Genomic DNA, 144179 nt, shown 5'->3' with positions numbered 1-144179 from the left:
ACTCGCTCCTTCAGCTCACAAACACAGGCTCACACACACCATGCCAGCACAAACCTTATTCCTTTTGCAAGAGGTTCTTTACTACTGACAGACAGGGCCAGATTCTGAGCTTTTTAAATCAGTTTTTACAGAGCCATTACTCAGGCAAAACTCCCTTGGAGTTCGATAGGGATTTCACTAGATTAAAGTCTGAGAAACATTTCAGTGTTTGGCCCTGCTGCCCAGCTTCGATACATACATTGCACTGACAGCATTTTGTACTGTGGGCAGTTAAAAACATGCTCAGAGGTAAATTCAGTCCATACCCCTTTTCTGCCTGTGCACCACACTTCACTTGCTGGATGTGTACAGAGCCTCCTTCTTCATTACAGAAATACAGAAACATTTTGTGATACTTGCAGGCAAGGGCTCAGAACAAGAGGAAACACTAAGAAATGGCATTTATGTCCTACAGCAGCAAGCACAAATTCACATGCTGATTCATGTGAAAAGAGCACTGTATTTATAATTGTTGGTGGTATTACTCATCAGAATTTATTAGGTACCAGCAGCTATTATAAGAAAGAATACAATGCAATTGCCGATGCAGTAACATTTCCATAAAATTACAGCTTGTGAGAAAGACCTTCAGAGCATTTTTTTTTTTTTAAAAGATCACGTTAGTTGACTTCAAATATAATTCCTCCCTTTGTATTTATAAGCCACAATTCTTCAGAGATGGCACTTTTCAGATTAAAGTTGAAAATGAACATTTCTAGGAACAATGTCAAATGCTTTATGCCCAGAGAGAGTTGGGGTGTTTTTTTTTTTTTTTACCTAAGTTTAATGTCTTCATGATAACTAGCAAAGAGGGGGTAGGTGCTGCATTGCTCAGGGAGATCAGCAAACGAACATGGTAGCTTTTATCCTCTAACTTCAATTCAGTACAAGCCAGCAGCTATTGTCAATTATTAGAGAGGAAAGATAGTCCAGTCATTAGGGGCATAATCTGGGACTTCAGACACCTGGGTACAATTTCCTGCTATTCTAATTTCCTATGGGCCCTTGAGCAAATCATTTAGACCCTGATCCTCAAAGATATTTAGGTGTCTAACCTCCACTGATTTGAATGGAAGTTAGGAGCCTAAATACCTTTGAGGATTAGGGCCTTGGTCTCTCTGTGCCTCAGTTCCCCATCTATAAAATGGGGACAATAGCACTGCCCTGCTTCACAGTGGTGGTGTGAGAATAAATACATTAGACTGCAAGGCACTCGGACACTGCAGTGATGGGAGCCAGCTAAATACATGAGATCAATAGATGTTCAGGTATCCACACAAAATGTCTGCTGGGTCCCATGCAGTGTAGTTGCAGCCATGTCGGTCCCAGGCTATTAGAGAGACATGGTGGGACAAATATCTTTTATTGGACCAACTTCTGTGGGGTGAGAGGGACAAGATTTCTGTGTAGTTCGAAAGCTTGTCTCTCTCCCCAACAGAAGTTGGTCCAATAAAAGATATTGCCTCCCCCCGGATCCCAACAGCACCAAAAACAGAATCAAAACTGGGAACCCAGCTGGCAGTCTGAGCCGAGAGCCAAGGGCAGAAAGGGCTGTGCAAACTGAGCTCCATTCTGACCCCTACAGGGGGGTTCTCCAGACACGGTCAGAGGCACAGCAGGGCAGGGTGTATAGTCTTGCTTGTGCCCTGGTGACTCCACACCTTCCACCAGCCCTAGAATTCACAAAACAACTTAAAATAAAAAAATAATATAACTGCCATGGGCAATGGAAGGAGAGGGAGTAACGGGCCAGATTCTGCTCTGATACACCAGAGTAAATCTAGAAAAATCAATGGAGTAGGTCCAGTTTAAACCCCTGTCTATACCCCTGGTGTATAGACCCCTTCAGCAGCTGGCCTGAACAGCAGATCTAACTCAGCTGCCCTCTCTTCATTGATTGTCAGAGAGCCCAGCAGAGGTGGGGAGGGCGGGGCTGGGCTCAGCTGGAGTGGAATATGCTATCTGCACAGGTTATAAGAGAAGCAAGCTCAGAAGCATTTCTCTCTGGCTATATGCTGGGCTGGGAGGGTGACCCTGTGCTGAGAAACAGTGTTGTCGTAATGCAGCTGAACCCTGATCTCACAGGCTGTCTCTTCCCCTTCTCACCACTTGAGCTGTTGCAGGCAATGATAAGATTTGAGGCATCACTCTGGCAGAGGCCATTATCTCTATACTAGCTGCCTCTATTTCTTTTCAATGTCCCCACTGCCTGGGATCATGCTTATTTCAGGCACAATTGTGCATCCATCTCTAGCAAGCCTGGTTTCTCTCCCTCTTATGGCTGTTGCTTGGCATCAGAAATGCTGCATCATTGAGCACAGATAGAAGGAAATGTTAAGGAAATTAATCTCCAACTCCTCCTATTTCCCCTGCATTTGGGGTTCTCCTCTGATGTCTTCATCCCAGCTTTGGACATCAGGAGACTGAAAGGGCTGGCTGGGCAAGGAACTTAAACTCCCTTTTGCCATATGCTCTCTGCTCCTTATAGTTATCACACACCCTGAAACTTGTAACTAGCATTACAAATTCACCAAGTAATTAGCCTGAGCCAACACCTGAGATCATTAAAATCCACAGGGAAATCACAGACAAACCAACCACTATCTACTGATCCATCCTGTTAGGTCTGAAATGTTCTCCTTGGAAAGGGGCCTTCCAGATGAAATATTAGTCTTCAAAACCTTGAAGAAAAGATTTTTCTAACTGCTTGGTTCAGGTGACTCTCCAGACCTCCAGGTGACGCTGCTCAGATGAACGTTAATGTGTATGACACACTGCAATGACAGATCATGCTCTCCTTAGGTACCAAGGTTTCTCTTTAAATAATCTTTGAAAGAGAAGAATGGAAGCACTGAGGCTCCCCTGAAATTGCAGGATGTCTATTATTTGGAGTATTAAGGGACATTCCCAAGGTGTTTTCTGGAGACCAGGTTCCCTGGAGTTAGAAGGGGGAACAGTCAGAACATTGAGGCAGGGTAGCAGATCTCGGTGCTGGACCCAGCTGGTTGCTGCTGGGGGGGAACTGGGAGGTTTAATTTAGGAATAAAACTCAGGAGTTGAGGGGAAGATATAGGTCCATCTAGTCCTGTCTCTGACAGTGGCCGGTACTGTATGCTTCAGAATAAGGGGCAAGAAACGCCGCAGTAGGCAGATGTGGGATAATCATACTAACCCCTAATAGCCAGAGGCTGGTGTAAACCTGAAGCATGAGGTGACAAGAGTCCATGGAAGGAGTAATGGAAGAAGGAGTCTGTAAGGAAGGTCCCAAAGTTTTGCTAGTAGGGACCGAGACTTTATGCTCCTAAGCCCCCTCCATCTTTACTCCTTGCTCAGTGTTCAAGGGGAAGCTGACAAAGACCTCAAGCTCCTCACCAATATGAGCTGAGGGGAAATTTCTTTCTTACTTTGTAGTTAGCAAGTTCAACCCTGTGCCATGTGAGCCCCTGTGCCCAAATACTATGGTGACTGGGTACGTTAGAAACACCTTGAGAGACAGATGAGATTAAATTAAATAGCATGATTCTTCACTGCTCAATATTCAATCCCATTTTATACCCTGAGTCACCCACTGATACCTGCCTTCCGTGTTTTCTTCATTCCCAGTAATGTGGAACCTGTTAGGCCAGAGAAGCTCTGAGCCAAGGAATGCCAACGGGTAATCCCCTTCAGGAGAAAGAAAGCCAAGAGAGACCTTTTCTTTAAAGAGTACCATGCACCTTGGTTTGACATTGTGTTTATTTCAGAAATGTTTGTATGCTCCCTTGTGTAACAGCAACCAACGCTGCTAATATAAATTGTGTTTTCTTCCATATCACTCATTTTCACTCATTTACCTAGTAAACCTCATCAAAAAGGATCTGCTTCCTAATAGTCTTGTGCACCTTAGAGAAACTGAGACGTTGATGTTGTTGGGTCAGAGCTGAACTGTCAAGGGTCTGCTTGAAAACAGTTCACTCTTAGAGGGTCTGTAATACTAAAACCACACAGCTCTTTCCCTGTATTATTTAATTAAAGTACTTCCCAGAATTACTGAATATATGCTGCAGGAAGAAGAATTTCTATTATTTTTTAGTTAATGATCTATCTATCTTAGGATTTTACAGTGCCACCCATCACCATAGTGTCTAAGCACGTATCTCTTAATAGATATGTACTAACCAGCTTAAAGCCATTCCAAGAAAATGCTGGGAGGCAGGTTTTAATGCAGAATTGACTAGTGCAGATGCTGAGACCAGAGAAGAAATTGATAAAAGCTGGAAAGTAGTAGAGATTCAATGCCAGGCAAAATATCAATTCAGAAAGAATCCCCCTAAAACTAAAATTAATGTTGAAGGATAAAGGTGGGTAAATCTCCCACAGTTAAGTTCAGGCAACAGAGATTGGGCTTAAACCTCTCAGCAGTCCAAATTCCATCAACATCGTTCAGAGCTAAATTAAATTAAGTGCATCCCTATCATAAGAAATGATGTCAGTTGTAACCATCAAGCTCTATAGCAGAGGTCAAAATAAAATGAGAGTCAAAAGAAATATGCATTGCTGTTCTGACTTTTTCTTTAAAGGGACAGTTGGGTTCAGAGGTTCGTCTTATAGCTATTTATAACTGGTAAACACTTGTTCTATTTCAAAGTGACTTCAGTGCAGTAGCCAGGTGCTCAGCACTTTCAGACAGATCAGGCCTCGTTGGGCACCCAAAACCACTGGTCACTTTTGAAAATCTTGGCCATGATCTCTCTGTGCCTCAGTGTCACCATGCATAAAATGGGAGATGTTCATCTCTGGGACTATTTAGTGGGCAGTATTGGACATTTAGAGCCAGGTCCCATCTTTGGCAAGTCCAAAGGAAAATCAAGAAAAAGCCTTCCTCATCCATCCCCACCTCATTTTCGCTAGGCTTCTCTGAGTGTCCCTTAGGAGTGGTAGCACCCAGTTTAAGAACCCAAGAGGTGCTTGCCAAGCTGGGACTTGAAGATATTGAGGAGTCTGAATTTCACCACCTATCTTACATTGTGGATCCATTCCCTGGTTGGTCCTGGGCAAGACGGTTTGTTTTGTGGAGGAGGGGGAGGCAGAAGGGGTTCTTTTTATAGTATCCAAACTGGACTGGTCTTGCTTTACTGTAAACCGTTTATCATCACTCCTAACTAATTACAGTAATGCTTTCCTCCGTTCTGTATGGTATCTGCACACTAGAACCGTGTCTTCCATTCTTCCAGGCTGTGCATATTTAATTCCCTTAATATTTCCTCCTAGTCAGTCTCCTATTAGCGATGTTTAAAGGTGTAAGCATATTTTCATAATGAATCTCAGACATGCCCAGAGCGGCCACATATATCCTATAAAGCTGCTGAGTTAGGCAGCTCCGCTCATGTCTCTCCGCTGCTTGTATACATACATAAACGGCACTGGGTAACAATGAGGCCTCTTGGGCCAGACTTCAAACAGAAACATTGAGATCCGGCATACAGTCGGCTTTCCGAGCTAATCTTCACAGCCGTTTAGACTCCGCTTGCACGTTACCCTTTGAAGAAAATTTAGCAATGACTTAGTTTAAACATATGACTGTTATATAAGGCAAACTGAAGCAGTACTGTTCAAAAGCCTGGAGCAGATGGGCAGCCAGTTGATCATTCTAACATCGCATTTATCCATACAACAATCCAAGGTATCATTTGGATGGATACGGATGAGCTACAGTGCACACTTCCAAAAGACGACTTGGGGAAATCTAGGAATCAGTGGGTTATTGTGTGAGCGAACGTTGGACTGGCAACTAGCCTTCCTAGGGCCAGCATTTTAGGACAGCACTCAGGCATGTCTAATGCAGAAATCACTGCTGCTCCATGGTTCGAGCATAGGAGAGAAATGCAAGCTGGACCCCTCCCTGGAGAACACGAGGTACAATCTCTATGAAGCTCTTAGGCGCTCTCAGCCCAGGGAACTGAATAAAAGCCTCCAAAGCATCTGCAGGATGAGGTTCCTGCTCAGTGACTCAGCCAGCTTCCCAGCTATCACTCTGTTGAATACACACAATAAAAGGCAATACTGTGATGATTCCAATATTATTACAACAATTATTCATACCATCAGGAAGAGGGGTGTTAATATCAGCACATCTCCCTTTTTCTCATCTGTGAAATTGCTGCCTGTTACAAGGTATGAACTGCTGCATAAAAGTGCAGTTTATTCAAGTATTATTGTAGCTGATAACTATCATAGTCGCTGACACTAGATGAATTTCTGTGGCAATCAATTCATCCAGCAACAGCTTGCTGGGACTCAGACACAGCATGGATTTACTAGAAGTGAAAACCTCTTTAGTGGAAACCATTAACTCCCAATATTTGGTATTCACACTAGCACTGAGAATGCAAGGTTCACATCTTTGATGGCTGGCTGAATCTATGTGAACTTGATGTGAGAAATGCACATTCACTTTTTGTTTCAGCACTAACTATAGTGTCCATAAAGTTATCTCAATACAAATATGCCAGGTTATATGCTTTTAGGGACTTGTTTTACGTAACCAAAGGGAAACTGCAGGCAACATGTTTATTTATACCACCAATAGGTTTTGATCTGAAAATGCTGTAAAGACTATGCAATATTGTTTAAAATATCCAATTTCCACCCAAAGAAGGAACGTTCACAGCTACAGCTAAAAGAAAAAAGAGCTAATATGTGAAACCCTAATTTTGTTGGGTTTATACATACATAGCTGCAGTCCAATTTACCATAGGACAATCTCATTTCTGGACATGGCACTATAGATCATGTCTCTGAGTGGGATGGGATGGATCAGGGTAGTTGCAGAGCTGGTCAGGATAACAACTATTAATGGAAGCTCTCAGTGGCTGGGGGGAAATTAGAAAATTGTTAAAAGAGATTGGGTCTCTTGAGGATCACTCACTCTCTCTGTCCAGAAGAATTTTGGAAGTGGAAAGTTCCCATTTTAAAAAATGGAGAAGCTAGAACTGAAGATGAACTAGAGTTAAAAGTCTAGGAGTTAGTCTTGTTCCTATTTGCTTTAGGAGCACAACTGGTCTCCAAGCTGTCAACTGCTGCTGCAGACCCTGCAGCTTTGCCCTTGGAGCAGGAGATATCAGTTTATTGGGGGACCAGAGAAACATCCCTCTCAGTCATCGGGGCCTAGAGGGGGAGAAGGTGCTGGGGTGAGCTGGGAGCTGGAAGGGTCTTTTGCTTTTTTTGATGTTGCTTCCCTAGTGGCTCTTCAAGGAAAATGAGAAAAATTACAGGGGAAAGGTCAGAAATAAAGCCAGAACATAATTAGAGTTGAAGCGGAAGCTGGCGAGAAAGGCTACAGCAGCAGAAAAGGTTAGGAGTAAAGTTACTTGTTATCTCTTATTAAAAATAAAACAGAGGCAGAGAGAGAGAGAGCTGATAAGGCCAAGCAGGGACTACAGTTCCAAGGAGATGGAAATGTGTGTGGGACTCCAGAGGAATAACAAAGGAATCCCTAAAGTGATCAGGAGAGGGAAGTGATAGCCAGGGCTTTCCTGTTGACAGTTTAAGGCTTAACCACTGAAGAGCAGAGGTCTGTGATGTTTCCATGAGTATTGTCTTCTGCAAATTCCAGCCTGACACCACAACCCTGCCTACTTCACTTTTGCCTTCACCTTCTAGTCAATTCAAGTTGGGAGAAGCAATGAAAAATATCTTTCATACTTGACCTAGCAGTAATTCCATAGGGTCATTGTGGACACAATTTGCATACCACAGACACATTAAAGACCTCATCCTTGCTGCTAAACAGCATCTCCCTCACTGATTGATTGTGACAGCCTGAAGATGCTTGAAAGGCTGGGATGTTATAATAGGTGCAGGAAGACGGACTTGTGCGCAGAGGGCAGGGGATGCGGTCAAAGGTGCATGATACATTTATTGGGCACCTGGCTCTTGAATTAATCACGTGGCTGTCACCACTCCAGATATAGGGGGTGGCTGTGTATATATTAACCTCACAGTAAGAAATAGAGCTCAGGGAAAATCATATAAAATATATAAAAATAAACAATAAAACCTCTCCATACTCCAGAGCTTAAGCGAGAGCTTGATTAAAAGTCAATGGACAGTTCTCTCTCTTAGGGCCTGGTCCCAAACCCAGTGAAGTCAGTGGGAAAGCCCCCATTAGCATCAAAGGGCTTTGGATCAGATGTTTAAGGTCTCTGATATCCTAAACACAGCTCCCTCAAAATTCAGTCCACACTGCCTACTTTGTTGGCCTCTCAAGGCTCACCATCAACAAAAAAAGCCCCATTCCTAATGAGACCAGGTCTGTGCTGCAGACACACAATGACTAAGTGATGGAAAAGACCTCTTGTCTCATGTTATCAATGCCCCTGCTAGGTTAGGATGGTTCACTACCTTCATCTCAACCTGTCCATTTCAGCAGCCTCACAGCCCTCCTCCCCCAGTTTTCAATTGCAGGGTGACAGCTGCATAGCACAATTTTATAAGTAGTTTGTACTGGTGCTATACAGCAAAGCAAACCATCATGCAAAGGGGAGCAAGCTGGAATGAGCAGAGAAGTCTGTCCAGCAGACACTTGGACCCACAGCTCCCTACAGCAAGAGCCTGGAAGAGGCTATATGACTGTCCCACCAGGAAAAAAAAAACATTCACATTAATAACGTTCTTCCAAACAGCAGTCACAGCTTATTTTCGTGACTTAAACTCTACCTTACCCATTTGACCAAAATCATAGTACAATCCTCTTTAATTTCACTTAGGCATGTCTTGCTGGGAATCATAGAGCAACGTAGTATTCTTCACTGGTCATTTTTTCTATATTGCCACTTTAAATTTAACCCCACTAAAACACAATGAAAGTAAAGAAAAATAATGATTCTTTTAATCAAACATCAGCAGAAAAAATTATGCTTTTGCTTCCTATATGCAGCATCATAGTAAGAACAAGACTTCAGCCAGATGACTTTGCAGCAGTAATAGAAATGTGTTACATAACACTTAGATTCTGTTCCCCTTGAATTGTAGTTCTTGATTAATCTAAAACTTGCACCCATCTGTCTATCTGTCTGTCTACTTACCTCCTTTCCTACCAGCAGTAATCACATGATACCTTTCACTGTACTAAAGAAGCACCTGGAAGCATTGCGAGTTTTCTGATTACTGCTTCGGGAGTTCATAGAAAACAAGAGGCAGAAGGCAAAGCACTGAGCAAATTAGACACTAAATTTAATAGGGGATCAGTCAGAATGAATGAGCATTTCCATTTTGTCTGGAATAAAGACTAGCTAGCGTCTGTATGAGTACTTCTCTGAAAGTAGACAAGCCGTCTGGATTCACACTCAACTCAATACCCAACCTCAGCAAGTTCATTATTTAACTCTTTAAAAGGCCCATCATAGCTGCTTTTTTTCTCCTTTGTGAAAGCACAATCTGTGTGAAACAGCCTTTATTTAGTACAGTTCAGTGAAACAGATTTGCTAAATGTTACCAAATATGCTCATTGGAATGTTCACTGCAACACTGCACCTTATGTCCTTCCATAGTGACAGGAAAACTCCTACATAATCCTACATCAGGTTGATACTATCTTGGTATAATAAACAAACTATGTCTACTCTTACATAGAAACTTCCTGGAATATTTTACAAGATTAGGACTTTACTTCTGCATTATAAAGAGTGTGCTATTAACCATTACTCTCAGACTTACACATATATCAGTCTGAGAATAATGGTTAATGCAAACACACACACACACACACATACAACCCCCAAAACAGACTATTGAGTCACATAGCTTTGCAATGAATCTCTATCATCATTCACTGGATTTGGAAAGGTTTTAGCGGAGGTGGGAGCTTGCTCATAAAATCTGGTTCCTTTTCCTTTCTTTCTCTGTCCAAAGCAAGAGTCTAGTGCATCCCAGTGGAGAGACATAAGAAAAACACATTTGCTTTCACAATTTCCCCCCATCACTCTACAGAGAGTATCAAAACGTTCACTCTCCAAGGAACACAAATACTTGCACACAGAAGTTAAGCCTTCAGAACAGCTGGTACCACTTATCCTTAGCATGTCTGATGTTCATCAGCACTTGTAATTTATATATGTGTGTAAATACTGCATACCTATATGCAGAAATCCTTTTATCAGATTAATATCTGAATCCCAATGATTTATTTCAACGTATCACTTTAGAGGCAAGAGAAAGAATTGTTTTCTTCTTCCCTTCTTAAAAGATGATGAACAGGGAGATACTTACATGCTAGAGTTATTTTATTATACAGCTCTATTCATCCACTGTTTCCTTCTAATTAAACATACAAATACAAAAATATATCAAACAAAGATGTCTGTGTATATGCTTCCATGTGTACGTACAGACTGTTGCATACACATTTGTACAACCTATGCAGTATATTCACATGTGTATGTATATACATGGTTATTTACAAACAGATAGTTATATAGACACACGCATTAAACAAGTGCAGTTTTTCAGTCAGCATCACTGCAGCCATCAGCATGTTGATAAAACCTCTGTGCAATGTTTTTATATATCTGTGTATATGCATACTTTTGTAAAGACATCCTCAATGTGCTTGGAGAAGGTATTTTCTTGGTGTGTGGACTGTGCCTATATAGAACTATATAAGGACATGGATGCATAGATTGAAATACACTGATTCCACATACCATTGCATTTTCATACTCACTAGCCCAATATCGGAATCTGGTCCTACTAAAGTTCCAAGGATAGGGCAAACCAGATCAACACTTCGGCTGAAAAGTAACTACTGACCATGGTTGGCAGTGTCAGGTCTAATCCTTAACTAAACCGATTTCTCTACAACGTATTGATTCACCAGCACTCTGCAAGAGAAAGTGCCCTACAGACGTTAGCCTGGCGAAAACTAAACGGAGGAAGCAAAAGGTCATTTCATCTTGTACCATCCACGCCAACTACGGGGGAAAAATGTCTAAAAATGCGATCCCAGGAACCCAGCTACACAAACTCATGAGAATCAAAAATCAACAGGGGGGGAAGTGCCCTCGCGCCTCTTACCTGATTGCTAAAAGCTGTTTTATCCACATTGTCACGTTTCAAATATTTTAGGATCAGATCTTCATCTCCCCAGCCATTCGTGCCGCCCCACGGTTACACAACAGGTTCAAAAAGAGGGTTGTTTTCAGTGGCTTCTTCCTGCGCTCTCTTTGCCTGGCTTGCAAGGTAGGCTACAGAGCGGAGTACTCCATGTCAGCGGGCTGGACGCGTGGCAGCGGCTGGGTACCGAGACATCCCTGCTGCAGAGATTCACACGGCGCGGGGCTCGGGGCCGGCTGGGAGGGAAACAAAGCGGGGTAGGCGGACTCGCTGGCGAGCCCCGCTCGGGTGATGCGCACCCCCGGCTCCTGCCCGCGGGCAGCAGAGGGGAGCAGAGACGGGGGCAGAGCTCTCCTGCCCGGGGTGTCCCGCTCCCGTCAGGTCGCTCTGCGAAGCGCCGGAGCCCCGCGCTTCCCCCGCCAGGCACCAGCCAGCCCCTTGTGCACCTGAGCCGCGTCTCCGGCTCGCGGGAGCCCGGCGCTGCCGGCCGGCGGACAGGCTCGCCAGGTGCCTAGCCCATGGGGGGCGGGCTCGCCGGGCGGGGCTCGCAGGGCCGAGGAGTTGCCGGGGCAGGCGGCAGGGGCGGAGGGTCTCGGTGCAGCCCGCGCACTCCCCCGGCCGCTCTGCACCGCCCGCCTCCCGGGCAGCGGGTCCCAAGTCCGCGTGGGCCAGCCCCGGCTGACGTCACTCGCCCCCTCCCCCCTGCCGGAGGATGCTGAACCCCGTTAGCAGCAGGACCCCTCCTCCCCCGCCGCCCCCACGGACACCCACCCGGCCTCGGGGGCGAGCTGCGTTAGGGTCTGCGCCGCTCCGCCTCGGGGTGTGCCGGGGGGGCTTGCACTGGGGGGACACCGAATGCGCGGGGGGCGTGAGGACTGGCACGGATATGCAGTGCAGTGTAGGGCATGGGTGTGCAGTGGTTAGGGGGGCGTAGGAGAGGGGGTTGCGTAGGGGATTGCAGCGCATCTGGGGGTTGCAGTACTAGGGGTGCATAGGGGATTGCAGTGCATCTGGGGGGTTGCAGTACTAGGGGTGCATAGGGGATTGCAGGGCACATGGGGGTTGCACTACTAGGGGTGCATAGGGGATTGCAGCGCATCTGGGGGTTGCATTACTAGGGGTGCATAGGGGATTGCAATGCATATGTGGGGGGGGCGGGTTGCAGGGCTTGTGGGGGTTATGCTGTGCGGGGTGACAAGGCAGGACACGAGGAGGGCGATTGCACTGTCTGGCAGTTTATCCCGAGATCTGTGCCGTCACCGGCTCCTTTCAATCACCCTCCCTTTAGCCTTTCAGGAGCTAGGGAGGGCTGGGATTGGAGCGCGTGATAGTGTTTCCATGGCAACTGGGAGGCTTGTGGAGGAGTGGAAGTTTCCCACCTGGTCCCCAGTGCAGCAGGGGGATGAAGGGGCTGGTTAGGAGTGAGGTGGAGGGAACTGAAGGGGGGCAGAAGGACTGCCTGGGCAGTCTGCTGGGGCTGCATGACTGGGAAAGGGCAGAGGGATGGATGCAGGTGGGAGTCACCCTTGCAGACACATGCTCACACTTAATTTGCACATGAACTTCTTCCTCCAGCAGTGGCCAGTGCATGATGCTTCAGAGGAGGATAAGCAGTGTGCCGAGCTAGTTGTGCCCCAGTGTGTGTCTTGGCCGCTTTGGGAATCACAGACATGTGATGCCCCTTGTCCTAGCTGCATACCAGGGAATGACATTTCGGGTCATAAAATCCCTCATCCTTTTGTAATCTGCAGCCACAATAATTTCCGCAATCTCCTTTTGTGGCAGTGAATTCCATAAGTTGGTAGGCACTGTTATGGTTTCATTTGCCCCCGTTGGAAGCATGATAAAAGGCAGGACAGGATTATTGGACTGACCACAATAGTCTAATGTGATATGTTCCAATTGTGAAAATTGCTTCTCTGATAATCCAAAGAGATCAATAAGCAATGGCACTTCTGGTCTACTACTTCACTGAAGAAGTGGATATATTATATTCAGTACCTAGTAACTCTAGGGCACTGAAATATGCACCGCTTCTGGTGAGGGTGATGGAACTCCATAGTGAAAGCAATAGTGAGAGCACTAGCACAGACCAACAGCAAGTGTTTTAACAACCATGTTTTGCATACCTGTTCAAAGCAGGTTGAGACAATGGTGGTTAAAATGCTGACAACGTCTTGTATTCTTTTCTACAGTAGAGTTCGGGGGGGGGGGGAATTCACTGCTGTCAGCAGATCTGGGGAATGTTTCAGAAGAAAGGCTAGATTAGAATTCTGTGTGTTTTACTAAACAACTCCCCTGCCCATGGACTTGAGAAACTTGGGTTCATTGTGCCAGGTGAGATGGTTTCCCCATCACTTCTGTTTGTCTGTCACTGTGTCCATCACTGTAACATAAAGATCATGCTTTCTGAGAACTGCCATTGTGGCTGAAAAACTTGTGAAACGATACTTTATTTAGTACTTCAATGAAAGAAGGTGCATCCATGCCCTGCACTCAAGTTTATGTATTTATTTAGTTATATATAAGCTGCCATAATGTTGATTTCTTTTAACCCCCTAGTCTGTTCTAGGGCACGGGAAGTGGATACATTTTTGATCTGTGCTTTGAAAGAACTGAAGACCAAGATATGCCAGCAGCTTGTAGGGGAGGAGCAGCAGACTGCCTTACTTATGGCACTTCCTCATTTAATTCAATACACTCGGAGCATGGTTGCGTTGGGGGAGGGGAGATGTTCTACACAATGCTTCACAGCTTGAGTTTGTCATACATGCAAATACCAGCGGAGTGTGTAGGCTACAATATATACCACAGCTGGCCGCACAAGCACACACAGGCTCGGGTGAACGAGATACAAACGAACAACCTTTTTCGCCAAATCTTGATTTTCAAAATCTGAACCTGTATGTTTGATGATGTAGTAGAGGTGCCAAGCAAATGCCACTCATTTGCCTCTCCAAGCAGCTCCAAAGAGTCCTTCTGTTCTTTCAGTCTGACAGAACAGAGCCTGGCAACTCCGCTGTAGCTGCAGGAAGCAGTTCTGCTCCAAGAGGTGGCGTTGGTATGAGCAGACGGATATTTCCAGCGAAACAGGCTTTGGCATTGTCTACATGGGGACACTCGGGAAAATTAATCTGAATTCACCAAAGCTGTGAATGTAAAATGGATTAAACCACATTACAACCATGTGTGGTCGCTCATTCAGAATTAAAGTGGCCTCAATTCAGTTTGGCCACTTTAATTCTGAATGAGAGTGTCTATTCTGGGATCTAACATTATTTATTTATTTGTATGATCGTAGTGCCTAGGAGCCCAGCTCCTGGACCTTGACCCCATTGTGTTAGGTGCTGCACAAACACAGAACAAAAAGAAATAGAAAAGGATCAAAGGACAAGATGAAATCTGCAACGTAACTGAGAAGGTGTCATACAAAGAAGCGTCATATGTAGCAAACGTTTTTTTCAGAAGGACGAGAGGTTACTTTAGGGGGAAGAAAACCAGTTCAGCTAAAAGGAGTAACATTAATCTTCATCCAGAACCCAAAGTGAACTGAATGTTATCTTGTATTTGAAAAAGTCCAGTGAAGTTTTATTATCTTTATTACAATTAATAAATGTCTTGCACTAACATGGGCTAACCCATATGCTCTACTGTTACAATAACCCCCCCCCCCCAAAGTTCTCAAAGTGCTTTATAAACATCCCCATTTTTCAGCTGGGGAAACTGAGGCACAGAGCGGGGCTATGACTTGCTTACACTTTTAAAGTGAATCAGTGGCAGTGCTGGAAGCTAAGAGTCCTGGCTCCTGACATCTTGGTCTGACCACCTGATCACATTCCTACCAAAACCCACGTGTCTCTGCATTTGCTAGTTCCATCCGTGATCAGAATCCATACACTCGCCGCGTGGTGAAGGGTGCTTTCAGGGGAGGGCTCGCGGCTTTGGAAATCACTCCCTTGCCCTGCCCCTTGGTCTGGCAGAAAAACACAAAATATGACGAGACTTGCCGTAAAATTGCGAGAGCTGGCAAGTCTGTCATGTAATGCTGAAAGGAAATGTCTGAACCATCAGGATCAATGCAAGTGGAGTACATGTGAGTTGGGAAGATGAAATCCATCAGTGACCTCCAAGGGTAAGGCTGAGATCTGCAGCACTGTCCTCCTCACCCTCCAGAGACACTGTCATTTATTGTCCTCCGGAAAAGTCTCAGACAACATCAAAAGCTCACCACTGTCAATAGAGACTGCAGCTGAGTGGAAAAACTGATTGTGGAGCAATGGAGAACATGGGTTTGGGTGGCCCAGTGTTTACTGAACAGCTCCTCACTGCAAAGTGCAGCACTGCTATGTTCAAACTCTGCTCAGCCTAGGAGAAAGAAAAAGAGTCAAGATTTCAGGGCCTTGCCAGCCGCTCTCACAGGGACAACACCTGCATTTGCACCTCCTGGTTCTGCCAGAGACTGGGAGAGGAAAGGCCAAAAGCCACTGTTCCCACCATTCGCTGAACCAGTTTTCAGGTAGTGGTGGAAGTCTCCCAAATAAGCCGATTCTCCTGAGAGCCCCAGCTCCAAGGGATAAGAAGAATCAGCCAAGTTTGCTTCAGAAAATCTCAGCTACATGTGTATTTTTTCTTCATGTTTATTTAAAAACCAATAGATTGTTTAAACCAAAAAAAAGTTATTGGCAAATACTTCAATTATCTTAAGACATGTTTGATCTTAGCCTGAAATGGCCCCTTTATTTCCAGCGGTGTTGCAGGTAGGACACAGAATTATGCCTGTAACTAGGATTTTAAAGGAAGACAGCCTTCTTTAAAAATGAGAACCTCCCCTTTGTGGTTTCTGTTCAATTGCTATAATAAAAGGGAGCCTTTTGTTTGAATTTGGGGGCAGATTTTTTTACGTTCCCCCGGTTATAGATGAGAAATTGATTTGAAATTTGCAGACTCTGAACTCTCTTTGGTCTCTTTCCTTAAAAGAGCAAACAGACCATTTCTCTAAATAACTCACAGTTTTACTCCAATAAAATATGCAGAGCCAAATGGCAAAATCCATATGAAAGGACCAGCAAGCAAAAGACTAATTACAAGAACAAAACTAATTTTTCTTAAAGGGACTCTGCAGCGCTAGCCATTAATTCATTAATTAACACAGCTTTCTCTCTAAGACAGAGATGGGCAAACTGCGACCCGCGGGACCCTCCTGCCCGGCCCCTGAGCTCCTGGCCCCTCCCTGCTGTTCCCCCTCCCCCACAGCCTCAGTGCGCTGTGTCACTGGCGCAATGCTCTGGGCAGCGGGGCTGTGAGCTCCTGGGGCAGCACAGCTGCAGAGCCCGGCCTGACCCGGTCTCTGTGCTGCGTGGTGGTGACAGCGTGGCTGGCTCCAGCCAGGCGGCGTGGCTGACTGTCCTGCTGCTCTGGGCGGCGCGGCTGTAGCACTGCCAGCCACCGGTGCTCCAGGCAGCGCGGTAAGGAGGCAGGGAGCAGGGGGGGTTGGATAGAGGGCAGGGGAGTTCGGGGTGGTGGTCAGGGGGCAGGGGTGTGGATAGGGATTGGGGCGGGGAACAGGGGGGTTGAATGGGGGCAGGGGTCCCGGGGGGGGGGCAGTCAGGAATGAGAGGAGGGGTTGGATGGGGCGGCAGAGGGCAGTCAGGGGCAAGGGTTCCAGGGGCGGTCAGGGGACAGGGAGAAGGGGTGGTTGGATGGGGCACGGGTCCCAGGGGGGCCGTCAGAAATGAGAGGAGGGATTGGATAGGGCAGCAGGGGGAAGTCAGGGGCAGGGGTTCCAGGGGCGGTCAGGGAACGGGGGGGGCAGGGATCCCGGGGGGGCCCGTCAGGGAACGGGGGGGTTGGATGGGGCAGGAGTCCTGGGGGGGCGGATGGGGGGGGCTGGGCCACGACGCCCTCCCCTAACCGGCCCTCCATACAATTTTCAAAACCCGATGCGGCCCTCAGGCCAAAACGTTTGCCCGCCCCTGCTCTAAGAGGTCGTTGCTACCACGCTTCTCCTCCAGCTTCCGTCTAAATTAATCTCACAAACATAAAAGCTTTATTTAAGCAACTGCTGTTGTTGTGACTAAAGCAAGGGAATCCAGAATTGAGGATGGCACTGTCCTTACCTGTGTCTCAGGAGTCTTAGCTCAGTGTATGATGTCACCAGCTGCCCAGTAGGAATTTCAGCACCGCCGAGGATTTAGGCATAGAACAGTCAGCTGTGACTTCATGCCCTGGTTTACCATACGAGATGTGTCCCAACCAGACCTTCAGATCTGAACCCCTTTGACTGCCATATGGTTTGAAATCTGAATTCCAGGTTCCGAAGCTGCCCCGAAAGTTATTTTCTGGGTTGGGTCTGGAACTGGAAGGAGCCTGTATTCAGGTGATTGAGGAGACTGCTCAAGAATAGTTGTTCTCATGAGATTTCACACATAGGAGCAGAAACCTTGTGAGGGACAGCTGGTGAGATTTCGGCACCCTCTAATCCAAAGCTAACCGCCCGCCCTGCCATAGTTTTTAACTTCCAGCCCGCACTTAAACCCAAGTCAAAATGAAAATCATGTATGTCCTTGCCTCATCTCAACTCTAGCCACCTCTATGGATGGGTTACTGTTCTAACTACATAGCCACACTCACCCTCAGTGTTACACCTCCCAAATCTGGGGTCATTGCTTCTTACCAGTTCTTACAATTCCCAACCTTCATGCCTCACTTTGTCTATGATCCCTATTTACTTCACATCTACTTGTAGTGTTTCCATTGTGCCAACATTTGGGAAGATAGCTGTATGAATGACTCGTAAAATTAAATTGTATTGAAGATTCTACCATCTTTATTCCACCTGAACACAACTGTTTGTCTGATAGAACCTCTGGAAACTGGAAACCTCTTTTCCAGGACCCGAGCTTCCTTCCGATGAAATCCATGGGAGTTTTGGCAGCAGAACAATACCCACAATTTGTAACTGGAATTTTTTAATATATAACTGGCTAGACTGATTTTTTATTATTATTATTATTTGTTTCTGTCAGATTAGGACAGTTTGGGCACCATTAATGTAAAATATCTGATGAAATATTAACTCATAGGCTAGACAATTTGTTCCTTCTGTAATATTCTATAGTCAATTAGTTTTAGAAGGTGCAATATAAATCACCTATGTTCATCTAAGTTGTAAAGAAAACTTCCGTTATGGATATGATCGCAGCGCTATCCATTTAAAATACTAATCCCTTCTCCGTATGGGCACAGTGAGTTGTGCTAAATTTGGATATTGCCAACACACAGGCCTATCGGTAATGCAAATAATTAATAATGAGTAATCATATTCATTGTAAAAAAGTTAAATTTTAGCAATGATGGAGCTAATCTTTGTAAATTAACACAATTTTAGCAAAATGACACAGGTAAATCCTGCATTTCTTTTCCTGAACATTTCCTTTCTGGATACCTGGGGTACATTGACATAAGGGTCCAACTTCAGTATTGCAAATGTGTATTGCAAATCTAGCCACTGTCTCCCTATATGTTTTGACAGCACCAAGCACCTTGTGCGCAGTATTGAAAATAATAACTCCACACATAAACGGTCTGTGGAGAACACAGGCCACTCAGGAGAGAGACAGTGCAATTTCCAATATTAAAAAAGCCAGTGCGAGGGGCTGGTGACATACTGGAACACATTGGTTGCTAAGCAGAAGAAAATGACTTATGGCTTAAACACAAGAAGCCTGTTAACTGCAGCCATTTCTGAGCGGAAATCATCTTTCCTCCTCCCCACCTTTCAAAAATGTTTGATGAGTTCTGTTTGTGCCAAAATGTAATCAGCCTTCAGGTTGGTTTCATATGCGTGAGTCCTGCCATGCCAGACTGAGAGCTAGTATTCCAGCAGGCGAAGGGAGTAACCTCAGACCTGGGAGCCTTCATGGGATTTGATACTTATTCAGAATTCTTTTGCCTAGAAATTGGGCTGGAAATCATCCTTCTATTTGTTTATTCATTCTGATTTTAAAATACCTAAAAAGACTCCTCTATAAGGCGCTGTGTGCCTCTGGGCTCATTAACAACACAATTTACATCCCAGCAGCCTCAAAATGATTAATTCAAGCAGAGTTCAGCCAGCCACTCCCCTACAAAACTCCTTTCCTGCTCTTCAGCATCTAGGAAGCTGGCCTACAGACTTAATGCCTTCGGTCGAAAATACCACCAGGAAGGCAATTCTCAAAGGATTATTGACCCAGAAATATCAAGGGAGAGCAGAAGATTGTGACCGTGTGAAAGCAAACACACAGAGAAAGTTAACTGAGTGTTTTTATACTTTGGGAATGATTCCAGGTTAAATTCTGAATTGGGGACAAACTGTGGGTTCGTTCCTATTGTGTCTGAAAAATAAATCTCTTAAGAGGACAAAATCCTCTTCTCTGAGCCACTTTGGATGTCTCTTCCATATTCTTCTCTTCTTCCAGACAATAGGATTGCCGGGTGATGGGGAGATGTCAGAATTCTATTGTTTGCCCTCTCAAAATTGTGGGCACAAAATGTTGGGTGTGGTTTTGAAGGGCAGGGCAGGTTGATTCCTATTGAAAATCTTGGCCCTAGCAGTGTCTAGCTCATTTACTGCTGGGGTTGCCTAGCAGTGAATGGGAGGCATGAGCTAAAGAGAATGAGAGAGAGAACAGCCCACTTTGGTGACAGGAACTGTGAATTAGTCCACAGTTTAAGTAGGAGGGGAGGAAGCCTTTAGTGAATTGGTTTGTGCAACTTGTTCCTCATCTCACCAACTCATTTAAAACCCCTAATGGCTGGCAAAGGAGTATAAAAATGTGATTATAAATGACCAACTGCTTCATTATATAGTTCTGCAGGGAGAGCAGTGTTTTGAAGGAAAACGGGTTTTATCCATAGTGTCTCTGATCTGCATTGATTTTATTACTGATAATTTCACTAGCATCTTCTCCCCATTGTAACCTTTCTTTCTGTAAGTAAGTATGGGGATCCTAAGAAACTTGTTAATAAGTCATTAGGAAAACCTCCACATGCTTTGTGATTTGTTGGATCATGATCTTAAGAAGGCATCTGTTAACTTGCCTGTAGGTGGAAGGAAAGATGCTGTCTTGGATACAGTTACCAAGGAGGATTGCAGCATGGTCTTTGCAATAAAAATAGGTAATCGTTAACCATTTCCTCTTCCTATGGATGTAATTCAATTTGACTTAAAGTCTGTGAGGGATGCAGGAGTGTGATGTGATTTTTACCTCTTTGTTATTCTGTCATTTGATTTTTCTGGCCATCTCACAGAATTCTGTTGACAGTGGGTGTGATTTACCAAACTGCCACAGTGACGTAGGAGTACAAGTCCTGGTGACAAGTCCTAGTGACAAGTCCTGGTGAAAATCAAGGAGACAGGTATTCCTAAATCATCTGTGTGCTTTTGAAAATTAGACCCAGGATCACTAATGTGTGTGCGAGCATGTGTGTGTGTGTGTGTGAGAGAGAGAGAGAGAAGCCAAACACTCAGAATGCACGGCACACTCTTGAGCACTGTAAAAGAAATACATAGCAACAGTAGCAGGGATGGAGAAGCAGGGACACTGGACCTCAGGAGTGAGAAGCTTTGGCAGAGCCAAGAACAAAGGAGCATTTGGAGGAGCTCCTCTATCTTCTGCACATTCTCAAAAGAAAAGGAGCATGACACTCTTCCTGCCTTGCTGCTTGCTGAGCCTCACTTCCTGTAGCCGGGGCCACATCCCCTGCAGAGGGCACCTACATGGCCACTCACCTTGGGCACAGCTGCCTCCCAAGTGTGCTCAGCCTGTCTTTTTCTTCTGCCTGTTTTCACAAGGAAATTCACCGCTTAGCCAGGCACGTATGCCCCAATGCTTCTTTCCCATGGAGAGAAACGTTAGCATCCTGCCTCCCCTGATTAGCATTACTCTGTAACCATCCTGTCTCAAACCTGTCTGTGCACCCCAGAGTTCCCCACAGCTGCATTCGCCCTTTAGTGGGACTGTCTCAGCACATAAAGAGAGTAATTTGTTACTGTACAGGCGAGCCAGCACCCTGCATTGCATTAGCTTATCTAGGCCACTTGTACATTATTCCCTTTGCTTTTTTAATCCAAACGTTGCTAATCAATCCCTTCAAATTCTAAAATGTGTCCTGTAAACATCTCTCTCTGAAGCAAATACCCTGCCTGAACTGTACATACACCAAAAAAAAGGATGGAAAGTACTAAATCTTCACTTTGGAGCCTAGTTGTTATTTTGCTGAGTTGAAGGCAGATTTGCAAAGAAAAGATTTGTCCCTTGTGCAACTAACTAAGCTGTGGAACATCACAGATCTCCAGTGGTATCACACCCCTGACAGCTATTGAATTTTGCACAGACTAGGGTGTTCATTGTTATTGTCGGCAATTCTAACAGGCCATCTAGAAGCTATAGTCACCAGGTAATTGGTTGAAGAACAGACAGTGGATGGCATGAACCACTGGGACAGTTTGTTGCTTGAACTGAGCTGGATGTTCAGAGTTGACTGTTCTATAAAGCTATGGAGCTCTTCCCTTGGGGCTGGGTAATTGGCTTGAGTGAACCCTGGGAAGTTCAACTTAGCCCCTAGACCAGCAAGCTCACTGGGCACAGATTGGGGGACAGGGCTTCAGGCTCTGGATATCACAAGTCTCTCCTGGTGTGCAAAGTGCCCCGAGTGCGGAGGGAAGGGGTCAGCTCACCATGCTGTGCAGGCAGGCTCCCACAGACGCAAACCTCTCAACGGTGGGGTGACACCAGGCCTGCTGAGCCATGCTCACAATGTTCTTTGTAGGTTCTGCAAACTCCAACACGGCTGATAGGAATTGGCTCAGAATCCCATCCTCTCCTCAAGCCACTGGCCCTCCCCGAGTTGGCAGCTTGTTCCCTGGCACTGGGGCAGGGACCTGGTTTTAAAATATGAATTTGAAAATAACCCCAAGTGTCTGAGCTCTTCTAGTGCAAGCAGTCTGGATGCTAATTACCGCCTGATGCACTGGATGTTACAATTACAGTTGGATAAAGGTCACAGAACAAAACTTCTATATAACTAAAAAATAGAAAAACCTTTGGAAGAGCTTAGTTGTATCTCAAGGAAGTAACCCACCTACACTAACCCAGAGGGGAAATCCTGTCCTCCTTGTGATCAATACCAAAATTCACAGTGACTTCACTGGAGCCAGGATTGCACCGCGGAGCTTAAAATTAGAGCAAGGAGGGGGTGCGCAGCTCCCCTTCCTGTACTGCAGACATTATCTTGCTGGCTTGGGAAAATGGGGCTTCTCCGCAGCTCCCCTTCTCTTGCATAGTGCACCGATAGCCCCCTGTCCTCTCTCAGTCTGCCTGGACTACGTACCCACGGGGTGAAATGCTTGCCCCCTTGAAGTCCATGGTAAAATTCCCATTAGCCACAGCAGTCATGGTGTTGAATTATTTACTGGGAAGGGGTAAACATCTGATGGCATGTGAAAGATTCCCCTTTACTTGGCAAGGGTCCTGGGGTAGTTAAAGGTGTCGTGGTACTCAAGTGCAATGTGTAAGGCTTTGCAATAGAACCCAAATGAAAGGGAGGGTTAATGGGTCTCTTGTTTTCCTAAATATAGGACGCCTCTGTTCTTTCTGATTTAATTAAAGGTCAACCAAAAAGGGAACTTCTAAAATCATAGAATCATAGAATATCAGGGTTGGAAGGGACCTCAGGAGGTCATCTAGTCCAACCTCCTGCTCAAAGCAGGACCAATCCCAACTAAATCATCCCAGCCAGGGCTTTGTCAAGCTGGGCCTTAAAAACATCTAAGGAAGGAGATTCCACCACCTCCTTAGGTAACCCATTCCAGTGCTTCACCACCCTCCTAGACTTTGTCTTGTTAGCTTCTCTCTAGGCTACTTTTAATTCAAGGTGCTTTGAAGTTGGAGTGGGGGTTGAAGCAATCACAGACTTAGGCCCAGAGGAAGTTCATATAAGAGGCCAAATTCTACTTTCATTCACTCATGGGCAGCTCCCACTAATTTCAGTGGGATTTACACAGGTACCATAGGCCCCTGGTATAAACCCATTGTCCCTAATAGAGAGTGAGATCATTAGAGAACACAATGTTAAGTTTGGCAGAGCTTGAATGAGTTGATGTATGGACATCTGTGATTTTCCTTTGTGGATTTTTTTTTATCCCTTTCTTGCACATCTGCAGCAGCAGGCTTATTTCTCATACACTCCATTAGAAATATTTTATCTGGAACAAACTGAGATGGTTTGCTATGATGGTGGCATATCTTATAGACAGGCTCTGCTCTACAATTCCATGTATATGGTGGCATTCATGGAAATGATGTATTTTTAGCAGTAGCACCTTTCCTGTCTAGTGTGTTAATGGATTTTCCTTCTGCTCTTTTCTTACCTAGTTGATGGGCTTTTTAGGTGCTCTCTTGCTGTGAAATAGCCTGCTATATTATCTCTGATTCTGTGGAATAATGGAATTAGCACATTTGCTTTCATAAAGGACAGGGCCTCCATAAATCCCTGGGGAATCTTTACAAAGCCTTTTGTAGATTCATTTTCCTTTAGCCATATTTGTGTCTCATAAATCTCAGTGCTCTTGTCACTTGTGCATCGGTTTAATCTTGCAAATCAGAGTAATGCATGAAGCATTTGCGCCATATGTAAAACCATTTTTGTTCACTTCTTGAAAAGCTTTTTATTTGCTCTTTGCCTAGAGTCCTTATTATCTGGCTGTACTATTTATCAATACATAGCAGGTGTATTGCATTGATAACTAATCATTGTCAGAATTCATGTGTTCAAGAAGAGAAGTGAGTTTGACTTTCATGCATGTCAATATTCTTGAGCTGGAGTATTTTTACATCACTGCAGGATAAGCGATTTAACTCAACACAGGCTTGCCCCAGACATGAGAACAGCTTTGCAAAATGAAAGGAAGTGAATGGAAATTAACAAGAATTTACATTCAGCCCCATCGCTTTAAAACAGTAACTGCTAAATGTGAATGGAGCCCTGATAATTATCCCTTCTGCAGATTTGAGATTATAAAGAGCCCACAAACCATTTTCTTATCTCAGTCCCAATGACCTCAGATCAATGGTCTGTATTTTATGTGCTGACATCCTCACAGTGCTATGGCCACATCCTCATCCCCTGGCTTTGAGCTACACAGAGGCTCAGTCATAAGCGACATGAATGATACTTTAGAATGATACTAAAGGGATAAGTGCTGTAGAAATGCATGTAATTAAAATACTAATCATTATTAAACATACCTCTAAAGATAGCTAAAGTCCTAGGAATCCTAATACCTGAGCCTATCAACTGAAAATTCAGCGATCTCTTTTCTCTGTGCAGATGTGAGAATTTAGATCAATGAGCGTTAGAAAAGAGTGTGACGAGAATACAACACTGTTCAGTAAGCGAGCCAGGGAAGGCTTGAAGAAAGGACCCTTCCCTGCCTAAACTCTTCCACCACCAACCCCAAAAAGGGCGAGTGGAAGGGGGAAGCATAATTAATAGATTCATAGGTTTAAGGCCAGAAGGGACCATTAGACGATCCAGTCTGAGCTCCTGTGTAACACAGACCATAAAATTTCACCCAGTTACCCCAGTATTGACCCCAGTAACCAGTGGCGGCTCCAGGCACCAGCGCGCGTGTGCCTGGGGCGGCAAGCCGTGGGAGGCACCCTGCCTGTCCCTGCGAGGGCGGTAGTCGAGCAGCCTTCGGCGGCATGCCTGCGGGAGGTCCACCGGTCCCGTGGATTCGGCAGCAATTTGGCGGAGGGTACGCCGAAGCCGCGTGACCGCGGACCGCCCACAGGCATGCTGCCGAAGGCCGCCTCCCTGCCGTGCTTGGGGCGGCAAAAAAGCTAGAGCTGCCCCTGCCAGTAACTTGTGTCTGGGTCAAGCACATCTTCCAGAAAGGCATCCAGTCCATCCAGAGGTGAAGCATCCACCACTTCTCCGGGTAATCTGTTCCAATGGTTAATCGCCCTCGCTGTTAAAAACATGTGCCTTATTTCTCCTTTGAATTTGTCTGGTTTTAACTGGCAGCCAGTGGTACTTGAAAATGAATAGGCTGCATGCTGAATTTGTGAGAGAGGAGGCTGGGCCAAATCTCAAAGCATGATTCTACCAGTAAAGCCATCTCCAGCACATAGAGTGCTGAGCAATGTTACTGTTCACTCAGATAACTTCATTTTTGTCACTGCAGTGCATGCAATGAATGAATGTTCTCTAATAATGGCCCATGTCTCCAAAAAAAACCCTTTTCTATTTATGTTTTATATGAGCGCAGAAGCTCCTTATCCCATCTTCTCAATACATTGCTCATTTTCCAGACAGAATATGCTGATTTATTGTGCAGTTTAATTGACATGAATGCATATATTTGTGCCCATACGCTATGGGCTGCAGGATGTTACTTGCTCATAACAGCCATTGAAGTTGTCTGAACATAGTATTTCTTCCACCAGCTTGTAATTAAGTGCTCGGTGAAGTGCTCTGAGATGTCTGAAAAGAGCTACAGCAAAGTAGAGGAGCAGTGGTTGAATTCCTTCCCTTTGCCTCAGTGCGGTAACTGTGCTTGTGGTTAGCTTTCTCCTCCCCAAGACTGAGTCTCATGTTACTTTCCTCTTAATTTACATGAGACGGTTCCAAACGGTAAACTTCCAATAAACAGTAACATTGCTTCAGAAAGAAAAGGGAAATGGTGCACGTTTCTAGTATTGTGGCTGAGACGTTAACCCCAGACCCCTTTAACACAGACAGCTGTGGGGGGAGAACCCCAGGGTGCGCTAACAATGCCGATAAGTATCCAAAATTCCAGGCAGGCTTGTACAGCCTCTGTCACCACATCATTACTGCCAAACTGTGCTAGCTAGATTCAAGTTAGCACGGGTATGTCCACCTGAGCTGCAATCATGCCTCTGACTGCAGCGATGACATGCCACAGACACCAAGATCCCAGAGTATCCACCCCAGAGTCCTGGCTGCACTATCCCTCGTCTCTCACAGGGAAACCAAGGCAGGTGTGAGCTACGGCTGAGTGGCTGCTACTTTTACCTACTGAGTCACCAGGGGCCTGATTCTGTGTGATGCTGGGTCAACTCCTCTGCTGGCCTCAATGAGCAAAACTACCCTGAGGTCATTAGAGCTGTGTCCATTTCCACCTGCAAGCAACTTGGCTTGCCCAGTGCTCCAATATGAGTTGAGGATGTTCAGCCCCTCAAGGATCTGTCCTTCTATCACTGGTATCTGCCTCATACCTTGAGAAGCACTTGAGGAGGGGCTTGTTCAGTATGAAAGGTGCTTATATAGGCCTGGACCTATTCTGTTCTATAGTCACAGTAGTAGTAGCTGGGGTAGATGGCCAAATGCACTGACTTACCCAATTTCAGCAGTTACCTACCATCATAAAAGAATAATAGGGATGCTCCTGGTGCATGTATCTCCCAGTGAAACCATAAAGTAGGGCTAATTTATCATATTGGTAACACGGATTGTTTTGGGGACATTCGTAGCATAGGCAGGTCGGCCGGCGCTGCATCCGTAAAGAGCCAGGACTTGTATTGCTTGTCCTCTGGGAGGGCGAAGAGCTAATCAAATCAACGCGAGCTGAGAGGGCTCAGCACCATGGGAATCAGGCCAAGAGTCGCTCTGTGGGCAGCCAAGGGTGAAAATTTTGGGACAAATTTTCAAACTTCAGGCGCCCACATTGTCCCACGCTCTGCACAAAACAACATGCACAATTCCATGTGTGCAATGCTTTGCTGGCATCCTGGACTTTGTGAGGTGCTGTATGTTAGGGCTTGGGCATGGGGACTTGAAGGCATGGGTGCAATGGGGTTTTGAATAAGGTATATTTTATTGCCTTTGAATTACTGGCTGGATTTGTTGAGGTGGGGCGAGTCTGTTACATTGATGCAGGTTATGCTAGTATGGACTGCTACTTTAAATCATTGTCAGGCTGAGGGTAGGTTTGGGTTTGTTTTTTTTTAATAAATGAATCTAAGTAAATGAATTAAATAAACAAATAGATGCTTATGCCTACAATTGGCCATTTTGCACCATAACAGAAGGCTTTGAATGTACAGATTTTGTGAATGTGTCACTCCTGATACTGGGTTCCCTCCTGCCCTGCGTATTGAAAATGTAGCTTTACGTATAAAACTGTGTAGGACTGTAATATTCCTACTGATGTAAAAGGAAATAAAACAAACAGCATTTGACATTTTGAAAACAATTCTCTGCTTGCTGTTTTCCATGATGCTCCAGCACCTTTTGGTGCAGTTGTTGCCGGCAACAGATTCTGCTTTCCCAGGAGTAGATTTGGCAAATCGGGAATGAAAATGCTGTCTCCGCTGCACAGTGCAGTGCATCCTCATTTGCACAGTCATTTGACATATGGTGCACAATGTGTCATTACTTGACATTGGTTTTATGGAGTGTTTTTACACTGTAGTTCATTATGAAATGCCGTATGGCAAAACCAACAGGTTGATAAATAAAAGTTATTGTAGCAAACTGGGCACAAAAGCTACAATTTACATGTCACAGGAGAAAGGCTTGGTGCAGGTCTAGCTGGATGGTTTAATTTTCATGTAATTTCCCTTTTCCCTGACAGTGTGAGACAATTTCCTGTGAGTGCTGAAGCATAATCAAAACCAGACTTTATTTTTCATCTTCTCTGCCATATTTGCACTTTAAATCTTTGCTATTTACATAAGAACAGCAAGCCTGTGTTTCAAATCCACTCCTGCCTTGATGGAGTCCAGCTGAAGAGCTGTATCAGATAAGAGTACAGATCTAGAAAGCATGTCACAATAGGTTAAACTGCTTGTGAAAGCTTTTCCTTCTCCAGCTTACTTAGCGATCACCTCTTCTGATATGAAGGCCTCAGCCTGTTAGCGATCTCCCACGATGAAGCAGGAACAATGCCCACCCCTTTTAGTGGTATTCAAGAACCTCCCACTCTCCAGAAACCTCACTTCCTCGCCCCTGGAAACAAACAACTTTAGTATGAAGCAGCAGTGCCTGAAATTCCCCTAGCTGAGCTGAGCACTACATAACGTACTAGAACAACTCTGTGCAGTGGGCATCAGGAAAGGGACAGTCTGATTGGCTGGCCAAGTTCCGGCTCAGCATAATAACACAGCATCAGTGCTTGTTAACCAATCAAACCATCATGCCCATCCAAGGGGACAAAGTGTGTTAAAAGCCTTGAAGGGTTTATTTTATAGATAATTAATTTGCAACATTATTATAGCAAATCAATAATACCCTGCACCTTAACGTATTTAACACACCAGAATGCTGTGCGACTCAGGTGGTGTAAGGCAATTGATCTCTGGCATCATGACCCTTCAGTGAACTGTAATGAACCACTCTTCTGTGGACAACAGACACAGTTACAAGGTAAATCCCGCACACATCTGGGCTAAGAATCCTGGCAGCCCGTCAGCTCCACGAACACACGCCTCAAACACTTGAACTAATGAAGCTCCTAAAGATGAGTCACTCGCTCCCCCTGCCATTGACCAATTATGGTGCCTCCCTATCCTGATGGCCCAATGGAAATCCAAATTCAGATTGCTCACATTCTACTGCCACAACATCACCAGGGAACCACTATCCTGCTGCTTATCCCAGGGAGTCAAATATCAGTGTAATGGGTCAGTTCAATAATGACTTGGCACCTCTGTGAACTCCAGATGAAGTGAGCTGAGCTGTAAGTGGGGCTGGACCATACCTGGATGGATAGCACTGCTCTGCCATGCTCTTTTCTCCTCCCTGAGGACATTAAGCAGAAGTACACTCAGCAGGAGGAAGATGTGCTGCCTCCTAAAACAGAGCAGCATGACATCAGCCAACCTGGGGGATGTGGAAGGGAACTTTGCTCTTTGCCCTCAAGGCCTCTTATTGAAAAAAAAAAAAAGAAAGAAAGAAAAGAAGGAAACGTAAGAAAAGACTCTCTCTGTAAGAATCAAGCAGGAGAAAAGGCCCAGCATGGATTTCCAAAGACCAAACCGAAGACAATGACAAATACAAGCTGCAGAACGCAAACAAACTATCTAGAGCAAATAGTTTATTTTAAGACACTAACAAATTTGCTCTAGGGACCCACAGAGAAATTTGAGCATCAACCAATGCTCCTTTCCTTTATTCATAGGATAATTATGATGATTTATTAGCAGTGATCAGAAATATATTTATGGAACGGAAGTTCCCAGCCATATTTCAAGTAATTCATGTCCTTACAAAACTTCTTTTGTGCTGTCATCAGAGCTCCACTTTTTCTTTTCCTTGAAACTCGCTGGCACGACAATTCATTGCTTTGTTTGTTTGAAAGGCAGATGTCTTGTTCAAGGGAACAAAAGCAGAACAAATGCTCAAAGATAAATCCTCCCTTCATTAGCACCCATTAAACCAGCCTGCTCAGAAGGGGTGGGTCCCCAAGGCACGGATTCTATTCCCCAGCTGGGCACTTCCACCAATCCCTTTGTGGAATATAGGAGGAATCCTTCCCCAGGGCTGTGGAGCAGAATCACTCCACAGACTCCATGCCCGCCAGGGCAGGAGCATGCTTTGTGGCCCTTGTACCTGCCTTCGCAAAAGGCAAACTGGAGAGGTCCTGCCCTGCCCCCAGAGTTGCATTTAGTAGCACACAAAGGGTGCACGTCCCCTACACAAGCTCCTGCTGACTTGCTTACCCTCTGTACAGACGGACCACCACAGTTCTGATGGGCCAGGAGCCTGCTGTAGCCACGGAAGATAAGAGCAAGATTTAGGGCCAAGGTCAGACATGAAAGAGCCTCCAGTTGGAATCATTACAAAGCTTATAAATAAATGAGGGAGAACGGGCTTAGCCCTTAGCACAGCTGCTGCGGTGCCATGCTGCCCATCCCAGCATTCAAACATTATGAGTCAGGGCCCCCAAATCAGGAGATTTTAAAATTAATAAACTGTGGGTTCTTTTTATTTGCTTTCTGAGCCTGTTCTGGCTTTACTCTGCAACCATGAGTGCTGGAACCTGGCCTTGTTTTCAGAATGAAAGCTGACATTCCCAAGCAATCACAGGGCTCTAGGAGCCAGGGCTTCAAGAATATCATCCAATATCATATGACTCGTGCTAAAATCATGAGAGTTAGTTGGCAACACTGGCTAGAGTCAGGGCGGGGTGTCCCTGCTAGCTACAGACAGGACATTGGTGTGATCCATAAGGCCATGCAGATTCTGTGTTTGCACACGGGTCTTTCATCCCTGGAGACCGAGGCTCAGAGCTCAAGTGAAATGAGTTTGGGGAGGTCTCGGCCTGACCTCTGTCTGTCCATATCTGAAACCCACCCCACCATTGTGTCCAGGGGGAAGAGATTGGAAGAGCTGGGGGTGCTGCATGTCTGCGGTAAGCCTAAGAAAGAGCCTGAGCTGGGGCCAGCCGGGGTGCTGTAGGTCCGGACTGCAGCAGAGCTAGGGAGGCCCAAGCCCAGAAGAGCAAAGAGTGCTGCGCATCAGGAACAGTCAGGTCAGCTTGATTAACTAGCCAGCATTTCCTTTCTTGCCTGTCCCGTCTCCGTGTTCTTCTCTTTTTCCCTCCCATCTTACCCAACCAATAAACACCGAGCATCACGACTTCTGTGCGTCTGGCTCGCCTTCCCACACAGGCAGGAAGAGAACCCCTGTCTCTTTAAGCTTGGCGGGCAGGTGCCATAGGACTGTGCCTCAGAAAAGCCCCTGGCGTGTGCCCGCAGAGGGGAGCTCTGTCAGCTTCTTCTTAGTTTCTGCAAGTTCTCCTCTCACAATCTTGAAACAGCACTTGCCTGGAGTGGGCTTACCGTACAGCTCAAACGTCCTGTACAAATGGTGCTAGACTGCATCCATCAGTCACAAAGCTCACGGCCGCTGTCCTTCAGTGAAGGACACAGTCATTATTTTCTCATCAAACACCAGAGATCGGCTGTTTTATTTCAAGAACTGTGATACATCAGACTGAGGCTGTCTTAGTGATAATAGGTATTATTCTTCCAACTGCCTGGATCACACAGAGCTGCATGTACACAGGCACACACATACAGACTGGCTGCACAAATACTGTTCTGGTCTTTTGACAGCCCAGGCACTGGACTGGCAATCGGAGTTTGATTCCAGCCTCTGCAGCTTCTTGTGTGACCTTGGGCAAGACACTTAAGCTTCTTGTGCTCTGATTCTGTGCCTGTAAAACAGGGGTAATGGTATTTCCCCTCCCCCGGGGCTCTTGTGAGGATCAATTCACTAACGTGTGTGCTCAAAGGTACTCTTGTGATAGGGTTCAGAGAAAAGACTAGTAATTCTGTAGCTTGTCAGCTCCTTGTGTTGGTGTAGCTCCTTGCACACTGGGGCTCCTATGTGCCACCACAATACAAATAAACAATCATATTAATAAACAAATACCTGTCCTGTTGGATACATTCCATTAATAACACTAAGTTCCTCTAAAGAGGGCACTTTTAAAGGGCTGAATACCCAGCCAGAGATGCATGTGCACATGAGATTTCTATACCTGAAACTTAACACACTTTTCAACTGTTGTTGTGAAACTCTGTCCAGGAAAAAGAAACCTCAACAGCAGGGACCTTTAAACACTTCACTTTAACCACCCTCTGAAGTGAAAGTTCCCATGCCATATGAGGACTGTCTCATTCTATGTATATGGAACAGCGTGACATGATACACTTCTGTATTTTAATAGACACTCACTATATGCAAATATCAGCGCCAACCCCTTTGCTCTGATTCTATTTTGAATGAGCTGGGTGGAATTCTTTCTGATAGGATAAGAACAGAACCAGATCTTGGCACCAATGTCCAACATGAACCCCAAATATTTTTGAGGTGGGAAAAAATATGTAGAACTTTTCTGTTTGGGGTCTTTTAATATTTTGTTTGGTTATTTAGTTTGTACTGCTTGTGATGTCTTGATTTCAGCCAGGATAGGAAGTGGAAATATTTAAAATCTCATGGAGTCCCTCATGGCAATTCCTGACCAGAGAGGTGCAGAGTAATATGTAAACATTTGGATGCTTGTCTTAACTGAAGCACTGAACATTTTCAATTTCACCCAGGGCTAATAACAGTAAAGCTTTATTCTCAAAAAATAGAAATACAACGGGCTAGAGGAGAGAGAGAGTGATGGGAAGAAAATAATTCTGTTGTCTTCTCCTATTTCTAGTTATACTCTTCTTTTCACAGTACTGGGTGGGACATAGTTCTTGACACAGTGTGAACATGAAAACAATCAGACTTTCAGATCTTTGCATAGACTCTTCAGACTTCAACCCCCTCAGCAGCAGAATGACTTCCATTTGGCATTTCCTATTCACTGAGCTTGACGTGGGCACGCATGGTCCCCTGGAGGGAAGGCTTGTCCATAATCCACTTCATCAGGGTTTTTTCTGCCAGTGAAGTGCAGCTAAATTAATTATCTGTCACTGGCTGGGTATATTGCATTGGTTGGTTGGATCTACCCAAGGCAGGGCACCAATCTTTTCCTTTTTGTATCATGAAGGTATTCATTCTTCCAGCAAAGAGGGTGCTTGCATTGTAAATATTTGCTAGGGATTACTTGCCCAAAGCCATTCCCAGGCTTTGAAAGATGCTGTCTCTGGACCAGTGTCATGTTCCTTCCCTGGCCTGAGCTCAGATGTTACTGAGATGGAATGTTCGATGTGATACTCAAAGACTCAATGTAGCTTCTACAAACGGCCACGTGTAGAGTCAGCTGATTAGTTGTGAGATTGGGGAAAGCAAGGGTAGCAGCAGAGCACAGAATATAGACTTCACATCATAGTCAATAAAAAGTATCCCATCTGGTTTTCATGGTCCCCTCAGATAGCACCCTCCCGGTATACACTCCTTTACAGAACTCCACCACCAGCTTGCACTGGGGCCGGTCTGAAGGAGCTGAGAATTGAATTGGAATGACTACGATAAAGACAGTTAAAAGGATGAGGCATGCGGGAGGCAGCAGACAGTCCCAGGAGCTGGGTGAAAGAGGGAGTGTGTTTTAAGGAGACGGGTAGGAGATGGAAATGGGGCAGTATCAGATGATGGATGGGGAGGCTGGTCCAGGTGTTGGGGCTTGCGTGAAAACAGTGCAGTACACTGAGATCTGGCATCTAAAGTACAAAGGCATATATTGTATAGTTCATATATGGACTGTCAGCTCTTTGGGCAGGGACTGTCTTTTCTGTTTTGTTTGTACAGCGCCTGGCACAGCGGGGTCCTGGCCCATGACTAGGACTCCTAGGCAGCACAGTAATACACATCATAATGCATATACAGTTTACACCCAGGCCTTTAAAACATCACCAGACTACATTTACAACTGAAACTGCACACAGACAACATGTGGACTGTGTGACAAGAACAACCCAATGGGAGGAAGGAAAATCTAATAGATAATTGGTAGCAGACATCTTTCATTACACAGACACAGTGAGTCGCTTTAAGAAATTCATTACAACAGCACCCTTGCTGTGCCTTATTAGTTGAACTCTAGTGGCACATTTCACCATGGAAGTCAAGTTTTCTCATACAGGTGTATAAATTGTCCTCACAATGTACATGAAAACCATGCACGCTGCAAGAGTGGAAATACACAATTGTGCGGTTTGTGTGTGCAACAGGGGAGCACACACATTTCTCGAATGCAACTAAGACATTACTCTGCAAATCTGTAAAAGTCTCTATCCATCCGTTTCAGTTGGAGCTGGGAATTTTGATTTAAGGCACTTCTCTTCTCTAGCCTGTTAATCTCTGTCTCTTTTTCAGAACAAAAATAATTTGAAAAATACTGCTACAGGATACCACATTATTTTCATATTGTAGGATTATTGAAGGGAAAGTGATCTTAAAGCTGCGGGGCCTTTAAGAGAGAAGGAGGTTTGGTTGCTGTTGGAATATGAGCTGCAACAATTCAAAATCTGCTGCAGGCAAGTTCATTCTCATCAACTCTTATTTTCCTGCCTGCATGTTCTTAAGACTGGTTTATTGCACAAATATCCCCTCCCGCTGTCTAATTTCTACATGGTTTTGTCTGTTAAGGTTCTGTCATGAGCCATCCTAGGAAGCTTTAATTCTCTGGCTTTAAAAAAGGGATTGGATTTTTACCAGCTGAAATACCAGATTTTATTATACTCCTCGGTCCAGTCCCTTTTCTCTCAAAAGGCTTTCTTTAAAAAACAACAACAACTTGGAATGCTACCAAGCCGACAAGAGCAAAAACAAAATAAAGCCAGGAGACAATGGGATGAGATGCATATGGTATTGGCTAGAGACCCAGATGGGGACTGAACAGACTAGAGCGTCCCATATTGGATTCTGTGCATGTTTTAGCTCTGGAGATGGGCAAGTAGGAATTGCAAGCTGGCTGTGTCCTAGACACATACGTACTGCTTTGGTCTGGATATCAGAAGGAAAATTGCACACAAATTGGCTTTGCAATAACATTTCCACTTCTTTCTGGGCTAGCCTGGGGCAGGAGATGAAGGAAATTTGCCCTGATGCTCCTGTTCTGTGGATGCATAAAGGACCTTTTACCAGAGCTAAGCTGACTCACAGTAGAACTGTCTGAAGACAGAAAGCACACACAGCTTCCCTGTTGCGGGGCTTCATTAGTGTATCACATCTCAGTGCAGGTTCTCTGAGAAATGAACACATCTTTTCCTGCAAACTGTGGGCCAGTTGCCAAACCTTGTGGTTTCCACAGTCCCAGTGTACTGAAAACCCCCCAGGGCTGTATGCCCCCAGAAGCTAACTCAGAAAGAGGGTGAGGCCTCGTGAAAGGACTTGCTCCCTTTCACACAACTCTTCTGGAAGGAATAAATAAAGAAGGGGTGGGAGGCAAAGAAAAAGGAAAACCGGTGCCGTGATATGGTGCAATGTGAGATTAGAGAGCCAGATCCTCCTCCCTCTGGCGCTGCTCTGCTGGTGTGAAGGGGTCGGAAATCCAGCATAACCTGCCAGATGTGGGTGTCTCCCACATGAGTGGTTCTCAGTCTTTTCCCCACCAAGATCCCCTTTTCCACACTGGGATCGCCTCCCAGCTAGACAGGATCTAGCCCATTTCTGTGTTTGTGTAATGGAACAAGGCCTTACACCTTCTGACACTTGTCTTTCTACAACACTGCCTTTCAGTGCCTCCAGCATAGGGGGCATGTCAGGGGTTTGCTGGTGGGATAGGATGTGCCGGAGCATTACAGCTGTTCCTCAGGTGACACAGAAACTCCTCCAGACCTGAGAATTTGGGCCATAGGACGTGCGGCGTATGAAATAATTAGAGCTCTGGTCAACATTGTTATTTACACATGTCTTTTGGGGTTAAACTTTGTTCAATTAAAAAGTGTTTTCCATTTACAGGTAAGTACGCCAGTAAACATACACGTTAAATACGCAAGCAGGTATTCACTTTGTAGATGTGGTATGTTACGGACAGATAAGAACAAAGGTACTTGGTGCAGCATAGCTAGACCCACTATCTACTGCTGAATTCCTGTGACAAGCATCCAGTCTAAACTAGAGCCACGTTTGGAACACCCAGAGCTAACCGTGATATCTCAGTGTCCTTTTCAAGTAGGGTTAAAATAGCTCAGCATTCACCCTCCTCATAGTTGTCCCATTTACTGAAACCTGGGGCAGAAGGCGAAGAGGGGGCCAGCGAGGCTGGAGATGTAATGAACAATCATGTGGCAGAGCAGCCATCTCAATCCGCATTGCTTTAGATCAATCAACTGGGAGATTACTGCCTGTTGCCGGACTGTACACACAGAGGATTAAGATAATCGCCTGTAGGGAAGTGACACAGGAATGCAAATCCCACAGCTTTTCTTGGACTCTTCAGCAGCTTTCTCTATAGATTCAGAGATTTAATTCAGAGACATATTTGGAAAGAGGGAGAGGGCAGGTGAAAGGAAATTAGCCTGTTGTTAATCTGCTAATAAACACTGCTCTTGTTCTCTGTGGGCCTAATGCAGGGATGTGCTCCAAAGAGCTGTTATTTTATTTTGTGCCATATTAATGCAACTTATTATATCTCACATGCCTAACACCAAACACAAAATCTGACACTAATAGGATTAATGGCCAGAGAATAGAAACAGCTCCATTAAACTAGGAGAATTAGGTATATCAGGGAGCAGCCAGGATGTAATTTGGTCTATTTGTTAAAATGATATAAAAAAGAAGTCTAAAGTGAGCTAATTCCAAAGGACCGGAGAAGACAAATAAGAAGGATGATCCCGATCTTCAGATGCTATTTGTTTTCATTAACTAGCTGGAAAGAGACCTAATGGAGAAAAAGAGAGCTTGATCATCAAGCTTATTAGCACAGTGTTGAAACTGGAAATGTCGGAAGCTTTAAAGCATGAATTGGCAACCTAGTTCAAATAAAAATAGAAACCAACCAACCCACAAACTTTGTTTAAGGTCCCTTCACTTCTTTTTCCATATTCATGAGCCTCTGAACTTCTGGGTTCCATAGAGAGCTAACCGTAGAAATGTCAATGTTCTACAAGAAGTGCTTTTAAAAGCAACCTGTGGTCACTAAAGATCTCAGGGCACATTTCACAAGAACTGGATGTTCCGCAGAGTTTAAAAAGTGGGCATTTGTATTCTGCCTCTCCAAATGCCAGGGGAAAGGCAAGAAAATGCCAATTGTTCTGGATTCTTTTGATTCCATATAAGTTTGTTCTGTGCTTAGTTCCCGAGGCATTACAGACAGAGAAAGAAAGTCCCCCACTAAGATCATGGGAAATATGAGAAATTGTAACCTCATGTTCTCTCTCCTTCCCCCCAACACACCCCTTCATCGATTTTGCCACAAACCAAAACCTCATTAGTTTCATCAATGAGGCGAATGTTTTCTCCCAGCCCTAATCCACCTAAAAACCGTACTGCTCAGTAATCTTAACCTGCCCTGCAGACACCAGCAGGGAGAACTGATTGGACCTGCCACACTCCTACCCATGTTACCAACAGGCCTTCACCTCCCTTTGTTGATCTGTGTTAAAACTCTCAGCGCCATTGCTTAGCAAATGCCCTCCCCCACCTGCCCCGCCCCATCAGCACTGGCATTTCCATGTTACCATCTTGCCCTTGAGTCCTATACTGTCCATTAAAAGAATGTGCAGTCATTTCTTGCTTGGTCACTTTTGCTAGCACTTGTCAGCTTCTCTCCCTAATCTTCTTGGCAATAAAGTCATCCAGACCAATTTTGTGTCTTCTAGATGTCTTCTACGGGATCTGACCCCTTTGCCTCCTAATTATAAGTTCTATTCCTTAATACTTCACAAGGTCATTCTCTCCCAAATGTCTAATTATTGCCCTGGGCTTTCCGTATTCTTTGGCTAGCCCAGCTCATCCGTCCCTGCTTTCCTTGCCTCAGCTTCTAATCTCTATCATCATTACTGTCATCACCTCAATGTGCATAAAATATCTATGGATAATGAACAATTAGAGTCCCTTGCAATAGCCAGGGCTGTGGGTCGCTGGCAGGAATTTAACCAAGGGGAAAGGGGAGGGGGGGTTCGTAATAGGATGCTGGACTCTGTGTCTGTGTGTTTGTGTGGTGGGGAGCGTGAGCCTGCGGGAGACAGAAAGTTCAGGGTGTGGAGACCCCAGTGTGAGAAGAGCAGGTTTCTGATGTGATGCTGACCACTGGTTTTGCTTGGGCACCCATTGTTGACACCCCGTGACAGCAATGACATAGGTTTCAGCGTGGCAAGAACACTATCAGCTGGCTGCAGTGTGGGCGGGGCTAGGATAGTCCTGCAGGGAAAACAGGACAGCTCCTGTACTGCTGCAGGGTGGGTCTGAGCAGGGCACGGGGCAGAGGGAAAGCCGGAGCAGTCTGGTTATCCTAGAGAGCCATACTCTGCAGCACAAGGGATGCAAGGAGCAGACAGCCATGAGATGGAGCTTGCAGTGTGGATTTTCCTCTCTCCTTCCCTCTCTCCCCCCTTGTCTTTTGAGTTCACACTTTAAATCTTGGTTTCTTCTTCAGAAGAATCAGTGAGCAACTTTTATTTTCTGACACTGGGTGCAAATTGCCTGAGTTCTGTTCCTTCTCCTTCTGAGCACACACTTGTTCTTGTCTGTGCTTCCTCTTGCCCTCGTTAGTCAGTATTGCTAGCACATAAAAGCCCTGTCCTAAAGTGGAACATAGCACATGCTTCCTAAGAGTATGGGAGACCTCCTGCCCTCTCACTGGCTTTCCACTTCTCCTAGACATGTCCAGTGAGGCTGTGTACAGAGATCTTTGTGATGTATAGGTACAAATCCAGAGTTTCCTGGAAAACGACGGCTTTTGGAGATGACTACAAGTATTCCTAAAGAAGATCTGTATGTTCTACTGCACTGAGCTCTCATGCAAGGATCTCTTTCTCTCTTCCAGTCATGCCTTTCAGGGACTCAGGTTCAGTGATGTTCAGAATCAGGAACTGTGTTGTCTGGAGGAATCTCAGAGAAAACACCAGTATTGGGCAAGTCAGAAAGAGTCGAGAATTTACAAACTCTTGGGAAAGTAGGATTCCATCCATGCCCGTTCCAACCTGAGGCAAGGGTCTATTTAAATTGCTACCAGTCTACTTCCTCTGAGAAAACTGCTCTCATGACATCAGTTCTGTCTTGTCAGGAAAACCAGGCTGTCAAACTCCAGTTCCTCTGAACGATTGTATGGTTCCTTTTGGCTCCCGAGCCTCTGATTGTCCGAAAGCTGAGTGATGCAAGGAACAGCAATTGCAGCTTACTGTATAGGAGACAGAAAACTGTGCTTCATTTCTTCTCCTGGCTCTGTGAAGGTCTCAGTTGTGAAATGCTCCACTAGAGGGCTCAAGTTCATGCACACAAAGTTCAGTGCTACCAGGGAAATGGACAGGTCAGTATATTGCAGATTATTAGGTGCTGAGAATGAGTTTAACCATCAAGGTCATGGTGTTTGCTTAAGGAGTCTTGCTGCCCCCAAATGCCTGTTTAATTAAAGCTCCATTTACTCTCAGGCAATTCTCTCCATTCCCATCTCCAGGATTGTAGATTCTCAAGGTCTTTGTGGGTAACATTCCCCTTCAGAACCAGCCCCCGCTCTCCCTTCCCGATTCTTTCAGCAACGGTGCAGTGACAACATGATTCCACACCCTGAGAGGGACCGTCATGTCACAAAGCTTCACTTGAGACATCACCAACTTAAGCTGCAGCTGAGATGGAAATAATTCATGAAAGCTGCTTTGAGAGCCTGAGAGGGAAGCACAAATGGGTAACGTTTCCTTATTGTTCCAGTGTTAAATAGCTTGCCAGGATAGGCAAGTCCTGGTCCTGTGAATCTTACAGGCTAGAGTCTGATTCAAAGAGGCACTGAGAAATGCAACTCCCATTGACTTTCTGTTGAGCTGTAGATTCTCATTACCTTACAGGGTCAGCCCCTTAAGCCACAGACCTGTAAGTTAGAATACAGAGCTGTACAAAACAAGCACACAACATTACAGCCTGAAACTCTCATGAAACAGGTGGGGTCAAAGAGGCGGCAAGGGGTGGGTTGTAGCACACAACAGACTGTGGCAGGCATACAGGGCAACAGGACAGAAAACAGAAAGTCTAGGATGGGGGAATAGGAGGCAAAGGGAGTGGCTGAAAAGGAAGCATAGGCAGACTTCAGATTACAGATCCGCTTCACCATTGCCCTGCGCCACTCACTCACACCAGTGCAATGGGCTTGCAAAGCGGCTGTAAAACCTCCCTGCTCTGATCTGGCTGTGTTTCACACTCGCTTTGCCCATACTATGGGCAGGCAAAAGAGATGTTGTACCATGTGTGATGGGTCATCGGGTGTGAGTGACAGCAACGTGCAGGCTAATGTTAGCTTGTTTCCCTTTAGTCAAAGCCATCAGGTATCTGACTTTTCCAGCTCTCAAGTGCACCTTGCTGCATTTCAGCTTGATTTCCCTTCGCTCATTGCACATTTCTGTGCACGTTTATCTTTCCCGAGCATACGGCCAGCCAGCATCAGTTATCCTGGGACGTGTGAACTCTAACCACGTTGTCGGATCACTTGGCTGAAGGACAACAGCTGGCATGGAATGAAAGGTGCGAGTCACCAGAGTGTGACAGGAAAGGAGAGCCGAAGGGACTTAGGTGAACTGGCAAGTGGGTGGTGCTAGCGTCCAGGGAGAAGGGACAGAGGTCAGGAGTCTCCTGAATTCGCCTCTCTCCTGAGGCCTTTCAGTGCCCTCCGTCTGGGTCACTTGCACTCTGCCCGAGCGTCATTATCTGAAGTGTGGAGTAGTTGTCACTGAGACACAGACAGCTGGAAGGAAACTGACTCTGGAGTTACTCCTGCTGCCCCAGCCACACTCCAGCTTTTAACTGGAATCCGCTTGTGTCCACACACTGTCTCTGTGCCACCACCACTGGGGGCGCATGATGAGCCAGCTCAGGGTAAGGGTGCAGGTGTGGCGTCCAGCTGCTGGTATGCTCCTGCAAGCCCACGGGTCTGTTCCAGCAGTCAGGGATGGCCAGCGATTCGGGACACCCAGCCACGTCCCCTCCCTGTGCCTGGGGCTGGGAGACACTACGACAGCTCTACACCAGCCGGGGATTCCTTTATGCAAGCCAAGCAGGCTGTAGGGTAGCTTTCCGCCCCCCCCGCCTCCCCCTCCCCAGGGGCTGCACACAGGGACCCTCAGCCCTTTCCATCATGGGAGCAGGGCTTGGTGACCTCTCGAGGTCCCTTCCAGCCTGACATTTCTCTGATTCAGTGCACGTTCTGGTCCTATTCCATGCCAGATAGATCGCTATCTGTGGTATGGGAGTGGCTCCAATGGGCTGGGGCTGCCCACAGGCATCGTAATAGTCTGCCCCTGCCCCAGTGGACATGACACAGGGTGGGGTGAGAAACAGAAGCGCAGAGAGGAGAAGTGACTGCTGTGAGCCGTGGTAGAGCTGGGAACAGAGCCCAGATCTCTGCCCCCCACTCCTGTGTCTGACCCATGGCATTCTCTTGGGGGCAGCATGCTGTTTAGCTCACAGCAAGGCAGGAATTGAATGCGAATGCCTCTCCCCATTCTCCATGCCACGCGATCCCTGCTGATGCCCGAGATGTTTTGATCAGGTTCTTGTTGTCTAGGCACACAGTACAAAACTCTTTCCCCTGCGCTGAGCGGACAAGATGTTGAAATGCCATTTCCTGTGATAACCAAAAGCGGAGGAAATTCCGCCTGTAATTCTTGTCAAGCAGAGGGATCTCTTTGTAGTTCAGTGAATAATTGTATAGCTGATGTTAATTTAAAAACAAACAAACAAACAGAGATGAATACATTTAACGCTGGAATTATTTCCAGTACATTTCAGCCTCTTTTTTTCAAAGTGCTGCTTTAACAATCTCAGCTTCAGGAGGAGCCGGGTTGGAAAAACCTTCCTTGGCTGGGTTCTAGGCTGCAGCTCTGTCTCTCAGCCCCCTGCCGAGGGCTTTGCTGTATGATGCTTTATCTACTCACCAGTTACAGTCCTTGTGGCTCCATTGATTTCAGTAGAGCTCTGCTGATTTATACCAGCTGAGGATCTGACCCAAGTCCTGCAATCACTGCTGATCTTAAGGCCTGGGATGCTCCTGGGGCTGGTAATGGGATCTGCAGCCTTTTGTCCGCATGAACTCGGCTCAAGGCGGCAGTAACCAAGGGTCATGGCTGAGGATGGATCAGGAGCCTGAGTGTGAAATGTCCCAGTGCAGGCCCATTGCTGCAGACACCTCCATCACGGGGCTGATTGGCACTCTCAGGGGCTGTGTCGGGGGTTGCGTTGAACGGCATCCCTAGAAGTGAGCCCTGTAGCGGACTGGGCAGCCCAGGGGAGAGGCTGCCCTGACCTGTGCTTCGCCTGGGGCAGGGCTGGAGCGAGAGGCTGGCTCCAGGGCTGTCAGTCTAGCACTTCACAGCTGCGGCCTATTCGATTAAAAAGAATAAGCCAGAGCTACCCTGAGATTTCTGGGCGAATCGTCATCGCTCTCCTTTCTATCCCAGCAGGAGCAATCTTAAACACTGCTACGAGGCCTTTACACATCTCATAAAACAACCGCTGAGCCCTGTCCAGTCCCTGTGGGGCACTGGCGAACCAGAGCGCCGCAGAGAAACAAGAGCGCTCTGTCTCCCTCCCCTCCCCTTACGCAAAGCCCAAGTGTCTGTCAATCCAAGTGCAGGGCTGTCCTCACCGATCTGCACCTGGGCCACATAGAACGGCAGCAAGAGAGGGAAATGCAGGCGTTTGGGAGGGGGCCCGTGAGGCTTTCAGAACCCGGGATGCTCCCAAATTCCAGATTTCTTTTAAGAAAGAATCACAGTCACTGCTCTGTCTCATGCCCCACTGAGTTCTGGCAGCGGGGTGCAGGTGTCCCCTGTGCCCCAGAGAAGGGTCCTGGGCTGGCAGCATGTTATTTAAGCTGCAGATTAAACCTGCTGGCTAGTACGCCCAATGGAACAGCATTTCCAGCCTTACCCCTGGGTTTGGAGGGCAGGGTAGAGTTTCCCTTCCCCACTTCTTGGAGATTTCTGATCGGAGTGGGTTTCCAGGAGGGCTGCGCATGAGACAGGGCAAGTGGCCTGGTGAACAGGTGTGTGGCGGGTGCCCCAGGCAGAGGGCAGCACGGGGATTGCGAGGGGGTTGCGGCGGAGCGAAATGGCATGGGGCAAGGGGAGGGGGCTGTGACAGCAAGGACAAGGAGTCTGAATGAGGTATGATGTGGGGGGGATCAACCAGTAGCCAAAGACTGAGGCAAGGTGGGGATAGGGCTTTGGGGGATCCCCGGGGAGGGGAGACCCAGATACTGTGGGGTACTGCAGGGGAAAGAATCCCGAGAGAAGTGGCGGTCCGGGAGGGACACCGGGGCCAGCGGCAAGCGAGACACCGGCTCCTGAGGGCGCTCCTGAGTGGACAGAGCTAATTCCCAGGACGACCAGCAGGAGGCGCCGTGTCAGTGAGTCGCCGCATTGCTACAGACCCCCACAATTCACTACTTGGATTGTGATTAATGAATCAGACAACAGGAATTGGCTGACGACACTAGAATTTTTCCTTGAAGAAAAATGTCTTGGTAATAGCCAATGGTGGTAATGGATACATTGGGGAAAGATGGGTGGTTTAGTTAGTGCGGGGCAAATCTCCGAAGGTTTGATTTTCAGTTGAGATAAAAGTTCAGGTCCCCCTAACGGAATTGCACACATAAGGTAGCATATAGTTATAGGTGCACATCTGTACATCTGATTTTGTTTGTATGTGCGTTACTGCGACAGTGTGCGCAGTCATGATAAGTGTGCACATAACTGACTAATAAAAGATTTAACCAACCCTCTGCACAGGTACCCGTGATAACTATACATGCAAATTAGTGCATTCAGGTCTGAAAATGCTCACACATTTTTGCATGTGCAGATGCACACGTGCATTTCTGAAAATCTGGGCCCAGATATTTATCCAAACATTGAGTCTGCAAAATTGGTCTGGAAAGCTCATGAAAACCAGTGGTCCCCCCATGAATTTCAGTTCCAGAAATACAACAGCATGACAGCATTTTGGGTTCCAATAACAGCTGGAAGCCAGAAGTGAAGAAATGAACAATCATGATAAATAATAGGAGGGAAAGTCATTGAAACTTTTTTTGAAATCCCAACGAGATTTCATTCGGGATCTGATCTGAGTCTGAGTGAAGGTTCAGGTCAGTTCTCCTGTTATATGAACCAGTTCACCAATCCCTAGTTTTCACCAAACGTCCTCTGTGAGGTGTGCCTGCGTGTGGCAGGGTCTCCGGGAATGATACAAAGAAGCTCATTTCAGAGCATGTTTAAGGGCATCAAGGCAGCTCTTCTCTCATGGTTCCCCAGGCCCTTTGTATAGCGCTGATAAGAAAATAGAAAATACACAGCAGATTAAGATATGTGCTTTCCATTCTGATAACCATTATCTGATCTAAATTAGATGCAGTGGTCCCAGCCGTAATGAACTGGCTCCTGCCTCCTCTGTTCTGTTCACTTTTATCTTACAGTGGTTGGCCTACGGTATCTCTAATCCTCCGATCTTTTCATTTTACACTTCCTCTTTCCATTAAAAGCTTTACCTCCTCAAAGCCCTGGACGGCAGGAATTCAGAATTAACTCAGGATGTTTCCTGGTATAAGCCACTGTTGCTTAAACCTGACCCCCACTGCTGACAGGCCTGCAAAGCCTGATAATGCAGTGATAGGAGGTGCAAATGTAGAGCCCTGCCATTGAACGGGTGGGGGCGGAGGCGCAGGGGTAGCTATTTGTGGGAGGGCAGGAAAATTCTTTGATAACCATATGGCAATGCAAGAGAATGTCACACTGGGAGTTCTGGGGTTAGCCAGAGTGACCGCCTGTTATAGTCCTACATGTACTGAGCCCAACTGTGCTTCATTTCACACCCGCGTCCAACCGGCATGAGAGGAGAATCACGACCATTGGAGGTTTCAGGACCTCACCTTCTGAACAGAGATGCTCCAGTGGGTAATTCTCACCTAAAGATCCTCCTCCAAGCAAAACGGAATGACTGCTTGTGCTGTGGAGTGTTGTGCCTCTCCAGACACTTAGGCTTGGTCTACACTTGCCCCCCAAGTCGAAGTAAGGTACGCAAATTCAGCTACGTGAATAACGTAGCTGAATTCGACATACCTTACTTCGAACTTACCGCGGTTCAAACGCGGTCCACACGCGGCAGGCAGGCTCCCCGTCGACTCCGCGGTACTCCTCTCGCTGAGCTGGAGTACCGCAGTCGACGGCGAGCACTTCCTGGTTCGATTTATCGCGTCCACACCAGACGCGATAAATCGAACTCGGAACTTCGATCCCCAGCCGCCGAACTAGCGGCTGGGTGTAGACGTACCCTTAGAGCAAAGACACACTCCCTGCCTGATTTCAAATTAGGGGCCAGGATTTTCAAGGTACCCAGGTGCCTAAAGATGTGGATAGGCCCCTGTCCTGCTTGATATTACCTTGGTTTCAATGGCAGATGCTTAACCTGCTTAGGTACTTTTGAAAATCCCACAAAGTGCCTACCCTCATTTTTGGGTGTCTAAATATCTTTGAAAAGCAGGTCCCAAGAACCAGAAAGAATGAAAGCAAAGACTGCATGAGACGGCAGACAGTGTTTATGGCTCCTCTGACAACTTACAGTCATTTGAACACAAAATGGCTGCCCGTCTCTGCAGACGGCTGAGTCCTTGCAGATTTAAAGGTGCAGAATACAGAAACCAAAGGCATCACAGTTGCACGACTAAATACGCCACAGGGGAGACCTCAGATGGTTAAATATTTAGTTCGCACAAGCATGTGAGAGTTTGGATGTTTCTCCAAGCCTTTTCCCAACTACCTGGGCTTGCAAATTCAGATTGGAAGCCTGATGTCCATATGCTTTCTTGTGAGACATCTGGAATGCCCAGCTTCAGGTGGGAGGAAATTACCCTGAGTATGGGCTTTCTTATGTTGTCACAGTACCGCCTGCTTCCAGTTCCAGCCATGACAAGGAAGTACAGGGACAGCTGGGGAAAATGACAAAGGACAAAGAAAATGCTAATTAGACTTGTATTGGGTGGAAAAGATTCAGGTTCACATTGGACTTGCCTGTCAGGGAAAGGGTGGGGGAATCTAACTTTGTACCATGAGCCCGGTGGCCAGATGCTAAGATTGCAGCAAGCACTCTCTGTGGAGTACTAAAATGTCCTTGCATCTTTAGGTTCTTCCCCCAACTCCCTTCCTGCCCCTCCGTGACTCAGACGTTCCATCAATACCCCTCCCCATCCCCTCAGCATAAATAAAGAAATATAAGATCTTCTCTCTGTTTCTTCCCACCCCACGGTGTAAACACATGCCAGGACAGCCCCTTTGCCCTCCCAGTGGAGGTTGGCAGCGTGATTCCTGAGAAGAAAGCCCAGTGCTCTTTGCCTCTAGGCATAGTGGGGAGATCTACGGTCAAGCCACTGAGCCAGCGGCAGCCCCCACAGCCCCCTATGTATTAGAGTTTCCCCCTGCTCTCTCATTTACCAAGGTGGCTGAAATGTGGCTGTGTGCAGAAAGAGTTAAAACTTCCTCTTGAGAAACAGGATCTGCAAACATTAACATTGTTCCACCTGAAAAGCATAAGAATAAATCAGAAAGGAGCGACATGCATGCAAAGACTGAATAGTAATAAAAATGATGTGCAAATGTGCCACAATAAGGTAATTACTTTTCCCTTCATGGCTTACGCTTTACAATCTCTTCTTGGGAATTTGGGAAATGGAATTAGAATGAGGAATTTGTTTTATCTGGAGTGTAAACTTGAGCTGGGAGGTAACTGCCCTCCGTTTGTATTCGTCTGGGTTGGCTCCTCAGCCGATGAAAGCCATTAACCTTCCTGCTACACCTGTGAAATGAGCATGCAGGAAGCTGTGGGGAAAGTGATATACAGCACACATGTCACCCAGCACATTTGCTGTCACCAGGGCCATGTGGATGCAATTTGCAGACCTCCCTGCACAGAAGGAAAGGATCAGGGCTGCCAGGGGCTGCCTTTGCTGATGGATTATTTTGTCACATCAGTCACATTGCTGGTGGAATCACCTGCATGAAAACCAACCAGCTCGCTGCCATCCCATCCCATGTGGGTCTCGCTGAGGCTGAGGGCGAGCAATGCTAATGACATTGCAAAATGATGCTCTTTCTTTTAGAGAGGAGAACTCCTTGGATCCTTGTATCACCTCTCCTCCGACCACCCATCCCTTCAGAGGGCCCTGTATCAGAGCCACTACAGCTATGGTTCAGAGTGTACTTGGAGACAGGATACTACAGTGGTCTGATTCAATATGGCAAGCCTTATGTGTCAACATAAGCACGCAGTAGAAGAGAAGCATTATGTGTTATGTCTTAGTGTTTGCATACATCTGTGAGATATGTTGCATTGAACTAAAACACTAACTTACATTCAGTCCCATCAAGTAGAATTTGTAAGAAGGAAAAATAAACATTATAAAAGAAAACTATCTGAAGCAAATGAGTTTTTAAACTGCTGATGAATCTAACTGAAGTGACTTCAAAAGTATTTTTCACTGTGAGAGGAAGCAGATCTTTGTGAAATGACTAGGAAAAGAAAATTTCAACTTAAAACTTTTGGAATGATAGCAAAACAATATATCTATTATGTCCTTACATCTGTATACAAACAAATAGATGTATAGTATTACTGACAACCTCTTGCTGACAAGCTAAATGAATGTTACTTCAGATGACAAAATCAATTCTGCTCTCTATTTAAAAGCCTTTAAACACAAGAAAGGTGATCTGTCTTCTTTATAGTAGCTGCAGGTTGAAAGGAATGGTGCCATATTAAAAAATCTGCTGGTGGAAATCTAAGGGTCATTTTCATAGCATCAACATAACTTTTTGTGTATATAGGAAAAGAGTGAGGAGAGGAGCATGGCTTTGATTGACCTTTGCAGTTACATTAATCTTCTGGAAAGTAAAAGGGTTTGATTAACCCTCACCACGAACTTAAAACAATTGGTTAAGAGGCATTTTCATCCCTGGCAACAAAAGTCCTCTACTCATGCCCAGCGGGAGCAGAAATGGTGCAGGATTAGCTTCCACCAGTCCGCTCCCGTCTTGGCTGGGAGCAGCCACCTGCAGGAATGAATATTGCAGCTCCGTCTCTGTGGCCCATCTAGTCTTCAGCATCTTTGCTGCGATAGCCAAAGGGGGAGGGAGGGAAGTCTGTGAACTCCTGTGTCATTTTCAAATGCACTTAACAGAGTTGGAATTTTCTGACTCTTTTTTAAATGCTGTTTAATATTTCAGCATGGTAATTTTGGCTAATATCTGCTGAGAGTTTTTAGTAGCACTGTATGTGAACACACTGACTCGTATGGAATGCTTCTGTGTCCCCCATTGTGGTAAGAATTGACATTGCAGCTAGAGCTGAGCAAATCATGGAAAAAAGCCAGACTGTTCTTTAGAACTGAAAAGTGAATTAGAGATTGGACATATTTGCAACCCTTTTGTGAGCACTTTCCAAGGATATTTAAGTGCTGGAGCTTTATTAGCCAGAATGCTTGCAAAAAACAAATTTTAAGCTTGAATGCCTGAATATTTCTTGACAGTGAATGTTGCTTTGTACATTCAGCTGTAAAATACATGATTTGTGTGGTTACATAAGCCATTCCATCAGGAAACAGAAAGAACAGTGTGTGACTTATGGAACCAACCAACACAGTACGAAGTATGACTATTACAAAGCATTACATCTTTGAAATTCACTTGCTGTTGATTAGTCACATGGACTGTTTCTGTTCATTGGTTGGATGACACATGTAACTAACCAGCACAGCCTTTATATACAATGATGTTGGTAGGTAAATAGAAGATCATCCAATAAGGGAACAGAAACATGGAATTACCAAAGAGTACAAATTGTAATGTTCCCTGAAGAAATTAGGAAACAGTTATGAATCCATTTGAGAATTTCACTGTCTGTTCACAGGCCTTTCACAAACAAAGACAACATGAACTGTACAAATGTTTCCCTATAATTATTTGCTCAGGTCTAACCAAAACCATCCAAGTACTGTGTACTAGACACTATAACATCCTAGGCTCTATACCAGCATCTCATAGCTCAAGGAATATTTTTGTCCTTGCTGAACTTTCCAGGTAGAAGACCCAAAGTTAGTTTGGTGTGAACAGCAGGAGAATCAGAATCTGTTCTCTCGTACACGTAGTACAAATCTCCCACTGATATCAGTGGGAAGTATGCAGGTACCTGGAAGGCAGTACATAGGCTTCTTATTCTGCATAGCTAATCATTTGCTTTGGAGGGCCAGACCTTGCAGTCAAAGTGCCTCAGTCGGCATATCGGTATTTCTGGGTTCTGTAAATTTACCAAGTTTATAGCAATTCATCCTTGAGTTTTCTGCTTCAGCATGTGGCCAAGAGAGACACTGACAGATAAGAGAGAACAATTGCACATAACCTCAATTACCCAAGGATAACAAGGCCCAGTACACCTTTAAGATATTGGTAATATTTGTATCTATTCAGCTTTTTCAGTGCTAAAGGCAACAATTTATATCCATTAGGAGCAGACAGTTGGATGTAAAGTTGAGTCCTGGCATGCACCTCAGCCCTAGCTTCTCCTTGATGGGTGCCATATATCAAGCCATACATACTCAAGGATTTTGCCTGCTGCGCATATGGACATTTAGTCTCAGAAATGTCATTACACTCTAACGAGCGGCTTTGAAGCACCAGCTCTTCAACCTGCCCAGCTGCTTCTAGGGCCTTTATTACTTCACTGGAAAAACATAAACACGCCGAAATTCCTGAATTGAACTGAAACTCTGGCCTGCAGATGATGCAGCCTGGGATTCTGCGGATGACTGATTAAATGGGGAAGGTCACTTTAACAATATAACATCTCGAGCTGACAAGTTGATCATTGAGTCATCTTCTTAAATCTCTTCAGTTAATTTCTTTGCAGCACTCTTCAAGATTTGAAAATCAAAACCAAACTGAACCCTGATGGATTTATCCCCTGGAGTGTACAGCATTTTCTGGATTTCCCTCCCACTGTGCTAAGATGTCACACACCATGGCCACTACTTGACAAAGCATCCCTTTTTAGGACAGTAATTAAGTGCTGTCCTGAATAGGAATAGGAATGGATTTAAGCACATGCTTAAGTGCTTTCCTGGATTGGGGCCCATGCAAGTATTGTAGCAATTAAGCACATGCATGGATGTTCCTGAGTAGGATGCATTGTCGCTCTGTGTCTGAGTGCTTTCCTTGGAGTATGAGGTTAAAGCGACACAGTCAAGGCCCCAGATTGAATACTGAGTACAGATGTGGTCTCCTCATCTCAAAAAAGATATACCGGCATTAGAAAAGGTTCAGAGAAGGGAAACTAAAATGATTTACTTGTTCCCATAATATAAGAACTCGGGGCCACCAAATGAAATTAATGGGCAGCAGGTTTAAAACAAATAAAAGGAAGTCCTTCTTCACACAGTGCACAATCAACCCGTGGAACTCCTTGCCTGAGGAGGTTTTGAAGGCTAGGACTATAACAGGGTTTAAAAGCAAACTGGATAAATTCATGGAGGTTAAGTCCATTAATGGCTATTAGCCAGGATGGGTAAGGAATGGTGTCCCTAGCCTCTGTTTGTCAGAGGGTGGTGATGGACGGCAGGAGAGAGATCACTTGATCATTACCTGTTAGGTTCACTCCCTCTGGTGTACCTGGCATTGGCTACTATCGATAGACCGGATACTGGGCTGGATGGACCTTTAGTCTGACCCAGTACAGCCGTTCTTATGTTCTTAGATTGAGGTTTTGTAAAAAATAAAGTCAAGTGTTTAATGAAAGTTAATTTGAAACATAATATTTTCACAACTGCTTTTAACATCTGTGAAAATGGCTTGATGTACCGGTAATTTAGCCATTGCTGTGCAGTGCCTTTCAAGGGGTGGCGGGGACCTAATCTATTTAGGTGTTTTTGTCAATCTCACCTGGTGCCTATTTGCATCTCTTAGACATCAAAATTCCTTTGGGAACCTGACCTTCTGTCACAACACATTTTTGTTTAGTATAGTTCCAGTTTGAATAAAGAAGGCAATAGGTATTGGGTAGCCCACAAGAACCAAGAAATGAAACAGACCAATTTGGTTTCCTCATCTCAGATGAGTGAAATGTAAGAAGTAAGGCATAATTCAGTAGGTTACATTTGTTGGATTATCTCATTAATAATCAGAGATTTACTAACAGAATGGATAAGGTAAATCCTTTGAATTTGTTCATCTTAATTTTGTCTCTTTAATTCATACCTTCTTATAAATTTTCTTCTGGTTCTTGCTAGTTTCTCAAATGCCACTAGATTTCTGATCAGAAGTTGTAACGCTTCCTTTGAGACATTATATATACCTTGTCTTTTGGGTGAATATTTGGCAGGTATATGGGATTATCATCAGTCTCTTATCTATCACACTGCAGATAGATAAAGCATCTGTTCATAGCTTTAATATTATTATTTATTATTCTTATAGCAGTATAGGTGTCTGTCAAAGACAGCTCTCTATCCCAAAGTGTTTTCAGACTAATAATAAATATAAGTATTAATAATTAGCTCTTCCATCTCTAGAATTCAAACATCCTTGCTAAGATAAGTAAGTATCATAATGAATAATAATACCTACATACCTGGTTCTTCATCCGCAGATCTCAAAGCACTTTGCCAAGGTGATCAATGTCATTATCCCCACTTACAGATGGGGAAACTGAGGCACGGGGTGGTGACGTGACTTGCTCAAGATCACACAGCAGGTCAATGGCAGAGCCAGGAGTGACACCTAGGTCTCCTGACTCGCAGTTCACTGGCCAATCCACTAGGCCATGCTGCCTTCCATTACAGCTGATCCGCTGTGATAATGCTACAGTTTTGCTCTCACGGATTACCTGAATTTGTTCACCTCACTGAGCAAGTGTGAGGCTAATCCCTTTTGATGTTGTTCTTAGGGGAGCCAGTAGGAGGCAGCATAGAACTGATTTGAAATATGAGACTCTTTTAACATTACCTTTAGTTAGCCAATTATTGTTATTATTATTATTGTTATTAGAATTAGAGAAGCATCTACAGACTTCAGCACCATAGTGCTAAGGAAAGGTACACACACATAACTCAGTGGCAGTCCCTGCACGGAAGAGCTTACAATCTAAATATCAAATGAGACACAACAAACAGGCAGGAAGAGCACAACACAAGAGGGCAATGACAAAGCATGAGAAGCAGCAGTCAGGGCGCTGTTGTCAAGTGTTGTGTAGGGACCAAGGCAGGGTTAGTTTTAAGGAGGGATTTGAAGGGAGACAATGAGGTGGCCTTGTAGATGTTTCTGTGGAGCTCCTCCTTTGATAAGGAGCAGCAAGGGAGAAAGCACAAATGAGCTTGTTAGGAAATTTTACAAATGAGCAATCAAGACTGGCATCGTCTGTGGCACAGAGACAGGCGTCGACATGGCAATAGCAATGAATGCATGGCACTTCCTTCAATACTGCACAGTGCCTGCAGAGCAAACCTCTTGATGGACAGTCCTAGAAATGCAAATATAATCAGGAGCTGTGCGCATACGTCAGAAAGAGAATAGACCCCATGGATCTCAAATCAGCATGAAACCTAAAAACTCACATGTTTTGCTAAATATGTAAATTATTCTTCACTAAAAGGGATCTTGAAGAATGACTGTAGTGTGTACAGCACTGGATGGCCTTTCACCCTTGGAGTTTAGCCGCCCAGCCTCTGCTGACTCTAAATCCTATGCAGTCGACTGGAAATGTAGCAGTGATTAACTCTCCCACACATGGACGCAGAAGGAATGTTATTTTTTACTGAAGTTCTGTGTCTCTGGAGCCAGGGATTGAGATGAGGCAGCAAAGTAGGCTTTTCGAGAAGGGGTAGAATCCCTGCCCCATTGAAATCTGTGGGAGTTTTGCATTGCCTTCACTGTGCCTGAGATTTCACCCCCTCGCCCAGGTGATGCGATCTCCTGCCCAGTCAGGACATGATGGAAAAACAAACTAAGCCATTCATTAGTTTTATGTAAGTTTTCTGTTGTTCTCAAAGAGCATCTCAGACAAATGTAAATCTATTATGCAATCTTCATTTGAGTGAGTTAATCCCACCACAATAATTAGGGAGCGAGACAGTCTGTGCTATCGGCACATCTGTATCCCTGCTCAGAGAAATCACTAATGCTTTTATATTCTCCACGAGAAGGACAGGGGCCAGATGGCTTTGGGAATGAGGTCTCCGCATATAGCTGGGAATTTTGCCTCCTTCCCCTTTGGAATAAAACAGATTCTTGCCTGAAGCCTCCTCATCCTGGCATCTGATTTTTCATTCTCTGAATGTTGTCAGTCTCAGGTTTGTTCCAGGGTGCATCACACCCACTGCAACGCTGGATGAAACCGTGGCTAAGGCATCGGCCCTCCGTTTAGCTCACCTCATCACACCTGATTAGACATGCTGGGAGCTCCCAGAGGAAAGACTACCAGCCCTGTATCCTGTTGAGAACTCACGCAAGCAGCACATAGCCCACTCATTTTCTCCCTGGATGCCACAGGCAAGTCTGACCACTTAAAGTGGAATTATTTCTGGGTGGCAAACCATAAAGTTAATTTGGTGCTAAACCCTTTAAACGGAACCAATTATTTAAGAGTTAATGTCTCTTCTGGAGGTCTCTGCCAGACAGTGGCTGACTAGAGCAGTTAAGGGTCTGAAGCCAGAAAAAGGCTATTGTACAGTGGCCATGGTAGGAGCCTGAAGTGCTATTGTTGAGCAGGGGCTATATTAGGTCTCTAGTATTCCAGGTGTTAGAAAACATTGCCTATTAGGGACTCGTCCCCTGGGTTTCTCACATTCGGCTAGGCCCTCGTTGACCGGCAATGCTCACATAAATGCTCTGAAACGGAAACAGACATTTTCAAAGCAGAGCACAACCAAATGCACAATGCGCTTGCACTTGAAGAGCCAGCAGAACCGTACATTCGGAGCTGCAAGCAGGCATTAAATCAGCAGTAGTAACCCACCGAATAGCACTAACTCAGACAGAACCATCGGGATATTTAAGTAGATGCACTGCCCATGTTGTTAGTGTTCAGTTGCCTTTTGCTTTTGCTCTTTCTCATGCTATTCCTTAGCCTTCCCATGTGTCAAGGTGCATTTCTATTTGCAGTCAATTATTGTCACCACAACTCTCCTCATTAATTTCTTAAAACAAAATTCATAACACAATAAAGCAGTAAAGGAATCAAGTGTTTGTGCAAGCACATGCTCCTCAGAATTCAGTCACGCTCCCAAATGCATTTTGTTTATTTTTTAAATTGTTATTATACAGTGTTAGGTTTCAATACACAGGTGAGGAAGCCCGGGGTGCTGGAACAATTTGTATAGGGGGGGAGCTGACAGCCATTTAACCAAACTGCCATGGAAACCACTTCAAGAAGGGGGTGCGGCAGTTTCCCTAGTTCCAGCTCCTCTGGAAGAAGTAGAACGAAGGGCTACCTTTACCTTCTCAGAAATATCATAGAGCAAAAATATCAGTCCCTCAATGCCAGGAAATGGAGACCTGACCGCTTAAAACAGCTCAAGATTTTCAAAAGCAACTAATAATTTTGAAGGTCTCCACTTTTGGGGTGTCCTGATTTTCAGACAGTGCTGAGCACCTGCCCTTTTAAAACCAGGCCCTCTGTGCTTACCTCAGGGCACCCAGAATCACTAGTCCCTTTGGAAAATCTTGGCCTTCAGGACTGGCCAGGGCCACAAGAGTTACAAATCTAAGTTTTGAAAAGTAGAGAAAAGTAGTGACTGCTGGCAAAGTCATTGGAATGCTGCAAAACCTCTAAAGCTACTGCAAATGCTAAATTAATAAAGTCCACTTATGGTTAAGCTTTACAAATGACCCCATGGAATGTTTGCAGCTAAAGATTTTCCTTCAGGTGAACATTTTTTGCTAGCAGAGTCATATATTATTTAATTAATGGAAAAATTATTATGTTCCCATAAATTACATTTAAAAAGAGAGCTTTAAGTGTCCTTGCTCAGGTGTTTGTTTTGTTTTGTTTTGCTAAGGCTAGTTCTGTTTCATGTTCCCAGCCATGTTAAAACACTTGTTATGTTTTTTCTTTCTCTTTTTCTCTCTGTTTTACAAAACAGTAAACACTCTTTAAACTGAAATAAATCAATGAAGTGCAGAGATAGTGGGCTTATTGACTTAACTGAAAGCATGTGGGGAGCGCACGGGCTGGGAGTCAGGAACCTGGGTTCTTTTCACAGCTCTGTCACTGACTTACTGTGTGACCTTGAGCAAGTTACTTCAGGGGAGACCTTTGAAGATACAAAGGGCATTGCAATGCCTACTTACAAACATAGGGCCGGAAGGGTCCTCCTGGGTCATCGAGTCCAGGGTCCTGCTATTGCAGGCAATGCTGTCATGTAATCCTGTTCTGAAACTTATCAAGCTCTATATTAAAACCATTTAGATTTGTTGCCCCCAACCACTCCTGTGGGAAGTCTGTTCTTAAAGCTCACTCCCCAAAGTCAATGGGAGCTGGGTGTCTAATTCCCCTTTGCGCCTTTGAAAATATCCCCTTCTCCTGGCCAGGTTTCCCCATCCATAGAACAGGAATAAGGATACCTGGTCTCCTTTGTAAAGTGATTTGAAATCCATGGATGAAAGGTTCTGTGCAAGAGTGAAAACGATTTTATTATTGTTGTTTTTGTTGTTTATTTTGCCCATCTCTCCCCAATACCCAGACTAGTAGTTAAATTCTTACAAGGTCTCGGTAGGTTTCATAAGTTCACAGAGAAGCCATTGAGAAAGCTCCTATGTTTTACAGAAGATTTGTCCTTCCTTTGCTTGCTCTGACAGTGTTGTTCCTTCATTTTGCTCAGGCTTGGCACTGATTTTGCTAATAAGCAGCAAAAAGAACTTTGCAGACTCCCAGACCTGGAACTGAGGGTCATTTCTGCAAACGCTGTACCTGACTGTCTCACTGAGTAGTTTTCACAAATTCTGGGTGACTCCCCTGGCCCAGGGGAGTTCCGATTGACCCAGAAACGTGACCAGTCAGACGATGGAATGGAATGGAATCAGACAATGAATCCCAGAAAGAGGAGGGGGTGAAGCAAAGCATTCCCGTTTGGATGCTCTGGCCTGCAGATGCAGTGCTTTTGAGAGGAAGAACCTACTCCAAATTTTCCTGAACTAAGCTGGCAGGAACATTGTAACTTTCATTGGTTTCTTGTTTCCTGAAAGCTCATAGCAGAGTCCTTCATGCCATAATTAATCAAAGGCATTCATCGCATCAAAGACAGTAGCCAGACTACTTTGAACCCTCTGATACAACTACAGGCAGCCTGGTGGTGGTGCCAATTTTTAGCTGCTTTGCAAGGCACTCAGGTATTTTCAATTAATCAACAGCACACAAAAAAACCCTGTCTGCCAATATCCACAAGGGTCTCTCGCTGCACTTACTGTCGGTGCCCCTCCGTGCATTTACCCAGCACAAGGACCTGTCTAGCCTCAGACACTTGTCGTGTGACATGGCATAGGAGAACTAAACTAAAGAATTCTACTGTCAGCCAGTGCCACAGAGATTATGGCTCTGGCTATTGTGTGGAGATAGCACCAGTGCTCAGCACCAGCACAGACAGGGATGGCTGTCCGTATACAGCGGCACGGGTCAATTCATGGGTCAATTGTGTTGTTTCAAATCAATAAGCTCTTTCCTTTGACAGGAACCTATTGGCTTCCTTAACACATGTCCCTGTGTCATTGCTGCTCTGTGATAGACTGCCCCTGCCTGCCATTATGGAACAAACTACTTTCCTTGCTGACGATGAATGAAGGGCCCATGGGTCAGAGGTTCGGGTCAGAAAAGTGCCCAGAAGTCCAGCTCTTTATCCAAAGCCACCGTCCAGCTGTCCTGATTCCTGCAAGCTCAGGCTGCAAAGTGCATGAAAACGTGCTTCCTGAGAGCATGGAGCAAACTCAGCCCGGCTCCGCATCAGCCGCTCAAGGGATAAACCCAGGCATAGGGCCCCTAGCAACAGCAAGTGCGCCCCTGGGTTGTGCCCGTGGCAGAGTGTGCCCCCAACTTCCATTATACCAGTGAGCCCTGGGGATAGCACAGCCCTGAGAAGTGAGAGGTGCTGGCAGAGGAGGGGAGGATCCAGCACAGCCAGTGGATGTATTTGATTTAGTGACCTTAGCAGACTCCGGCAGCAAGTCTCCTATGGAGCCTGTTTGGGATTAAACCTGCTTTCCCCCGGGTGAAAACCTCCCCAGCTGCAGGCTGGCCTCCTGGGTAGAGTCTGCATGACTCTGTGCCAGCCAGGTTGAATCTGGATCTGTGTCTGTGGTTCTCCTTCAGTTTCTGGCCAGAAACTCAGGGATGCACACGTGCTCGGTAATAATAATGGGATAGCATCTGCCTTGGGCTCTGAGGACCAAATTCTGGAGCCCTGACAAAGCCTGGGTAAAAGCACCATGTGCGGCTATCTCTGCCGAAGTGAGGGGGGACAGAGCCCACCCTCCCCAAAGAGATGAGCACCAGCACAGCTACTTCTCTAACCTTCGCACTTCCCTGTGACGGGGCCCTCTCATCCCCCTGATGCCAGGTTTAGCCTGTGGAGCTGCATAGTTGCAGCTGTAATGAACATGAACCTGTCCTTTACGTTATGCTCCTCTGCACTGCCAGGGAGAGGGCTGCTGGTGGTCCTGGTCTTCAGCAAGCAGTGGGGCAGAGGAATTCTCACAGCCTCTAACCCCATCCTCTGCACTGCAGCTGCATTGTGTGTAAGGCTCTCTGCACCCCTGGACTAGCAGGATCTGGCCCTAACAGATAGCCCGGGTTGATGAGATAATCGTCTGTGTCAGTAACCCCCCATTTCAGTGTTCCAGATATCAAATGTTAAAAGGAGTTTGATGCAGATGCCAAATATCCAATAAAGAAGGAAATTCTGCTTCCCCCTCCCTCCCACCCCCTGAATCCAAAGCAAGAGCATCATTAATCCTCTAGTACAGAACTCCATGTCCCCTGCGTGTTCCCAAACACCCATTATTTTTATTTTTTAGAAAAGGTATGGGAGAACAAACGGGTTTAATCAAAACCATCCCCACCTCCCATTGTTAATAATAATAATGTCATTGCAATATTAAGCCAGTTAATTCTCACTCTCACTTTATTTGCTTTTGTTTTTGCACTCTCACGCTGTATTTTCCAATTTAATTAGTTTCAGTATTTTTGATGGCAACAGGTCTCGGTTTATCTTAGCAGCTAATACTCCTAATTGTTTATCCTTCCTTCAGTACTATCTCATTAACTTTATAGGCTACCATTTCCACTGCATCTACAGAATTAATTTCTTCTGTGTGGTGAAGTTCAGCCTTAAAGTACATTTCTGAAACCTTTCCCCTCTGTCCTTTCTCATCCTCATGTGCCTGAAGGAAGTAAATAGGATCTTGAAATGACCATTCCCCGATGAACCTTGGCAATTCATCATTTTCATAGCAATCTGTGCCCTTTCCAGGGTCAGATGTAGAATAAAAGCAGAGCTGGCTGCAGATGTGAGGACTGCTCATTAGCTGTGTGTAGATTTATTTATTTTACTCTCTCTGTTAACTGACATAACATGTAAGTCATGGACAGCACACACCCTGCTGTGGCAGGATGCCTCAAACCTGCCTGGGAGGGGCCAATTATGGAGAAGTCCACTCCATTCAGTCCTTGGCATGTTTGTTCCGATTGCCAGTGGCAACCAGGAGCCCTGCAACCCTGCAATCTCATGCTGTGATAGTCTCGGAAGCTAAGCAGGTTTGGAGCTGACCTGCAATTAGATGGATGATCCACGTAGTGGTATTGGTCATTTCCTCGGAGTCAGTCCTAACCCAAAGTTCCTGCACTGTGCTAGTAGCTCTGGGCTGCTGGTGGGGTCTTTCTGGGATGAGACATAAAGTTCTGGTCCGAAGCTATTGCTCTTTTCACAAATATCCTGGCAAGATTCCACCCCAGGCAATCGTATTTAGCCCACTTGAAATCCCCCTGGGTACGGTACCAGGCTGGAAGTATTCATTTCCCTATGGAATGTGGAGCTCAAAAACATTCTATAGGAACTAACCACCACAGCCCTGGACCATGCTCCGAAGTCTCTGCCGAAGTTAGACACGCAAAGTGCGGGCTCTTGCCAGCAGGCCTCTCTCTTGGACCAGACAAACTGGTGGCTGACCACCTGCCCATACTACCTAGCACTCCTCCACATTATTTTTGGGCATTGTGACATTATTCAGAGCTCCAGCTTGCCTAGTCATTATTTTCTTGCCAGTTCAGAGAAAGACGGTTCTACCTGAACAGCAGAGAAACTAGGAAGTGAAGCCTTAAGCCCTGCCTGTGGCTTGACAGCTGCACCTGAGTTTAGAGACATCCAAATTTATGTCTCAGGTTGTTAAGCGCTTCCCTTACTTTTGAATCCCATTCCCTTAACTCCTAACTAAAAAGAAAAGGGTACATGATGAATTAGCAATAGCTCCCCGTGCTTTAATAGAGTGATAGCACTTTCCATTTTCGCAGGAGGATTTTCACCATTTAATTTCAGATGACAGATGAAAATGGAAAAGAAGCAGCTTGCTGACAGGAACGGAAAAAGGTGTCCAGATATTGCCAGCTGTGGAAGCCTCTATTAGATAACAGCAGTGAAAATATACGGTAATGTGGCTAAGTAGCGCGACATGCATTCTCATCATGGGCACATCATTCTTCCATTGTTTGCAAATGACTCACAGGCGGTGAGGGATGGGATGCAGCCCAGCCTCCAATGGCAAATGAGGTTTCTTACTAATGAACTGGATAGATTCACAGGCAGGTGGCTATACAATGATCAGTGTTTAACAAGGAAATTGAAAGGTCCTGTCAGGCATTTTTTACACTAATGATAGGTCGTATCAATAAAAGGAGCTTGGTTTTTCAAGGTACACTTTTGATCTATCTAATCAAGGAGGCAATTTAGAGGAGAAAACGCATGAGATCCTTCATGAATACAAATATTCTATCAACTTCTTTCTGGTCGGCAGTCCTTATTTAAAATATAATAATAATAGTAACGATTTCATTGGGTAGGTGTTGCTCTCTGATGGTAAAATTTATTGCAGTTCAGGAGCCCAGCCTCACATCATGCAGCCCTCATGTCACAGACAGAATTCTAGGTCCCAGTTCACCGCCTCTGCCCCACGGATCGTTGCAAGGGATGTGGAAGGAAAATAATTCTCCTCCCTAGATACAGTTGAGGATCTAAGTCAGTGACCCCTTGTGTGGGTCTCCAAACCCTGCCCTGTTTCCTCACCTCATGCTGCTGTGGAACCTGGGGCCAGATTTGAACTAGAACTGGTCATATGAACTAGAACTGGTCAATTGTTCTATAGGAACATAGCAACTGCCACAATTGGTGAGACCAGAGATGCATGTAGTCCTATATCTTATCTCTGACAGGCCAGTGACACTTACTCCTGAGGCAGGTACAAGAAACCCCAGAATGAACATTTATAGAATAACCATCTCATAAAAGAAGTGATCCTCTGCCTTCAGATAGTCAATTTCTTTCTTTCTTTCTTTTGTAACCAGTGATGTTCTCATTATTTAATTATTGACTGCAAACACCTTTTTTTGTATCTTGTCTTGAACTGATCCAGATTTCTGTATATTCATCTTTGAAAGCATCTGATGTAAAATTGGCCCACACAGTTTTCAGGCTATGTGTGGTTTGTTATCCATTCTCTAAGGCTATTCACCATATGTAATTCATGGCATGCAGTCGGTGACCTAATTCACATGATCCTGTGAATTCTGCACAACTCTTTGCACTCTATTTTAGAGCAATTATTTTTAGTTACTGTTAGTGTCGCTAATAAACATCGTCAACTTCTCCCTCCAGTAAAAGGACCTATTAGCACCCATTAATTTAAACGAGTGCAGAATCAGATCCCCAAAAGAAAAGACTGGGGGAAAATGGGGCACTAAATTGTTCCAGGGAGAGAGACATTCTTTCACCTCCAGGTTACTTGATTCAGATGCAACTCAGTGGGGCGGGATGGTTAAGTAGTAGGGCAAAGGATTCTGCAACACCCAAGGAGCTCCTTTTAGGGAGTGCTGGAGTGGGTAAGAATATCTGTTTTGTAGAAATGAGAGAAATAGAAATTAAACAAAAGTGAAATTGATTCTTTACTCCTTTAGTTTCTCTTTATGCAAAACAGCAAATTTCAAAAAAGCTTCTAATATTCCCACTTCAAATGGGCATCACGTTAGGACTGAAAAGCACCTTCACCATACACGTTTGAAGGCACTCTTGAATGTCCGGGCTGTGGCAGAGTCTGAAGCTGAAACAAGGCTAAGGTTTGGTACCATATATATTGGATGTGTTCAGTGGAGACAAGAATTTAAAGCTAGTTTTAACACCGTCTGACTTCCACATTTCAAACCCTTTTAGTGACACCACTAATGAGTTTGTGCTCACAGATGAGATGTTCTGGCTGGAAAGAAGAATCACAGTTTATACCTTCCATTGATTGTTTCATCCCCTACATATGATTTGCACCAGGAAACGGCTCTGAAATCAAAACTCATACAGTAGACTCAGCACATGGAAATATTATTGCAGTTTTAAAGGTTATAGCAACTTCACATTTTTCACCAAGTTCTCATTTCTACATTAATTTTCACTTCCAAGTTTGCTCTCTTTGACTCTCTTTAGCTTCCCAATAAGATTCATAGCAAAAAACAGGAGGAGGTGGCATTTGAAATTAACTTTGCTCAGCCACATGCATTTTCAATGGTTGGTTTCCCCTTTCAGAGTAGAAGAAGCCAGGAAAATGGTGGATATTGATTGGAGGTTTTCTTATTTCATATCTTGCAAAAGCACACAGAGGAAGAGATCCCAGCACCCCTCCTGGCACATCCAAAGCTGTTGAGCTCCGCTCTGACACTAGCTCTGCTATCAAATAGCTGTGATCTGGAGAATCATTGTGAAGACTGATATGGAGACTAACACATCAAGCCATTCCTCTTTGCTTCAGAATTCCAGGATTCGGTACAGCCAGCACAATTACCGTTTTTTTCTTTGCTGTGCTGGATATAGGAGTTCAGAAGCAAAGTGGATGCATTAAAGTCTAAATTAAGTTATGCTTAGAAAAAGTAGACACTTCCATGTAAGTCATAGTGTCTAATGATTATTAATTAGTTACATCATTTGCTGATTTTCTCTTGTGCACTAACCTCTAAGGGACAAATTCCACTCACATCTGTAAAGGTGCAACTCCCATTGATTTCATTTGTAGAGCTGAGAGAAGGATATGTCCCTAAAATAGATTTTTTTTTCACCGTAAGGGTACCTGCTCACAATGTAGGTTCTATACAGACAGACAGTATAGAACCTACACAGAAGGCGGAGTGGAAGAACAATGTAATGCATCTTTAATATTTATTTTTGCCTATTCAAATTTTCATGGCCTCCAAATGTTGAGTTCAGAAAGGAAGGGTCAGAAATTCTCCAGTACTTGTCTGAGTGAACCGAGATGCATAAGTATTTGGGGGCAGGGGAAGGAGAAAGGGTGTGATGTTGTACAAAGCCCTTGCAATTCCCCTGTGAAATCAAGACAAATCGATGGGTCTGATCACTGCACAGAATCTCTCTCTATTTCAGCTGAAGTGCCAAGCATCGCCCTCCTAGTAACTGTTGAATTAACTGAGCAATTAGGCCAATCACAAATGAGACAGTAACTTCTCCTACCCAACGCACACACTTCGGTGTGCATTTCATTACAGTGAAAAGTGCACGGAGGCCCAGTATTGTTACAAATGTGGAGAAGCTGCCCATCACCGTAGCATCTGAGGTCACTCTAGATGACTTATATTAAAACCAAAATCCATTTACCAAGTATGAGGAGTAATATATCATGTTCCATCACAGCACTGCAACGCTAAAAGACTGACATACTTACAGTTAATGCACGGGGCTGGCACACGGGAGATCGGGCTTCAATTCCCAGCTCTGCCACAGACTCCCTATCTGACCTTGGGCAAAGCCTTTAATCTCTCTGGGACTCTGTTTCCCAGTCACTAAATTGCAGGTAATAACCCTGCCCTATCTGACTCATAATGTTCACGAATCTGTGTGAGGTGTTCAGCTACTGAGGTGAGGGACTCATAAAATTGCCTAGCTAGAGAGACCAGGCCTGTCGGCAGAGTACTGAGCACTCTAGACCTGGCCATTAACAAGAAGCCTGGACAAAGTGCTCTGACAACGTTTCCTGAACCTGCCCAGGCTCATGCTCAGATGCATTTCTCACTGAAGTGAATTCTGGAGGTGGGGACCTCCTGCCGAGAGTGCTCTGCTCTCTCAAGCTTCATTTTGGGGGGTAGTTATCTTGGGCATTGCAGACAAATGCAGTTGGCCTGGCAGTCTCAAAAGAAATCACCTGTCATAAGCCATCACTTTACAGCATCCCCAAGGTTTTCCGTACAATTTTGTTTGACCTTTAGTTAGAGATACACTTCTATTAGGCAACCAATTTTTGTCAGCCCTTTGGAGAAACTTCCTTAAGACACGTTTGAGTCTATAGCATTTAGCTTGAGAGAGGCTTCAAGTTAGCCAGTCAAGCTGAGAAATATCAGGTTATTTAAAAGCAAATGGAAAGATGTACCGTGTATAACAGGGGAACTCCATGCAGGGTACTGACTCATGGCCTGCAGTTATCCCAGACCCGTTCTCCTAGATATGTGCTAGATGCCCAGTTTTAAAGTGAAGTTTATAATATCAAAACAACTAGGTTCAGTCTCCTTCCTGGGATTTAAATCTATGACCTTTCCACCTACCTTTTTATTGCACTTGCTGTCCTCCTGTGTTTACTTGGAGTAATCCATGCTGAGGAAGATCGATGGAGAGCGTGATAGCCCACTGATTCTAAACAGAGACACAGACACTTGTACTGGCTTCACCATCACCTCACAATTTACAATGGGTTTTCTAAGCACTCTCAGCCTGAAGAACAGAAATGTTTGTTTGTTAGAAGAAAGATATGCCATGAAGACACCTTACATTGCATTAGATACAGTCTAGAGTCATATTTTTTTCCATTTGGACAACTACATGGATAGGTCAAAATATGGAGTATTGTACGTGACATATTTTATAAGATAGATAATGATCTTTTTGGTGGTAGCTTTAAAAAGACTCCTTTATTGATAGACATTGGACACTAGCAGGGTCAGGGAAGTGGGGACAATGCTTCCCTTCTAAGCAAATATGCCACTGCTGGGTCTAAGCTGTCTCCTTATTTTATCTCCTGCTGTCCCTCTGTAATGCAAACAATAAGGAGATGAATTTTTAATGCACCCTGACAAGGCATAATGCTTCAGAACTACTTAGGAACTTCAGAGCATGTAAAAGCCGTGTCTGAAAGGAAAGAGTGAAGACTTTGGTTGAGGTTTTCAAAGCAGTCTTTGTGATTCGGACACATGACCCATTAGAATTACTGGAATTAATGGAAGACCTGTCTCTAAATCCCCTAGATTGTTTAAAAAATCTCAACCTCTGAGACAATTCCTGTCCAACATATACTATATGCAAGTTGTGTAGAGACCAATGCATATGTGCATGACGTATAGACACACATGCATAATATGACCTACACACAGGAGCACCGCCAGCTTTTTTGCCGCCCTAGGCGGCGGAAGGTCCCGCCCCTGAAATGCCGCCCCCAACAGAGGCAGCGGAAGGTCCCACCCCCGAAATGCCGACAACGACCGGGGCAGCCAAAGATCCGGCCGCCGCCACCCCCCAAATGTTAGCGCCCTAGGCGACTGCCTAGGTCGCCTAATGGGTTGCGCCAGCCCTGCTTACACACATAGGCCTAGATAAAAACTTTTCTACCAAAGTTACTTTAAACCTTTCACCTGTGCTTTGTTTCTTATCAGCAGTAACTGTATGTCCTCTACCAGCTCATTTCTCTTGGTCCTCACTGTATCCTTCAGGTTTCAGAGTAGCAGCCGTGTTAGTCTGTATCCGCAAAAATAACAGGAGTACTTGTGGCACCTTAGAGACTAACAAATTTATTAGAGCATAAGCTTTCGTGGGCTACAACCCACTTCTTCGGATGCATATAGAGTGAAACATATATTGAGGAGATATATATACACACATACAGAGAGCATGAACAGGTGGGAGTTGTCTTACCAAGTCTGAGAGGCCAATTAAGTAAGAGAAAAAAAACTTTTGAAGTGATAATCAAGATAGCCCAGTACAGACAGTTTGATAAGAAGCAAGTGTGAGAATACTTACAAGGGGAGATAGATTCAATGTTTGTAATGGCTCAGCCATTCCCAATCCCTATTAAGGGATATGAAGGGTATCCTTCAGTTTGCTAGGAACTGAACCCAAGAACATCATGAGTGCCTGGGGTCGAATGAACCGAGCTCATTGTGTGCTCAGTACTCAGGAGCGAGTTCCCCATAGCCCTGCTTGCTCACCATGGCTTTGGTTCGGTTTGTACAGTCTGAAATAATAGTGCCGCAAGTTGGTTGCACCTTCCACGGAATCATACCTTGTCTGGCTACTGATCCCACCAGAGAAAATGGCGCTTTCTGAATTCCATTACCCAAATAGTGGCCACATGCTCTATTTTGTACCATGCCAGGTCTAAAGTGGCAAACACTGGCACTCTTAACTCCCTAGTTGTCCTCTGTTTTCCCAGTAAATTGGAATAAGTATGAACACAGTGGGGGGTCTAACTAGTTAGGGGGAACACCTTGAACCTTACGCAGCAGGAACTAATAATTATAGGGGAGTCTGCCCTGCTTGGGAGGCATGGAATGGTATCACAATATCAGAGCAAACATGATGACAGGCTCTGCGTCAGGAGGTTCTCTATGTAAATGCTGTGGTGTTTCTCTAACCTCTTATTGACTTTGGCTTCCAGAATCAATTTTCTTTATTAGCTGATGAATCTCTTCAAAAGACTTTCTGTACTGAATCTAGATAAATTATTTAAGCAGTAAATTGTTTCTACTCCAACTGTGTTACAATGTGGTGATTTAATAGGCTATAGCAGTAGGTTGAGGTTTAGGAACAAGGTCACCCTGAATGGAACAGCTGAACATTAATAGGAACACTAATAAATGATACCTAAGGCCAAAAACTGGTGTACATCAGAGGCAATTAATAGGAAACGGGTTTGCAGCAGAATACCCAGATCTGGCAGCACGTCTAAGAGGAAGAAGTCATAGGAGACCATGGCATTAATTATTTATGCAAGTGAGTAGCTGTGTTTGAAAGAAGAGTGCAACATTTTAATTGGACAAGATGTGGTATTATGGTGAATGATTGTACTCTGTCTATTTCATACCTGGTGAAAGCTGAGCTGCCATCCATGTCTTTGGAATGTACCTAATGTATCTGTGTGACCTTGTGCTCTTACCCTGAGACTCCCAGACAAACAGAATCTAAAGCGTTCCAGTGAAGGGAAGAGGAACATTACAGCATGGTCAGCAATTCAAGCAACAGTAACAATGGTCCTCAAAGACATTAACCACTAACAGTGTCACCCTGCTGTATATCCACATACTCAGGAGAACAGCATACAGGTCTGTCGCATCTTAGGCGCATTTAACATGCGCGATTTCAGCTTTACGCGGTTGGCAAAGAAAAAAAAAAGAGAAAAATAACAATTTAAATACTGTTCCTGTAGTGCGGGCGATTCCGCCCGCCATTACACTCAATGTAATTTTGACTATATGCGATTTTCGCTTTAGGCGCTGACTGCGGAACATAACCCCAGCGTAAGATGAGACAGACCTGTAGCTTCAAAATGAAGGGGTAGCTACTGGACACAGACACACGCGGGATCTCTCATCAGCAGTGATAGTGATATCCATCTATGGGCCTTGTTCTCATTTCATTTATGCCCCGTGACTCCATTGATTTCAGTAGAATTACTCTTGATTCACACTGGTTCCACTTGTCATGGGCTGAGAAGCTTCAGGGCCAAAATTCTAATGTGAGAGAATTCTGCTTCTGAGGGTAATGTTGGCCCAACAGGTCAAAGCATTTGAATCCACCTTGATAGCTCGCAATGGGAAATAATTGCACTAAATGGCAGCTGAAGTGCATGAAGACATAGAAAGGACTGCTAGCTACAGAAACACAGCTATTCGTACCAAGAACATTATTACACACCTCTGTGCTAAAATCCTGAAAACAAAGGACCACCTTCTTTCTCAATAGCCCATTTCGGAGATCAAAAGGCTAATAGATGTTTTCAGCAAAACAAAATACCATGGTGAATTCGGTTTTTCCTAACTTGGCATTTGATTCTTTGTAAACTCAAGTTAAACCTCAGATTTAAAGAGGTGTTTTGACTCTATGGAAGGAACGCAATAATCCCTCCACACGAGGGTAGAAGTCACTTGAATAAGGGATCTTGATGTCTTGCTTGAGCTTGTCCTTTCCCAAACATGCTGGTCTGTATACATGTGAGACAGGAGCTAACTAAGGGCCTGTTGAATGCATTCTCAAGAGCTGTTCCTGCTCTTGGAAGGCCAATATTTTAACACGAGTCAAACTGGACTGATTGTAAATGCGCTGGATCAGATTCCGTAGGGTGTAAAAATTGCTCCGCGCTGCTTTGGTAGTGCAAAGAAGGCTGAAATGCTGTGCCCACTGCTTTTCAAGATGACCGTTGTTATTTCAATTTTTCTTTGCGCTCCACCTGGCTGTTTGCTGTACCCATCGGTTTTCTTACGTCTTCTACTCACAAGGTAAACTCCTCTGTGGTTTTGTTCTGTGATTGTACGGTGCCTAGCACAATGGGCTCCTGGTCTATGAGTGAGAACCCTAGGCACTCCCACAATACAAATATATTAATAATAATAGCAAGGGCATTCCCAGGTGCCATGTTGGGGCAAAAGGCCTGATTCTCATTTGCGCTAAGGACCTTTTACACCACTCAGGCAGTTTAAAGGGACCTTAAAGTGGATGTAACTGGACAGCTCCTTTGTACTGCCAGAGACTAAGTGTAAATGAAAATCAGGCCCCAAGTTTTTTGAGCTGACTAGTTAGTGGCACAGTAAATTGTTGTATAGATGGAGCCTAATTATGTAGGGGAAATAGTGAAACCAACTCTATGTGAATTGGTGTCAAATGGACAAAGAAATCAAACTGCAAAAAACCTATTCCCCTGTTTTTTAGTTAACTTCTTTGAGTTCTAGTAACTGAAACCTCTGGATTAAAGCTGAAGGTAGCAGCAATATGCTCCACATAATACAAATGAAGAATGGCCTTTTGGGCTCTTGGGAAATCATTTTTGCGTCCTTAAGCTGGGAGACGTTTGTGCACCTCAGCTTACACAGCCCCTGGGCTCCCTAAGTCTGGAGAGTCTGTGACTGTCTAATTGAGGGAAATGGCAAGTGTGCTCTATGCTCTTCCTAAATGAGTGCTATGCACTTGGCTGAATTTATGATGGCACTTTTGTTTTGCACTTGGGGATTAATGTAAATATATTGACTTGTATATGCAACAGGCCTGCTTCAGAGAACTCCGCTTGCCCTTGGCAGAGGGGATAAGCTGCAGGCAGCAATGTCGATTCATTAATTCATTTTTGGCACACTTGTTTTCTCTATCTAGTGAATTACTGTGTTTTTCTCAGCCTGAATGACTAATACCTTATTGATTAAAGCATTTAAATATTTACACTTACCTTTCCTGGGTGCCTGTGCCCTTCCTTTTCTATTAACCATTTCAGATCTCAAATGACATTTTTATTCCTTTCTCTACACAATACAATTATAGACAATCATCTACCTTTTTACATGTAGCTATAATGTCACTACTTAAGGCAATAGTGTGGGCTAGTGGTTAAGAGTGGGAAGCTGGAAGTCAGGAAATCTGTTTTTTATTCACCTCTGTCACTGACTTTTTCCCCCCCTTGGACAAGCCACTTAATATTTCTGTGTCTCCATTTATTAAATGGGGACTGTGATACTTAGGTTGCTCTGCACTTGCTCAGTTGTGCCAATATAACATTTCACTTAGGGGGTGTGATTTTTTACCGCTGTAGTTATACCTGTAAAAGCCCCAGTGTAAATGCAGTTATTACCAGTGTAAAGGTGACCTACTGTGATGTAATTATTCCCCTTCCCATATGGGAATAGCTATAGCTGTGTAAAGTAACTTTATGCCATTATAATTATATCCATACTTAGGGCTTGTCTATACTTACGCGGTAGTTCGGCGGCTGGCAATCGAACTTCCGGGTTCGATTTATCGCGTCTTGTCTGGACGCGATAAATCGAACCCAGAAGTGCTTGCCGTCGACTCCGGTAATCCTGCTCGGCGAGAGCAGTACGCAGAGTCGACGGGGGAGCCTGCCTGCCGCGTCTGGACCGCGGTAAGTTCGAACTAAGGTATGTCGACTTCAGCTACGTTATTCACATAGCTGAAGTTGCATACCTTAGTTCAAATTGGGGGGTTAGTGTAGACCAGGCCTAAGATACTAGAACTATACTAGATTAGTTAAAGCAGTTCTACATGCTAGTGTAGATAAGTCCTTATCTACCTTTCTAAAGCACCTTGAGATTCTTAGATGGAAGGTGGTTTATAAGGCTATTATTATTACCACCAGAGATTATTAATGAATTATTGTGGGTATTATGACACTAGCATAATAATGATTCTGTAATCTGGGGCTGAGAGCTCCTGAGAGTGAATTTGGACCATGTGATGGACTGAAATTAAAGGCCCGGGTGACGTTTTAGTGCTCGTTCTAGATCTGTGTGTTACTTTCTCAAGTAAAGAAGAAAGTTTATGGGCTGGATAATAGAAACCCTGGCAGTTTCACTTCATAACTCTTTATGTAAATTGGATGTAAATGAGCTCAACCTGGTTCCAGTAATCAGCTATGAATAGAAAATTCAAAGAACACAACCAAACAAAACAGAATACAGATCTTTGGGAGGGAGAGAGGGGGGGGGGGGTGAAGCTAATGTTTTAAGTAACCCCTCAGCTCCTGGGAGCATCTGCACCCATTTATTTTATTGGTCATTCTCTGTAAGTCTTTTAATATTACCCAAGCATCCGGTGTACGTGGAGGGGAGTAGGGGTCCGGTGTGTGTATGTGGGAGGATTATTTTGGGTACTAGTAAGAGGAAGAGGTATGCGTTATGAAGTTGTTGGTGTTGGTTGTTTGGAGAAAAGGCACATGTGCTGTGGCAGTGTCTGTGTGGGTAGGCAGAAGTGAATGAAAATTTAGCCCTAAGTGCTTTGCTTTGTGTTAGTGGATCTGTGTCTTGGGGGGAGTTGTGTGTGTGGGGGGGGTACGTAGTGGGTGCAGAGCGTGTGTGTGTGTGTGTGTGTGTGTGTGTGTGTGTGTGTGTGTGTGTGTGTGTTATGCAGGGTGGCTGCAGTGGGGTGTATGGGATGGGCTGGGGGGGAAGCCATGTGCCACGTAGGGTGGGTGCAGTGGATTGTATGATGTGGCCTGTGGATGTGCCATGTGTTATGTAGGGTGGGTGTGTTGTGTGTGTGTGTGTGTGTGCTGGGCAAACCACACTTTCCTTGTAACTTTGCTTGCCACTGCTAGAGCAATAAAGGGGGCAGGGACAGGGAGGGGTGAAGAGAGAAGGATGAAGGGTCTGGGAGCAAGAGCAGCGTAGCTCATTTCTGAGTGCCTTTCCTATCAGCTGCTGCTAAGGGCAACCGGCCCCTTCTGTTCTTCCTGCCAGAAGGAATGTACCAAGGGGAGAGGAAATCCCCAGGAATGCGAATGACAGGGCACAACAGCCACATGCTGTTGTATGTGCCTGTCCCAGGGCAGCCGGTCCCTGAGGACAGAGGAAGCCCAGCACCCCTGGACCGGAGCAGGGGAGCCCAATCCAGGTGTGCTGGGCTACCCCTGGCCTATAAGGGGCTGCTCGTGGGCAGGTGGAGGAGGGAGACAGGCTGCGCCCTAGGGAGGGAAAGTCACCCCAGAGCAGAGCTAGCGCCTGTGCTGGGTCCCAGAGCAAGGGGCGACTCGGCCCCAGGAGGGGAGCAGAGCTGACTGAAACTAGGAAGCTGCCGGGAGCAGAAGTGCAAAGGCCCCTGGGAGGGGTGGCCCTGACGCCTGAGGCTAAGGATCGAGTTAGTGAGGCAGCACATGCTTTGGAGCTGGGGCAGAAGCCTGGCCCAATGACAGTGCCCTACAGAAACAGCTCCTTCCTCATTGTCTTAAAGCCTCATCAATGTAATACAACAACCTCCTCAGCCCGTCATGCACTTACCCATGGCCTGGCGGAGAGGGGGAGCCCCGCTAGGAGCATTCCTCCATACAGGGGCTCTAGCTTAATGAGACCTTCTGGCTGCAGACTGCAGGGCAGATATGGCATCTCTGGCAAGGGGCGCGGTGGGCCTGCTTTACCCCCTTCCCTGGGGAACCTCAGGGGTGTGGAAATGCCTGACTCCCTTTTTGCACAGAGAAGGTCCCAGCCTCTGTGTGGACAACGTGGGGGATGTAACCAAGCTGAACATAAGAACATACGAATGGCCATAAGGGGTCACACGCTCCATCTAGCCCAGTGTCCTGTCTCTGACAGAGGCTGCTGCCAGATGCTTCAGGGGGAATGAACAGAACAGGGCATCTCCCGTGATCCATTCCCTATCGTCCAGCCTCAGCTTCTGGCAGTTGGAGGTTTAGGGATGGCTCATTTGTTACTAGCTTTTGTGCTGTACTCATTGGGGCTCTGTCCATGTGACCTTTGGGGTGCTTTTCCCCCTCTCCTATGTTCTCACTTCCTAGCCAGGTGGACTATCAGGCTCCAATACGGACTCCCAGCATTGTTCCCCAGGCAGTATCACAAGCTGGCACTGCACTTTCCGGCAGGAATTCTTTGTTTGGCAGGCATCCCATTCCCGGCACACAGCACATGCTAGACACTCATTCAGGCTCAGATTCTGCTCATCCCTCGGGTACTGGAGCCTGATACACACAATGACCCCTTGCACGCCTATTACACACACACACCCACTCTACTTGGAGCTTGTTATCCCTAAGTAGAAGGCTGGCCCTGGGTTCAAGTCCCTACTTTGCTACAAGCTTCCCTTGGGCAAGTCTCTTATTTTCTCTGGGCCTCAGTTCCCCATCTGTACAATGGGGCTAGCGCTTCCCTGCCTCCCCAGGGTGTTGTGAGGGTACAGATGGTGAGGTGCTCAGATGCTGTGGTAGTGGGGGGCATGTAGATGCCCTAGGCTGTCTTGTGGTCCCTACCCCCCAAATGTGACACTTTCTAACCTACTGGTCCTTTCCTCCTGATGAAATGTTTCAGGGTAAATATTCCTAGTCCTGCCCTGAGGCCCATAGGGCACCGACACTCCCTCCCTCTGTGGTGACCACCTGTGAACAGTCACAGTACGAAACATCCCTCCAAATGTTACCCATGTTAGAGGGAAGGGGGAACAGTGGACTGTCCTGAAGATAGACAGGGTCTGAGTCACATACATTTTGATCCTCACCCGCTACTTTGAACTGGCTCAGCATACACCTTTGTGAGTCAGTTTTGCCTCCTCACTTTCACATGTCATCCGCCCCCGTTGAGGACGTACAACACCCGTAGTTTAAAAATATGGAAAGATGCTGGCTCAAGAGCTCTTTTAAAGGGCTTGTTTGATACCAACTGTAAGGACTCTAGGTGCGTGGGCTCTGTTGCTTAGCAGTGTGTGTGGCTTTGTTTGTGCGTGCACACCCAGAAGAGTTAAAAGAGGAAACAGATTGCAAAGATTCCAGAAAAGGTAATATTATGAGAATAAATAGAAACTACATACTGTCAAGATCAGGAGGGGGAAGCTTAAGTGATGGAGACACACAATTAAGAGATGTAACAAGCAGTGAATGACAAACATATCCCACGTAAATAGGACTCCCGCATCTTTATACTTCTCCTCCTCTCTATCCATTCCCTTCCACAGCTTCAGCACTAGCTTGCCTCCTGTACTTCACCTGATTTCACTGCAGGCACTATGTTAAAGACAGTCGTCTGAGGGTGAAGTCCACCCCAGTGACTTATGTGAATTTTAATTAGTTCTTTCCTGCAGGGCCGGCGCAACCCATTAGGCGACCTAGGTGGTCACCTAGGGCGCTACAATTTGGGGGGCAGCGACCACGGCGGTATTTCGGCGGCGGGACCTTCCGCCGCCTCTGTGGGGGGCGGCATTTCGGGGCGGGACCTTCCGCCGCTTAGGGCGGCAGAAAAGCTGGCGGTGCTCCTGCTTTCCTGTACATTTCCCAACCGAGTGGACGACCTAAGCCACAGAGAACTGGGGGTGCCTTCAGAGCCAGTGTAGAAGCTGTAAGCCCCACCCACCCCACATACATTTTTTTTTTATTATATCAAGCTCAGGCCTGTAAGGCCTAGAGAGTCTTTCAGGCCTGGGCCTTGTGCAGCTCCTTGGCTTGACTAAAATGTAGTTTTCTGAGCAAAACCCACTTTTCCTTCAGATTCAGCTGTTACGTGCTGTGGATTCATATTCACGACCAAATAGGATTTGGCACGCTATACTCATTTTTCATAAGTATTTAGCAAACAAAACGTTTAAAAAACCCAGCCAAGTGAGGCCAACATGATTTCTCTGTAAATATGATGCATGGCCCTAATTATCACTTTAGGGGAAAGCAGTGCAAGCTACCTGACTCATCAGACAGGCACACATAACAACCCCAACATATCGTGGGTTTCAAATCAAACTGGTTCAGAGGTTATCCATCTGGATATCTGGCAAGTAGGATTAGCCAATGGAGGAAAGCTGCATATTTGCAGTACTAACGCTTTGGATTTCCATGTTATGGGAAATAACAAAAGTCTATTTTCTATTAGACCTTTTACTAAAAGCAAGTGCATTCCACATGACGTTCAACTGCTTATTCAATTAACCTTAAAATAGACAGTATAGCTGTTGCCAGGTTATTTTGTAGAGATCTTGATCAAGAAAGCAGTGAGGATACAGGCAACTTATAAACAGAAGATATATCCTGATCTCATCAAGGGGTTTGTATGCCTTAATCCCTTATCACAAATAGCAGGGGTATAAATTCATCAGTACGGGCGATACATATAATCTTGCAAGTTTCAGCCATTTGTTAATTAACAATAGGCCTCCATGAGCAGTCGGCAGCTGGGTTCCTGCTCTCATTGCTTTAAATTCTTCCTTCCTGATTTTTTGTTTAATGTTTGCACATGCGCTGAAGGGCTCTTTCACTGCTTAGTCCCCCAGAGAGTTTCAGATGTATCTATTTTCAACTAGCAGCTTCTCAGAGCTGTTTCACTCACTGCGGTTTAGAGAAACATGCCAAGGCAATACATTATGAAGTGAATAAAGGACACTACCTGCCCAGGAAGCAGCAGAGGTTAGCAATTAACTTGAATTGAAAGACTAAATGTAAAAGTATGTCTAGATATCTAGTTGTATACTTCAAAACCAATTTATCTGATAACAACCGCTCAGACATGCCAGCAGCGGCTTTGAGTGCGTGTTCATCAGCTAGGCTGCTTGGGAGATCACGGTCAGTGATTGCCCTGTCACTGTCACTTCTGGGCCCACTAGGAAACCAGAGTGGCAGAGATTGAATGATCAGAAATAAATGTCAAGCAATGGGGAGTCACCGTGGGGGTTTTCAACAGAAAGGGCCAGGTGTGCCATAGTTTCCCAGGGGGAAATAATACTCAGCCCCGGACTATTTTTTTTAAGAAGCCAGGTATTTAAAGCTCTTGAATTTGGAAACGCAGCAGAGTAATGAAGTGCTCCCTCAGCGTACGTGTCTCTGTGCTCATTGGAGAGACAGTGAAAGCCTTTATCAGTATTGTTATTTATTATGTATGGCTTTTTATAGCACCACCCACAAGCAGGGCATTGCTATAAAAACTAAAGGAAACTAAAACAAAGCAGAGGCTCCATAAAGACAAAAGGCTTCTGATTGGAGAGGGTGCAGAAAAGAGCCATACAATGATTTGAGGGCTGGAGAAAGTGCCTCACAGTGAAAAACTTAAAGAGCTCAATCTGTTTACCTTATCAAAAGGAAGATAAGAGAGGTGGCTGTTACGATATACAAGTACCAATAGGGGGTGAAAATACTGCATAGAAAAGGGCTCCTTAATCTGGTAGAAAAAGGCATAACAAGATCCAGTGTCTGGAAGTCGTAGCCATGTTCAAATTAGAAATGAGACCCAAAATGTTAACCATGATGGTGATTGACCATTGGAACCAATTCCCAAAGGAAGTGGTGGATTCTCTACCTCATCACGTGTTCAGATCCAGACTGGTTACCTGTCTAGAAGATAGGATTTAGTCACACACAAGTTACTGGGCTCAATACAGGGGTAACTTTGTAAACCCGTAAACTTTGTACTGCCCTTGTCCCAAAAGTGGGCAGAAAAGTGCATCCACTGGGCAGTCTCTGCCAGCAGGGGCTCCGGATGTAACTCCAAGCTGCCCCACCCTGGCAGGTCCCTCAGGGAGAGGGACAATGCAAAGGCAGGATGACCCACCCCTTTGGGCCCAGCTGCTACTGCTGGAAGTCTGCTAAGGATGGAAAGTGTGCCTGCAAGGAGGCAGATCATGGATATAAAGGGATCCATTCACACAACACTGAAATGCAGCTACCACTGTGGTGCAGCTGAGTGTTCACACCGTACAGCTATTTCATAGGTCAGCTTAGGGCAAGGAGTGAAGAAACGAACTGTAGCCAATAAGGGTAAGTCTGCACAGCCCACCGCAGCGAACCGCCCAGCCATGTCGACAGACTTGGAGAGCAAGCATTGTGCTACCAGTCTAAAAATAACTGTGTAGACATACCCTAAGGGTCCAACTTTCAGAGTTGCTATGTACCTGCAGTCACTATTAATCAGCAGCAGCAGCCTTAGCTCTTATCTAACACAGAGCAGATCTCCAAGCACTTTACAAAGGAGGTCAGGATCATTATCTCCATTTTACAGATGGCAAAACTAAAGTTAGTTATTTACGGCCTGATTGTGTAAAGGGCTGAGCACTGACAATTCCAGCTGAGACTGCAGGGGGATTTTAGAGAGGCAGAATAAAATAACCTGCACTGGGATTTTTCCAGGGCAATGGAGCTAGCACCACAGCTCATGAAAACTGCTGGAGATTATTCAACAGCTATAAACCATCAGATTTTGTGCATTGGCATCTTCATCTCATCCAGAAAGACAGCACCACGCGCAACACCACTCTGCACCCCAACAGAGACACTGGGCCAGTATCAGTAGCAAGGGTCCAGTGCTATCACTACCACTTTCCTGAAGTGCATCTGATGAAGTGGGTTCTAGTCCACGAAAGCTTATGCCCAAATACATTTGTTAGTCTCTAAGGTGCCACAAGGACTCCTTGTTGTTTTTACTTTCCTGAAGGTCTCTTGTCCAAGGACTGATTCAATTCAGCTTGGTGTATATGTTTGGGGTTTTGTGCAATTCCTAAAGCCTGAATTCTCACCTCTGCTCTGCCTGAATTTAAGGAGGATTTTTCATCACCACCGAGACAGTATGAAAAATATTTCAGACTGAAGATGAAAGCAAAGAATGTTGCTCATCTGAGGACTTGGATAATAGAAAGTGTTTTTCCATTCTGACTGGAATTTGACTGCTATTTCAGCTCTCTGGACTCACAGTAGTGGGAAGGCAAACCGTTCAAAACAAATGAACTCATTAAAAGAAAGAGAGAGATACCCAATAATTAACTGAAATTCTCAAGAATAAAATTATCACAAAAATAATTTGGGTTTTGCAATCTCAGTTGCATTTTTTGCTGATCCGGTGTTCAAGCACTCCTGTATCATTTACTCACTGTACAAACCTTAATTGTAATGGTTGGATGTGATCCAAAATCCATGATGTAGAAATGATAAGCAACTGGGTGCACAAATTAGAACAATTATATCTAAATCAAATTCAATTCATCATGTAATCACAAAGATCAACATACCAAAGGGCACGTGCAGTAAATTAAAAGCCTGGGAGATAACAATTGAACAAGGTTCCTGAGAAGTGTGACTGGAGATGAAAAAAGTGATTGATTGATTTATTGCAGAGTTTGGCAGAGCTCTGGGAACTCTGAAAAAATGTGAACTTTCATTTTACCTGTAGAAAAGCTTTTCACGGCCTAAAATTCCTTTCCTCACATATGATATGAGTCTACAATCATTCTGCTGAGGCTGCCGTCCCATCATCTTGGCAGCTGGCAGATAGAACCCTACTCCAACCTACTCCTACCCCCTTACCAGGAAGCTTGTTGAGAAGTGCAATACTTTGGGCTGCCTGTCATCTTTCCTAATGAAGAAGCAGCCTGCTGCGTGAAGGGGACTATATCTATGTGCATATCCAGAGGCGGGAAATGATCAGCTGCTCCATCGAGATGGCATAACATTGCAATTCCATGCAAGGAAAAGTGACTCAGAAGACGATGAGTGATGAGTATGAACACAAAAGTCGAATGGGTGAGAAACTTCATATACTCAGGCTGAGCTGACGCTCTTCATGTCTGTCAGCTTTGCACTTCATTTGGTAGCTGCATTCAAGTTTCTCGCCATTATCCCCAGAGACTCACCTGCACTCACTTGCTTTTTGGATTTTTTTCCAAATGTTTTTTACGGTATTTTTATTTTAAAAAGGAAAGAAAGTGGAAATTAGTGGTGTCCAGGCGTCCATGAAGTGAATTCTTTTTGCCTTGGCTTCTGTGATACCTAACAAAACCCCTTTCCCTGCCCCACTGCATTTAAAGAGTTGGTTTTAATTCCAACTCTCAGCCATAGCCCCTAATTCAAAACCCGGTCCCTCCTTTAATTGCAAGAAAAACAATGATTCAACCAACTGAACAGCAACGTGTGAGGAAGGTTCATGCCACTGGGCACTGTCACATGGGGTGGCAATTCTGGGGTCAAGGGGACACCTCCCCACTATTCCACAGGCAAACAACGGTCAAACCTGATTTTTATTTTTATTTAAATGTGTTGGTGCTTGTAGAAGTGCAAGGGGCTCATTGTGCTGTCAAGAGCCAGGAACAGAGCTCCAGAGACACTGAGCTTTGGCACCGTGGAAATGAGCTGTTGTCACTACGCTGAAGCTTTGCACATGGGGCTATTGGTTTCAGATGCCACAATATTTAGAGGCCCAATTTCAGACGTCGGACAGGGAGCTGATTGTCAGAGGGCAAGTGCTCAGCACTTTCTGAAAATCAGACCCCTTCCTCAGACTCCTTCATGGGGTTTCAAGCTGGGCACTGCAAAATCATTAGACGCTTTTGAAAATCTTCGCCTACGTGCATGAGGCACCCTGTTGTTATTATTTCTCAAACCGCCCTGAGTGAATTGCCAGTGTCTACTGTGTCTCCACCCGTTTTGATAGGGAGGGTGTCACCCAAAAGCTAGAGACCTCCACCTGTGCAAACAGGGCTTGGGGGGTTGCCTATGCAAATCGGGGTTCTATTGACCTTCAAAATGTATGTCCAGTTCCCACTCACATGCCCCACTGACTCAGTGCATTTGACCCAATAGGATTACTACATACAAATGAATGAAACACAAAGAATTGAGGCCTCTTCCAATATCACATCCGGTTGGCTTGCCTATTTACGTGGGATTGGCTGGGGGGATTGACAGGTAATGTCACAGTGCCACCACTCAGCCATGAGCTGCTCATACTGCAGTGGCTAGGGCAGTGGCTCTCAAACTTTTTTACTGGTGACCCCTTTGACATAGCAAGTCTCTGAGTGTGATCCCCTTATAAATTAAAAACACTTTTTATATATTTAACACCATTATAAATGCTGGAGGCAAAGGGAATTTGGGGTGGAGGTTGACAGCTCATGACCCCCCACGTAATAACCTTGCAACCCCCTGAGGGGTCCCGACCCCCAGTTTGAGAACCCCTGGGCTAGGGGGAGATGAGACAACACTCACCTTTTGGTTCAGAAATAAAAGATCTTCCTTTATGTTAATACACAGCCAGGATCAAAGTTCCATCACATTGTGAAGAATCAAATTAGAGCATTTCTAGAGACATATCAGAAGGTAAACAAGTAATGTGCTGTAGGGCTTACTCAGTATGCAATAGCTCTTTTATTTCCCCTTAACCACTAACCACATTCTGTTTGATCAATGCGCAAGAAAGCATCTTTGCTGTGGGGCACAAAACAAGTGGCATATAGTAAAGGCGAGGCAGTATTTATCACAGTTAAAGATAAGCAAAACTGTCTTCTGCAGTTTAAGCCATTAATAAGAGCTACATCCAGTGTTTTGCTATAGGGCACTTACCTGGCTGTTGTTGATTTGCTGTTTTGTATGTGCTTTTTTTTCTTTTCTTTTCTTTTTCCAATCTCCTTGCTGCCATTAGAAGTTTATTGGATTCTTATGTTTAAAATTGCAAGCAGGTACTTTGAACTAGTGTTAGTTCTTTAAATATATGCTGTATCTTCATGTGTCATGCAGCCAAGCACATCAGAAGCTGCAAAGTAATAGGCAATTACTGCTCTTAAACAGACAAGGCACTCACTAAAAGAATGTGCTGCATCTTAAATTATCCATAAACTCTCTAATAGTGCTTCTATTAATACCTGATTTCTGGCACGTTCCTAATTATCATGTTCCTTATCAAGCCGCCACCTTCCTCTGACAAGTAAGTGCCTGTGCAGAGGAGAAGAGGACAGGCGAAACTGTTCAGCTGAAATCTGTGAAGGAAACGTGCAGCTAGACTGCTTGAAGGCCTGCGTGATTGTTTAGCAATACGCACAGCATTGTATTACTGTGCCACAATGTGTCGGGGACGACAGTGTTAGCACAGGAACTTTTGTCTCCACAGAACTAGAAAAGCATTTTTACATCAGCAGTGCTGAGCTGAGCTAGGGTGACCAGACAGCAAATGTGAAAAATCGGGACAGGGTGGGGGGGTAATAGGAGCCTATACAAGAAAAAGACCCCAAAATCGGGACTGTCCGTATAAAATCGGGACATCTGGTCACCGTAGGTGAGTCCATGCTTTCCTCATGGACACTTCCAGCAATCTCTCATTTGGCCTCCAGTGTCTCACCCATTATCACATAGCATGTCATTTTGCATTCCCCTCTAAGTGCTTATTTCAGGGGGGAAATATTTGGAAGCATCACAAAGACAGTAATGAGAATCTACACCATGCTGTTTTGTCAAATTCTCCATGGCTTTTCCTTGCGCTCTTTGGCAGGAGCCAGCCCCCCTCTCTCTTCTGAAAAAAATAAGGTGCTACCACTGGCTCCCCCTGAGGTGCCTTCTGTTCTGTGCATTTTACAAACATGAGCCTGATTTGGAAAATGCAACATAAAAAGGAATAAAGTCACTAAAGTTTGGTTCCATGCAGTCCACAGTGCAGAGCTGTCAGCAGGAGGAACATGCACGCACTGTATTTAAGACCTGGTTAGAAATGCCAGGCTCCCTTCCTCTTGAACCATTACACACTCCAGCAGAATGAGAATGTGCAATTCATGTCTCATTAAAATTTTTTTGAAATATTATCCTTTTGCCTTCTCTGCATTTCCTCCCTATTAAACAAAACTAGAGCTTCCTTTGGAGAATACAAGCAATTTGTTACCATAACAACACCTTTTCTCTCCCACTCAGCGAAGTTTAAATACCAGCTTCCCTTTGACTGTATTTTTTTCCCCCTGGAGACTAACTGCCACCGTCTCGCTTGCAGAAGTAGCTGTGGTGATAGGCAAAGAATTCCTCTCCAAATGCTGCTGGTTCAGGTGCCTGCCAGTGTTAATTCAAAGTGACAAAATCTCAGGCTGGATCCATCTGTACATGCATTTATTTTCCATGTTTTCTCAGTTTCACAAACTGGCTCTTAGCTCTCCTTAGCTGCCCAGCCACTTTGATAATTTGCGCATCAGGGATCAGAGCCGTCGAACGGTGTTCTGCCAATGTGTTACTTGGCCACTATCACCAGTTTCCATTGTATGGTTTACATGCTGAACGCTTTCTTCTGCTATTTGACCAGCTTTAGTGACAAGGGTATTAATTAGTCTGCACTTTCCATTTAGCTCATCCACATTACTGTGAGAATCATAGAATCATAGAATATCAGGGTTGGAAGGGACCTCAGGAGGTATCTAGTCCAACCCCCTGCTCAAAGCAGGACCCAACTAAATCATCCCAGCCAGGGCTTTGTCAAGCCTGACCTTAAAAACCTCTAAGGAAGGAGATTCCACCAGCTCCCTAGGTAACCCATTCCAGTGCTTCACCACCCTCCTAGTGAAAAAGTTTTTCCTCATATCCAACCTAAACCTCGACCATTGCTCCTTGTTCTGTCATCTGCTACCACTGAGAACAGTCTAGATCCATCCTCTTTGGAACCCCCTTTCAGGTAGTTGAAAGCTGCTATCAAATCCCCCCTCATTCTTCTCTTCTGCAGACTAAACAATCCCAGTTCCTTCAGCCTCTCCTCATAAGTCATGTGCTCCAGCCCCCTAATCATTTTTGTTGCCCTCTGCTGGACTCCTTCCAATTTTTTCCACATCCTTCTTGTAGTGTGGGGCCCAAAACTGGACACAGTATTCCAGATGAGGCCTCACCAATGTCGAACAGAGGGGAACGATCACGTCCCTCGATCTGCTGGCAATGCCCCTACTTATACAGCCCAAAATGCCGTTGGCTTTCTTGGCAACAAGGGCACACTGTTGACTCATATCCAGCTTCTCATCCACTGTAACCCCTAGGTCCTTTTCTGCAGAACTGCTACCTAGCCATTCGGTCCCTAGTCTGTAGCAGTGCATTGGATTCTTCCATCCTAAGTGCAGGACTCTGCACTTGTCCTTGTTGAACCTCATCAGGTTTCTTTTGGCCCAATCCTCTAATTTGTCTAGGTCCCTCTGTATCCTATCCCTACCCTCCAGTGTATCTACCACTCCTCCCAGGTTAGTGTCAACTGCAAACTTGCTGAGAGTGCAGTTCACGCCATCCTCCAGATCGTTAATGAAGATATTGAACAAAACCGGCCCCAGGACCGACCCTTGGGGCACTCCGCTTGATACCGGCTGCCAACTAGACATGGAGCCATTGATCCACCTACCCGTTGAGCCTGACGATCTAGCCAGCTTTCTATCCACCTTATCGTCCATTCATCCAGCCCATACTTCTTTAACTTGCTGTCATGAATACTGTGGGAGACCGTATCAAAAGGCAAGGAATAACAGGGCCTGTCACAGATTGGAAAGCTCACATCTATGCTTTCCGGAACCTCTTCAGGATGGGAATCAGGATGGAAAACCATTTTTTTAGAAGATTTCAACTATTTCCTGGATTCTGTTTGGTCAGAAATGCTCTGAGAACAACTTCCTATGACATTCCTGATCCCATCTGAAAGCAGGAAGTGCAGAAGAACATGGGATGTTTTAAAAAGGGAAGTGATTTATCAGATATTTTCGAACTTCAGAGGAGTTCAGCATTTAGTCTGAGTTAGGGAGGAGGTTTGCACTATATTTTTACACTACCTGAACAAGGGATAGGTCTGGTTCAAATAGCCCCCAAATAATTATGTATGGTTATCCTCTTTCAGTTGTTATTAGTAGTAGTAGTGTTTGGATAGGGCCAGCATTCTGCCAGGGGTTTTACAAACCCAAGGTTAGTTGTAATAAAGGAATTTAACAGTAGTTTGGTCAAAGGGCCCTCATTTCAGTAACTTACTTGGGAACATATAATTCCACTGAGAAACTGACTTCCTTGGTAGCCTCTATTTTTCTCTGTGTCAAGCAATCATCTTGTCTCCACTCCTTCCTCCTTTCAAATTACCTAGTCAACATATTTATCTAGTGAGGTGCCAGTTTCTTATTTATAATTTAATCCTGACAATACAGTGGTTCCTAAATGCAGTAGCTTTGATTTTTTTTTTCAAATCAAGTTGAAAGCTCCCCAGACCTCTGAGATAAAATAAAGCTTAAGAACTTTGTTTTTAATGTAATTCACGTAAGAATTTTTAATACTGCTGTCTGTTATAATTCTAGATCCTGCCTCTGGACTCTTGCTGTGCAATTATATAACCTTGTTATGTAAACATCAAAATTAAATGCACAGGATGAATCAACTAAACTAGATTCACTTACAGAGATCAAAACCATCATAACACGGCCAATGGGACCAAGGCCAAAACAGCACAGTGAGGGAATTCAGTTCAGTCTCTAGAAATCAGAATCTGAAAAAAAAATGTATATAGATATCATTTTAAATATTAAGAGCCACTGAAGAATGTTCATGAGACGGCTGATTTCACGAGGGACTGGATAGTAGCTCAGAGGGTTGGAAATGGCCAATGGACCCTTTCAGCTCTATCTTCCCAGTTCAAATCCAGCCTAGGACAGTAGTGACTGACAATTGTTAGCTATCTGATAGTTCTTCAGCTGGTAGTCTCCGTGCAGCTCTTGGTGGACTGGTGTCCTGGCAGATCACAAATCATTCTAGCTGACTCTCTTCCTGATAACCTGAGGCTGAGGACCAGTTGGCATGGAAGGTAAGCCACCCTTTGCCAAGTCACTCCAGGTCAAGGAGAAGGCTGTGTGTGCACAGGTCATGTACAGCTAGTCTGTGCAAAAGTATCTTGTTAGCCTGCTCTCTGCTCTCCATCATCTACTGCTTGTCTCATCCACCTGCTACACCCACGTCTTTCCGACGGCAAGCTCTTTGGCATATGGGCTATCACTTATTATGTGGCTCTTCCATATCGAACATGGTGGGGCCCCAATGAAAGTAAGGCTTCTTGGCATTACAACAGTCTAAGTGAATGAATGAATGAATGAATGAATGAATGAATGAATGAATGAATGGTGAACTTGTGCTGTTATTGACCATACTGTCTATGAAGAGAGAGAGGAGGCTTCCTTCACCCAGGCTGTCACTTTTCACCTCCACTGTATTAAATTAATTTTATTTCATGATGGCCCATGCATTAACAGCCATGTAAACTGTAGTATAGTGTTATCTTGCATTATAGCACAATTTATTTGTATAAAATATTACAAAATCCTGAAGTTTGTAGACAGATCACCATTTAGAGTGACATTTTTCCCTCTTCAGAAGGCCGGAAAAAAGGCCAATGCCCTAGTTATTTTATCTCCGAATCACCTTAGCTTTGGTGGATTTAAATCAAACTCTGAATGTTTTCACACTGTACAGAACTTCTAGGACCTTGCTACACTGGCCAGGAATGGGATCCATAATTCCTAACCAGTGGTCACTGTGTCGGAAGCTGTAGTGTAGACAGGATGTAGACTTTAGGACCAGGGTTAGAAGACACTGCGGTAAAATGCTGGAGCCCTATCCACACTCCCAGCCAATGGGAAGCTTACCAGACAATGAGATTTGCACATATGTAATTATGGGAGAATTGGACAAAGGGGTGTGAGACCCACAGAGTCAAAACCTACAGGAGGGTTTATGTGAACCCCTGCAAACTGAAACCTCTGGGTTAAATGCAGCTCTAGTTTGAGATTGTCCAAGCTGTCTAGGGATCTAGACACATAGCTCCCATTATGGGGGTCATGTGTCTAAATCCCCTCATCAGTTTTGACAATCTCATTGCTAATCTGTATCAGCTACACGTGTGGATTAAGGGCAGTATACAACTCTCATAGCCAAAAAATGTAAGATGTCCTGGTCAGAGACACCCTCTAAGATACCATTTACCCAAATGAAATCAAAGAGTATTGCAGAGTATGGGCATCAGTGTGTGACTGATCCAAAAAGACATAAAAGGGATTGACAGGAAGAAATATTCAAAATGTCAAAAGACTTGACATAGAATTTACATGGGCAGGAAAACTGATACAGAATATCAGATGCTTAAGAATCTCTAATGTAAAAGAAAAAACATTTCTGAAAATACAGGAGGCAGGCAAACTGAGTAGAAAGAAAGAAAGAAAGAAAAGTCTTCCTAAAGCCTGATACAAAAAAACATAAGAAATAAGAGAATGGAATGAGGTGTTTTCAACATCTCTTTTTATAGTATCAGATTATATTGATTTGCTGCAATCAATTATCAGCTTTTCACTTTCAGCAGCCAAAGAGCCTGCGTATAATATGCAGAAGTGGGGAAATACTGCCAAACAGCTTCCATGCATATTCATTCAAATTATTAAATATATTAGCTTCAGCTGTGTTCACACCCCTTTTGTGTTTGCTTTCTGAAAATATCCTAGAAATCCATCTTCGCTAGTGTGAAAATACATAAATAGCTCAAATGCTTGAATATTTACTAGAAGCAAATTTGGAATTGCAGAATTAACCAACAACTGTGCAAATTTTGAATGTCAAATAGAAAATGTTATGCTTGAAAATACAATTTGAAATTGAAACTTTTGTTCATGTATTCATAAGTCATCCACTCAGGGAATGGAGATAACGTTATGTGACTTGTGCAGCGAGGCAGCACCACATAGATTTTGAATATTCTCAGCGAGCTGCTTGCAAAGGATCTGGACACCAAGAACTATTCTCTGAAAATATTCATGAATAATTTTGAATAATGAATGAATTCAGGAATTTAGCGACATGTCCAAAGACAATTTCCAAACAGAAAACGGTGTGGAATTCTGTGTATAAATTGCTCACTCTCTGTTGGGGCCCCATTTTCAAGGTATCTAAATTAGGGTAGCCCATTCTTCATTTGGGTACCCAAATGCCCATTTTAGGCACCTAAGTCCCAGTCTTTCAAGTGATTCCATGCAGAAAATCTTACAAGATTGAGGTCTTTCATGCTGATTTGAGCACCCAAATTGGGAACTTTTACCTAGGGCTTCATCCAACTCCCATTGAAGCCAATTGGAATGCTTACTCAAAGAAAAGTTGAATCAAGCTCTAGGGGTCAAATTTGAAAAATAGGCTCACAAGGATTTTCAAAATCTTCCAAGTGATTTAGGAGCATAAATCCTCTTGAAAGTCAAAGGGACCTGTGCTCCTAAATTATTAAGGCACCCTTGATAGTCCCTTTGCCATTGTATAAACCATCAGAATTCAAGCCACCATCACCTCATGGAAGAAAGTATTTGTTCAAAAATCAAAATCATTTACGACGTTAGTAGCTTTCCATACCTATGAGAGAGAGACAACTTCTGACAGAAGTTTCTTTAAGAAATAAAGAAAGAAAGAAAGAAAGAATTTGGTCTTCCCTAAGCCTGATGAAAGGTCCATAAATGAAATTAAAATACAGTTAAAATGGAGGTTTTTTTAAATGAACTCATAAAAGTTTTTGATGGAAAAACACTTTATTCTTATAACTTTTTTATGACATCTATTCACATTTTCCCTTTCACCATGAATTTTTAATGACTTGTAATTTTTTTTTTACTAATTCATTTCTCCCTTTTCAAAGCCAACTATTGATGGCACCATTAAGAAAGATGGTCTACAAAGATGTACCCCACCCATGCTACCAGATAGTCCATGCCAGTTATCATGGTGGTTTTTGAGATGTGAACATTCATCCATTAGGAATCGGACTGAGACCCTCCAACTCATTTCGTGCATCATACCACACCAGAAGACCAGCAGATAGAAACAGTTTCCCATAGCGCTAATCTGGACTGAATTTACACTGGTAACCTTTGCCCTGTGCAGTCATCTGAGCTGTCCAGTCCTCCATTCCCACATGCCCCTACTTTTTATTAACAGGCCTGTTTAATGTTATGTAGTTTAAGAATTCCTTAATAACTGGCTACATTTAGTATATACCTGTGGATCAGGCCCTAAAAATGCTATATATTACTATTATTGAATTTGCCAAATGCCTTCCATGGGCTTCACCTAGAGCATCGTTCCTTAAATGACACTTATTTTGTGCCTGTGCATTGGAAAGATTGGCAGCGCAGTGAGGAAAGCGTCAGGTCCCAGGACTTCAGCACCGCTGCCAACTCACAGCTGAAGTACACACAAGAAGATGAAACCCACCAGCGTGGCACCACAGCAGTGAGGTAAAAATGATTAAGGAGATCATCCATTTTTTTTATCCCTCACTAAATGTCATGCTTCGGGGGACTATAGCCAAGAAAAGTTCAAAGTAATAATATCAGAAATCTGCTTCTCTTTTCCGTGTGACATTTTATTGTGATATGAAATAGCAGAGGATAAAAGCACTAATGGGGATATTTGGTTCCTTCTTTCAGTGAGCATTTTAAATACAGACTGGCTGTGACTCACATTTATTATGATATATGCAAATCTTTAAGGGCCTCATTCACAAAGCCAAGCCAGGTACACGCATATTCTTTTGTGGAATTTACTCTGTGAGGAAAAGCCTAAAAGATGATTACTGCCATCCAAAGTTTCTGCTTTCCACCGCTCTTTGAATCATTATACCATTAGGCTCACATACAGTGGAAGACCTACTCCCCGGCATGGAACAAAAACCATATTCCCAGGAGAGACTGATAGTATATGGTTTCCAGAAATGTCCATAAAGCTAGAAAGGGAGGATGGTTTTCTGGTTAACATGCTGGCCTTCTGTTCTCAGCTCTGCCATAGACACCCTGTGTGACCTTGGGTGACTCATTATATCTCTGAGCCTCAGTTCCCCATCTGTAAAATGGGCATAACAATCTTTCCTTTCTCCCATCCTTTGTCTGTCTTGTCTATTTAGATTGTAAGCTCTTTAGGGCAGGAACTACCTCTCTCCTACAATGGGATCTTGATTTCAAGGGATCTCTGACTGCTACTGTAACACAAATAATAAAAGACAGTGATACCAGAGGGTCATTAGTTATCAGTGTGTCTGCCCTGAGGTCCTAGAAATACATATCTGCTTCCACTGCGAATGCTATTTGAAGAACGTCCTGAATATATATATGCATATATTCCAAAAAGAAGAAACATATTCTAGCCTTATATCCCCAACTATTACAAAAGGGCACCAAGAAAAGGTGCTTTAATTATTGCATGAGTTCTTCTCTATCATCTCAGCCTCTATTAAAATGTTTCCTGGAGAGTGTGAGTCCCTGTAATAATTGGATGCATATTTTCTCTTTAGTGTCTGAAGTGATTAGCTTTTCTGCTCTTATATCTCTGTATCCACGTAGTTAGTGGTTGAGATGGGGATCCTTTTTGGATCAACCTTTCCAGTCAGCACTCTTCCCTGGTGACTGAGCAAGGCTGAGTAAGCCCTTAGGGAAGTAATTAGTCCATGTCACAAATCCAAAGCCACTTCAGAAGCATTGGACCAAAACGCTCAGGGAAAAAGCACTCCCCTCCATACTGAGGGCAACAATCCCACACTGGCATGTGGAGAAGATGAAATGCATGTGACTTTAGAGTATATAAAGGTCTTTTCAATGCTTAATTTCTATAGGATCAAATCCTGTCACCCTCACGCAATCCTCACTTAGGCAAAACTCCAACTTGGCCACATATTTCTTTGATTACATGTATGTGCTTATTTTAAATCAAAAAGAGCAAGCGGATACACAATAGAAAGGAGGCAAATAATTGAGCTATAAAATATAACTTTAATAAGATTTGGCTCCCTTTAATGTTTATGGGGGGGTTTGATTTGTGGGTTTTTTTTAACTTTCATTTCAGGTTGATTCCTATCCTAATTAGATGCTATTATTGCACTCCTACAAATAATCTTTCAAACCAAAGTCCATTCCGCAGAGAGTGATCAAAGGATGGTTTAATTAAATTTTCATGTTTAATTCTCTACTTTCATTTCTGCTGTCTCTTTTTGTCTAATAAATGCTATCAGAGGAGGAGGAGGAGAACTAGCTGAATGGTGCAGACCTGTGCTGACTGCAATGTGTTTTAGGGTCTGTTCCAGAGCCCAATGGGAGTCTTTTCCTTGACTTCATTACGTTTAGTATCAGGCCCTTGAACCGAAATGCCTTGTGCTGTAAGTTATAATCTTTTCCTTCCAGGGGCTGGGCCAATGATGACCTAAAAGGATTTCCTCCAATTTTGTCTGTGATTCTGAGCTTCAGTGCTCCCATCCTCTGCCAGCTTAAATGTTATACTTAATTTAGGGCAATAACATTTAAATTATTAATTGTCTGCTACACCAATAAATTATACATTTTGTAAATGAATATTCAAGTCCTAATTCAAAGCAGCAGATGTGAAAAGAAAATGTTCACACACAAATACAATTCTAAATCATGGCTTGTTTTTATTTTTATGGGAAAGGTCTATTTGCGAGGAGGCAAAACAAGATGAAAATAATCACCAAAAAGATGGCGTGGGATGGGAGGGGCAGGAGACCACGTTTTAAGGGGCTTCTCAGCTCAGGCTCCAATTTTATGTCAGCAGTTTAATGAACATGAACCCCCCAAATGTTTGTGTGCAAGTGGCACCTGAAGGCATCGTTGATGCAATTTTGGAGGAAGTAATTAAAAACTTCAGATTTTACTCACCATCTCTCCTCTATTCCCCAGGCCACGTCCCACGCGGGATGAGATGGGTGTTCAGGGTGAGCTGAGGGTTTTATAAAAGGAACCTAGGTTAAGTAATCAAAACGACAGACACTGTGTCTGACTGCTAGGAAGGTCTCGATAACTCTGTGACGATCACTTACATGTGGACATTAACAACATGGGGCCATAATCACCCCTGCCAGATCTCCACTGGCTTTGTGGCAGTTATCCCAGGGGTGCATTTTGACCCATCGCTAGAGGGGTAACCAAACCTTAGACTTCAGCACTTCTGTCTGTCCCCTCAGGCAACTGAGAAGAGATTGTGCCTCTCCTGATCAGCGCTGCACAGATCGGCTGGGTTCATTGTGATGGCTTTTATGGGGCTGGGCTGCAGGAGAATGCAGGCAATCTCCCCTCCCCTTGCACAACCCGTGTGAAGGTCTCCCAAAATATCGAGTCCTGTGCAATGGGGCGTGTGGTACTGGAGACTGTCCCTTTAAGGGAGCACAGGGTCTGCTTACTCCTTTGCTCCCTCTTCTTGGTGGTGCAGATCTGCACAGCCCCCTCTCTCAGGTGTTATGAATGTCACAATCTAACCCCAAGGCGCTAGGGACAATGGAAGGTTGAACTTTTGATGCCCCTGTGTTCAGGTCACTGCTGGAGATGGGATGCAGGATTAGATGGACCTACAGTCTGAGCTGTTATGGCAACTAAACTAAGCTTGTGCTTACAATGATGCTATGCAAATATTTCCATCCTTGGAAATTGGATTGGAGAAGTCATGCTGCTGTGGGGCTTTTCATTTGATTCGAGCTGAAATTGTGTGTGATGCATGTACCTTGATAAGGAGGCAAACTGGTTCCAATCTGTACAGTGTCACACGCAACTGTTTAGTTTTATGTCTCCTAAACATCCAAGAAATGTCCCATTCTGTTACATCTGGAAATTATCTGGACTTTATAAGAAGTGAGACCCCGACCCCAGGAGATGGAAGGTTTTGCAGTCTGCGTACTATTGTTAATGAAAAATAAATTACAGCCCCGTACTGTGCAGTATGCATGCAAGCTCTTTTATGAAGATCTCTGACTTATGTTGCTTTGTGGTTGGCTTGCTGGGTAATTTTTGTCATTTGCATGTTCTGTATGTTGATCATTTCAGCCTTTCCACATGGATTAGTTACACTGTAGATGCCGGAGAAGGGGAAGAGCTAGTCAAATCAAATTAACTGACTTTGACAAGATCAAGACAGTGCAATTTACTATCATAATTCGCTGAATATATGAGGGCATTCCAATCACTCTAGGAAAAGGCTGGGAAATATTTGTTAGAGTTTGGGGAATACCTTAGAAAAAAAATGTTTGCAAATGTTTGCTGTGCTGAGTTCATGTCCCCTTTATGTTTGTTTTTCTGCAGATGCAAGTGATCGTATTTTTCTTTTAGCAAAAAAAAAAAAGGCTTGCAAAAAACTAATTTTGAAGTTGCACCCACAAGATCTCCAGGAAACCACATTTTATATTTGCACATAAGAAATCAAAGGTTAGAAAGAGTATTGCATGCCTGTCCTGAACAAACACAATTAGCCAGTGCATTGCAGCCCTGCATTGCTCACACAGACCTATTCACACAAATGACAGTTAAAAAAGCTTAACAAAAAATAAATGAATAATTTAAAAGAAGAAGTCTGACAAAATTACGACCTGTTTGTGGATATTCCAGGAGAGGAATAAGAGGCTACTTTCAGCTCTTAAATGAGTCATTGCAAATTTTTTCACTCAGCTCTACATTTCACCTGTCTTCACACACAAAAATATGTAAAGACCCACAAAAAGGCTGCTTATTTATGTCACCTTCCCATCTGCTTCCTGAATCATGAATGAGATCACAGCAGCAGACCATAGAGTTTCCCCATTGCTTTGACAATTCCATGAGCTACCCAGGTATCCACAAAACCTTGCTATTGGTGGAGGAATAGAATGTGATAACAAAATCAATATGCATTGCTCTCATCAGCTATCTCCAAGAGAAAATGCAGTAATTGAAGCTGAAATATCTTTAAAACCTTCAGTGCAAAAGGCACCTCACATGCCTGGCTGGAATTGTATGATTTGGGGGGACAATAATAAGAGAAATTCCAGGGAGCACAAGAATTACTAGGCTTTCAGATAATCTTTTCTTCAGAGAATAGAATGTAAGGCACATGTGCAGAGAGTCTCCTTTCTGAATGCAGCCATTAACTAAAGAAAATCTGTTTTTGACATTCAGAGAATATTGTTTTAAGCCCTATTTCCTGATGTTCTGTAAACCACTGAGGAGCCCCCTCAGAGTGATGCATGTTCCACTGTAATAAGAGATTGATTTTGTGAATAACATGCATGGTTAATTAGAAAATAAATCCTGCTCAGTATTGATTCACTCACTCACTCACACCACACTTCACAGCCTTTGGGTTCTTTAAACAAAAATAGTTCGTGTTGCTTTCCGTCTTGAGTGAGACTAGACTGAACTCAGAGTCATCTTTGCCAGCTAGTTTCCTTTGCAATAGACCAAAAAGCACAGATCAAGGAAAGAAACACGTCACTGTCAAGGAATGAATTAAATTTTAACAAATTTTCCATTTGCATTTTTTTTTTACAAGAGAAAAAATATATTGCTGATTAGCAGAAAACACATATGCGCATTTCTGAAATTAGGCCTTCTGAGTTATTGTTCCATCTGGCATTTAACTGACAGAAATGTAGAATAAAACAAGAGTATCCTTGCTTTAAAGTCTGATGTTACTAAAGAATTCATCAAAGTGACAAGACTACAAAAGCCATGCATTACCACTTTACTATTCCCTTACCATTCACTAGAGAATAATGCCTGCTCGGAGTTGCATATGATCTGTTTCAATTATTTTTTAATTTACATTGTGGTAAAACTTTGACAGTAAGGGAAAAAAATCATGCAAAATACTTTCTATAGCTCTTGTTATATTAAAAAGCTTCCCTGCTATGAATACTCGGTGTTTTCTGTATCAACTGATTAGTTAACATGCATTAGAAAAAACACATTTGCATATAAGTATCATTTCAGCTTCCAATATGTATTTTCTTTCTCAGTCACCAGTTGAATCTTGCCAGTATCGATATGGAACAGGAGATAAAAACATACAAGTATCAATACATCACTTCTAGGACCATATGTAAATAACCTGGAATCACTCTACTGCAGTGGTTTTCAACCTTTTTATTTTGCAGACCCCTAAAATATTTCAAATGGAGGTGCAGGTCCCTTTGGAAATCTTAGTCATAGACTGCAGACACCCAGGGTCCATGGACCACAGGTTGAATACCACTGCTCTATTATTTGACACCCTTGTTGTGGTTCTTTACTCACATAGCTCCCATCACTCGAAACAGGGGACGAAAAATAAAGGAAAGAAGATGTCCAATCAGTAGAGGAAAAGGAAGCGCAAGTAATTCTGCCAAGGAGACTTTGGATGAAGTTTTGGAGAAGCAGGGTCTCAGAACTGTCTTGCCACAGAAGGAATAACATATGCAGTGGGAAATTATGCAGGCTTTATATGCTAATCATTTGCTGCTCATCATTAGTTCACAGGAACTATTCACGGGAAGAAGCACAGTTACCTCAGCAACTGTGTGTCAGTGCATAGTGCTTGGTCTGTGTGAAATATGCAAAGAGCAACTTCAGGCCTAGACCAGCTCCAATGAAATTCCCACTGGCTCAGCCAGTGGAAAGTTGCCTCTTGCTTTACCTTGTAAAATTGCTGCCAGAGGACTCCCAGGTTCCCAGATTGAATCTCAGTTGAGGTAAAAAGCAGAGGCCTCCCAGACGGCACAGCATACTAAGGGGTTAACCCCCCTGCAGAGTCTGAGCATAGGCTTCCTAATATGACTGGACCTGGCTGGACATTTTTTGATTAATCTTTGTTGTTGAAAGTGCTGATTTGTCCAAACCAAAACTGGGCATGAAACAGGGTCATTTCTGACAAACTCCCCGACTCAAACCATGTAGAGGGAAAAGGTTTAAAATGTTGCAGCACTTTCCAAATGAAAAATTCCAGCTTTCCAGTTTGAAATTACATTTTGTTTCCAAATTTAAGCTAATTAGACTGAAAAAACGTTGAAGCTGAATCAAATGATGATGAAACTTTTTGATTGGCTGAAATAAAAACAAATCAGTTTTTGGTGCATGAATAGTTTTGAGAGTTTGACATTTCATCCTGATTTGAGATGGGGAAAAATGTTGAACTCAAAAAAAATATTCAGGGGATAGGAATGCCATGTCCCGTCCATCTTTAAATATGACAATCTGCAGATAGACAGCTATCTTCCTTGAGAAATCAGATGCTCCTACCTGATGTACACAGCAGCACTTCATCTCTGAGGCTGATAGAAAATGTCCTTTTTTGCAAGGAGTCACGCTGGCAAAGCTCTGAAATGTGCACAGAAAGCGAACGCAAATCCATAATCACTTCCCAATATCAGTGAATGTTCATGGAGTTTGCTTTCCACCACATACTCCCCTCTAGTGGGGCAGCATCATGTCCCATGGCACTTACTCTGCACTGTTGTTCCTTTGTCATCTCTCTCAGTGTTAGTGGGTGTCACAGGATAAAACTGGCCCTTTAAGATGGAAGAGGCTGGCCAGCTGGTCTTCAAAGAAGGCACCTGTGCCCTAGAGGATAAAGATTGGCAGGTGAGAGCTGCTAGCGGTCCAGAGGCTGCAGAAGGTCCTTGAAGGAAGCTGTAGGTGGTTCCTAGGGAAGGCTAAAGGCAGGAGAGCCGCAGAGGAGTTTGCTGGCTGGGGTCCCGAAGCCAGAGAGCCAGGGCCAGAGGGCTGGAGAAGGCTGAAGATCAGACTGGAGCAGATGGAGTTGCCTACTGACTTCTAAGCCGGAGAGCCGAAGGTGAGCGCTGGAGACAGGGGAATGGCAAAAGGGTTACCCACTGCCATCTCCACGCTGGAGAGCTGGAACCAGAGGGCTGGAGAGGGCAGAGGCCCAGGACAGTGTGGGATGGTCTCCCAGCATAGAGGATGTGGGGATTCCTGCTGGAAAGAGAGGAGTTGCTTTTCAGCTGAAAGTGGAGTGGCTGTCCTGGTAAAAGGAGAGGACCAAAGGTGTGGTGGAAGATGCTGGTTTGTGTTATGCTGATGGATTAGAGAATGTGGGGTTTTAAGGAGTGTGTGTGAGAAATGGACTATGTGTGGGACTTTTGTGGTGGATTATTTGAACTATGCGTAGTTAATAAACCAGCTCCAGGAGTGTATTGCTGAATCAAGAAAGCTTGCATGGAGTTACTGGGCATTGGAAGGAGGGGAAACGGAGGTAGGCGCCCGTTTCATGCAGCGGCCTGCTGCAGGAGTGCACCCCAGCGAGGGGGCGGGGGGACAGCACCCTGTTACAGTGGGATTGTCCCAGTCTGGTGAGGAGAGGAGAAGGCTCCTTGTTAAAGAGAGGCACTTACCAGCCTTTGTGAAGTCAGGTCCAGTCTCCCCGTCCCACACACGCCTGAACCAATTGCTTGGAACAACTTGCATGCATTTCTCAGGAGGAGCTCTGTGGCATGTAGGGTTCCCTGGAGGACAGGATTATCTGCTCAGAAATACCCCAGAAGACCTCAGCAGAGTCCCTGTATATATTTGCAGGAGGCTACCCCTATACGAAGTTATGGACTTGAGGAAAGAGGGAATGGGGAGGAAGGTGCTAAATCTGTCCCAGTGTTCACTAGGAAATAAAGTATAACAAGAGGCATCCAAGACACTATCTGCTTTAGCAACCATAATGCTTGTCTACTGAGCTGGACACATTTATCCTTCCCAATTGTACAGCATGTTCCATGGCGATCTAAGGCATGCAGACAAAGCCAAAAGCACGGGGCCTATTCCATAGTATCTGAGAGTTTTGTGTCCTGTATCAAGATTAAGATCCTGTATGCAGGTGCCGAGCTGTGGAATTCCCTGAATACTCTCTGGCCACCGCCCATGGAAATGGCACTTCTGCTGAGTTAAGTCCGCATTGATTTTCGCTATTAACCTTTCCCCTGGATTTCCTGTCCCTTGCATCATATTCCTCTGCACTCTGGTTCACTAATATTGATTTTGAACAGATGAATTGTCACATTCCGTTTGAGCTAAAGATAATTCCATCTACTCAGTCATCTTTAAAATTGTTATTTAACTGTCCCTCTCCCCAATTTCATTTTTCTTTAAGCTTGCTATTAAATTAAGCCGCTAGGACACTCATTTTAATTTTTCCGAGTTAAAGCGATATATCACTAGGCTTTGACATCTCATGAGATGCTGGGCTGTCCCCTAACTTCTTGCTTGTTTGCTTTCCTTCCTTCCTTCCTTCCTTCCTAACTAACTAACTAAATGTTGGAGAATTTGAAATCTTCTGTTGGGAGTTCTGGTCTGCACACTGGCAAGAGACCGAGAGCCCTGTCAATCAATGTCAGAGCTGTGCAAGGAATGATATATCTACAGGGAGAAATTATCCTTTCCCAGTTGTTTGGTGCTGTGTTTTCCAGGTCAAATTATATTATATTATCATTAATGCTAATGCTAATAATACTTTAGATCTATAGCGTTCCTTTCACCCAAGAATCTTAAAGTGATTTAACCTGCACAATGTCCCTGGGATGTACTTACTAGCCCCATTTTGTGGAAATACTAATGTGTTGCGGGGAACATTCATCCCGGTGCAGAGGGCCAGCCTCAGACCGGGGTGTCATTCAAATTACATGTAGGGTTTGCCTCGGATTTAATTGATGTATAGGCTTTGTATTGGCCCTGTATGCAGGGGTGAGTTTTGCTCAGGGTGGTTAAGTGATATGCCCAAGATCACAAAGCTAGTCAGTGGGAGAGCCGGGGGGAGCAGAACCAGAGAACCTTGGCCTCTAGGCATGCGCTCCAAGCCTCAGACAAGCTGGGCTCAGTCCTCCGCTGTGCTGAATATACAGTTGGCACAGCTGAGAAGAGGCTGGGGGTAAGTGACTCTAAGGGCACCTCTACACTGCATTTTAAAACCCACGGCAGTGAATCTCAGAGCTCAGGCCTACAGACTCGGCCTCACAGGGCTTGCACTATGGCATTACAAGGACCTGTGTAGACATTTGGGCTTGGCTCTGAAGCCCAGGGTGGGGCTTAGTTCTCCTTGGCCGCTTTTCTATTCCCTTGATTCTGGGCTGGCCAGAGGCCAAAATGGCCTCTGTGTAACTTATATCAACCTTAGGCGTCTCCAAATTACCCCACTTGTGGCCAATTGCTGCACCTGCTGGGATCTAGCACAACACCAGGCACCTCTGCTTTTTCCTGCCCCGGAGCGCCCCTCTCCACACCCAGTGTCTCCCTTACACCGGGGCAGTGGGAAATGGGCAGCACAGAAACTACTTTGTTTTGGAAACTCTGGTTCTAAGCACCAAGAGTTGAGTCCATGACTGAGCCTGGTGTTTCATCATTGTCAATGCTATCCTGTCTGAGGTGGCAGAGAGCTGTTAAGAGAACCATACGTTGCAGAAACGTTCCAGGATCCTAATTTAACAGAGATCAGGGTGAAATCCTATCTCCATTGAAGTCAATAGCGAGCTCCCCGTTGACTTCAGTGGGGCCTGGAGTTTAGCCTAATGCTCAGTAATTTATCAATTTGCTAATGTTCTGCATTTTAAATTTTAAAATGTTTCTCTGATGCTTCAAAGCATTTGCACTTCTACAAAAATCCTTCTCTGGTAAAAGCAACTTTTATTTTTAGTCTTGCTTTTTACTTAAAAATCAAGAATTCCCTTTGGATCAGTCTGTAAGCAATGAATTGCAGAGAAACTTTCTCTCCAACCTCATCTGAATGATGCACATCCCAGGGGGTGGAAAATTACTGAAAACTATAATAGTAAGTAACAAAGAAGTCTTAAATCCAAGCTCTATGGCCATTTATAATCACATCAAGTGTGATTCATTTCACTCGCAAATCCTGCCTCATTCTCTCAATGCTGCTAAAATGTACAACTTCAAAACCATTGCAAGACAAAACCGCTGCAGTAGAAGACAGAAATTCAGATCTCGACCAACGATAACCTTGAATTTTAATTTTTGCTTTGAGATTGGGATCCATTTTGCGGAGGGGGGAAATTAGGCATATTTGACAGTGTCCTAAAATGTGGCTTGTGGCTCCTCTCTCTCCATGACCGTAGGATCAGGACAAGTCTGATCAACTACAGGCTTTTATTGTCATAGCACTAATAATAATGGTAATCCTTAGCACTTCCATATAGTTCTTTATGTTCCAAAGTGGTAGGCAGACATTAGCTAATCTCAGTTGTTGGGCAAACTCACACAGCAAGTTGCTTCCATTCATCTCTCAAGCAAAATACAAACAAATGGGTCAGTCATAATATTTGCTGATGTGGGCCCCAATTCTGCACATGTTTTTGCATATGCTTAATGTGACTCATGTAAGTAGGCCCATCGATCTCAATGACACTACTCATCTGTGTAAAGTTAAATGAGTGGATAAGTGTTTGCAGGATCAGAAGTTAGACTGTAATCTCTCTGGGGAGGGAACCTGCCTTTGTATTGCAGCCTGTATAAATAGTTGGGGCTTGTATGCTATACCGTAATGCTAATACTCATCAGGTTTGCCTGTATTGGTACTAGCACAGCTTATGTAAAACTTTACCCCTGCCCTTTCTCCACTTTCCTACACGTTCCTCCGGCGTTTTTGCACTTTACCACTACGGGCAGCAGGTGCCCCTTTTATAAAGGAATGCTAATTCTAATTCAGGCCTGACACTGACACCTTTACCACTCTTATTTCAGCTGTGCAGAGTTAATGGAGCCTTTGTTTAAATTTTCTATTTTTAGCAGGTAAGATAATCACGCTGGCCTCATTCTGCTCCATATATCACCGCCAGATAGCGGACGGCAAGGTCAGACCCCGAGGAGTGACTGTGGAAGGCAGTTGTGAACAATGACACATGAAGGCAATAGCTTGGCCAGAAGGCCCCCACAGTGAGCTAATAATGTGAGAGCAAACGAAGGCAGGACTCACTGCAGGATGGAGATGTGGCCTGCATGCCTCAGAGGGTTGTTGCATCATGCTGGAAAAGTAATGTGTCTCACTGGAGACACATCGGTGATATAGTGATCGCTCAGGAGTTTCAGCTATGGAGAGCTCTGGTATTTTGCCCTTTTTTAAAGGTATAGTAGAATACTCTTGGTTTTGTGTATACCAGGGGGTAGTTAGCACCCATGTTGATGGGCAGCCCCCTGCCTAATAGCCCACCCCATTCAGTATTGGAAATAGGCTGTTTTTCTTTTGCAGTTTGTATGTAATGTAAATATTGGATGAGACCAGCGCACTGCCTTGTCGTGGACAAACACACATGCACCAGGGGAATGGGAACAAATGCTGTAAACAGTGCTGTCAGGAAGGATTTTGCTCAGTGTTATTTTCCGATTACCCATTTTTAAACAGTCATTTAGAAGGTTAGGAGTACTTGTGACACCTTAGAGACTAACAAATTTATTTGAGCATAAGCTTTCGTGGGCTACATCCCACTTCTTCGGATGCATAGAATGGAACATATATTGAGGAGATATATATACACACACATACAGAGAGCATGAACAGGTGGGGGGTTGTCAGACAGAGACAAGCACCTACAAGATCTCTATCAAGCATTCTTAAAACTACAATACCCACCTGCTGAAGTGAAAAAACAGATTGACAGAGCCAGACGAGTACCCAGAAGTCACCTCCTACAAGACAGGCCCAACAAAGATAATAACAGAATACCTTCATAATGTCACCTTCAGCCCCCAACTAAAACCTCTCCAGCGCATCATCAAAGATCTACAACCTATCCTGAAAGATGATCCCTCACTCTCACAGATCTTGGGAGACAGACCTGTCCTCACTTACAGACAACCACCCAACCTGAAGCAAATACTCACCAGCAACCACACATCACTGAACAAAAACACTGACCCAGGAACCTATCCTTGCAACAAAGCCCAATGCCAACTCTGTCCACATATCTATTCAAGTGACATCATCATAGGACCTAATCACATCAGCCATACCATCAGAGGCTCATTCACCTGCACATCTACCAATGTGATATATGCCATCATGTGCCAGCAATGCCCCTCTGCCATGTACATTGGCCAAACCGGACAGTCTCTACGCAAAAGAATTAATGGACACAAATCTGACATCAGGAATCATAATACTCAAAAACCAGTGGGAGAACACTTTAACCTGTCTGGTCATTCAATGAAAGACCTGCAGGTGGCTATTTTACAACAGAAAAGCTTCAAAAACAGACTCCAACGAGAAACTGCTGAACTCGAATTGATATGCAAATTAGACACAATCAATTTAGGTTTGAATAAAGACTGGGAATGGCTGAGCCATTACAAACATTGAATCTATCTCCCCATGTAAGTATTCTTACACTTCTTATCAATCTGTCTGTACTGGGCTATCTTGATTATCACTTCAAAAGTTTTTTTTTCTCTTACTTAATTGGCCTCTCAGAGTTGGTAAGACAACTCCCACCTGTTCATGCTCTCTGTATGCGTATATATATATCTCCTCAATATATGTTCCATTCTATGCATCCGAAGAAGTGGGCTGTAGCCCACGAAAGCTTATGCTCTAATAAATTTGTTAGTCTCTAAGGTGCCACAAGTACTCCTGTTCTTTTTGTGGATACGGACTAACACGGCTGCTACTCTGAAACCTGTCATTTAGAAGGTTGTATTTTATTCCCTTCTTCCAACCTTCAGTAGAGGAGGAAGATGCCTTTGGAAACGAGCCCCAGTTTGAGCCCCAGATTTAAATAGTCCTGCTAAGTCTGGGGGCCTATCGGAACCTTTGGAAGCTGATTCAAACTCTGGACCATTTGAGGCTGGCCCATCAATGGCTAATATGTGTCAAGTACTGATCTTCATTCGGTCTATAAATTGTAGCAGATTAACTGAAAACGTGCTGAACCATTGAAGTGATGCTGCAATGTTTGACAACTCTTCTGTGGGTGTTTGCAAAGTGCAGACCTGATTCTCCATCGTCCTCCACCTTGCTCATTCATTTACACCAGTGCAGTTGGGTGTAAAACTCTGCCATTCTGAGCTGATGTAGCCTTTCACACCCCGTGTGCACTAGTGTAAATAACCACACGCGGTGCAGGACAGGAGAGAATCCATCTCTATTTCTCTTTACCTTTATCCCTTTGACACAATTGGTTATGGGGTCCAAGTTTAGTTCATTCTCTTGGTTTCATTTTGAACTCACAGGAAGGATGGATTGAAAGCTGAATGTGAATGTTCCTTTCTGCACAATACTTTCCCCCACATCCTTCCTCTGCTGGTTGTTTAAATAAAAGCAAAGGTTGTTAATAAGGCGGTAGTCATCTAATGAACCTCACATTCTCCAGCGATAAGTGAGCAACTTAATGTGACTCTGGAACCTCAGACTTAAATGGAGCAACCACAGGGTCTATAAGACAAGGATAATTGCCTCTGACTCAGAGTCTCAGTTGTGAGTGATTCAGTGAGTGAGCCAAAAGAAAGTGTTTGCCTGCAAACAGGTGTAAATCTCTGATAAATGTTCAGGATTCTGTGTATCGGGGCCATGCACTACAGCTTAGTCATGCTCCTGAAAAGTTTTTCTCAGTAAATGCATGACTTTCCTTTACAGTCAAGTTAAACAGAGACTGTGCATCTGAAATGTAAGGTAACCATCTTCTAAGGAAAAATCTGTTATGTTAAACTTGAGAAGAAAATCAGACTGATCATTGACCTAGGTCTTCAAAAAAGACTCAGTCCTGCCCCTGTTGAACTTACTGCAAGAAACTCCATTGGTTACACTTGGATCAGGATTAGGAAAATTTAATATATTTTCTGTGACTTTTTTTTTGAACCAAACAAATAAGTTTTGTTAAAAAATTCATAAAATGTTCCCAATCCTCAGTGAAACAAAAACTTCTTAAAAGTTCAATCTTTGTTATTTTATCTCTCCCACCCACCCCTACACATTTGTCACCCTTTCCCCCCCTTTCTTTTCCACTGGTAAAGGGGAGAAGGAAAAGGAGAGAAATGCAGAGAAGAGGAACAGAGGATAGAAAACTCAATTTTTGTTTTGATGTTCAGATCTTCATTGAAAAACCAGAACATTTCAACTAAAACAAAATTTTTCTGTGAAATGCTTCATTGTTAGTCAGAAAGCCATTTTCACTAAAAAAAATGTTTTGATGAGAAAATGTTCAACTGGCTTTGCAGATCTGCAAATGGCCTCAGAGTAGAGATGTGCTGGCAATGAATTGCAGGGCCCATCTTGCCATTCCCGAGCACATTCTAGGATGCACTGGAGATACAGCTGGTTTTCCCATCCCTCAAATATTTTTCTCGAGTTCAAAAATTTTTCCCATCCCAAATCAGCTCAAAAAGTCAAAATCTTGACAATATTTGCATACCAAAACCCCAACATTTTTTTCAGTTTGGGTGAACTAAAATGTTGCGTTTAGATACATTTGAAATGTTTTATTTCAGTCTGTCTAATTAGCTTACATTTCAAAAAGAAAAGTAATTTTGCCACAGAAAAACATAATTTTTTGTTTAGAAAATGTCAAAGCATTCTGACAATTTCAAAACTTTCATTTCAACTTCTTTTCAAGTTGGGAGATTTGTCAAATCCAAACTCGTTTCACAAACGGTTTCAGTTTTAAAAAATTGGCATTTTTGACACAAGTTTTGTTGATAAATTTCCAACCAACTCTAGTTGGAGAGTCTTCAGCCCAGCAGCTCCTGGAGGGTGCTCAACATCTCATAGGATTGAACCATAGTATCTAAAGGCCCAAACCATAGTCCACTGAAGTAATTGGAAAGACACACATTGATTACAGTGAACTTTGAAGCAGACTCTAAAAGCACAAGGACCAAGCAGTTAGGTGTGCGCTCTTTCTCTCTACCACGTGTTATCCCAACTCCCAGTGAGACCCACTGATATCAGTGGGCTACTGGTAGTGTAAGGTACTATTCAACTTGAGTAAGAATATCTCTCTCTGGCTCAAAGTGCTATCTGCTTTCCTCACAGAGCTAAGAAAAAGTATATTGGTATATTTTCCGCTTTGAAATATATTTTTAAATGTTTTAAGTGAACACATCCTGAAGAAACAAAGAAAGGAATATTTTATTACTGAATGTTGAATATATTGGTTTAATACTTTGTATAAGGTGTTGCACCGAAATAAATATAACGACCAAATCCTGCTTTCAGAAGCACTCGTGCAGTGCTCAGTGGAAGATGTACATATGTACTGAGGGCAGAATCTGGTCTCAGATCAACTGCTTAGTGATCAGTCTGTAGTGCTTAGTGAAGACGCTGCCTATGCCGACAGGAGAGCATCTCCCATTGGTTTAGGTACTCTACCTCCCCCAGAGGCAGTAGCTATGTTGACAGGAGAAGTCCTGTCATCAACGTAACACAGTCTAAATGGGAAGTGCTGTCGGTATTAATGCATTGCTGCATTCCACACCCCTGAGCGACATAGTTCTACTAACAATAGTTTGCATTGTAGACCAGGGCTCTGTATAAAATTATCGCTCAGTCAACTACTCTTGTTTGGCAGTTGACACAGACGCCAGAGCAGTGGGAAAGCTATACATCCCTATCTCTTTAGTCTTGAACTTCTTTTCCTCCTGAACCAATTGGTATTTGGTATGATGTATTTCAATACACCTGTGCTGAATAGCAGGACCCACATGTGTGAATAAGGATGAGATGATGAAGAAAGCAAGTTAACATAATCAGGCACCTGTCTGCAAATGTAATCAGGTGATGTGGTTAATATCTGTATCCTTCTCAGTTCTGCTTGTAGCAGGCTGCTTAAAGGGGTAAGGCAGCATAAAGTATTTATAAATGAATACATGAATGAAAGAGTGATTCAGTTAAATATATTTGGGATGGATATAAGGAAATGTCTATGCATTTCACATGACTTTGGTTAGTTTAGAAATTAACTGCATTCTAAATCCTGTATAGTGGAGCACTGTTTGCTGGTATCTTCTGTGGTATTGCTATTTATATATATTCATAATATTCAGAAAAACCCATTCTTTATTGAGAAATCCTGCTTTTTTTATGCCACTATAATAGTAGGGGTTATTTTACTGCTATATTAGAAGTGAATGTTTTAAAAAATGGAGTGTTTCCTTTTGAAGAATATGTTATCGAGCTACAGTTTCCCTTAGAACTTTAATATATTCATCAGTTCCAGGAACGAGTGGAACAATATGAAAAACCAACGAGAAAATCTGTCAAAGGGTAAAATTTAAAGTAGAATTTTAGTGGTGTGTGTGTCTGCTCCAGAGGGCCAGGGTGTGTTCAAAGTAATTAAAGTGGTGTCAAACTTTAGGAGAAAAACATTTCAAATATTATTTTGAAAGCTGAGTTGTAGTTTGAGTTCTCCACCAAGATTTCCCCTCTGGGGAGAGGAGCTGAGATGCTGACTTAGTAGATCTGGACTAGAAATAAGTTTGTTGCTCTCATTCTAGTCCCTGTGGGGCTTTCCCTGCCTCACAAAACTAGTTTGGTATAATTCAATGCAACTCTCATTTGCAGTGTGAGGAAGCTGAACTCTGGGATACTAAGATAGTGAGGAGCTTTGCCAGGTGAATATGAAGGCCCCAGTAATGAAGTAACAAAGGGTGTCACAGGTACCAGAATGCATTAGCAAAGATTGCATGTCTCCTGATGCTCACCAATAATTTCTTGTCCAAAATTTCAGACCTATGCATGCATGTGGGGATCAGAGTGTTGGCACACCTAAGTCAGACGTGTAAAAGTTCATGTGCCCTTTGCATATATTCTTTTGAATATTAACTTTTCCCCTTACACTGGCCTGCTCTTAGGGGCTGGGTTGGGCACTGGTGGTTTGACCATTATTGGAATGTAAAATAATTATGCTTGTAGTATTTGCACTTTTGAGTTTCTGGAAGCCTTTGTAAAGCAACTGTGTGTTACTTAGTGTGGGTGAGTACTTATGGAAATCTGCCAAGGGCTAGATCCTGCAGGGCTCAGTGTTTGGACACAGAGTACAATACTGTTGCAGGAGAGCTAAGCTGGGGAGAAACCATGCAAGAGGATTGTACATGCACACATTCTCATATGCTGCAGGGCAGAGCTCAGGTGCAGGACAAATTCAGGACCTGAATTCAGATGTGGAAATAAAATTTCATTTGAATTATGCATGCTGGACTGGAGGTGAAGAGTTCATTTCCATGTGCTCTCTGCCTTCCACAAAGGAACATTCTTCTCAGTAGTTTGCTTCTGCGTAAAGATTATTGTTCTCTTGGGGATTAGAGTCAGGTCACTCTCAGAGAAGGGCTCTCAACTCTACAATTTGCTTCTCCCCTTTAGTTCAGGAGGTACAATGATCTTCCATGCTTCCGTATTCAAACAGGGTGAAATTCACCCTTGTGCAGGGAACCAGTAGAAGACCTAAGCACTAAAGTTCTGCTTGAGGCAATCTCCATTTGGCTTTTGTTGCACAGGGTAGACTGCATAGGGAAGTTATTGAGGGCTAAGGGGGTCTCTGATTGATTTGATTATTTGATAATTTGATGATTAGTTATTATTATTATGGTTGTTTATAAATAATCGCTTTATTATTTGTGGACCTAGAGACATTTAATTAGACATGCACTGTATACCCTATTAGATTAAATTAATAAAGGCATCCAGTTTCTGTAATTTGTTTGACTTCAGTGCTGCAAGAGGAAAATATTTTTGCATTTCTTAATAACAGAAGCTACAACAAGCATCTCTAACCCTGTCCTCACACCAACCCATGTATTGTTTGTGGGCAAATATTACAGAGATAAGTATTTGTCTCTTCTATTGCTAGTTTGGCCCTAGGCATCCAAGCTTGTGATACAAACTAACTCTGTTTGGTTATGTTGCATTTTTTACAATGGTGTTGGCTCCTAATTGGATGCAATTTCCCACAAGGAGATAAAATATTTAAAAACAAGAATATAAAAGAGAAAGTCAGCCTTTATTAAAATGACTCCATCATTTTGAATTGATGCCTTCAAGTACTCTTTTGTAATTCATCCTTATAGGTATAAAATTATCATCTGAAGGAAGATTGTTAATAAAACTGACATTTCCCCATCAGTCAACTTAATTCACAATATAACACTTTCCAAATCCAATTATGTCTGTCTGATGACTGACATTCAGTTCAACATTATTGTTCATGTGGAAAAGTGGATAAAAAATGCAACTTCAAGTAATTTATTATACAAGAAGTCATTTTTATTGGGACAAATATATAAATGTTTCTGAGAATTGGAAAGGACAAAAATGGAAGCAACTTCTCTTCAAAGTGAGACATTTCTTAATTTTGCAAGACTATGGATATGTAGAAGAGATGCTAGAACTATATTATAGACAATGGGAATCTTCTGATTGCTTATGAGATGTAATAATATTAAAATATTATCATGTGAACAGACATCAGGGAGTGTATTTGCTGCTACTTCAGAGCATGATATTGTTACCAAATGTTCCATTTGCTTCCATTGGAATGCACTCTGAATTTCAGCACCATGGACAGGTCCATCTCTCTACGGTCTCTCACTCAGCAAACTATCCCTGTTCAGCAAAGTAGTCAATCACACATTTAACCTTAAATTCCTACTGGATACAATGGGACTTAAGCATATATTTAGGTGCTTTGCCAAATCAGGACCCTTTATTGCTGAGTGACTATTAAGAAAATGTTTCACAGTAGCAGCCGTGTTAGTCTGTATCCGCAAAAAGAACAGGAGTACTTGTGGCACCTTAGAGACTAACAAATTTATTAGAGCATAAGCTTTTGTGGGCTACATCCGAAGAAGTGGGCTGTAGCCCACGAAAGCTTGTGCTCTAATAAATTTGTTAGTCTCTAAGGTGCCACAAGTACTCCTGTTCTTTTTATTAAGAAAATGTACTTTTTGGAGACTGTATCCAAATTTGACTTGATCATGTACTGTCCCCAGAGAAGTCCCCTAGTTGTTTAAGTGAATGGCAAAGTTGCAATATTGTTATGAATTTTTAAACTAAAAATATTTACCAACTGTCAAAAGAGAAAAGTCCTTGATAACTTTGACATGTAGCTTTGTGGCTGTTCATCCTTCCCAGCCTTATTCACTTTTTGCAAACATTAACATGAGGAAAGATTTTTGTGTATGTGCATGTAACACAAGAAACAAACTTGCAACTCAGAGCTAGGATTTATTGAAAAAAAATAATTTTGTGATGCAATTGTGTTTTTTTTTATAGAGGATGGTTTACAAATGCTACATTATCCAATCAAGGAAGAGAAACAAGATCATGTGACTTCAGTGAGGAATAACACGGCTTGATTATCAAATCACTGATATTGAATAGTCACAGAAAACAGCTTGCAAGCAGCTAACAGCCTCAAGTGTGTTTACAAAAAATTTTTAATTCAGCAATTGTGAATAGTGAATAATTATGCAATGGAAAAAGACAGGCTGTTTAAGTACAATTTATGTACAGAAAAATGGGTGACATTCAATGAATAAATTGCTAATTGTGAATTGTTCACCCTGTTGTAATCTCTATTTATTATTCTCCGTTCTAATCTTGGAGGATGAAATGCACCTTTGGGATTAAATGGAACTTCAGTGGTCCATAGACCGTCTGCATGGGAGTGAATTTCATCCTTAGCATAAACAGTTTAAATACCTGAATCCAGCCTGCTAAGCATGTGTTGAGATTTAAAAAAATAAAAATAAAATAGGAAGGTTTGCAGAATTAGGATGGCTGCAGACCACAAACATTCTGTTCCTACCAGGGTCTCTACCTTTCTTCTGTGGAAGAAACCACAGCACAAATTGATGCACACTTCCCCAGCTGAAAATGAGCTTAGCAGGGTAATATGCAGGAGCCAGTATTAGTCATCCTGTAGTCATTATATTGTAGGACTTGTCATTTCATGTATCTCCCTGGGAATGTTGAGACAAATAAATTCTGTTAAGAAAAATACCTATTTGAATGATATCAGGAGAGCATACTACCACGAAGGCTACTGTATGAGACTCATTGGAAAAGGAACTAAATTCTCCACTGCAGCCATTGGTTTTACTGTGGGTATCACAGCAAGACAAATTCATTTAAACCATGCTTGTTCTAAATTACTTATGCCTGCCTGCCTTTTTCTCTCCACCCCCCTAATACTGTATAAAAGGGCTCTTCCTGAGATTTCTAGTGACAAACTCAAATTCCACTGAGAAGTGCATGTGCTTATTTTATCCTCATCTCCATAGCATCAGACAGCTGATAGTGTCCCTTCAGTGGTCATGAATGCAAGGGATACAATCCAAAGATCTCAGCTGCAGGTGGCATCAAGAGCTACTGCCATCCATTGATATGCATGTCTTTGAACTAGGACACCAGTCAATTTTCATGTCATCCATCTGAGGGGAAGCAATCAAGCTCAGGATATTGGATCCCATTTGTGGTGATGTTGAGTTTGCTGGTATTGTGCTAAGTTGAGCCTCTTCAGTCCACGGTACATGTGGGCAGGGTAGAAGAATTGCACAATATGCTGAAACATTTGGCATCTATTACACCTGCTGCAAATATGTTACTGTTTGCATAATAACGTCAGTACATTTTGCAAAAGCAAATGCAGTCTGGGATAAACAGGAACGATTCTCATCACATTTCCTCCAGAACCCAACCACACAGAAGACATAAATGAACCAAACATTGCTAGCAACGTGTGAACAGTTAGATCCAAGCACCTGTTCTTCCTCCACAACAACAAACTCAAGTAATCTCACTGTTCTGATATTCAAGCCCAAAAAGTTTGCCTGATTCACTAAACTGAGCACATGGAGACATCCACACAGGCTGGGTAATCAATTAAACAATCAATAGGAAGCACATCAGACTGGCTTTGTTACTTAACAGTCCCTTTGTTTTAGTCCCATCAGTTAAAAGGAGTCTTTGAGGGAGAACAATAAAGGAAATGAGTCTGAGGGAATTCACAAGCTGAGGCATTCATTTCTAGACCTCACAAAGGCACAAGTGTTACATTAATTTGATAATGCTGTCTGTCTGAAAAGAGTTAAAAGTAGGTCTGGCAAGCAAAGCAGATGGGAGTTATGTTCTGCCTCTAGTTATCAAACTGGCATTCATGTTCTACTTTCTTTTAGAAGAGGATCATGTTAAACAACTGCCAGAGAAGGCTACAGACATTAGCTTGTCTGCAAATATCAAACCACATAGAAAATGTTACAGTCGTGGTTCCAAAGGAAACGAATAATACACATTTGGGTTTTTTGAAGATTTACAAGCATCAGCAGTGAATTGTGCTGGAACTGGCTGTACATATTTGGTCTGATTCTCCTTGAGCTTACAGTAATGTACATCAGGAATCAAAGTAGTTATGGCATGGTAAAACTAGTGCAAGATAGTGCAGGTACATGACTTCTGTCACCAGGCCTCAGTGGGTAACAGCTGAGAATGCAGATTCAGGACAAACTTCTGAGAAATAGGGCAAACTCACCCCAAACTGGTGGTCATTCTATCCTTAGATTATACCAGGCCAGTAACAATATTAAACTTGTGTCTCACCACACTGGTTAACAAGGAGTCAGAGATGCAGTCTCCTTAGGCATTCCAGTCCTTGTCTTACCGCCCAGACACTGGACTCCATAATGAGTTGTTACTGAAAACCAATTCAATCAAACATAGGCTTGTAAAGTCTCTCTGGTAACTTCCAGACTGGAAGGTCTGCAGTCAGGGCCGGCTCTGGCTTTTTTGCCGCCCCAGGCAAAAAAGCCTCCGGCGGGGGCTCCGCTCTCCCCCCGGCGGCCAGAGCGCAGGGGGCAGGGCGGCGAGCCCCCTGGCGGCCAGGGAGCCCGGCCGTGGCCCCGCTCTCCCCGGCGGACAGAGCGCCGCGCCGCCCCCCTCCAGGTGCCGCCCCAAGCACAAGCTTGGTGGGCTGGTGCCTGGAGCCGGCCCTGTCTGCAGTCCATAGTTCAAAATGTCCCTTTTTGTTGTACGTCGATAATTCAGAGAATCAGGGCAGGAAAGAGGCAAAATGGAGATCTCTCGGGGTCTTTAATAGCTTTTGCCACATGCCTGGAAATTTACTGTCTCAAACAAAGCTCACAGCCCAGTTTGTGGAAAGTTACTGGCACAAAATGGAGTCCAGGGTCACATTAGCATATCACATGTCCTTAAATGTCTTGATGACTCACAGGGGGTAGCCACTGGCTCTTGGAGCCTGAAGTGCCTGCAGGAAGCGATACCTGGACAGAATGAGTTTCTTCTATGACCCATTGTGAGAGCTAAGTGTCTTTGATGGGCCATCAACACATTGCTGTCTGGCCTCAATGTAAATTTTACCTGGTGGGTGTTACCCAGGAACACAATCACATGTCTAAGATACAAATCCCTGGCCAATATTCATAACTTCATAGCCAAAAATGATCAATGCATATAAACAGGATAAGCATCCTTAGCAAACCATCACTTTTCTATTTACACCTTCTGTAACATACTGTACTTTGTACAAGATTTGTTGCAATTGTATAGCAGTGGCAATATCAATGATATAAATGGTCATACAGCATCACACCTTCTCCTGTAGAAGTCATTGGAAGCAAGTTCAAAAGTATACTGGAACTGGAGTAAAAGGTTTATGGCTGGATCTCAGCTGGTGTAAATTGGCATCGTTATACTGGCTTCCTTAGTGGTTTCCCTATTAAAAACAGCTAAGGATCTGGCCCTTTAAGGTATAAATGAAAAGGTTTCTGTTAATGAATAGGAAGATACTGGAGTGTGGGATGCATGAATAATGCAGAATGGCTGATGGGCTGTACGTGCAAGACCTCCAGCATGTTTGATCATCTTCATATTAACAGGCATCTATGGGCAAAGCTGGTAGGAAGTAAACCCAGCACGGTAACTGTATCCTCTGGGTTGGGTCCTGTTTCTTTTGTTCTGTTGAACTCTGAGCTCTGTGCGGAGGCCACTGAAAAACAGGGCAGGCACAACCCAGCCTGCCTGCTCTGGCTTTGACACTTCTGGACCTCTGGGCCAAAGCCACACAGACCTTTCTGGTGCACTGGGAGCGCTTCCCTGTTAACTGGATTTCCTCAAAGACTTTTAATTTAAGACATACAACCTATGGGATTGCACAAGGTGTAAACCATTGCAGCACTCAGCCATGATTGGCTAGATTACAGTGCCTGTCTCCTGAAACATCAATGCCTACTCGCTGATAGTGTGATCCCACCTGCTCCGCTATCACGTCCTTAGAGCAAACTCTCAGTATCAGCAGATGATGTTTTGAAGGGGCTTTGGGTAAATCAGACATGAAATTCGGCGGGGAAACAAAATTATAGCTGTCAGATATTGTCTGAATATTCAACCTTGCCTGCTGCGTTTTGTATTATGTAGAGCAACTTCAAGATGTGTGTAGTTAGTGGTAGCTCAGTGCCGTATGTCACTCTCAGACGACAACATCGATGTGCATTGATTTTCTTTTCTTTCTTTATATTATGTTACAAGAAGAGCTGACGGAGCTGAAACGTCTCATTTCTGGGAGAGATGGCAGCACAGGCCCCAGGGAGCAATGGCAGGACGCCTGCTATTAGAACCCTCAGCAATGTCGGCATCTAGCAGGCGCCTGGAGCAGGTTATTTTTTAAAATAAATTCTCATCCCATAAACACAATGAACTATAGACACGATGGCAACATCTCATGGTGGGACATGTGCTCTGTCACCATTATGAGCCTTCACTGTATTTCCTGCCCTTTCTTGGATGGTCCTGGCAGGATCCCTTTGGATCAGGCCCTACATGAGCAGTGAGGTAATTGCAGAAGGGGATTGGAGGTCAGGATACCTAATTCTTGTGCCCCTGGGAGCTCCCTGGTTGTGCTGGGTGTTGTACAGCCTGAGACAGCCCTTTAAGAGGTTCAGCTTACTTCTCCTGCAGCCAGTTCCACTGTCTAACACATGAGGAGGGGCACGGGTGAACTCCCCTCTCCCTTTCAAGTGAGTTATTCCCAAGAGAGCATCTTGTTAGCTGTCCCCGTGCTTTCCCTAGGGCAGGGGCTGCAGTTTTCCTCAGGCCTTATGTAGGCCATACAAAGGGTCGGCCTCTCCTAAGATGATCTCTCCCTTGCCCCTGTACAGCTCCACGAAGACCAGCCACAGCCTAGCTCTGAACCCTTTCCCATTTCTGTTCCTCTTTTCAGGCAGAGGTCCTGGACCACACCCTTAGCTGGTGTAAATGTAGCTGAGAGTCATCTGGCTTTTTCTATGTAACCAGAGTGCATCAACATCCCCCTTGGTGTATCTCCCCCCTTCCCTATAAGTGGAGGCCACGTTATCACTCCCATCATTACAAACAATTTAATTATCTGACTCCACATTATATTTTTCTCTTGCATCCTGGGCTATGGCCTGAGATTTCCATTGTGTATCCCCAGTCAGCTCCTCTCTTTCCCTGCCCCTCAGCTGTGTGAGTAGCAGCAGCAACTATATTATACTGCTCTGCTGGTAGAGGCTTTCGTCTCTGCAGCGTGGGACCTTCCTTTGCTAACTGCTTGCCTGTCCTTAATTGTTTTGAGATTTTGGAGGTGTTTTTATCTCTCCTCCTCTAATTTCCCCTCAGTCCAACTGTCAGAAGCAGAGGGGTCTCTCTGACTGGCTCAGATGTGATGACTGGGAGGTGTTTTGACATGGCTGTAAAATCCGTCTGTCTGTAAATGCCCACTGCATCGCTCTCAGCAGCAGCGCCAGCCCTGCCAAGCTAAGCTCCACCGCTGCTGACGTCGCAGGTGTCTGCCCCAGAGGGCTGCCTGGCGTTCAAGGAGTCCCGGCTGAAGCAGGTCGCAGTAATTGGTGTTGATGATTCCATTCTCGGCAGCAGCCCTGAGGTAAATCCTGTGGCCAGATTGGAGCATCAGTGCACTTCAACGGGGCCTGCCAGCATTTGTAAAAGCTGTAAATAGCTGTTTAGGGAGGAAGAGAAAAAAAAGAGCCAGACTCACAGTTTATCTCACTTGCAGCCCACTTGCCTAACAGAGCATTTGGGAGGGGCGGCAGGGGAAAGTGGTAACCACAGCGCTGATAAACAATGGCTCAAAGTGCAGTTTGGCTCTGCCCGTGTACAGCTGGCACCTTCTCACTCAGGAAATCTCCTATTAGTGCCCTAGCTGCATAATTTAGTGAGGACAATAAGCGTTCATTATTTGTCACTCCTGTTAGCCCTGCAGTGCACACAGCTAAGCAGGACACAGCTGCATTTTATCCCTTCCTTTGCATCATCAGCACAATTATTCACAACGTTCCTATTGGCTACACCTGTGCAAACCCACTGACGACAAGGAGCTGCACAGATGTCACTGAGGGCCTAATCTAGCCTCCAAAAGCTTTATTGCAGGTGAGCATACACCAGAAGGGAAGGCCTTAGCTGGCTCAGATCCTAGGTTACTCTGCAGTGAGGGAAGCAGCCAAAGCTTCTTTATTTTTGATAAGGAATCATTGAGGGACAATAAATATGATCCTATTTTCACAGGGTTACTTTTCAGAGCAGACCCGCCTTTTAGCAAGGAAATAGCAGTAGTGTACTGTAGCTATAACTATCTGTTCTTGTTCTTATCATTGGCCTGGTGGAGAAATAGCTTGTCCTTTGGTTGGTAATAGCAGAATTTTAAGAAGATGAGGCTCTTAAAGAAAACAAGGCAGTCTGTTCCCAGCTCTGCTACTGACTCCTGGAGCAGAAGGGGCAAGTCATTTAAACTCTATGTCCCCACTCTACCCACCTGTAAAATGGGTTGATAATATTTAGCTGTCTCACAGGAGTGTCTTACTGATTAATATTTATAAAGCAGTTTGAGATCCTTGGTTTAAGTACAAAAGGAAAATGTTTTATTGTTATTGCTAGCCTTCCTGGGAGTACTGCCTCTTGATCTTTGGTTCATGGTCTCAGAGCCTGTTCGATTGTGACAATGCCACACTTCTGTGCTTGTTGTTGGTCTGCACTATAATGTAGAGAACTTGGATTAATATTTTGGGAGGTGTGCAAGTGTATGTGTGCATGTTAGAGAGGTAGGACAGCACAGTAGGGAGTGCCTTGCAGAATGCAATTGAACCAAACAGCTGTAGGAATCATTGTGCTATTGCAACAAAACCTCCTTCCTATTTACACTTTCCCTGACACACATTTTTGGGGAAGGGCTTCATTATATTACCTCGCTCCTCCCAGAAACTTCTCTTTCCATAAACACACACACCCCCAGCAATAGATAAGGAATACAGGCAGCCTCTCAACATCTAACAGCAAGGTGTTCTGAATGGAGAAATGTATCCGTTTGAAATGCCTTACTTAGAGTGAAATCAAGCAGGGAAATGCTGAACAAGGCAGATAAGTGAGTCAGGTAAGAGAGGGGCTCTCAGAGAAGGAAGTTTTTCTCCAAGCTTTTTCTTAATGCTGAACAGACTGTGATGCAAAGGGGAATTCTGGACAGTACCTTTTCTTCTTCCTAGTGGTGGAGAAGCTGGCACCCAGAACAGAGCCAACACTGACCCATTTTAACATCAGAGACAGTATCTGTATTATTTGCTAATAGGGGGTGCCAAAGGAGGGTTAAGCTAAGGAGCAGGTTTCAAGGGGGGATGAGGAGGGTGTTTGATTCCACTGGGGAATGGCTGAAAGAGGGGAAGGAAGGAGGTGCTCCTGCTGGGGTTACAGGGGTGGGCTAGTTCTCCCGGCTGGCTCTGGAGGTCGTTTGTGATCACACTGGCCACGCTATCTGCTACATATGCTTGATTCAGAAGAACACAGCTGAACCTGAACAAAGCTTCACAGTCTCACAGCTTGTCTTAGTATCATGTATTGCAGTCACTTATTCATCCAGTTAACTGCACCAGCAGTCTGGCATTAGCAGTGCCTTGCGCTAGGAGTAGTCTGCACCTTTGGGTGCTCTCTCTCCTTTCAGTAGCTGGATGGGTCAAGCTAAGAGTGGAGCCTTTCTCCCTTACCATGAGCTGCTGTGCTGGGCTCTGGAGGGTATGGTATGCTCACGCAGTGTGGAGAGAGGGGGAAATATACTGTCAAGATTGTTGATCCCTCTCCATGCCCCTATCCCCCCCTCAATAAAACACAATTCCTGAGTAGTGAGAACAGAATTTTATTAATAACTTTTTGTCCTTTTTTTTTGCCTCCCTCAGTAAAACTGATAGTGCCCCACACCTGCTTGGAGTGTCAAGGATACCCTTCTCCAGTGGGGATGTCTGAACAGAAGGAAGAAGATTATGGGGATTTATGAGTCGTTCCTGAGGCTTTGCGCTTTGCATTATTTAGTTGGTAAATGATCAGGGCCACTGTGGCAGAAGTACTTCAAATCACTCAGCAATGACCTGTCCAGAAAGCCCTGGGCCTGGTACTTCCCCACCGATTAACCCTAACCCCAGCTCTGAATGAGACCCCACTTTATAGGGAAAAGGGCTTTTCCAAAGAGGGGTTCTAACTTTGAGCTGGGGGTTGGGTTTTTTGGTATGTATGATTCGTTGTGCACACAAAGAAAAGTTTTTCATGTGCAACTGGTAACTGCAGGGGGCTAATGTGTGGGGAGGGCTGTGCAGAGCCCTCCCCACACACATTAGTGCATGTAACCTGGGGAGCTGTTGGATGCATGCCTACATAGTCTGCATGTGCCTGTGCAGATTTCTGTGTATCCCAGCAGATAAAGACAGGAGAGGTTTCTCCACATTGGCCTTTTTGTTATGCCTCAGACTGTGGTTAATATCCGCCCCGAGACCCCCTAGCAAACTCAGTCCCGCTACCAAGTGTTGCAGTTCACAGCACAAGTGGAGCAGTCGACTCAACGCAGCTTGATACCGGGGGCAGCACTGCTGATCCACATGGAGTCTGAATTACTGCTCAGCCTCACCCGGGAGGCTGGCTGCCCCAATGCAGAGCAGAGGCCACTGGCAAGGCAGCTACCGGCACGTATCCTGGCAGGAACGACCCTCCACATGGGATTGTGATCTCCAACCTTTGCTGCTATTGATGTTCAGTTTCATTCAGTACCTTTGACAGCTTCCATGCTTCCCTTTGATTTATATTAAAGCTACCAGATCAATCAATACCCCATCTGATCCCAAGGCCCAGCCCCTATTGACAGTCCCACCATGCACACCTTGCATTCACAAAGCCAGCAGGGAGCCCTTCCCTGAGCTCCTGATGACTCGTTGCCTGGTGCAGGCTTGTCATTACTGCCAGTGCCTGATTTGCAGAGGTCACCATGCTACGTGGCAGCCAGCTTTGCTTTGGAACAGAGAGGACAAAAATCTTTTCAATTCTCCTTAAAGACTATCATCAGTGCTACTTCAATTACCGGGGAGACTTAACAGCGCCGGGCGCTTGGATGGGGCTGCACTGAAATGAAGTCTAGGCTGGAAGAACCAAGCAAAATAAAAATGATGTGCAGTTAGCGGGCCCAATCCTTAAAGCAGGAGAACTCCTGTTGTAGTTAATGGGAGTTTGGCCTACATAGGAACTGCTGGATTAGGCCCCTTCTTGGTGCTAAGTAGTGTTAAGGCGGAGGTGGAAATGCTTTGCAACACCCAAACCTTTGGAGAGGTGGTGGGCAGGGTTTTCTGGGCCCCACTCGTCGGTACAGCCTGAGATGAAGGAGGTTGGCTTCTGAAGCAGAACTTGGAGGCCAGAGATATATTCCTGTCAAAGGGGCCATCGGAGCACCTGACTTTTGCTGCCACTGGCCAGTGATATTTTTAATGATTGACTTTTTTCAGTTGCAGGTCACTGGTGCTGGACACAGAGCCCTGCGGATACACAGCAGAGCCACACCAGTTCTGCAGTGGGGCTGGGGCCGGGGATTAGCGCCTTTGGCTTCTACGTTCACAACCTATTTGGGCTGGGTTAGAGGCAGTGACCTAATGGTGAAAGGCCCCAGGTACCATTTCCAACTCCCCTTGGAGAATGAAGGTTTGAAAGAGCTTTAGCATCAGGAACAGCTGCTGTCACTTTCGTGCAGTGTGTTTGTATCCTCTGGGCTTCAGCATTGTCCCTTTGGGCTGCTGCCTGCTTTTCGGCAGTATTTGATGACTCCCCTAATGCAGCAAGAGATGTATGTTTCAAGATGGCGGCTTAGCATTTGACTGGTGTTATGGCTAACATCTAGCCCAGCCCATGAATGCACAGTTTCTGAGTGACTGATCTTCTCTCTGTTTGTACTTAAGAGACTGACCAAATCACTCCTCTATACAGGCTGCGCAGCCATTGAGTTTGAAGTCATGTCTCAGAACCAGGGGATTGTGTGAGTTTATATCTGTGCTTAAACCTACAGAGCCCTCTTCAATAATACAGTGCTGTAATTGTTCACCTTGAAGTAGTGTACTGGTGCCATAATTTCAGATAGCAGTGACCACCTTTGCTTTCCCCTACCTTGAATAGTAGAATGCTTAGTAAGCTGCAAAGCCGGGTTCCTCTAACATCCAAAAGTATATTGAAAACAGGCACAGAAAATGTCTTTCCAATTCCAGGATCATAAATATTAGAGATGATCCAAAAATAATTTTTGAAGGAATTTTTTTGCTCTTTCTCAACAAGCCCTAATGAATATTCTCCAATGAGTTATGTCTACATTATGGCTAGATCCTTGTCTGTTGTAAATTGGCATAGTTCCATTGAGCTGAATTGGACTGGAAGTCAGAGGAACTGTGCCAGTTTGCACCAGATTCTGTAGTTCCTTTATAATATAGCATCAGCCTCTTGTAGTTTAATTTTAAAAAGATTCCCAAGTGGTTTCCATGTATCACAAATTCAGTCCTGCTCCCATCAGCTGAATTTTTAAGAGTTTATGGACACAGTTTGGATGCCAAGTGTAGGAGGTAGAGTGTAAACTCTCCAATATTTGAAATCAAGGCTTAGAGAACAGCTATTCTAGTAACAAGGAAGGAAAATTTAGGCCAATGGTAAAATGGGAATCGTGTCACTTAACAATAGGGAAAGCTTTTCTGCACTTTTCTCTCCAAATGAATATCTGAAATTAGTGCCCCAGTAGAGACAAGTGTCTCGCTCTTTGTGGGCCAGATTCTCAGCCTTGACTTCCGATACGCTGATTTGCACCAGCTGGAGGCCTGGCCCATGGTGTTTGTGTGTATGTTCATGCTTCAGAGGAGGGAGGATTTAAAATCTTCCTTGTGACCCAAGCTATTGCTCTGCCCACTGAGCAGACAATTCTGAAACCCTGACACTCGCCTTTCTCACAGGGTATAATATAGCCTCAAACAATACAACTTTAAGTGCAGGTTGTTAGCATCCACTGTGAGGCAAACTAGCCAATTGTAAGTTATTTACAGTGTCTATTAGCTGAAATAAAGGGAACTTGCTTGTTTTCACACAAAGCTTAAACAGAAATTAAAGCTATTTTCTCCCTCCCCAGCAGCTCTAGTGTGGAGACACTTTCAAACCCTGCTCTCTGTAGATGGGGTTACTCTGCATTTACATTGGTGTTACTGAGCATAGAATATAGCCCATTCGCTATAAACAAGCTCCCTGCTCTCCCCAAATACATGGCTACACAATTTGAATATTCTTCTTTGTTAACTAGAGTTATTTGTTTAAAGACAAAAATCTCATCTGATTATCGCATGGAGCAGTAGCTTAGCACTTTACCGCTCTTTGGGGACACAATTTGCGTGTCATTTCACATTTTATTGCCTTTTATTGGCTGCAGGATTGTTAAAAAGGGAATGAGGTATATTTATCATGTGCACAGGAAGTCTACCAAGATAATTGTGACTAGTTATAGCTAGAAGGGGAAGGTGGCAAGGGAGTGAAGTCCTGCTGGAAATAAGTAATTCTTTTAAAAACGAGAGAAAAACAGAGGAAGATGATGAGAAAATAAAACCCATCAATCGGGGTTAGAATGCCAACAAAGACACTCGGCACTCTCAATTAATCCAACCATTCCGTCTGCCTTAGCAAAATACTCATACAAGTAGCATAAATGTTTATTAAAGGTATAAGTTACTGACTTCTCCAGTATGTTACCCCCAGGCAGATGGATAGTTACTTCATAATTTCTACCTTGTGAGATTCAGGGACCAACTACCAGGGTGCTGTCTGAAACCAGGCCAGTGGAGAGGCAGTGAGTGCAGGAGTTATACAGTGGAGATATCTGGTTTGGTATGTGGTGTCTAGCAGAGAGAGTTGGGATACATATCAAACAATCACAGAAATGAAAGATGGAAAAGTCCTTGCACGGGGGATGTTTTTGTAGATTTTCTAGTGTTTTGTCCAGTTTTATTGACTCAATCAGTGGGGCTTCCACCATTTCCTTTGGCAGACTATTCCACTGTCTAATGCATTTTGCAGTTAGGAAGTTTCCCCCCCAATACATATTTTTAAATTTCATCCTATTACTCTTACTTATCTGGCCTTGACCCACCCTCAGCAATTGCTCTTGGAGCTGAATCCCCTGAAATATTGGTAGACATTTATCAAGTGCCCTCACACTTTTTGCATGTGGCCAAGCTAAACCATTTCAGTTCTTATCTGTCTTCATAAATCAGTCTTTCCAGCCCCTTAAATACGTTTTCTTTTCAGATTCCCTTCACTGAATTCCCTCCAATTTCTCACTATCATCATGGTGACAGTAAGGTACCCAAAACACATCACTATTGTACAGAGTCAAATGCATCCTGTTGACCTTATCACAGCGTTTGAAATTGTTCTTTGTCCTGTAACAGCTGCATGATCTCTTGCTTCTCATAACCCATGCTCTAGTTACTTCTCCAGGGGTAGATTCTGACCCCCTTCCTCACACTGAGTATTATTTTACTCCTTGCTTAGTTGCATTGAAATCCATGGGATTGTGCAAAGAATAAAGTATTACTGGATATGGGCCAGGATGGCAGAATCTTTAGTGTGATGTGTTAAAATTGTGATCTATTACTTTAAATTCTTTAGGGGAAAAGAGGTCTGTTCCTGCTTGCAGGCAGGTGGTTTTGTAAGGAAGTGGGCTTAGCAGCAGTCAGTCTGCAAAGAGCCAACCTCCAGTAAGGTGGGGTGAGTTGTGCCTTGCTGCCTTAGGGAGCAGCCTGCTTTGTCCCCCTCTGTTTTTAGGATTTTGTGTGCTAGGGTTTGTAATTCTAAGAAGTAATGAAGGGTTACATTGCATCCTTCCCACTAGGGTCTTTTCTGTTTTTATCTACTTTGTCCATTTGTATGCTGTGAACTTAATACTTAAGAAGAACATAAGAAATGGCTATACTGGGTAAGATCAATGGTCCATCTAGCCCAGTATCCTGTCGTCTCACAAAGGCCAATGCCAGGTGCTTCAGAGGGAATGAACAGAACAGAGAATCATCAAGTGATCCATCCCCTGTCACCCATTCCCTTCTTCTGGCAAACAGAGGCTAGGGACACCATCCCTGCCCATACTTACCCATACACTGAAATATTTAAGTGGTTCATATACCTTGTGCTAGTTCTTTGCACAGGGTGCATTTCACCCTCACTGATATTGTCATTTCCCTTTGAATGGATGCCACAGAATACATTACATTCTCTCAGATATTTTCATGTGCCTGATAAATTTTGGAGAGGACTTTAAGGCTTGGTCCTTCATAGAAAATGACAAAACAATGAACAATGAATTCACTGATAAATCAGCTACTTCCCTATGTCCACCAAGATTTGAGTGATCAAGAAACCCATTGAGATTAAACATTATCTTTCTGAATGATATTTTCCCCTTTTTAAGCTGCCTATAAGCTTTCCATTACTGATGTCCCGCCAGTCATTTCTCTTCAATTTCCATTTAAAACCTCACAGTTATAACGGGGCTTAGAAGCAACTCCCAATTTAATCTGACGAATCCTTGCTCACCAGAAAACATTTAATCAGAATCATGTAAGTAACTTAATTCTTAGTAGCTATTCTATTTAATATTTAATGTGAAGCTGAATATGATTTTAAAGCTAGCCGGCTCAGTGGTAGTTGAAGTGGCCTCAGAAATATCTTCCATCTATCTGCGAAAGAGAAGCATTCCCCAAGCAGCCATTTCCCTCCTCAAGAAAGCTCTGGAACTTCTTTGAACAAAAAAGATCTTACCCAGCACAATCAATAACATCCAATACCCTCAGCAGCTGCTCATGATAATATACTGCAGACTTAATTGTAGGAGGAAGCTACCGTACAGAACATAGGGTTGAGAGGGATACAGTTTTGTACTTCTACAGCATATTTTACCCTGTGATCTCATTAACTCATTAAACATTACCTGTTCTTCACAACACCTATGTGTAGTAGGTAGCTACGATTCTTATTAAAGTATTTGCATTAGCTCATTAAAGTAAGTGATCCCCATATTACAGGCATAAAGCTAAGGAGAAATAGGAATGCAAATGCTGGGTAGCATTGCTGTTCACCAGCACGTAAGAGACGGGTTTTGCTTTCATGGGGCTGCAAAATAGCCCTCGGGTGTGGGCATTCCTTGCAGACCTTTTTGTCCCTCTGTCAGTGGAGATGAATGTGACTGTGGAAATAGCCATTTGTCGTTTTTTTTTAAAAGAATCCATTCGTGAGGGTGCTGTTCAGACACAATGCTGAAGAAGGGAACAACTGTTTTACATAAGTGGAGAGACAAAGATTTCTATTTAAAATTCCTCAGCAGCATATGAGCTCCATGTAGCTATTTAGTTCTATTCTCAATGGTTGCCAATAACAACCTAGTTTTGCAAATTATAAAAGAAGGTTGGTGGGTTGTTTTTTTTAAGGCTTCCCAAGTCCAATTCTCATTCTGCAGTCACATGTAGAACAGCCGCCCTCACAGATTTATATTTTTTTAACAAAGTCTGAAGTGAGCAAGCTCAGAGCTGATGGAGAGCAGAGAAGGAGAAGGGGTGGGACTTTCATTACAGCCAGCAGAGGAATGATAATGCGTTCAAATATGTCCAAATGAAATCAGAAGGAAAGTCAAACAACAGTGAGCATGGGGCCGAGAAAGGCGTACTTCTTTCTGACATGTCCTGTAATCATTCTTCCCCTGTCCTACCTGTCTAGCTTGATCAGAAATGGTATGCGTATAGTGATGCACGTCGGTCACTTATGGGGGTTTGCTGGGGAAGTAGCCAGAAGTTTGGTGGTGTGGTCCCAGTTGTTAGGAACAGAATGAGCATCACACGTACCAGTTCCCTTTTGTGACCAGCAAGGAGCTTGAGGCCCAAGATTTCTTTGGCGTGTGTGATCTGGTCAAGCCAAGGCGCAGGGTTCTGATCAGCAATGGTCAAGGCATGAAGACCTCCAGGAAGCTGAGTCATTTTGCAGGCCTCAACAATGTGTGTTATTGTTTGTGGCTGCCCAGACTGACATAGTGGATTGTCTCATTCACAACGCATCCCCTATGAGCACCCAGCTGCAGCTTCTCTGCGGTTTGGAGAAACAGACGATCCAACTAGCAGTTCGCATTCAAGGATTACGAATCTCGGTCAACTGGTCAAACAAGTTCTGGATGATGATTTTCTAGTCATAAGTCTGGCACTTAAGGTCCTCCAGCTGAATGTTTAAGTGTTGTCTGCCGCCAAGCGTGAACTTATTGATGTTGTGGCCCAAGATCTGTGAGCATGGGTAGCTGACTGAGAAGTTTTGGGGAAGAGGAAAAATTTTGTACTCATCTCCAAAAATATACACAGCTGATCATTGCTCTCAGTTTAGCTGTCATGTTAAAGCAACAGACCTGCAGTTTTATTCTGTCTGTCATCAGATCTCAGCAAATCAGGATAGTCTTAATTGACAACTAGTCAAGTTTAATTGGGATCTGTTGCAATGTTTCCACTGCCCTGAAATAAATATCTCTGAATTCCCATTGGGAATGGAGGGATGGGCTGTTCTATTTGGGTTCTCATACTGCACCCATCACCAGGGTATCTGGTAAAACAGAGGACTCAGTGTCAGGACATTTGGGTTTCTGATAATGATTTTGATGTTGACTTTCTACATGACATTTAACATCATTGACCCAGATCCTCAAAGGTACTTAAGTGCCTAATTCCCATTGATTTCATTGGGAGTTAGGTGCCTAAATACCTTTGGGCATAAAGATCCAGATCCTCAATCTATGAAGTGGGAATAATTATGTCTATCTTCTACATGAAGGCTTTCAGAGTTTCATGATTGTAAAGAGCACTGTGAACGTCAAGTGAAAGGCATGATATATGTGCAAAATATTATTATTGGGCATAATCCTGAAGCCTTTATTCAGGACTGACTCAACGCTTAATTCTATGCAAACCTCCAGCTCGTACCAGTGACATTTTTGCCTGCATATGAAGAAGGATCTCAGATTCTGGCACATTATTTCAGTGAAATGAGGATGAGGTCACAATCATTTTAAAATTAACTAACACAATCTCTTGTCTTTGGGATGTGGAAACAAAGTGTTGATATGAGCTGTTGTGCCTTCATTCTCCATCAAGTTTCAAAAGCTTTTCTATGTGCTTAGAATAGTCCGCCAGCTTGTTGGATGGAAGAGCTAGGGATGTGTTTGGAAGTTCCATTAGCTAAACATCTAGAAATTCAGATATTTCTCTAAAGCTCTAGACACCGAAGATGGGAATTTGGCCTAGCAATCGGAATGGAAGGGGTGTGCTGAACAGACCGCCTCATGAGATTTCCACTGTCCATTGTTTATGGTCATTTTAATAGCCTGTCCCATAGAATATCTTCTTCTGGTCCTGGCCAGAATCAGAAACAGCAGCTGCCAGCAGATGGTTACAACAAATATTGGAGAAAAAAGTCCAATTAATTCTTTTTAAGCCTCAAGTCAAGTTCCTAGGATTGGTTTGAAACCTGGGGATAAACTTCAGGTTGTTTTCTTATTTTATCCAAACTGGTTCACCCAATCCTATTGTAGACAATGAACATGCTAATGTCACAGCTGGGTAAAGAAATTGTATAGGTTCCAGGACACTCATGACAACAGAAATGTAAATGAAGACATCAGGCCACAGTCAACCATCACAGCTCCTACAGATGGAGAATAGGTGTATTCCCCTCCCTCCCCCTTTGGTGCCAAACACTAACAATTCAAATCCGTGCATCTTTATATTGATTATGAGAGGGGAGTCTATGTATACTTAGCCTGTAGTGCCATTTTTTTGTTCATGGAAACAGCCTTCTTTTCTTTTTCCCAAGTGTCAGAGTGAATGATTTTAAGGCAATAGAGACTTCCATAAATCATTTCTCTGATCTTAAAATAAAACCAGGTTTTTATTTTATCGGTATATTTTCCATCCCCTGCTCATTCTGCCTGCAATTTATAAATAAAAATACGGAGTTGGCATGATAGGAGGGATTGATGGGGTATTGCAGCAGGATGCTTATGCAGTGGATTACAGAAGGTGCCATGTATAATCAGAATAATTGTAAAACATTGTAAAGTTAAGGAAACATTTAAGCTAAAGTTTGTTTGATTAAGGGTGAAAGCAAAATCATAATATGTCACTCACAGTAAAGGAAGCTACCTACTACAAGTGAAGCAAACTCCAGTCATGATGTACACATGCTTTCAAGCAGAAGGAAATTCATAAGTCAGATAGTTTGAAAAAAAAAACGCAACGAAACCTGTCCTTCCCAGCCTCTGGATACCACATTGCAATATGCAGATCAAGCACTGTCCCCAAGAGTGATGTCATAGCATCAGTCATTGCTAACTGGCTGATGTCACCACTTTCTGGAGGGGGTATTTCCTCTGGTGACATAATATTGTGGTGTCTTGGTGGGGTTCTATGCACATGGGGTTATCAGCGGTCACCCGATGTTATTAAAAGACGTGGATCATCTGCCACTGGGACGAATACGATTGACCCAAATACTGACTTTTCCCAGGCTGCACAGGTATTTGGTTCGTTAATCGCCATGTTTTATTAGGGATAATGGTCATGGCTCAGCAAACATACTGTACTATATATACTGATTATAATTGAACTAAGTCAGACTTGGATTTTATATTAACCAGGGGACTGAGTAGCACGTCTGAGGGAAAGATTCTCAAGCAAGATGTGGAAATAAGGATGAAATTCACCTCTGTGCCATGGGCCAGCACAACATCTGAGCAACGCTTATCCCTCTCGTGAGCCCTCTGCATAGGGGTGAATTTCACCCTTGATTTTATGAGAGGTCTCCATGAGACATCTTCAGTACTCCGTGCTGTCCTGCGAGGATATTGCTTACAAAGTGAGGGAGCAGCAGATGGCAGCAGGGATGACATCAGCTCTGAAGAATCTAAATTAGGAGAATGGTTAAAGGAGCTGGGCTGGTTCCCCTGGAATATGAGGAGATGTTGAGGTGACCAGCAGAGATGTTTGGAATTCTGATGATAGACAGAGGTCGCTTTCTCTCCTAATACAGATGAGATGTGTTGCTCTCTCTCTAGAGTGAAATTCATTCTCTTTACAATCAGCAGTCTCTAAATTGCCCCAGAATTGTCCTCCTGTTCCCATATGCACCCTCCCAGCTCTATTGCCAGCACCTCCAAGTCAGGAGGGGGGCATAGCAGCAGGGTATTGAGAAGCTTGCATTGCTACCCTGTGCCTTGTATCAGTTCTGTAGATACAGAAAGAGATAATCGCTATAGAAACCATAAATGCATCGAGCTTTGCAAACCTAATAGTGAACGCCACGTGGGGGACTCCTATCTGTGTGCAGTTCCCAGTGGGGTTAATGGGAATTACACATGCAATTCTACTGCCACATTGAGAGGAAAATGGACCCCTGAGTCCTCCATTCAAACAAATTTAAGCTAAATAAATAAATGGGGATGTGTCTAAATCAAGCTGAGTGAGTTTTCTTCTCCCTGACTTAAGAAACATAGACAGATGCCAGAACATCACCCTTTATCTTCCCTTTTTGTGTGGCTTGAACAAGTTTCAATGGAAGATGTAGTCTGAACTTAAATTGTGTTCAGAGGCAGCATTTAGAGCCATAAGAAAGACAGACCTTGGAAATTACTAGCTGAAGTTGAGGAAGGAAGAGATCAATAGTCTCTGCCAAGTGTCAGCAGGACATGAGCTAATAAGGCAGAAGACACACCAGACATTTTCTTAGTCACTGAGTTACCAATTTTGCCATCTCAGTTGGAGAAGAGTCTATGGGAAGAAGCACCCATTAAATGACTTTGCAAGAACTAAGAGCTAATTCTGAGTTCAACTTTCTCTACATTTGGGTACAATGTTTCTCGTGAGAATGAGAAATTAACATTTTACTGCCTACTACAGTATATAAAGAGAGTAATACGGTGTCCTAAGTTAACCTTTCTTAATAGGCAGCACTTTTATTGCTCAGTCTTTCCATTGCCTCCCACTGGTTGCTGTAGTTATAAAATGTTGAGATATGAAATAGGCATAATCCAATTGCCAAGTGTGGAAAATATTAAAGGAATATAGCACTAGATCCTCAGGTGGTATAAGCCTCCATTGACTTCGAGCTGGGGATCTGGCCCAGGAAGTTTAATCATCATTTTCAGCTTTAAAAAAGCAATGGGATTCTGGTGACATGGACTGTAATTAAACCAGAAGAATGTCTAGCAAAGATGTTTTCTGCTGGCAATGGCTGTAATGGAACTGATTGTACCAAATATTCACTCCCCAACAAACAAGAAATTATAACCTGAGATTGTGTTCCCCTTGCATCTACAGACATTCATCAGCCAGGATATTCCCAGTAGAGATAAGGCCAGGAGAATTCTAGACCACAGTGCTGAAGTTTGGAAATTGCACCGTATGCACAGCACAGACCAGGAAAGCTTGCTTGTTTTTTTGTGGAAAAGATTTTTTTATGGCATTGCTCTGTTCTCTCCATCCTCAGCCCAGGCATCCCATCATGGGCTTAATCCCATGATGAATCTGGCATCAACTGAAAGACAATCCATAATAACTCCTAGAGAACTTTCTCCCACTTCCCTTTTCCATCTTGGGAACTATCTTCTTCCATAAAGACAATGACTACAACTTTTGCTATATTCTACCCAGAATGGCAAGGATCTTTGGTGCTCAAAATAAGACATAAATGAGACTCCAGTGATATTTATAGGCCTTGCATTGACCCTCTTCGCTGGATCCAATTTCACCTACAGTGCCCAAAGGAATTACTCTTCCAACAAACTTGAGATGTTGGGTGTCATGGCATTCAGCATTACATTTAACTACAGTCTGCCCTACTGCAGCTCCCCAGTAGCCACTGTAAATTAGAAGCTTTGGGGAGATGTTGGGATGGGGGTGGTGGGGAACTGTATAGCTCAGAGGATGGCTAATGGAATGTGAAGCAATTCGCTTCTAGCTGTAGGTCACTGATGCAAATTCAACCCTGGTGTAAAGTGTTGCCATCTGAAAGATATTTGTTGGTCTTTGTAAAACTAATTAGTGTCCTTGGTTTTTAGAAGACCGTTGTGATGTTGGTTTTTGTGTGACATAGACACCTAACAACTTGTCTGAAGAGCTCGTAGTGGGGTAATGGCTTGAATGGAAATAGAAAACATACCATGCTCTCAGTCATAGAATCATAGAATCATAGAATATCAGGGTTGGAAGGGACCTCAGGAGGTCATCTAGTCCAACCCCCTGCTCAAAGCAGGACCAATTCCCAACTAAATCATCCCAGCCAGGGCTTTGTCAAGCCGGGCCTTAAAAACCTCCAAGGAAGGAGACTCCACCACCTCCCTAGGTAACGCATTCCAGTGTTTCACCACCCTCCTAGTGAAATAGTGTTTCCTAATATCCAACCTAGACCTCCCCCACTGCAACTTGAGACCATTGCTCCTTGTTCTGTCATCTGCCACCACTGAGAACAGCCGAGCTCCATCCTCTTTGGAACCCCCCCTCAGGTAGTTGAAAGCAGCTATCAAATCCCCCCTCATTCTTCTCTTCTGGAGACTAAACAATCCCAGTTCCCTCAGCCTCTCCTCATAAGTCATGTGCTCCAGACCCCTAATCATTTTTGTTGCCCTCCGCTGGACTCTTTCCAATTTTTCCACATCCTTCTTGTAGTGTGGGGCCCAAAACTGGACACAGTACTCCAGATGAGGCCTCACCAATGTCGAATAAAGGGGAACGATCACGTTCCTCGATCTGCTGGCAATGCCCCTACTTATACAGCCCAAAATGCCGTTAGCCTTCTTGGCAACAAGGGCACACTGTTGACTCATATCCAGCTTCTCGTCCACTGTGACCCCTAGGTCCTTTTCTGCAGAACTGCTACCTAGCCATTCGGTCCCTAGTCTGTAGCAGTGCATGGGATTCTTCCGTCCTAAGTGCAGGACTCTGCACTTGTCCTTGTTGAACCTCATCAGGTTTCTTTTGGCCCAATCCTCTAATTTGTCTAGGTCCCTCTGTATCCTATCCCTACCCTCCAGTGTATCTACCACGCCTCCCAGTTTAGTGTCATCTGCAAACTTCCTGAGAGTGCAGTCCACACCATCCTCCAGGTCATTAATAAAAATATTAAACAAAACCGGCCCCAGGACCGACCCTTGGGGCACTCCGCTTGAAACTGGCTGCCAACTAGACATGGAGCCATTGATCATTACCCGTTGAGCCCGACGATCTAGCCAGCTTTCTATCCACCTTACAGTCCATTCATCCAGCCCATACTTCTTTAACTTGGCGGCAAGAATACTGTGGGAGACCGTATCAAAAGCTTTGCTAAAGTCAAGGAATAACACATCCACTGCTTTCCCCTCATCCACAGAGCCAGTTATCTCATCATAGAAGGCAATTAGGTTAGTCAGACAAGACTTCCCCTTCGTGAATCCATGCTGACTGTTCCTGATCACTTTCCTCTCCTCTAAGTGTTTCATAATTGATTCCTTGAGGACCTGCTCCATGATTTTTCCAGGGACTGAGGTGAGGCTGACTGGCCTGTAGTTCCCCGGATCCTCCTCCTTCCCTTTTTTAAAGATGGGCACTACATTAGCCTTTTTCCAGTCATCCGGGACCTCCCCCGATCGCCATGAGTTTTCAAAAATAATGGCTAATGGCTCTGCAATCTCATCCGCCAACTCCTTTAGCACCCTCGGATGCAGCGCATCCGGCCCCATGGACTTGTGCACGTCCAGTTTTTCTAAATAGTCCCGAACCACTTCTTTCTCCACAGAGGGCTGGTCACCTTCTCCCCATACTGTGCTGCTCAGTGCAGTAATCTGGGAGCTGACCTTGTTTGTGAAGACAGAGGCAAAAAAATCATTGAGTACATTAGCTTTTTCCACATCCTCGGTCACTAGGTTGCCTCCCTCATTTAGTAAGGGGCCCACACTTCCCTTGACTTTCTTCTTGTTGCTAACATACCTGAAGAAACCCTTCTTGTTACTCTTAACATCTCTTGCTAGCTGCAACTCCAAGTGTGATTTGGCCTTCCTGATTTCACTCCTGCATGCCTGAGCAATATTTTTATACTCCTCCCTGGTCATTTGTCCAATCTTCCACTTCTTGTAAGCTTCTTTTTTGCGTTTAAGATCAGCAAGGATTTCACTGTTTAGCCAAGCTGGTCGCCTGCCATATTTACTATTCTTTCTACACATCGGGATGGTTTGTTCCTGCAACCGCAATAAGGATTCTTTAAAATACAGCCAGCTCTCCTGGACCCCTTTGCCCTTCATGTTATTCTCCCAGGGGATCCTGCCCATCTGTTCCCTGAGGGAGTCAAAGTCTGCTTTTCTGAAGTCCAGGGTCCGTATTTTGCTGCTCTCCTTTCTTCCTTGTGTCAGGATCCTGAACTCGACCATCTCATGGTCACTGCCTCCCAGGTTCCCATCCACTTTTGCTTCCCCTACTAATTCTTCCCTGTTTGTGAGCAGCAGGTCAAGAAAAGCTCTGCCCCTAGTTGGTTCCTCCAGCACTTGCACCAGGAAATTGTCCCCTACACTTTCCAAAAACTTCCTGGATTGTCTGTGCAGTCCTAGATGAGGTCACTCCAGATCAGACTGGAAGCTCATTGGTAGGGCAGCTTATGTAAGTTTACTCTGCTATTGTACCTCTCCTTCACTCTCTGTGCTTTCGGACCTCCCTCTCCAGCAGTGTAAAAATACTGCACCTTATAATAGCACAAAATGCATCTAAAACACCTGGTGGTCTCTGAACACATTAACAAAAAATAATTAAAAATGAACATCCAAACTGTGGCTGTACACCAATGTAACTCAGAAGAGAATTTGATCCCTAATTATTACACATAGAAAAACTTGTTTAAATGAATCTAAGCATTGGAGCAAAGAGATTTTTTTTTTAAGTATTTTTTTGTATCTGCATTTTCCCATTACATCCTTTTTGTGTTCCCTGGTATACAAACTCATTTAGTTTTCTTTTGAAAACATGTTGCTCCAGGTTTTATCGGCTCCTGGCGCTGCCCTATTAAATATATCTTGTACTTGCTTATGGAACCGTTTTGCTTAAACTCCCCATTTGCTTTTAGTATATCAATTTTTAGATTCTGTTGTCCTCTTGTTTTCATGTTTTTCATCACTTTGGGGAGATTATTTTGATCCATTTGACCAATCCTCTTTGTAATTACAAGAAAAAAGCTCAATTATGTCTCCTACAATGTTTTGTACTTCTTACAAGAACCTTCGAACAAATGACTGAGGAAAAGTGGCAAGCTCTGCATTTGATTATAAGCTAGATAGAAAGCATTATAAATATTTGGCTGCAGTTAGTATTGATGGAACCACCAGACACTGGTTCATTTCATTTTTCGTTTGAAATGCATTGTGTGTTTGCACTCCCATGCTGTGATACTGCTGAAAAACTCTCACGAGGTCTCCCAGCTGACTGGAGCTGCGTTGATGTTTGTTTTCAGGTGGCTAGAATTTCCTTTTTAGGTACATCATGAAACTGTGGAATACATTCCACTCAGCAGAGGATTAGAAGTCTGGATTCCTGGGTTCTATCCCTAATGCTGCCACAGAGTTGCTGGAGGTGGAGCAAACCAGCTAATTTCTCTGTACCTCATCCAAGTAAAATGAGAATTCTTACAAACACTGACCCTCACATACTCTCTGTGAGGTAGGAATGTACTACTTTACCATATTACAATTTGGTAAATTGAGGCATGAAAGGTTATGGGCTTGATTCTGCCCTTCTTACATACAGTAAGCTATACACAACGCAAGTAAGGGTGGCAAAATCCGCTCCTAAGCGATTTGCCCCAGGTTAATGGGTGAATCGGTGGCAAAGCTTGGACTATAACTCTGAAGTCAAACAGCACAATGGAGATTACACTTCAGCTCCTGTATGCCTCAGTTCAACAGGACACTTAAGCACATGCCTAACTGTAAGCACATGAGTATACCAAAAAGTCATGTGGTTATAGTGAGGCACATATTTAAGCGCCTTGCTGCATCAAGGCCATAAGAAGCACTACACTGTAGCTGTTGATGAAATCCCATAGGATTTACTGAGACTGTTTGCATTAGATAGTATTTTGTAATGATGTTTTTCTTGGAATGTTTACCTTTTTTAGTGGAAATTTTTCTACATAGAATCATAGGACTGGAAGCGACCTCGAGAGGTCATCTAATCCAGTCCCCTGCACTCCTGGCAGGACTAAGTATTATTCTAGACCATCCCTGACAGGTGTTTGTCCAACCTGCTCTTAAAAATCCCCAATGATGGAGATTCCACAACCTCCCTAGGCAATTTATTCCAGTGCTTAACCACCCTGACAGTTAGGAAGCTTTTCCTAATGTCCAACCTAAACCGCCTTTGCTGCAATTTAAGCCCATTGCTGCTTGTCCTGTCCTCAGAAGTTAAGAAGAAAACAATTTCTCCCTCCTCCTTGTAACAACCTTTTATGTACCTGAAAACTGTTATCTTGTCCCCTCTCAGTCTTCTCTTTTCCAGACTAAACAAACCCATTTTTTTCAATCTTCCCTCATAGGTCATGTTTTCTAGAACTTTAATAATTTTTGTTGTTCTTCCCTGAACTTTCTCCAATTTGTCCACATCTTTCCTGAAATGTGGCACCCAGAACTGGACACAATACTCCAGCTGAAGCCTAATCAGAGCGGAAGAATTACTTCTTGTGTCTTTCTTACAACACTCCTGCTAATACATCCCAGAATGATGTTCGCTTTTTTTGCAACAGTGTAGCATTGTTGACTCATATTTAACTTATGGTCCACTATGACCCCCAGATCCCTTTCCACAGTACTCCTTCCTAGGCAGTCATTTCCCATTTTGTATGTGTGCAGCTGATTGTTTCTTCCTGAGTAGAGTACTTTGCATTTGTCCTTATTGAATTTCATCCTATTTACTTCAGACCATTTCTCCAGTTTGTCCAGATCATTTTGAATTTTAATCCTATCCTCCAAAGCACTTGCAACCCCTCCCAGCTTGGTATCGTCTGCAAACTTTATAAGTGTACTCTCTATGCCATTATCTAAATAATTGATGAAGATATTGAACAGAACCGGACCCAGAACTGATCCCTGCAGAACCCCACCCGTTATGCCCTTCCAGCATGACTGTGAACCACTGATAACTACTCTTTTGGAATGGTTTTCCAACCAGTTATGCACCCACCTTATAGTAGTTCCATCTAGGTTGCATTTCCCTAGAAGAACGTTGCAAAAAAGATTCTGTATCCAAAACCTCCTTGTTCCTATTTGAGAGCCCAATTTTTCAGGCACACTTTGCTCCTGCAACAGGGGTAGAGTGACCAGATGTCCCAATTTTATAGAGACAGTCCCGATATTTGGGGCTTTTTCTTATATAGGCACCTATTACCTCCCACCCCCATCCCGATTTTTCACACTTGCTATCTGGTCACCCTAAACAGAGTTTCATCCATACTAGGCTATATATTTCTGTTTATATACCCTGCCCAAAGTCATGTTCTATACGTAATATAAGCCAATTTCCATATGAGAATACCACCCCCAATAACATAAAATAAGTTTTTAAACTGCTGGGAACCACAGTGTAGACAAGACTACGGTGACTTGAACTGTTTTTATAACTAGTTTAGTTAAACTTCTTTCAGGAGGTTTCACTGGAGTGGTGGTAATACCCAGGGTGCTGGTGTTTGTAGCGGTATCGTCTACCTAGCACTCACTCCCCCGAGAATGGACAAGGAAGCTTCGGCCTTTTAAGAATCTGGCCAAACATGAATCCAGCCAACTGAGTCCACTGAACTTGGACAGACACAATTGATGCCCTTCGGACAGAACGACGAAAGGCCACACATACATCCCATTTCTGATGGGGGACAGCTTGGAGGTGGGCAGGCTTTACTGTTTTGGCAGAGGCTCCCTTTTCATAAAACATTAAAGAAATAGCAAAAAGGCTAAAATTATGTTCATAATGTTTTTATAGTTATGACCTTTCCAAAATATGTCTCTGTGGGCCCCCCTCCGTAATTTTAATGAAGAAGGTACAGCCTATCAACATTATAAAGCTCTATGAGCTTCAGCCGTCTCTGCTTTGCCTGAGCTTTGCAGCTGCTGTGCTAATCCAGCTAAGCTCTCCTGGAATATAGACTTCAGAGCAGTGATGTATGGATGACATTTTATCCACTATAAATTCACTTGTCTGGTAAGGCAGAGAAATTACTGTAAAAGAAAGTTCCTGAAAGTTAATTTTTTGATTGTGACAATAGGAGAAGCTGGCGTGAGAAAACTGTTGTGGGTGAGAAAAAGAAAATACATCAGATCTGAGCTGAATACCATTGAAGTCAGTGCAGTTCCCTCTCTTTGGTCAAGCCTGCAAAGACCAACTGAGCCAAGTTCACCCCGGGAGTAACTCAGTATTATAGCAGGGATGTATTTGGCTGACCGTGTCATCCCAAGAAGCGCTAACCATAGTTAACTTATTCAAAGAAAAGAGTATTTGGGGAACATTTGGTGAAACCCAATGCACTGGGCTGGCTAAACAAACTAATCAAGAGCTCCAGCTGGTTTAAACTCGCCCAGCCCCACTGAAATCAACAGTTATACAAGGTGAATTTGGGGGGCCAGATCCCAGCTGATGCAAACCAGCACAGGTCCAGTGAATTCAGCGGGGATATTCCAGTTTGCACCAGCTGAGGATCTGCCCCATAGTGTTTAACTAGCTCTCGCATGGCAAAAATCAGCATTTGATTGGCATTTCTTCACACGTGATTTTTCTACATGGTCCCTCTTTGCAGAAGCCACTTGCAATGTTTGTTAGCTGCCTTCAGAAACAGTCTTTTATCTTGCAATGACAAAAGGAGAAGAACCCACATTATTGTTCGCATTTTTACAAAATAATGGGAATGGGAACTTGCCACCCAATTTTGCCAGCAGCGAAAGGGTAACCCCTTTTCAGTGCCTGACATTGGAAACCAGCCATGGATAAAGCCTGCAGCAAGAACGTGACAAACAGGAGAAGGCAAGATATCTATCAAAGCCCTTCCTAAAACCCTCACAGTCAAACCAAGTGCCAGATGGAATTATAAACCATTGCCCATGTTTTCTGATCCAGTTGTGAAGCTGCAGCATCAATAATGTCTCTAAGAACACTCAGGTATTTATCCGTGGTGGTGAGGCTTGTTCAGGAAAGCCCAGGAGTTCGTGGGCCTGATTCTGATCATGCTTAGACTGGTGCAAATCAGCATGAGGTGAGCAGCAGCAGGAGAGGCATCCACGGCACTTTGCTCTATACAAACGTGGTGCCTCATCCCTAATCAGGAGGTGCCTTCTCTGGGAGACAGAGAGCACAGTTCAGTCTCCAGGGCCAAACCAATATTGGGCCCGTTTGCTGAGGTTTGCCACTTAGGGTTGTAGTTAGTGCTAATTGGCAACCTGAGCGCTGATTAGACTGTTATACCTTGCATGAATAGTGTGTTCACCGCTGTCTTCTGAGCATCTCAGCTTATTTCATATAAACTACCAAGCAGACCTAGGATTCTCTGAAACATTACTTCTGGTTAACTGGCTGATTCACTGTTAGACACCCTCTATATTGATTGCATAGGCTCCACCAACACATCTTGTGATTCAGCCCAGACATGTATTAATGAGGTATCTATCAATCCCACTGGGATTCTGTGCAGGCTTGGTGCTCTACAAACGTGCTTTAGAGAAACCGAGAGATGGGAGTTCACTAATCAGTTTAACTATCTGCTGCTAGTCTAGTCCATTTTTCCACATTAATATAATATTTTAGCATCCACAATATAAACCCAGTAATAGCAACCTGGTTTAACAATCCATGTATTTCCATTGGATAACAGCTATCTGTTGGTTTCTATGGATTATCTATAACAAAATTTCATCTGTTGCAGGAAGTAATCGTTAAGTCCAATGGGGACCAGTTCATCTCTTGAGAACCAGTGAATCACCCCACAGTATTTTTTAAATTAACCTGCGATAGCTTATTTTGATATAGAAGCTAAATACATGACTCTGTTAGTATCATAAGCTCCCAGCTATATTGTAAGTCGCTAGGACTAATTCAGACTGTACGCCCGTCTTTGGGCCACCTGTTAACAGGATCACATGTGACGCTATGTCACTATAGTCTGAAATTTGAAGAAATGCTTGGAGAGAATTCTATCCAGCGCTATTCAGATGAATGAGGCTGGAACGAATTTTCTCACATTGCGGTGTGGGGCAGAGTCTGAAACGCGCTGGAAATAATGGGAATTAGAACAAACTTGTCCAGGGGGTGATTGCCATTGGCTGTAACACACACAGCCCACACATGCCACTCCCATTTCTTAGTCTTGGTGTGACAGGACACAGACGACCTGGGTTATCTTCCTGGCACTGCCTCTGTGTGACTCTGAGCAAGTCACTTCCTCTCTCCTTGCTGGTGTTTCTCTTCCTGCCCTTTGTCTGTCTAGTCTATTTAACTATAAACTCTTTGGGGCAGAGATGGTCTCTTACTATGTGTTTATACAACACCTAGGACACTGGCACCCTAGTGTTGAAGCTGCTGGTTGCTAGTGTAATATACCAATATAATAATGTAGGGGCAGATCGGTTGCTAGGGTATAATTTTTTGGGAAGTGTCATCTTGGTTTCCTTCTGATTTTCCTTCAGATTGCAAAAGGACATTAAAGAGACTTGAGGCACCCACAAGGCAAAGCCATTCGCCTTTGCCCCACTCCTTCTTAGAGCTGGGTGCAAAATGGTTTTCCTGTCCCACACGTATTTTCAGGATTTCAAACATTTTTCCATCTTGAATTGTGACAAAAAGTCAAAACCTAGAAAATTTTCATGACTCAATAATCTGAAAAAATATTCGAAATGGATCAATTGTGAAATGTTTCATTTTGATTTCAACCTTTTTATGTTTTTAATCTTTTTTTTAGCATAACTTAATTAAAATTTCATGATGAAAAGTCGTTTTAACCAAAAAACAAAATTTTTGGTTTTGAAAACAGGACGTTACAGCAATTTAAATTTTTTTTGTTCAATTGTTGTTTTTAAATCAGGAGTTTCATTGAAACTGGCCCTTTCCAGTGAACAGTTTGGGTTTAAACAAATCAGCATTTTCCAACAAAAAGGGTTTTGACAGAAAATTCCCAACCAGCTCTATTCCTAATCCTACCAAACCTTGGACAAATTCAGGATTTGATGCACAATGTGATTTGCAAAACCAAATTTACCATGAAGAACATAGTGCACAGTGGTTCCAGAATCCAGGCCCTTCATCTTGTTTGGGAAATAACTCTCCGGGGTATGACAACAAAAGCTTAAATAACCATGTAAATAATACATCAGGCTGCAGAAAGCTTGGAGAAAGGAAGTTATGTTTCCTGCAGCCTAGTGCCCCCCTCTCCTCTTTATCGGTCACTGGCAAATAGCTGTCACCTGGAGATAATGGACATTTCAGTCTCACAATACATGGTGAATCTTCCTCCGATGGAATGGTGCTGAGTGAAAATTCTGACTAGATACAACCCAACATTCATCTGGTGTCATGTTTCCAATTCACTGTACCAACAACCAAAATCGACAGCTCACTTAAAGGCAGGCATTGCTTTTGTCTTGTCCCCCAATTGAGATCTGTTAAAGAAACTGCTTGATTGCTTTGGAGTTTCACAGAGGGCAGGAGATGGGACATAATGCCCTAGAAAAGATACTGCTCATTAGTTCAGCACGAGAACTGTGCCACATTAAACATGCACAGGGGCTTGGTTTGTACACAACAGCTAATATGACATGGACCCTCTCAGGTGAGTCATCTCCTTGCTGCTTATGTTGTCTCGCTAGGTTCCACTTTGGAGTCTTGGTTTCTTATTACAAGCCCCATGCTGAGGAGAGAGGGTCAGTTTCCAACACACGGTAATATTCCCATACTTTCAATTTTTATAAATGCCTGTCACCTTGTTTGACCTCAAAGTGCCTTACAATGCCTTGGCTCGTTCAGGACGTGGTATAATTGGGAACATATCCATTGCCTGGGGAAGTGAAAAGCATTTTTACCTGCCAAGAATGGAATTCACTGTTCTACGTTTCCCCTGCAAAGAATAGCTGATGCCACATGCCAGCTAGCACAGGCAGGGAGTACATTCCATACGGTGCTAGAGGTATTGGCGATGTTCAGTTCTTACAGGAGACGCAGGTGGTTTTGCACACTGGGTTTAAGTAAATGAGGAACTGCATTTCCAGCAAAACTGCCCATCCACTTTTAGACTAAATGATTTTCCATTAAAAAATGTCATTTCATCCAAACCAAAATTTTCACAAAATGGATTTATTTTCTACCCAGTCCTAATTTCAAGGGCATGATCCTCCGCACGCTTACACCATCGTAAATTGGAGTAGCTTTACAGAAGTCAATGGTGTGAGTGAAAGAAGAACACTGCCTTCTCCAGATGAAAGTAGTGGTTCATGTAAGGTCAACACAATTATTCCGATCATGATTCGGGATTTGAAATAGGTTAATTTATTTCTTTAAAGAGACCTTCACAGTTTGCCTTCAAATACTTTACAACTTTGTAACAGTTTGAACGCTGTGCAAATAATGAAAATGAGCAAGAGATACTTAGACTTTGATTAACAGATATGAATATCACACTTTGGAAAAGCTCACAGATCTTGTGTAATCATTGCTAAAACACAATAGTCTTTTAATGATAATTGCAGGCCTTCATATGATAAGCAACAGTTTTTTTTTTTTTTTTTTCCTTTTTGGACCAATAGATACTGTTTAAAGGCTTAAAAGAATGGCACTTCAGCAGACGCTTTGTAGGTAATGTTAGGGTAAATTTTCACCAAGAACAACTGCAAAATAAACCCTAATTTACATTTACTTGTTTTGATTTCCATGGCTAATTCTATTTAAAGCAAACATCCAAAGTACTGAGGCTCAGCAACAATCATCTCCTTCCTTTCTTACCCTGTGTGACAACTTCAGAGAAGAAACCAATCAGGGCCATAGATCCAACAAACGTATATATGCTTTGGGAGCAGAGGTTTATGAACATATCCTCTCCAAAAAGGCATCTGATATACCTGCATTGTTCTACCCGTCAATGGTACCATCGGAGAGCAAACACAACTGCCCTGCTGACCAGAAAAATGAATGTCCTTCAACTATGTTCAATGCTTCATTATTCTGTGTGTGCTGCTGAACTTCCAACAGGAGCCGTTCCCGTGACTGCTTCCACATTTAAAAAGCAGTCATATTTTCCCCCCTTCTTCATGATGAGTGATAGATGGGATCAGCTTCAGAGATTATGCAGTGTCATGGCCACATTTTTAAAAATGTCATGCCTGGGGGATCCGGTAAAGTGTGGAAGAGAATGGTGCTACAATAAAAGCTGTGGGAAATTACAGAATAAGCCCCCAACAAACTAGACTAGCTTTGGGGTTTGGTACACATCTAAAATGCAGGTGAGGTTAGCTGGAAGGTCTGTGGGGGCTCATGCAACTTTGTGGAGAACCCAGGCCAAGTCATGAACAAGACTGGCCCAGTGCATGGCTGTTGGCGGGTATAAGGCAAAACTCAATGACTCCGGCTGATGTTTCACTGCATTCCATCCATGCAAATTCTGTTAGGTGGTAGGGCTTCAAAACCTGTTCATTCATGTGTTTTCAGCCCTAACTGGAGGCTTGATGAAGACTGCTTTGAAAGTTGGACCCTTCCCCTTTCCCTTCCTCAGTTTAGCCATCTGTTAAATGAGTACATTAATACTTCTTTACCTTACACTAACTGAAGAAGCAACAGGCAAATGGCAACCAGTTACAATGCTTCCAGGACGAATAACATTTGACATAGCATCACCCAGCGTTTCAAGAGTGGGTCAGGTTTACAAAACAGCCAGATTACCTCCCAGCAAGCAATCAGGCCTGCTTCAGATCTGCAGCAATCTGAGCTGGCGAGGCTTTCCTCTAATCTACCCTGTACAAAAGATCCAGGGGGACTATTGACAGGTCATTACCTAGTGACATCCACTGACAACTCATCTCGGGAAAGAATAGCAGCTATGACAAGTTTTTCTGCACGCTTCAGAATTAGGGGAGATTTTATAACTCTAGGAGATTGATATTAAGGGTACCATTAATAGGAAGGAGTTTAGAATGTGTTCTTTCTCTCCCTGTTTTGTCTATAATTTAATATAGTGGGTAACTGTACACATGGAACTAAAGTATCTTTAATTTGTTCCTAATTAAGGTTCCTGTATATTTACAGTACCAGAGTGTGGTTTTACAGCCACTTGGATTTTACTCTCAGTATTCCACATTACCTCGACTTTTTCCTCCTGTTTGACAGATAGACACCAAAAGGTTGGAATGCACTGACTTATTTGCTTTCTAGCAATCAATATTAGTTATTAGTCGATTAATGGTGACTTTTCATCCTGGTCTGAAGTCTTGCATATCGTTTTCTGGGGGAATGAAAAGACATAAACCCCCTTAGGGCTAATGAGGTCAATGTAAAATAATATGTATGACCTGTACGTCATATGCTTTTATACATTGAGAATCTGGAAGATGAAAAAAAAATCTAGAAATTCTTTTGCTTTAACCAAAGGTATATTAAAATAAGATAGTGAAGGACTAGACATTTCTAAGTGACATCCTAAATAATAGTCACACTACAAGACATTGTACTTTTCCATTTGTAGTCCAAAGGGAAAGGGTCTGTGTGGAATTCATGAATTTTAATTAATTAATGGAGATATCCCATCTCCTAGAACTGGAAGGGACCTTGAAAGGTCATCAAGTCCAGCCCCCTGCCTTCACTAGCAGGACCAAGTACTGATTTTGCCCCAGATCCCCAAGTGGCCCTCTCAAGGATTGAACTCACAACCCTGGGTTTAGCAGGCCAATGCTCAAACCACTGAGCTATCCCTCCCCCCCAAATTGATTTCATAACAGCTAAATACTCTATAAGTTTAAATGTTGCACAAGTAACAACAATATTCAGAAGTATCATGGAAGTCCAAAAACACATGCTATTGAGGGAAGGTATCCCAGGGAATGAATACTATAGTTTCCTCTGAATTTTCAACTTTAAAAGTATTTAAGAGCTTTAGGAAAATATTCAGTAACCCAGAAATTCTCCCCAAAGAAAGGATCCTGCACATCAGTGCTAGGGGCAGGTGAAGTAGTATGGATTAGAAGTTTTGGGACTTCTCAAACTATTACTGGGTTTGTAGGATTTGATAAAATAGATTTGCCATTGTTTTCTTGACATTAAAACCCATCTTCCAAACCATCATGAATACTTATTGCAATATGGCTTGTCACAAGTGGCTGATTGACCAATCAAGGAGCAGAAACAGTCCTATGTCATCACCCAGTGTGAATTGCGAATGACAGCCAGTGAACACTCAAAGCAATAACCGTGGTGAATAGTTCAGAAGCAACCCAGGGGCTGAAATTTGTCAAATAATGAACAAATTTGTAAAACTCAACATCTGTTCATGGATCATTTCTGAAAAGGAAAAGGGGATAAATTCACGCAAAACATTTCACACAGCTCTAATAACTACACAGTAACACCAGTCTCCTGAAAATTGCTTAGGGACCGATACATGGCAAAGCCAAAGATAATCCCTGCTGTGACTTGCACTGGCAGAATTTAGAAGACTGAAATAACAAGTTTTTGACCCAATAACAATATGATACTGACTCTTTAGGGCAGTGATGAAGGGCCTGACACTGTGAGGTGCTGTGTGACTCCTGCAAGGTGATGGGCACTGTGGCTCCCATCAGGGAATGAGGGTGCTTCGCACTTCTCAAGGCTCTTCATAAAGCCCTTTGAGATTTTTCTGAGGAAAAGCTCTACATAAGAGCTAGATATTACTGTTGTTCTAAAAGGTTGATCCAAAGCCCACTCTAATGAGCACAAAGAATCCCACTGATTTTCAGTGAACTTTGGGTCAGGCCCTAAATAAACAGCAATTAGGTGATGGCAGGATTTGTGGTTTGCAATTTAAAGGTGCTACCAAATGTGCCACTTTTCTGACCTGAGGAATAGAAGCTTTTCTAGCCATTGCCCATGAGTGTTTTATAGGGGCCCTCTACCTAATCCAATCTTTATTCTAATGCACAAATGAAGGTGGCTTATTGCAAGTACCTCAAAAATACTGTGTGCTAGAAGTATAACTAATAGCTATTCATCTTTTAGGGGTTATTGAAAACTGCCTTGTTGATATTAACGTGGAGTTTAGGAAATAGCCTGATTAAATCTGAAAGGCACTGTAAGTTGCAGGAGTAGGAGCTTTCTGGGATGGAAGGGAAGCAATTTTGTAGCCTGTCAGCAGAATGCAAATGAAAGCTGAATGAATTAGTGTGTGATAAACTTTTAAAAATCTAAGTTACAGTTTAAAACACTATGAAGAGGTTTGGAACTGCTTAAAAAAAAATAAAAAAAAATAGCACCACTCTGGGACAAATCATCTTTGTTATACAGAGTGTTAAAAGGGTTAGACTTCTGGTGCATTTCACATAATTAGCATTAACATTACACTGTAAGGATAAAGTATTATTGTTTGTAATGTAATCTCAAAAGGACAAATCCTGTAGCCATTGCTTAGTGCTTCCTCAGGCAAAACTCCCAGTAAAGTCGATGTATGTTCAAGGTACTTAGGGCCTTTTATGTGAGACATTCAACAGCTAGAAGAACGGGCTGCTGTATGGGCTGCTGAGTTTGGCCCATAATATTTTCCCTGCAAGTCCACAATGATATTTCTAGGGCCATCTTCTGCACTGCCTTATATCCAGGGAACCTCACTGTCTTGCCTTGCTGCTGCAGTTGCCCAGGGTGTAAGATACTGCAGAATATGGCCCAGAGCATATAGCACTGGAAATATTTTAAAGCACATTATGAGATCTAGGTATTTGGTTATTAATTATATGATTCTGTATTACAAATACTGGTTACAATTTGAAGGGCTGTTGGAAGGATTCAATAGATATTGGGCCACATCACTGAAGTTGTTGGAGTTACTGCAGGGCTGACGGTGGTATGGATTATTATCCCTATTTTACAGCTGTGGAAACTGAGACAGGTGATGTGGCATTTGTCCAATGTCACATAATGGTGTGATAGAGCCATGAGATCTGCTTTCTAGCCCCTCCCACCCCCTTAGGATCCTGCCACCCTCTCCCTCTCTCTCTCCTCTATTGAATAGCAAACACAGCTACTCTGCCTTGGGCAATATGGAACCTTTTATGAGTTTTGTGGGCAGCAGTGTAGGTGCTGGCTCCTTCATCCCGTTCCCCACATGGGGAAGGATGTGTGCCCCTGGAAAGGGGTGAGAAATACCACAAGGGCAGGCTCAGCCCTTCAGCTTCCTTCCTGGCTGGAACCCAGAGAGGCAGTGGAGTACCTGGGGGGAAATGAACCATAGTTTTTCTTGGAACCTTGGAGAAAACTCCCCAGCTTTCTGGACCTAGCGTAGTATCCAGGTGGATTCTCCATGCATATTCATGACATCCCCAATCCCAAATCCCTTCAGGCTCCCCTGCCTTCTACTGGCCTGTCTTTTTGTGATGTTAACAACATTTCCCCATCTTACACAAATTATTTAAGGTTTAAAGAGAGGGAAAAAGGAAGCCTACTTCCCAGGTTGCTTCCCTGCTCACTCATGGAGCTCTGCAATGGAAAGAAATGGGGAATGTTTCTTTAAATCTTCAAAACAAAGAACAAAGCAACATAATGTAGAGAAGCCAGAAGCAAACACACCTGTCATGTTAGAGAATTAAAGAAACAGAGGTCCCTTCCCTCTTGGCTCAAAGTGGATTGGATACCAACACAAATCAGGTAATACAAAGCTACCCCAGGGCTGTTTGAGATGCCAGATAATATCTTTATACCCACACACATCTCTAATCCCCATGTAATTCCTCTCTTTTGAATAATTGCTTTTGCTAGAATCAAGCTGTACTGGCATCATCTTCTTAATTCCTTTGTCTTCCATAAACAGCTAATTTATCCTGTTTAATAAACTCCAGAGATTGTTCAATACAATACATGTGAAACTAGTTTGCTTAAGTCAGAAGAATTTTAGAGGTCCATGTGGAATAATAATAATAAAAAATAATTGTTGTTTGCACCCTTCACTGAGGTGCATACGCCTGGTACAACACAATAAAACCAAATTAAAATGTGACAGAACAGAATGAAACTTAACATTCAAACCAGTAATGACACTAATGAATGGATCTAATGAAGAGAGAGAGAGAGAGAGAGAGAGAGAGAAAAGGTAGGGCCCAAATTTTCAAAAGTGACTAGTGATTGGGGCGGGGGGGGCACATTTGACACACTTCCAAAGCCTCCTCTGAAAAGCAGGTATCTTAAATAGGACACCCCCAGAATTGAGGCTAGTCACTTTTGAAAATTCGGGCCCTACGTTTTTCCCCTTTCCTTTTGTTGTGTTAGAACCACTAGTATTGTTACGGGTGTGACTACGCTTGTAAGGTATGGAAGTGCTAATCTCCCCATTGTACAGATGGGGAACTGAGGCACAGAGTAATTCAGTGACTTGCCCACATTCACACAAGACATCTGTGGCAGAGCTGGAAGTGAACCTAGGACCCCGGTTCGTTCTCTAACCATTACACCATCCTTCCTCTTAACAGTAAACTCCTTTCCGTAGATTCCAAGGGGCTGAGATCACCTAGTCTGACCTCCTGGATAGCTCAGGCCAGAGAACGTCCTCAACGTAACTCCTGTTTGAACTAAAGCATATCTTTAAAAAAAACAAAACATCCATTCTTGTTTTCCAGTGATGGAAAAATGAATAACCTAAAATCGGAGGTGTTTATATTTTCTTAGTGTGCGGAGAGACATATTAAGATGGAGTAGAGAAGTAAGTTCAACAGTCTAGGCAGGGTTTAGCCCTGTAAAGGTCTGGTCATGCTGACCTAAAGTACCATTTGGGGATCCCTAAAAGGCCAGGCGATTTCAGGGCAGAAATACCCATCTAGATGAGACTCAAGATGAGGAGTCAAATATATCCACATGGACTTTAACCCCCAAACCCTCCCCCCAAGTATCTATTTATAGTCATCTGTTCTGCATGTGAGTCCAAGCAGGCAGATGCTTATGTCAATGGTGCTCTGCTTGGAGTAGGGCCCCATCCACCCAGATCCAACTCCAGGATGAGGGTCACAGGCCGTAAATGCAGCACAAATGACAGCAGCCGATTCTCTGCTGTCTGAACATGCTCTTGGAGACAGCAAGAGCCGCAGCTACCTGAAAGGCAGAAACTTTGGAGAAGAGGTTGTTTGAGCCTGATGTATCTTTCTAAAGGCATGTTTTCCACCCAGACTTCCCAGCACAGCCTCTGCGTGTTTGACCCAGTTGTGAGACAGCCACTGAACCGCCCCCGTGACTCATCTTACAAAGGGCTGGTACCTGAGCCATACAGAAATTTCATTCTAATTGCTTTGTGCATCTACAGAACATTTTATTGTCACCCTGAGCTTTCCTTGGTGCTGCGCGCGGCTCCGTGTGTAAT

This window comes from Emys orbicularis, chromosome 22 (assembly GCF_028017835.1).
Source record: "Emys orbicularis isolate rEmyOrb1 chromosome 22, rEmyOrb1.hap1, whole genome shotgun sequence".
Lineage (NCBI taxonomy): Eukaryota > Metazoa > Chordata > Testudines > Emydidae > Emys > Emys orbicularis.
This window is presented reverse-complemented; position numbering follows the sequence as displayed.